General features: G+C 38.3%; 2 protein-coding genes across 4 annotated transcripts; one reads left to right on the top strand and one right to left on the bottom strand.

Moving 5' to 3' along the window:
- The first annotated feature begins 21011 nt into the window (after nt 1–21011).
- UXS1 (UDP-glucuronate decarboxylase 1) lies at nt 21012–81444 on the top strand. 3 transcript variants are annotated; one of them, XM_039327716.1, is made up of 15 exons: nt 21012–21308; nt 55350–55377; nt 58713–58761; nt 60618–60661; nt 63803–63863; nt 67689–67869; nt 69883–69987; nt 70591–70650; nt 72389–72510; nt 74562–74681; nt 75955–75998; nt 78282–78342; nt 79135–79192; nt 80132–80235; nt 80668–81444. In XM_039327716.1, exons 1-15 carry the CDS (start codon nt 21209–21211, stop codon nt 80797–80799), a joined length of 1269 nt encoding a protein of 422 aa, XP_039183650.1. In that variant the 5' UTR covers nt 21012–21208; the 3' UTR covers nt 80800–81444. The 3 variants fall into 3 exon arrangements, with proteins under 3 accessions (XP_039183650.1, XP_039183649.1, XP_039183651.1); XM_039327715.1 differs by having other exon boundaries at nt 21014–21308; nt 58710–58761; XM_039327717.1 differs by lacking the exon at nt 21012–21308 and adding an exon at nt 21361–21444 and having other exon boundaries at nt 58710–58761.
- Nucleotides 81445–83262: 1818 nt separating this feature from the next.
- ECRG4 (ECRG4 augurin precursor) lies at nt 83263–94399 on the bottom strand. Its single transcript, XM_039327744.1, has 4 exons — nt 93984–94399; nt 92231–92278; nt 89458–89615; nt 83263–85069 (listed from the first exon to the last, which is right to left on the bottom strand). Exons 1-4 carry the CDS (start codon nt 94072–94074, stop codon nt 84905–84907), a joined length of 462 nt encoding a protein of 153 aa, XP_039183678.1. The 5' UTR covers nt 94075–94399; the 3' UTR covers nt 83263–84904.
- Nucleotides 94400–105228: the final 10829 nt, after the last annotated feature.

Below are 105228 nucleotides of genomic sequence, written 5' to 3'. Positions count from 1 at the left end.
GCCTGACAATAACATAACAGTAATTCAGAAGTGGAATAAATTACCTGGTAAGTACTTCACATGATAGTTCAAGCACTATGTGTGCAATTTGCACTTCTGTGAGAGCACATAATGGAGCTTACCTAAATGGACTTTTTTCTCTTAAAAAAAAGTAGCATATGCATATTATTGGAGGCATACATACTAAAAATGTGAACAGGGACAGTAGGTGACAATATGCCTTTCAGGACATGGTGTAAATTTTTAATATGGAGGGGCATACTTGATTCAAAACAATATGCGTAACACATTATATGGCTCACAAGCAGGAACTGAGGTTTCTAGTTTTCAAAAAGCTTCTACTTAACATAACAAGAAAATTGAATTTATTTTAAAAATACATAAATAAAACTACCGTATTTTCTGGCATATAAGACGACCCCGACTTCGGAGACGATTTGCATGGTTTAGAAAGTCGTCTTATACGCCGGAAAATACGGTATATATGAGACTAGTCTGGCTTATAAGGATTTTGGTTTAAGAAACATCTTATGTACTCTTGCATTTGGAATCTGTAAACTATGTTTTAATCTTGCATTACTTGGTATGAATCAAAATCAACATTTGATTGTATATCCTAATTAGTAAACTAAGATTACATCAAAGTTCTGGACACAGCTATGATGAAAAAGAAGAAACCATAGGTACAGCTATGACTATATCTGGATAATCTATGTTGCTCAATGTCTGGAGATCACAAAGAAAATCTACATTTACTATTTATGTACTTCATTTAGTATCTGCAACATGACCACTGGTATTATAAAGACTGCACTACAGTATTATCAAAAGCAATCAGCAATCTTTTGGGAATAATCCCTTTCATCCAAATTCCTGTAGTTCAGTAGAAGGGCTTACAACCCCTCCCAAGTCAAAAGCTGCCCAGAGACTTTGGATACAAAATGGTGGCAAATACATTTTATAAGTAAATAAAAGCCTTGCTCATGCTTTTGACATTGCATATCAGCACTTTCATAAACCATATGCTTGACCATTTGCCAGGGATCTACATTTGGTGGGTCCCAGGCAGTGGCCTTCTCTGCTATGGCACCCGCCTTATGGAATATTCTCTCCCTGGACACTAAGTTAGCTATATCACTTCTGATGTTCTGAAAGTCAAGACCTGATTATGCCATCAAGCCTGGTAATGTGCCATGGAACTGGAGAGTTGTTTAGAAGGCTCCACTATTGAGATAGAAGTACTCACACATTCTCTGCTTGGGTTTTTCATATATTTTTAATTTTAATTATATCCATTTCTAACACTGATTTTTTTTCTCCTTTTAAATATATGTTTTTATATACAGTATGTGTTGATTCTTTAGTGACAGTGTATATTGCCCAGAGTCACTTCTTTTGAGATGTGATATAAATGTGATCAATCAATCATATTCTGGGATTCTACATGCTGGTCTTCAGTTTCAGAATTGTCCAGCAGAAAGCTGATGGAGAAATTCTGATAGTTGAAGTCAACAAAATGGCTAAGGTGGAAAAACACTGATTTCATGAATGAAGGCAAATATATGTGTCCCAGGATAATGTTGCAGGATCCAGTCTGGGTCGGTCACTGGGACCAGAGGTTTAGTGTTCCAAGCTTTCAGACTTGTGCTGGAGCCCATCCTCAGGGAAATTCTCTCTCTCCAGAATGTTGTGGCTCCAGCATTAATCCGAAAGCTTGGAAGAATAAACCTCTGGTCCCGGTGATCGACTCAAACTGGATCCTGAAACACTTATCTAGTTGATCTACTATTAGCCCAACTCAAAGGGAACTTTACATTTTTAAACACCAGGCGGCAGTGTGGGATCTGTCATCAAGTTTTCCTTCCCATTTAGAAAGGTGTTTTTGGAAAGGTGAGTACCATTAATTTATTAGTAAAATATTGCCTTTTAGAAATATTCGCAGATTCTAATAGTGGATTCGGATTCAATTATTTTTGGAAATATTTCAGTGTTGCACATTACATTATGTTATAGGAAATTAAATCTATTTCATGTTTATCTAAGTGAAATATGATCAGGGAAGATAAGCCTGGAATGTGAGACAACTTCATTATTATGTTATCTAAACACTTAAAGCAGGGGGGTCCCTAATCCCCTGGGCGGTGGCCCACTACCAGCACTGGCCTATTCAGAACTGGGCTTTCTGAATGGCTGGCCAGAGCACATATCCACAACTCAACTTGCACTGGCCGGCAGGCACTTGCACACATGGGGTGGAATTCTACATTTTGAACTGGTCCCATTTTGAAAATTAACAATTTTGGGTCCTCAGGAAGAAAATTGCTGATGCCAGCAGTAGGTACATGTGGAAGGGAAGTGGAAACAGTTTCAGCCCAAACACAAAAACAGATAATGGGATGAGATTCAGGTTTAAAATTTACATTTAGAAGTGGTCTTGGATTCCCTAATGCTGGACAACAAAAAGAAATAAAGCATGGATATATATTACTGCATTAGCACTATGCCATGTTGAAAAGAAAAGAAAAGAAGTACAATTATCTGGATAATTACATTGTTTGTTTGTTTGAAAGGCCTTTTTCATGGCCCATTGTCACAACAAAATTTTTAAAAATCCACTAACTTAGGTATTCTCAAGTAAGCATATATTGACAACCACTTGCTGCAAATAAGATTCAGTTAGTCTTCCAATATTGTTCAGTTCTTTTCATCTCTTCAAACAGTATCCTAAACTTCCCACAAAGCTTCTTTCTCCATAGTGCAACTTTTCTGAATGTTGACAACTTTAAGATATGTGGACTTTAACTCCCAGAATTATGCAAGTTGGCTACACATCTTAAAATTGCCAAGGTTGAGAAACACTGCTACAGGGATGATTGCATTCATAGGTTAGTTTCTCTTCTTCCTCAAGTCAGTGGATCTTGTCAGAATAAGAGGATTCTTGATTGATCACTCTGCCTGTTGTTTTCTTCAACAGATGCTCTGGCAAACAGTGCCAAATTCATGAAAGAATGAATTGATATACAGTATTTACCGTAAATGCCGGCGTATAAGACGACTTCCGCGAGCGCTGAAATCGGCGCCAAAGACGGGGGTCGTCTTATACACCGAGTCGTCTTATACGGCGGCATATACGGTAGAGTTTTTTAAGAGCAATACTTGGACCATATCATTTCCATGTTGTACACTTTCTGTTTTGGAGTGTCTTGTGGAAAACCACAGTTATAGGGCTTGAATAAAAGGGTGCCTTTATGAACTCATCTATAGAAACCTCCTCATTGTCATTTTGGTCAGGGGCTTTTAGAGCTGAAATTAGGAAACTCCCTCTTAAACTGCTTTAAGGAGACTCTGATCAGTTATTCTTCTCTGATTTTGGGTGGTGGACTATTGCTATTCTTAAATTGTTTTGAGTTGCTTATTTTATTTGGATTTTCAAGGCTGGATTAGGATATATTTCATAGCAACGTTTTAGCTTGCAAGTTCTCTCTCTCTCTCTCTCTCTCTCTCTCTCTCTCTCTATCTCTCTCTCTCTCTCTCTCTCTCTCTCTCTCTCTCTCTCTCTCTCTCTCGTACTGTATATCATTGTGAAAGATTGTGATAGGGCCTGGATAGCTCCCAAAGCTCTTGTTTACTGTATGTAGTCATCTAAAGTGCAACCATTCACTTCCTGATGGAAAGTTCAAACACCATAGGATAAGGTTAGGTAATGTCTGATTATTTCCAAAAAGGATTATATACAGTACTGCCTCCTGGTGATCAACGTAGCTAAAAATACCACATAGGATACACCCTGCATACATGGGGGTACTTAGTTAAACATCTGTATATATCTTCTGTGATAGTTTAGGGGAAGGTGGACTGCATATACCATTCTAACAGATTTTAGTAAATGGATGGCAGGTCATCTAAAAAGAGCATTTGGATGTAAAAGCAATGTAGAAATACTTACATAAGCAAATATGAACATAAGCTATTTCTTTTTATTTATTAATGAAATAATAGGTATTTGGTTAGGTAGGCTAAAACAAGAATTCACTTCCTCCTTTTCTAGTGACTTTTCTAGTCTGTCCCTTTAATTGAAGTGTCTGGAATGTTCTTTACTTGAAGTTGAAATTTCAAGTGCATTAAACAGATGGTATCTCTTCAGGGACAAACTAATGTTTACAGACATGTAACAAATTTCCTTAGGTGTGGTAAATACTGAGAACATATTGAAAACAGAGATGCACTGACAAATATTTTGGAGGACATTCAAAATACATATTATAATATGTTCACAGGCTCAAAAATCTTTATTGAAATTCTAAGGGCATTAGATTTTATTTTCCTCCAGCTTTTTTGAGGAAATGTGATCCACTACTCAGCACAACTCCGCAATTCTTTTTTCTTTGCTCAGGGAGATGAATAATCAAATAAAATAGCATATTGCAGCTTACAAAATACAAGCTGCAATAAGCTATTTTATTTATTTTTTTTATTGAAAATTTTTAAAAGTTTTTACAAAAAACAAAAAAGACAACAACAAAAAAAACAAAACAACCCTCACCCAACCCCTCCCAAACCACCCCTCCATCCCCCCCCTGAGCTTCCCAGAGCTGAATATAGGCTTAATTAAAATTTTAAAAATCCTAAAAAAAAGTTAAACAACTTATAAAATAATTAACAATAAGATACATATAACAAAAAAAAAACATAAGCATTAAAAAGAGTGTTTAAAAAAAAGAAAAAAGAAAGAAGAAAAGAGATAAAAAAAAGAAAAAAGAGAAAAAGTACAATCTATAAAATATCAAAGTTTATATACAAGCTATAAAAAGGCTAAATGGTATTTTTTTATATCCAATTTGTACTGTGTGAAATTTATCCATTTTTCCCATACGGCAAAAAATTTCTCTTGCGATTGCTCCTTTAAGAAAGCCGAAATCTTTGCCATTTCCGCCAGATAGGAAACTTTAAAAAGCCACTCTTGCAAAGTAGGCAAAGATTCCTTCTTCCAATATTGCCCTACTAACAGCCTTGCGGCTGTAATCAAATTCAACATCAATACAACCTCCTTAGCATCACAATCAGTAACAATACCTAACAAAAACAATTGTGGAGTAAATTTTACCCTCTTTCTAAAAATTCTTTGGATATTCCACCATATCTTAATCCAAAAAGCTTTTATATTTTTACACGACCACCAAATATGATAATAAGTGGCGTCCAGGCAACCACATCTCCAACATTTAGGCTGTAAGTCAGGATACATATGAGACATTTTTTGTGGATCAAGGTGCCATCTATAAAACATTTTATAAAAATTCTCCCTTAAGTTCTGGGCTTGTGTAAATTTGACATTCCTCACCCAGATAGTTTCCCAGGTATCCAGTAGAACTGGTTCACCAAAATTTTGTGCCCATTTAATCATACAGTCTTTGATTAGTTCTGATTCTGAATCCAGTTCCACTAGAATCCCATAAATTCTCTTAATGTGAGTTTGTCTTTGATCCTTTACTTGTTTAAAAAGATTTTCATCTTCTCTAAGCAAGCCCATATTACGATCCATCTTCCATCTATCCACTATTTGTCTATATTGAAACCATGAATAGGTAATATTTTCATGTAGTAAATCTTCCAAAGATTTTAACTGCCAATTTTGGCCATCCCATCTAAGTAGTTGTGTATAAGAAACCCTATCCATTTTAACTCCTCTCCTTATCCCCTCTATCGCATGCCAAGGAATAGCCCATAATGGTATTTTAAAATCACTTTTATAATATTTCCTCCAAACCCGAAGTAGAGAAATCCTTATAATATGAGATTTAAAAACCCAATCCACTTTTTTATTAAAAATTAAATAGGCATGCCATCCAAAAAGTAAATCCCAACCCTCCAGATGGAGTATTTCTACATTTGTTAAATTTACCCAATCACTAATTAATGTTAAAACCACAGCATCATAATATAATTTCAAATTCGGTACCTTGAGTCCACCTCTCTCACGGAAATCTTGTATAATTTTAAGCTTTACCCTTGGTTTTTTCCCTGCCCAAATAAATTTATTAATACCTTTCTGCCATTCATTTAAATTAACCTCATTCTTTAAAATAGGTAACATTTGAAACAGAAAGAGAAATTTTGGTAAGACATTCATTTTAATCACTGCAATTCTTCCCATAAGAGATAACTGTAACTTCTCCCAATTCTTCAAGTCTTTCTGTACCCTGACCCACAGCCTTTCATAATTATTCTTATACAATTTTACATTAGAAACAGATAAATTAACCCCCAAATATTTTATCTTATCAACAACTTCAAAATCAGTCAAATTAACCAAAATCTGCTTATCCCGATTAGTCATGTTTTTAGATAATATTTTAGTCTTATTATAATTAATTTTAAAACCCGAAACCCGTCCATATTGGTAAATCAGTTGTAGTAACTTTACTACAGAATAGGTAGGTTGAGACAAAGTAACCACCAAGTCATCTGCAAAAGCTCTTAACTTATATTCTTTTTTGTTAACTTCTATTCCTTTTATTTCCTGCGACTCTCAAATTTTAATCAACAAAATTTCCAATGTTAAAACAAACAGTAACGGTGACAATGGACATCCCTGTCTTGTACCTTTTTCTATTGTAAAAACCTCTGACAAACCCCCATTAACAATAAGTTGTGCTGTTTGTTTTTGATATATAGCACCAAAAGCTTGTAATATTTTTTCTCCAAAATTCATCTCCTCAACTACTCTTAACATAAACTGCCAATTCAATTGATCAAAAGCTTTTTCAGCATCTAAAAATATCAGCCCTGCAGAGATTTGGTTATTCTTATCTAAATATTCTAATAAATGAATAATTTGTCTAGCATTATTTTTCATATACCTACCAGTTATAAAACCCGATTGATCCTTATGTATAAGCTGATGCATAACCCTCATAAGCCTATTAGCTAAAATTTTTGCAAAGATCTTATAATCTACATTTAAGAGAGATATAGGCCTATAATTCTTTGGTAAAGTAAGATCTTGATCCTCTTTTGGAATCAAGGATATAAAAACACTGCGCCATGACGGAGGAATCTCTGAGCCCTGTAATATATTATTAAAAAGCTCACATAAAGGCTGAATCATCTCTTCTACTAAAGTTTTATAATAAATGGATGTCAAACCATCCGTACCCGGCGCTTTACCTAATTTAATTGCTTAATAACTGTCACAATTTCCTCATTGGTAATTAAACCATTAATTTCTTGTTTCTGATCTTCTGTTAGTTTAGGAAAATTAGCCTCACTTAGATAATTATTTATATCTAAAATTTGTACATTGGTACTCTTATATAATTTTTGATAATAATCTAAAAAGATTTCTTAATCAACTCCTTCTGATAAACTAATTTACCATTATAATTTATTTTATCTATAATTCTCTGTCTCTGTTTCTTTCTTAATTGATAGGCCAAACATCTCCCTGGTTTATTAGCATTACAAAATGTATTTTGTTTCATAAACAATAAGTTAGTTGCAGTTTGATCAGCCATCAACATATTAAATTGTGTTTTTAGCAACTTTATAGATTCTTTAACCTTTTCATCTGAAGGATTTAGAATCAAAGACTTTTCTTTTAATTTAATCTCATCTTCCAGTTCCTTGCGTTTCTGGATCTGCTTTTGTCTATGAACATTATTCATTTTTATCAGAATCCCATGCATGAAAGCTTTACCTGCGTCCCATACCATTGATATTGATGTTCCCTTATGCATGTTTAAAGCAAAATAATCCTTTAAGCACTCCTTTAATTTTTGAACATTCCTTTCTTGTCTAAATAAGTTCTCATTTACCCTCCAGGATCTCCTCTCCTCTTTTTCATCAGCCATTTCCATCCAAACTGGACTATGATCCGTCAATGACCTAGGAAAGATTTTTACATTCTTTACCCTATTATATAAGTCAGTTGTAATCAAGAAAAAGTCAATTCTTGAAAAAGATTGATGTCTATCTGAGAAAAAGGTAAAGTCTCTCTCCTCTTGATTACGTTCACGCCAATAATCCCTCAGCTCCCAGTCCTCTTTCAGATCAAAAAAGGCTTTAGGTAATTTAGCCTGTTTAAAAAAGGTAGAAGAACCTTTGTGTATCTAAGACACCATTCCAATCTCTCATTAATATCACAGATCTATAGTCCAGCGAAGTTATTTTCTGATGTAACAATCTATAAAATTGTTCCTGTAATAAGCTATTTTATTTGATCGTTCATTTCCCTGAGCAAAGAACAACGAATTGTGGAGTTACGCTGAGTAGTGGATCACATATTTTGCAAACTAGACTGGGCAAAAGATGGAATAAAAATCAATGGCTCTTATTTAAGTCACTTAAGATTTGTAGATGATATTGTTCTCTTCTCACAAGACCCAAAAGAGCTACAAATACTACTACTAGTACTACTACTACTACTAATAATAATAATAATAATAATAATAATAATAATAATACAGACAGATCGCCATTTGGAACACAATACACTGGATATCACAGTTGTAGAGAACCAAAGTGTTCAGCTGATTGATATCTCTGTACCAGGAGATGCCAGAGTCGAAGAAAAAGAACTGGGAAAAATTACAAAATATCGTGACCTGGCCATTGAAACTGTGCAACTATGGATGAAACGTGTAAGAGTGGTACCCATTGTCATGGGGGCACTGGGAACTATGTCCAAAAACTTTGCAAAATACATCAAGAAACTTCAGCTTCCTGCAATAACTCCAGCAATGTTACAAAAAACTGAGCTACTCGGAACATCTTATATTTTAAGGAGATACCTGGTTGACACCTAGGATGCTGGTAGCAACCCGTGTCAACCATCAGCGCCAGCCAATTTGAATGTTAAGTTGACTGAGGTTCATGTTTAATGAATAAAAGATAATGATAATGGTGATAATGATGATGATGATGATGATAGTGATAGTGATAATGATGTTGGAAGGGACCTTGGAGGTCATCTAGTCCAACCCCTTACACAGACAGGAATCCCTATACCATTTCAGACAAATGGCTGTCCGGTCTCTTCTTAAAAACTTCCAATGCTGGAACATTCACAACTTCTGGAGGCAGGTTTTTCCACTGGTTAATTGTTCTAACTGTCAGGAAGTTTCTCCTAGGTTACTTCTCTTCTTGATTAGTTTCCATCCATTGTTTCTTGTCCTGCCTTCAGGCGCCTTGGAAAATAGCTTGACTCCCTCTTCTTTGTGGCAGCCCCTGAGATATTGTATCACTGCTATCATGTCCCCCCTCGTCCTTCTCTTCGTCAAACTAGACATTCCCAACTAGACATACAAGAGCTGCACAAAGCAAGAGAATCATTTGGCTTAAAAATAAAAAAGAGCCAGATTATGTTTAATAAATTCATCAAAGAAAGAAAAAAATTATATCTGGAGAAGAACTAGATGTAGTAGACCACTACCTATACCTGGGCCAATGGATCTCAATGGTAGGTGATACAATAAAGGAAATTGAATGGCATGTTAAATGTGATTGGCAGGCATTCGACGAGCTAAGCATAATTTTCAAGAATAACCTCCCCCAATGCCTAAAGACAAAAGGTTTTGATCTGGGGTGCTACCTGCTCTAACATATGCCAGTGAAATATGGACACTAGCCTCACAATTGATACAAAATCTATGAGTGGCACAAAGAGCCCTGGAAAGATACATGCTCGGCATTACAAGACAAGATAGAAAGACCTGCACATGGATTAGAGAACAAACGAAAGTATACGATACCATCAAGAGAGTAAGAGAATTGAAATGGAAATGGGCCAGTCACACAGCAAGAACTGATGGCAGTTGGTCTCAAGTGGTGGAAATTCTGCCTGCCTTCCAGCTCCATAACTGTTCCTGTTGAGATTAGGTTTCAGTGGTACCATAACAGCATTTCACCTAATTAACTGAGTGGTGTCAGGGTGCCTTTGCAGTTTTTTTTAGAAATAGCATTGCTGAATCAGGGCAAAGCCAATATGAGTCCCACATCTTGTAACTTACAATAGTCAACCAGATCCTTTTGAAAGGTTTACAAGCAGGATATTGAAATCTATCTCTATTCCACCATGGTTGCCTTTTAAGTGGTATTTGGAGAAAACTTGAGTTTTTCTTCTTTTCCATATCCAGAGTTGGGGAGTTCTGTACTGTGCTAGCAAAGGCTCACAGCAAACAAATCAGGTGCAGCAGGTGCCTGACTCCTCAGAGAAAAGAATTTGCAGTACATAAGTATTATTAAAGGTACCAAGCAAATTGACACATAAGCATTAGCTTATCAAAGGGATGGCTACCCTGTAAACTATCTCTTCATGTTATTATAACAATGTGACTCTTCTTGTTCTATAAACATGGGGAAGCATAATGAATTTCTTATCTTTATCCTTGTGTAAATCAACAAAACGAAGATATCAAAGTCTCCTTTAGATACAGGATGGATATTACATAGTAAAGAACATGGATCTTGTCAATGTCATGAAGATGTGCTACTTGTAGTTTGACCTTGCTTACTTTTAGAGGCAAGAAGAATGCTGCATTACAAAACAAACAGTTTTATACACTGTTACCAACTACCACAGCTGTTCTAGATTGCTTACAAAGTTCACAGATACCTTCTAACACTATTTCAGGAGTCGCGCTCCCCAAACCTTTAAGATCAATAATCTTTGTTGTACATGCCTTCCATGAACTTATACAACCTCTTTTAAAACCATCTAATTTAAAAAGTGCAGACTTCCAGAGAAGAAATTGTGAACTTTTAGCAGAGCCTATGACCCCAACAGAATGAAAAGGCAATGAGTAGACCAGCCTTTGTAATTTCTCTCCAGAGAAGGAGAGGACTTCAGATCATCCACAAGTGCTGGAGACAGTTGCTCCTTAAGGTGCCACTTAATCGAGTAATTCAAGTCACAGAAGACACATCAGCAGTGCCCAGTAGACTAAAGTTCTGGGAGATGAAGGAATAGCCATCTTGTTCAAACAATGGTTGGCTTCTTCAAAAGGGCACTGGATTCCCATACTTTCTTTTCCAATCACTTTTGGAAATTGCTTCTTAACTGCTTTTCAGTTATTAGGAAGCTTTGGATTGAGAAATCTGAAAACACCAAGTGAGTTTCCTTCAACCCTTGGTGAAAAAGTTTTAAGTACAATTTTAAACATTTTTAATCAATAGCAAAGGCATGATTAGAACATTGATTCTGAAAAGTTACAAGTAGAGAAAGGAGCTAGATGGATTGGAAGTTTTTGGAATTAATTATAAAAATCCTTCCTGTGGGAAAATACTTTTGTTTTGAATTCTTTTTTAAAGGAAACATGATCAGATGGTGTGCATTTGAGTATCTGGAGAACTGCTCTGATAAATGTAGATTATACCCTTTCCAGAAACTAAGGGGCGAACTAGAGTCCCATAAAAGAACTGGGCTAGCAGCTTAGCCTGTAAAAGTCTTTATATCTTTCTTTTTCTTAAAAGCCACTACTTATTTATATTGTCTTTAAGGGTGAGAAGATGTTCAAGGATCATTGTGTTATTGTCCCCTCCCTATCTCAGATTTATAAAGGTGATAGGCTGTGGTAAGGGCTTTCTTAGCCTCAACACCCTTATCAAACCATGGCTTTAATGAAATTAGGTGCCACTTAATCGAGTAATTCAAGTCACAAACCAACAAAAGTTGTCGTTTTGGCACTAAAGTTTTGTATATGACCAAAGGATCTTATGTGAGGTTGGATGACATGAGAGCCAATCAATACTTTTATAGATTGTCCTCTGCCAATGCCCTCTTCACCTTTTGGCTAATCATTATTACAAGGAAGTTAAACCTATTTGTCATTTTGATATTTTATTTTTGTAGAGATGCAAAAAGGAGATGCAAGCTAAATTAAATTCCTGATTTGGTGGGTAGTAGTAGAATTTATTACACAGTGTATAATAATCAGGGCCCAAGCATTAACCCTCCCCCCATATTACTACAGCATTTGAGTAATCCAATGGAAGGTTGCCTAAGTACTGTTGTAGCTCAGTCCATTCAACACAGATTTCAGCTTTTCTTTGTAATGAATGGATTAATAATTAATAATTAACAATAACCTAGTACCCAAACTAAGTACTAAGACCCGTTTCTTTAAAGAAGGGATGGATGTAAGTGCTACTCTCCAAGACGTAGAGAGGAGGATGCCCAAACCATCTAATAGCCATTCTGGCCCTCTGTCTGAAATTGCTTCCATTTTATATGAGTGATTCTCATTAAACAGGAGATTTATTTATTTATTTATTTATTTATTTATTTTATGAGACTTATATACCGCTTTAAGTGCAAGCACTCGCTAAGCAGTGTACACCAGTAAGCAATGTATATATATATATATTTACATTGCCCCCAACAATCTGGGTCCTCATTTTACCTACCCCGGAAGGATGGAAGGCTGAGTCAACCTTGAGCCGGTGAGATTTGAACCGCTGACCTGCTGAACACAGTCAGCTAAAGTGGTCTGCAGTACTGCACTCTAACTGCTGCGCCACCTCGGCTCATTAGTTGTCCATGCTTCTTGCACAAGAATTATATCCTTGCCACACAGAGGACCAAAAGAATTGAAGCCTCTATTACGGTACCAACCAGCAAGTTTCTATGTTAGTATTTTTAAAGTATTTACCTTCTACTGGTCTACATGCTGTCATGCCTTCTGCACTATGAATCCTGACATATCAATGCCCACTTTATGGTCTTGCTGAGTCCCATCAATAAGCATAGCTTCTGAAGAGTCAGAATTCTGAAGATTAGAATTATCAGGAGGCTGTTCATGAACCTGAACAACTGTAAAAAATCATTTTGATTTTGAGGATTTTGGTCATTTCAGAGGATTGTTGGATCATAGATTAGAAACAGAGACGTCCTTCATATCAACTTCTGTGTTGGAGTTTTGTGAATCTGAATTGTTCAAGGCAGCTGTGACAGTGCAGACAGTACTCCTCCTCAGCAGCATAATCACATTATTTCCCAAGATGAAAATTTATTATCCTAAGTAGTTAATAGTGCTAAATTTATTAGCGGCTTGGTTATTTTATAGGTTGTCATTAAATATTTTCTCAGATCATGCAGCCTTTTAATGAAGTCAGTCTGGTGTACATCTGACAAGGTACTAAAAGAGTTAATCAAACTTTCTTCTAGTGGTTCATTACACAGCTGTGTTGCTGTGAGTTGGACAAGTTGTTTATTTAGATCTTTCCCTTGCAGAAGCTCCATTGATAAGATGTCATTGAAATTGTCTGAGTCGAGAATTTTACTTTTGTTTGATAAAGTGCCAACACCCTCATGACTGCACTGAGTTAAAAGTGAAATGAATTGCTCAGAATGGAAAACACGAGTTTGGAAATTTGGAAAAGTCCTCAAAAAAGGATTTGTTTTAAAGAGTATGTTACAGCCTGCTCAAATGCCAACAGGACTCATTTAACTGTTCTTACTCTCCCCCCCCCCCATCTGCCTCTGTTTCTCCGTTGTTTAGAATTTGCAGAGTTATTTTACTAGTTTGTAAAAAACATTTGCTTCTTTTCTTTCCTTCATTTCATCTTAGAAGCTTGAATTCAGAGATAAGGTCTTCCTTTGCAGGGCACAGTTTAGACACAAACCATTTGCTTTAGCAGGGTGAGTGATTTTATTTGATTGTCTTTCAATAAATTTTCCAAAGGATTCTTACAGAGTATCTACTTTATTTTTAACTGCAGTCAGCAAGTCAAAGTTTGAAAGAACAGTCTGTGCTGTCAATAGACGCTGTCTAGTTACAAAATGTAGTGCATTTTGTTTTTTCAGGGATTTAAAATTAGAGCCCTCATCTCTCTCCTGTATGAGCTGTTTGGTGGCTGAGCAAACAATAGCCTCTGGAGAGGGAGCTATCAGAGAGGAGAAAAGCTCTAAAAGTTGTTGGATCTCAATATTAGCCTATAGATCCTTCTCTAAGGGGTCATATCTATCCCACAGATGAAGTGAGTGGCATTATTTACTGGGGAAGATTGCTTGCCTCTGATAAATCTGTCAATTTTCTGTTGTTTCAGAGGCTTAAATAAGGCTTGTGTTGCAGAAGGTACCCACTGTCAATTCTTCCTTTCCCCCAAGACTATAGTACAAATGTGCTTTCTGTAAAAAAAAAAGGCTGATCCAATAATAGTAATAATATTTTTTTTAAAGTAACATTATAAAAATGATTGGTAAGTCAGCTAATCTAAAAATAAGCAATGAATTAAAGCTTTTAGGAGAAGCTCATTATAAGGATTGTAGCCAGGTTGCCATGTTAGGGTTCCTCTCCACCAATTCCCTATCATAATAAATTGTTCCCAAAGATTTTATTTAGAAGTAAAATTTTGGGTAAGTTTTATTTACCAAAATGTTTGTGTAAATTACTAGTATCTGGTACAAAAATGCCCCAAATCACTCATAGCAATAGCACTTAGACTTATATACTGCTTCACAGTGCTTTAGGGCCATCTCTAAGTGTTTTACAGAATCAGTATATTGCCCAAAACAATCTGGGTGCTCATTTTACCAACCTCAGAAAGATGGAAGGCTGAGTCAACCCTGAGCCAGTCAGAATCAAACTCCTGGAGTGAGCAGTGAGTTAGCTTGCAATACTGCATTCTAACCACTGTGCCATCAAGGTTCTGTCCTCATACTCATTTAAAGCATAGATTTCAATGAATCTGAATCTTAACCCCAAATGCAATGTTGGGATCAAACCCAGTCTTATTTTTGTTTTGCTTCCAAAAGAGGCACCAGGTCTTATTTTTGTGGGGTGTCTTTTCCGCTCAGCTTGCTATGGAAGCACCAACAGCCCTGAAAAAGCAGCTTCATTCTGCAGCTGAGAACTGAGCTCCGGCCTGCATTTCACAGTCAGAGGCCTTTCCTTCTGCATAAACAGTGGCACCAGTATAATAGGTGCAATGTGCCATGTGGCCTTCTGCCATGAGTGGCGGCAGCGGCACAATTGGCATAACAAGCCACACAGCCTTGTGCTGCAAGCAGTGGCAGCAGCACGATGCATCATGTGACACGTAGCCGCAAGTGATGCAGAAGAACTCAGGCAGCAGTGCAACAGATGTCAGGACGTGGAAGGCCTGGCTGCGGCGGTCCTAAGGTAAGACATCCCCCCAAAATAAGACTTCTTTTGGAGGCAAAAAAATATATAAGACTGGGTCTTATTTTCAGGTAAACATGATATATGTCTTCCTCTCTAAACTCTTGTTTAATTTCATGAAGGAAAAATGAGATGAGAATAATGCTTTTGAAACAAGCCAGGGTCCCTCTTCAACATGCTTGATGTTGCCAAGCTATCTAGTCTAATCTAATGAGTTGTATTGACAGCACAAAAGTATATTGATTGGATAGCTGTTTGACTGTATAGAAACCTTACTGCTTTCTGCATGAACAACTTGGGTATCTATCGCTAGCCCCTTCTCTCTTGACCGGGCAAAGAGCAGAGTCATGACTTGACCACTGTAGTCTATCAGTTTGTTCTGTGCCACTTGCCCCACTGACATAGGTTTGCTATGTCCACGTTACCAAGCCTTTAAACAGATGGCAACACTCCTTCACTCATAAAAGACATAACTACTTTCTGAACCAAGCCACACATGCCCTTACCAGCTGTGCCAATCAGGAGGAGTTATGTTAATTTTGACTATTGATTTTTATTTTTAAAACTATGATTCTGGTATGGGATATAAATCTCAACAGAACTGTTTCTTTCATTCTGGAGAATAACAGTCCATTTTGTTTAATGGACCTGAATAAGAAAACTGAAATATCAAGGAGATGTAAAATGGGTTTGCTCTTCTGGTCTGGTTAGATGAATTTTAACCAAATCCAAAGTTTGTGAATTTATATTAAAAAGTTGACATACATTAGGCTTCCACCCTGTTGGCCTTTACAGAGGCATTAAAAACTTTGTTCTCCTCCCTCCCCACCACCAGTATTGGGGCCAGGATGATTGGATTTACTACCTAAAGAGTAGTAGGGTATATTTTGGTTTCCAATTGCCTGTTAACTATAGTTCTTGTGATTTAAATGATACAGTATTTGTATTTTGTTTTTTACTAATGTAATGATAGCCAGCATTATTTTTGGTATAAGCAATCATACCAATCTCTTAGATATCTTAGAGCCAGATATTATTAAAGATTTCCAATTGTTTCAATTATATGTTAATAAGATCTTTAAAACAGTGTGTTTCATCTGTTTCTTCTTTACTCTATAATACTTGCCAGGGATTTTATTTCTGATACTAATTTTAGATTAAATACAGCACCATTAAAAAGAAAAAAAGAACTTTTGCTAACAATAAATAAAGGACACAATGACGTATCCAGTCCCTTGTAGGTCCTGTAGGTCCACTAAAGAAAGAAGATGGCAAGGAAGTAACAAGCAAAAGGGAAAAAGCAGAGCCGCTTAACTCATTCTTTACATCAGTATTCACACAAAAAGAAAATATAGCACAATATACCAAAAAAACTACTGCGAAAGACAAACTAGAAACAAAAATTAAAATAAGCAAGAAAATGGTAAGAGAACACCTATGCGACCTTGACAAATATAAATCACCAGATCCCAACAGATTACATCTCAGAGTTCTGAAGGACCTGGCAGATGTTATCTCAGAACTATTGCACCATATCTTTCAAAAATCCTGGAGCACCAGGGTAGTACCTGAGGATTGGAAAAGGGCTGATGCCGTTCCCATCTTCAAGAAAGGGGAAAAAAACAGCCCCAGGAAACTACAGACCAATTAGTCTAACATCAATACCTGGGAAGATCCTGGAAAAGATAATCACAAAACAGATCTGCGAAGAAGTAGAAGCAAACAAAGTTACTGGTAGCCAGCACGGGTTTGTTAAAACAGATCATGCCAAACCAATCTTATTTCATTCTTTGATAAAGTGATCAAATCAGTAGACTAGCGAAATGCTGTGGACATAGTATACTTAGATTTCAGTAAGGCATTCAATAAAGTAGACCACAATCTACTGCTTGGTAAGATAGAAAAAGGTGGAATAGACAACATCACCACCAGATGGATTTGTAGCTGGCTGACAAACAGTACTCAACAAGTAGTCTTCAATAGTACTATATCCACATGGAGAGAAGCAAGCAGTGGGATACCACAAGGCTCCATCTTAGGCCCAGTACTCTTAAATATATTCATTAATGACTTAGATGAGGGAATAGAAGGGGAACTCATCAAATTTGCAGATAATACTAAACAGGCCGGAATAGCCAACACCCCAGAAGACAAGCTCGGGATTCAAAAAGATCTTGACAAACTTGAACAATGGGCCCTATCCAACAAAATGAGTTTTAATGTGGAGAAAAGCAAAGTTTTACATTTAGGCAGAAAAAAATCAAAGATATAAGTATAGATTAGATGAGAGCTGGCTCAAAAACAGTAACTGTGAGAGGGACCTTGGAGTCCTAGTGGATGATCACTTTACTATGAGTCAGCAGTGTGCAGCAATAGCAAAAAAAGCTAATACAATCCTGGGTTGTATAAACAGAGGCATAGAATCAAGATCACGTGAAATATTAGTATCGCTTTATAAAACCCTAGTGAGACCACACCTGGAATACTGCAACCGATTTTGGTCACCATACTACAAAAAAGATGTTGAGACCTTCAGAGAAGAACAGCTAATATGATCAAGGCCTGAAGACTAAAACATATGAAGAATGGCTGCAGGACTTGGGTTTAGCTAGTCCAGGGGTAGGCAACCCAAAACACTCAAAGAGCCACGTGGACCCGTTTCCCACCGAAAACAAAACACTGGGAGCTGCAAAACCCTTTTAATATCTAAAATGAAGATAACACTGCATATATCCTTTTTTACCATTATATAGATATAGATATCATAAAGGTAAAAAAGGGTATATGCAGTGTTATCTTCATTTTAGATGTCAAAAGGGTCTCTCTCTCTCTCTCTCTCTCTCTCTCTCTCTCTCCTTCCCTCCCTCCCTCCCTCTCTCCCACTCCCTTTCTTTCTGCCCTTGGTCTGCCAGTCCTCTTCCCCCACTTTCTCTCTCTCTCTCTCTCTTTCCTCTTTCTTTCTCTCTCTCTCTCTCTCTTTCCTCTCCCTCTCTCTTTCTTTCTTTCTCTTTCTCCCTCTCTCTCTTTTTCTCCCTCCCCCCCTCTCTCTCTCTTTCTCTCCCTCTCTCCAATCTTCTGCTCACCTGCCAAGCTGGCTTCAAGCTGTTCTCCAACAAGCTCAGGGGTAGGCAACCTCGGCTCTTTTGTGACTCATGGACTTCAACTCCCAGAATTCCTCAGCCAGCATAGCTGGGCTAGCTAGCTCTCTCCTGCCCTTCCTGCTTGCTTCAGAGACGCAGCCAAGGTAGGAGCCCCACCCAGTAAGCTTTTCAGCTCATCGGAGAACACCATGAGTCCACTTTCTTTTTTACAAACACACACAGAGAGAGAGAGAGAGAGAGAGAGAGAGAGGGAGGGAGGGAGAAGGGAAGCGCAAGTGCCTCTCTGTGTCTCTGTCTCTCTCTCTGCAAATTGCAGAGGAGGCTGGGAGCTGCAGGGGAAGGCTCAAAGAGCCACATGCAGCTCTGGAGCCGCAGGTTGCTGACCTGTGGGCTAATCTAACGAAAAGAAGAAATAGGGGTGACATGATAGCAGTATTCCAGTATCTGAGGGGCTGCCACAAAGAAGAGGGATTCAAATTATTTTCCAAAACACCAGAGGGCTGGACAAGAAACAATGGTTGGAAACTGATCAAAGAGAGAAGCAAACTGGAATTAAGGAGAAACTTCCTAACAGTGAGGCTAATTAACCAGTGGAACAGTTTGCCTTCAGAAATCGTGGGCGCTCCATCACTGGAGTTTTTAAGAAAACACTGGGCAGTCACTTGTCTGAGATGGTATAGATTCTCCTGTTTGGGCAGGGGGCTGGACTAGAAGATCTCCAAAATCCCATTCTATTCTATTCTATTCTAGTCTAGTCTAGTTTAGTCTAGTCATTGTTAGATAAAGTATTCCTACGCCAATGTTTCACATTCTCCAAAATTTCATGAACGTAAAAACTAGATAGCTTAATAATGAGAAGAATGGTTATGTAGAATAAGTTCTCTGTTGTTTTTGGTTAAGGTGAAGTTGTCAAAAAGAATATATAAGGTTAAACAAAACAGTATAAGCAAACAAATCAAAGTTTCCTGATTATTTTTACTTATTTATTTGTATTTATTTGCATCCCACCATTATTATTTTTACAAATAACTCAAGGCAGTAAATGTATCCAACACAACTTCCTCCTGATGAGCTTCCTAGCATTAGTGATTAAAAGGCAATGAATGGGGAAAAGGCTGTAATTAGCAGGTGTCTCTGCTTCCTGAATGGGAAAGTACAAATGCATGTGATAATAATTTTATTTATCAATTTATATGCTAATTAAATCATAAACAGACTCTCACTAGGTTATAATATAAAACAACATAATAAAAATTTAAAATATAGAAACTAAGAATAATTCCATGTGTTAGTAATAGTTCAACATCGTTTTAAGATCCTTAACTATAACATTTTTTATCATCCATGTTTTCTTACAAATTCAATGTATGGAAATGGATTTATTTATTTTCTTTAGCCACCTTTCTCAATCAATGACACCGACTGTTTAAATATTAAATTAAAACAATAAAACATTTAAATAAAAACAATAAAAACATCCAAAATAAATATACATATCAGGCAAGATGCTTGGCCAGTTATTCAAATAATAAATTGTATTTCTTTTTGTTCTCTTTCTTTTTTATGTCACTTTAGGCATCTGACTCCAAGTGACATAAAGCAAAACAAACAATACACATAGTACAATTCAATAATTCAAAAGATATCAACATTGTCAAATTCATCAAAGAACAGTCATAACAACAGTCAAGATAAAGCCAACAAAATTATAATATTGGCATAAAAACTGTGACATTTTACATACACCAAAGCAGTTGGATTATGAATAAAATCATGAAGATCACTGAAGATTCTTGCCTTTGTATCCTGGGGCATAGGGAATCATCAGACTGAAAGTATTTTCAGTGTAGCCCATAATTTTCAGTGCAAACTGCCTCTTGAAAAGTTGTTCTGGGGAAAATGCCCCATACAAATCACTATGCTCCTTGAAGACTGTAGTCACAGATAGTTTTGATAGCAGTTTTAAATCAATGCCATGAAATATTCATGAAGATCTGTGCTATACATGTTCTTTGAGTGTCAACTCTGAGTTAATCTGCTCAATTATCTATTGGTCTGTTTTCTTGGCTATCCATGGTATTGTATTCTCAGAAATCTTCTCCAACACCAAAGTTCAAATATGTCACACATATACAACACATATACATGTGTGTCTTGTGTGTGGGAGAGAGAGAGAGGTGGGGGGGGGGGGATAGCTCCTAACAACTGCTTGCACAAATCCCAGGAATTTTTGGGTAAGATTTCTGAGGTTGTTTGTCACTACCTCCTTCCTAGGGCTGAGAAGAAGTGACTGGCCCAAAGTAACCCAATTGGCTTTGTACCTAAAGTAGGAATAGTTTCTAACTTGGTGCCAAATTTGGTGCCACAACACCAACTTGGCTCTCACGTAACCAAACAAATGTGCGCTTATACATGTACATATACATATACTTGGTGCTTTGAGAATGTCAAAAACTGTACAGCCTTAGCTCTAATGATTTAATCAATGGGAAGAAAATGTGTGCTCTGACAGTTGTTTCTGCTCCATTCTAAGTAAAATCTGAAGAAAGAAAGCGGGCACTGGATTCTTCACACACTGACATCAACAATCGCGAGGCGCCTGAAACGTTTCTGCGATGGGGGGAGGTGGCGGGGTGAAATCTTTTGCGCAAGCGCAGTAGGAAAAGTGACTTCATATTCCGCCACCTCAACATCGGGTTCTTTCCTTCCGCTGCCCGGGTCCCGTTGCTTTGCCGAAGCAGGGGCTGAAGCGAAGGGAGGGCGGGGAGAAAAGTAGAGGACCCATATGCGCATGCGTGGTGTCGCTGCCAGGAACTGGACTGGCTACTGTTCCTGCTGCCGCTGGTGGCGCGGCGGGCTGAGGAGTCTGCGGCGGGCAAGGTGGCGGTGGCAGCGGCGGCAGCGGCTCAGGGATCCCGAGGGTGAAGCTGATGCCTTGCGGTGCTGAGCGCTGCTGCTCGTGGCTGAGTCTTCCCCACCTGGCTGGGGATGCTGAGTAAAGGGTCGCTGCAGCGTGTGCTGTCTGCCATCAATAGGAGACGGAGGATGAAGCTGTTGATGGGGCTCGCTCTGGTCGCCTATGTCGTCTGTAAGTGGAGCAGCGGGAGAGGGGCACTTCATTCATCCGGCTCCCTCGGGCAGGCCGGGAAATTGGCACGCTTTTTCTGCCCCCGGGAAGGCAGTGCGGGCTGCTTTCCTTTACCCAGCCGAAGGCAGCATCGAAGGTATTGCATGCAGCGCGGGCAAAGCACAACAACACAAGGGAGACGCTGGGAGACGTGCTGTAACAATTCCGGGGTTGTCATAGGTTTGGGGGGTCACTTGAGATTGCCAAGGTCCTACCTTGGGGGAGGGTCTTATTTTTGCAGGGGAAAGGATCCTGGAGTTCTCTCTTCATCATGGGTTCTGCTCCAGGTGCTTCCTTTGAAACTTTACAGAAGTCCAAAAACAAAATTTTCTTTCACCAACTGTCACTGGTTTAGGCCCTGATTATACAGCTGACCGCAAGCATCTCTTTGCTTTGAAATGTGTTATGATTGTGATTTTGAATATATTTTCTCTAATTTAGATAAATATTGGTGACAGTTAAGGAACTAACTTTTTCACATCCTCAGCTGATAAAAAAGGAGCACGCTGGTCTTGGAAGATACAACATAGCAAATATAAATGGGAATCCTGTTTGCTGACTTTAGTTCCTCTTGATGTTTTGGACTCCAATTCCAACTGGAGATTACAAAGCTTTTAATCCAAGATATCTAGAGAGGATATCAAGGGTTAATTAACAGGCTATGATATCTGACTTGCTGGCCACCAGTAGAGTAGTTGAGTAAAGCTCTGGAGCTCTTAGTAGCTGTCCAGGGTTTCAAGGTAACATCCTCAAGATTTGAATGATGCATCCAAAGCACCCGTGCCAGTGACAGAAACGTTTTGGGCTTGGCCTTTCAGAAATTTGGAACATGCCTAACTTGACTTTGCTGGCATGTTTGCTCCATCCCCAAACCAAAGAGAAACAATTCTCCCCTGCATCCAGGCCATCCTAAACAGGGGGACATAGGAGCACTCAATGGCAGCACTGCCTCAACTTCAGCCCTAGTGCCTCTACTGCCATCAAAAAGGCCACCTTGCAGCACCACATGCTAGTATCTTTTGGGCGATGTTCTCTTTCTTTGGACAGGCCCCTGTGGCCCACCTGAAGCTGCTACAGGTTGCACAAGGCCTTCGTTCTTGACTTGGTTTTGGGAAATACTTTTCCACAGTCTCTGAAGCTGCCCCAAGCCACATGAGAGCAAGACCCATTCTCACATGATTTTCAGACACTCCAGATGCCATGCAAGAGCATAGGTCTCTTGTGTGACTTCTGGAGGATCTATAGGCTACCTGAGAGCACACCCATTCTCACACAGTCTCTGCAACCTCTGAAAATCACATGGAAGTAGATTATGCTTTTAAGAATAGTTGTCAGGTGTTGATGAATGCTGGTGTGACACCCAAAACATCATGATGTGTCACCTTTAACATGGGTGTTGTAGGTTCACTGTCACTGTGCTATGCCCATGTGCATTCCAGAGATGCAATGTCAGAGCATGCAAACTGTAGCCATGTTATACTTGCATTGTGACTTTTCACACAAACATGAGAGAACTTGCAGTGTCATATTAAGAGAGATGTTTCATCATTTTGAAGATGCCACGAGTTGCTGCAAACACCCATAGCTCTACATTGTATTATCACCTAAATCACAACTTACTCAAGTCTATACCAATCTTCAGCCTGGTCCTGTCTAGATATTTTTGGAATTAAATACTTATAATTCCTGTGTTGTGTCTTATGAAAGGAATACATATGTATTCTTATCTCATATTTACAAAGACAAGTTTCTGAGATGTAATAAGTATCCTAAGGAAGTGCAACAGCTGATGGAAGGCCAGCATTTCATCCTGAATTGCCAAGAACATCTTACTTGGGTTGGGAAGTATTGGGTCATTACAATACTTAACTGCCTGGTTGAGGGTTGTACTTTTTTCTAAACCTTTGTTTACAGTCTGAAAATTTAAGATCAGATTGGATAATTTCAGTTGAATCAACATGACAAATATTTGAATGTTATTATAATGTGCTACTTGATAGAAAACAAAATTGATAGACTTGTTTGTATGCAGGACATTTGTTTTATATGAGATGTATCAGTGGAACATTCTGTATTATCAGAAAGAAGCTTAGAATAGCCTTTCCTATCTGATATTCTCCATTTATGTAGTTGCTACAAGACTTACTGGTTCTGCTGACCAAGAATTATAATCTAGTTTGGAGAGTTTCAGTTAAAGAAAGTTGGCTTTAAAGAAAACTTTTTGCTTTTTTGTGATTTTATTATGTGCTATCTCTGGTAGTCAGGCTTAAGGTATTGGTGTCCAACCTATTTTATTTATTATTGTACCATTATGCACTGTTGATCACGTGCTTTTGATATAAGCTGTTTTTTTTCCATTCAATTGTGTCCAATTCTCAGAGGCCACCTGGACAGCTTTCTGCAGTTTTTTTGGCAAAGTTTTTTGGAATTGGTTTGCCATTGCTTCCTTCCCAGGGCTGAGAGAAGATAACTGGCCCAAAGTCACAGCTGCCTTTGTGCCTATGGGCCTAAAATTCTCAGTTTCCTAGTTTCTAGTCTAATGCTTTAATCACTACAAACTGGCTATGTATAACAGACAATGAATTCTGCTTTCCATTGATTTTAGAAATTTTGTAACAATGGATAAGGCATTTAGTATGTACAGTACCTATGATGGTTCAGTTTTGCAAGTTTGAGGAAACTAGTGACATTTGCTAAATATTTGTGTTGCCTTTTGTAGAATATTAAGGTCTCCATTAGCCATGTATTTGTGATGCAAGTAGATCTCTCCCAAATTATCCACATAGGTAGTTCGTCTTTGAACATATTATTGCAGAGTTGTCAAAAAGTGTGACATAATCTCCAGAGGTTTTCAAACAACTTGGAGAAGGGACTTTTTTTTTAAATCCTTTAGACATACCAATTGTACTGTTTAATATTATTTAAGCTTGCAGTTTGTTTGCCACTTGCCTCCTTTTTGTATAAAACTAACTGTATTTATTTATTTATTAGATTTTTTTTTATTCTGCTCTTATAATTTTATAAGTAATTCAAGGTGGCAGACATACCTAATACTTTTTCCTCCTCCAATTTACCACAACAACAACCCGGTGAGATGAGCTGACAGAGAGGGACTGGCCCAAGATCACCCAGCTGGCTTTCAGGCCAATCTCTTGGTTTCTAAACTAGCATCTTAACCACTACACTTTAGCAATATTTTTAAACAAAAATTATATGAATTTTAAAGCCATACATGTCTTAAAAATGTTGAATTTTCTGCATAAAATTGCAGTAAATTAACTTTTTGGTAGTTTATTTTGATTACAAAACCGTCATAGTTCATGTGCTAGAGTTTATAATATAATTGAAATGGACATCATTTCTCTACTAAATGGCACCAATAGTTGGGTTTAGCGTCTCTCAAGAGTCTACCATCTCTACCTATCTGGTGTGTACAGGATATCTATAATCTTTGGACTATCTGTGGAAGTGTACGTGTTAGTAAAGTTCACTATTTTTTACTTCTGTTATATAATTGGAAGTTATGCCATTATTCTATTTGATATATAAATAAAATGTAATTATTTTAAGTAGGTGGCATTCTGAAAGCCAATGAAAGCATTAGTTTTATTCAGAGGAGGCAAAGTGCAAATTTATTTATCAATTTATGAAGCTACAGATGAGAATATTTATTTTCAGAATGCTGTATGAAAGTTTCAAAATGGGCATTGTGCTTCTGTCTTTCACCGTTAATTGTTACTGGCGCTATATATATATATACCATAAATGCCGACGTATAAGGCGACTTCCGCGAGCGCTGAAATCGGCGCCAAAGACGGGGGTCGTCTTATACGCCGAGTCGTCTTATACGCCGGAAATACTGGTAGTTTCCGGCGTATAAGACGACGTTCTAGGAATGTGGCCCGGCTATAAAGACGGGGGTCGTCTTATACGCCGGGTCGCCTTGTACGCCGGCATTTACGGTATATATATATATATATATATATGTAGGTCTTTGGTTGTTCAGGTTTTCTCCCACGTAAAATTGGAAGTGTCTTGGCGACGTTTCGACGAAGTCCCATTCGTCATCTTCAGGCTGGTGCTTTCAGCTTTGAGCAGCAATGTGTGGTCTTAGCTGTTTATTCCTTTTAACTGCCAATGGGGGTATGAACTGATTGGGTGGGAGCTTGGCTGTGTTCTGATTGGGTGGAGGTGTGTTCTGAATGGTTAGGGGCTTGGCTGTGCTCTGATTGGCTGGGGGAGTGTTCTGTTTGGTTGTGCTCAGGTTAGTCTGAGTTGCAGAGGGGTTTAAGATTTTGGGCTGCCTTGCTATTTTCTGGCTTCGCGTTCGTGGTCGTGCCTCCTCTTCATGGAGGGTGTCAGTTTGCTTCATGTATGGATTGGAGGGGTTTAAAGTGGCTAATGATGCAGCTGTGGTCTGGCTTCTGGTTTGTGGTCGTGCCTCGTCATCGGTGTGGCTTTGGGTTTGTTTTTTGCGTGGATGTGTGGTGGTGACATCCTGTGTGGTTTTTGTGAGTGTGGGTCTGGTATCATTTTTTGTGTTAGGGAGTCGTTTGTCAATAAGGGCGGGTTTCCAAATGGCTGGTAGGCGGGAGGTATCATCTCGCTTGTTCATGCTGTGTGGGCGTTTTTCTATCTCGATGGCTTCTCTGATTATTCTGTTATTAAAATGTTCACTTTTGGCAATGGTTCTGGTATTTTTAAAGTCAATTTCATGTCCTGTAGCTTTAAGGTGTTGGACCAGGGAAGATGTTGGTTCCTCTTTTTTGATTGAGTTCTTATGTTCTTCAATGCGTGCACTTATTCTTCTGTTGGTTTGTCTGGTATTTTTAAAGTCAATTTCATGTCCTGTGGCTTTAAGGTGTTGGACCAGACAACAGACCAACATCTTCCCTGGTCCAACACCTTAAAGCCACAGGACATGAAATTGACTTTAAAAATACCAGAACCATTGCCAAAAGTGAACATTTTAATAACAGAATAATCAGAGAAGCCATCGAGATAGAAAAACGCCCACACAGCATGAACAAGCGAGATGATACCTCCCGCCTACCAGCCATTTGGAAACCCGCCCTTATTTTTTTTTTTATCTTGAAAATTTTTATTTTTTTAAAAACATACAATCATTTATAAAAATACAATAAAATTTTAAAATAGAGAACCCCCCCCCTTACCCTCCCTCCCACCCCCACCCCCCCTCCCTTCACTTCCCAGAGCAGAATACAGGGTTAAGAAAAAAAAAGAAAAAGAAAATTATAATAATTAAAAAAAAGAAAAAAAAAGAGAAAGAAAAAAAAATATCATAATTAACCTTTAACTCCATAACTTATAAAACAATTCTCTATAATATTTGATATTCATTCATAAAATAAATAAAACTTTTTAATTCCATATTTTTTCTGAATATAATCTATCCACCTTCCCCATACAGTAATATATCTTTCTTGTGTATGATCCTTTAAATAAGCAGAAATTTTTGCCATTTCTGCAAAACTAGATACTTTAAATATCCATTCTTCTAAAGTAGGCAAAGAATCTTTCTTCCAATATAGACCTACTAGTAACCTTGCTGCAGTTAATAAATTCAACATCAAAGTAGTTTCTTTTTCATTTAAGTCAACAAAAATACCAAGTAAAAATAGTTGAGGAGTAAACTTTATCTTCTTTCTAAAAATCTTTTGAATGTTCCACCAAATCATAATCCAAAAAGCCTTTACTTTTTTACAATTCCACCAAATATGAAAGTATGTCGCATCATTATTGCCACATCTCCAACATTTGGGCTGTATGTTGGAATACATACAAGATAATTTTTTAGGATCTAAATGCCATCTATAAAACATTTTATAAAAATTTTCTCTCAAATTTTGAGCTTGTGTAAATTTAACATTTCTTATCCAAATTATCTCCCATAAATACAATGAGATCGGCTCCTGTATATTCTGAGCCCATTTAATCATACAATCTTTAACCAATTCTGTTTCCGAATCTAACTCTAATAAAACATTATATATTCTTTTTATATGAGCCGGACCTTGGTTTTTAATCTGAATAACCAATTGTCTATCTTCTAGTGTTATTCCCTCTTTCTTGTCTACAGTCCATCTATCCATTATTTGTAAATATTGAAACCATGACTGTAGAATATTTTGCTGCCTTAATACATCTAGGGATTTCAAATGCCAATTCGAACCAGAACAAATTAAAAATTCTTTGTATGAAATTTTATCAAAATTTGTCCCCTTAGAGGTTCCCTCAATTGCATGTCTGGGAATCCCCCAGATAGGTATTTTATAATTTAATCTATAATAATACTTCTTCCAAACACGAAGTAAGGCATTCCTCAAAATATGTGATTTAAAAGTCCGATCAACTTTCTTATTAAAAATTAAATATGCATGCCAACCATATATTAAATCCCAACCTTCCAAAAAAAGAATATCCATATTTGTTAAATTAAGCCAATCACTTAACCAAGTTAGGGCGGCTGCATCATAATATAATTTCAAATTGGGTGCCTTAAGTCCCCCTCTTTCTCGAGCATCCTGTAATATCTTAAATTTAACCCTTGGTTTCTTCCCGGCCCATATAAAATTATTGATACCCTTTTGCCATTCCTCCAAATTTGCCTCTTTTTTAAGAATAGGTATCATCTGAAACAAAAAAAGAAACTTTGGTAGAACATTCATTTTTACAGCTGAAATTCTCCCCAACAATGACAATTGCAATTTTTTCCAATCTATTAAATCCTTTTGGACTTTTGCCCATAGTGGTTCATAATTGTTCTTGTACAATTTTCCATTTGAAGCAGTTAGATATACTCCCAAGTATTTAACCTTTTTTACCATCTGAAAACCTGTGGCTTTAATCAAACTTTCCCTTTCTTTAACTGACATATTCTTAGATAATATCTTAGTCTTATAATTATTAACTTTAAAACCAGAAACATTCCCATACTGTGTTATAAGTTCTAATAAACCATCAATCGCCTGATTCGGCTGTTCCAAAATTAAAACCAAATCATCTGCAAATGCCCGCAATTTATACTCATTCTTCCTTATCTTTACACCCTTAACTAACTTCGATTCCCGAATCTGAATCAATAAAATTTCCAATGTTAAAACAAATAACAATGGGGATAATGGACATCCTTGTCTTGTCCCTTTTTGAATATTGAAATTCTCAGTCAATCCCCCATTTACAACAATTTGTGCAGATTGCTGCTGATATATAGCTTTAAGTGCATGTAAAAAATTATCCCCAAAATTCATTTTCTCTACCAAAGAAAATAAAAATTGCCAGTCCAATTGATCAAAAGCTTTTTCAGCGTCCAAAAAGATAAAAGCCACAGGAATCTGATTATTCTTATCCAAGTACTCAATTAAGTTAATAATTTGTCTAACATTATGTTTCATATATCTCCCTGTTATAAATCCTGCTTGATCACTATGAATCAAGTCTTTCATAACCTGCATTAATCTATTTGCCAAAATTTTTGTAAAGATCTTATAATCAACATTCAATAATGAAATTGGCCTATAATTCTTAGGCTCTGTAAGATCCTGATCTTCCTTCGGAATCAGTGATATAAAAGCTCTTTTCCAAGAAGGAGGAACTTGCATACCCAACAAAATACTATTAAAGAGTTCCTTTAGTGGCTCTATCATTTCTTCAGATAAAATCTTATAATACCTAGAAGTCAGTCCATCTGTTCCAGGAGACTTTCCAACCTTTAACTGCTTAATAGCTAAACCAATTTCCTCCACAGTAATTAAACTATTCATCCCATTTTGTTGTTCCTCTGAAAGTCTAGGAAAATGTACTGATTGTAAATATTTATCTATATCCAAACCCCTTATATTATCACTTGAATATAATTTTGTGTAAAAGTCCAAAAAGCTTTTTTTAATCAAATCTTGCTGAAAAACCTCAGTACCTTTATATTTTACTTTCTCTATAATTCTAGCTTTCTGTTTCTTTCGTAACTGATAAGCCAACCACCTCCCAGGCTTATTCGCATTGCAAAAAGTATTATGTCTCATATACGACAGATTGGTAGCCACCTGATCTGCCATCAACATGTTAAATTGTTCCTTAAGCATCTTTATAGATACCTTTAAATTATTATCAGTAGGGTTAAGAACCAACTCTTGTTCTTTTGATTTGATCTCTTCTTCTATTTCTCTACGTCTTTGTGACCCTTTTTCCCTAAAAACTTTATTCAATTGAATCAAAATTCCCCTCATATATGCTTTACTAGCGTCCCACACCATAGACATCGATGTTCCCTTATTCATATTTATAGTAAAAAAGTCCTTTAAATGTTCTTTACACTTTTGTACGAACTCCTCCCGATTAAATAAGTTCTCATTCAATCTCCAGGATCTTCTATTCCCGTCTTCCGAATATAACTCCATCCACACCGGACTATGATCTGACAATGTTCTAGGAAAAATTTTCACCTTCCTCACTCTAGGGAGGAAGTCACTAGTAATCAAAAAAAAATCAATCCTTGAAAATGACTGGTGTCTATCAGAATAAAAGGTAAAGTCTCTATCACTTGTATTCCTTTCTCGCCAAATATCAATAAGCTCCAATTCTTCCTTCAAATCAAAGAAAGTCATAGGTAATTTAGTTTGAATAAAAGTTTTAGAGGAACTTCTTTTGTCTATAGTTGGGTCTAAAACCCCATTCCAGTCACCCATCAAAATTACCGATTTATAATCCAACTGAGATATCTTGCCATGCAGCAACTTATAAAATTGTTTCTGTTGTTGATTGGGAGCATATAGTCCCACAATAAGAACCTTTCGGCCTTGTAATAATAATTCCACAAAAAGATATCTTCCTTCAGAATCAGCCTCAATTAGTTTAGCTGAAAAAGTTTTCTTCACATAAATTACCACTCCCCCTTTTTTCCCAGGGGCTGGAGCAGTAAAATATGTGCCCAGACGGGAATTCATCAAAAATTTAGAATCCTTTAAAGTTATATGAGTCTCCTGCAAACATATCAAATCATTATTATGTTGTTTCAAATAATGAAAAATCTTTCTTCGTTTCTGGGGCACGTTTAAGCCATTAACATTCCAGGTCAGGAACCTGACCATCCCCACCGGCCTGGAGCCTCTGGAGCATGGCCTGCAGATCTGCTGTCGAAGATCTTTTTGGTCTTGCCCCTCCCACAGGCTCTGTAACAACCAAACTTTCACCACTCTTCTGCAACTGCTCTTTTTCTTTACGTTTATGGGCAGCTCGTGTCATCCTTTGCTCTTTTATGTCAGAATTCGGTGCAGCTTGTTCCATAACCATCATTGATGAGGCTCCTGCCATAAGAGACTCTTCCGTCATCCTTATTTGTGGAGGTGGTGACAATCTTGCTTTTAAGGTAGACTGATAAAAATCTCTTGCTTTGGAAACAGTAGTTAATCTGTGACGTATCCCTTCATAATTTACTATTATTCCTCTTGGAATCTCCCATCTGAACTGAATTTGACGATGTTTCAACTCATCAGACAAGAAAGTAAAATCTTTTCTGGCTCTTAAAATTTTTGGAGGTATCTCTTTTAAAATTATCACGTCTTGATCAGCAATTTGAAACTTTTGTTTGTAAAAAGCCTGTATAATTTCATTACGGATAGATCTTCTAGAAAAATAAATAACCACATCTCTTGGTAGATTTCTCTGTCTAGCAACCCGTGAATTAACTCTAAAAATTTTTTCTATCTCATTCTCAATTATTTCAGGCCGCCAACCAATATTAGGAGCAATATCTTTCACAATAAGCATCTTTAAGTCTTCCTGAGGGTTCTCCCTCAGGCCTCTGATACGCAATGCGTGTTCCATCTCCCTATATTGTGAAATGATTTGTTCATCCTGTGTAATTTCTATCTTGTTCTCTACCTCCTGCATTCTAAATTCCATCCTTGATGCATTTTCAGTAATCTTTTCCATCTGGTCATCAATCCTTTCTATGTGCAGGGCTAGGCCCTGAAAGGCCAGAAGGATATGGTCTCTTACTTGTTTATTCTTTTTCTCCAATAATTCTTCTGTATTAGCCCTCTCTGCAATTATAAGATCTTTTACCTCCTCCTTAATATCCAAGGCATGCTGTTTTAAAGCATCTTGTAAATCATTAAGAGAAATTGCAGGAGGAGGAGGAGAAGGTGGAGGTGATTTTGGTTTCTGAGATGCAGGCTGAGGCATTGGAGAAGAAATAGGAACCTTAGGGGCGGGAGGCAGACGTTTTGAAGCCATTTTCTTAAGTTCCAAGAAGAAAGATTCTTATTGAAAAAAAAAAGGGGGGGCACAGTTCTTTTAAGTGTTCTTAAAAAAAAGAGAAAAAAAAATAGAGAAAAAAAGAGGAAAGAATAAAAGCCAAATTCTTACTTCTGTATTTAAAGAGTTAATCTGTATCCAGGTTTTACTCTGTAATGCAAATCAGGCAAGAAAGACGATCGCCATTTTAGTTTTCACTTTCCCTTTCTTCTAAAGGGAAAGTGAACAAAAGAAAAGGAAGAGGAAACTTGCTGAAGTTAAAGGCACCATCAAACTTAAGCACAGTCTCTCCTGGTCTGCTCCGTCTGCTTTCAAATACTCACAAGCAGCTGGAAAAAAAAGCAGATGTGGAAGCGGCAACTTGCTTCATCCCAAAAACTTCGGAATGAAGTCTCCCTGGAACGCGGAGTTGCTCAGGCTCCGAGGGAGCTCTACCCTCCGATCCCAAAAATAACAGGAATCCAGGGGAGCTCTTACCTCTACCTGAGAGCTCTCCTCCTCCCTTTTTCCCAGGGAGGAGATTCAAGCCGCGGGACAGCTGATTGTCAAAGTCCCGTGGCTTTTACACGCACCAGGAACGGGCGGCTTTGTAAAACGCCGCCATTCGTCATCCGCTGGAACCACCGGAACGGAAACCCGCCCTTATTGACAAACGACTCCCTAACACAAAAAAGATGTTGGTTCCTCTTTTTTGATTGAGTTCTTATGTTCTTCAATGCGTGCACTTATTCTTCTGTTGGTTTGTCTGGTATTTTTAAAGTCAATTTCATGTCCTGTGGCTTTAAGGTGTTGGACCAGACAACAGACCAACATCTTCCCTGGTCCAACACCTTAAAGCCACAGGACATGAAATTGACTTTAAAAATACCAGAACCATTGCCAAAAGTGAACATTTTAATAACAGAATAATCAGAGAAGCCATCGAGATAGAAAAACGCCCACACAGCATGAACAAGCGAGATGATACCTCCCGCCTACCAGCCATTTGGAAACCCGCCCTTATTGACAAACGACTCCCTAACACAAAAAATGATACCAGACCCACACTCACAAAAACCACACAGGATGTCACCACCACACATCCACGCAAAAACAAACCCAAAGCCACACCGATGACGAGGCACGACCACAAACCAGAAGCCAGACCACAGCTGCATCATTAGCCACTTTAAACCCCTCCAATCCATACATGAAGCAAACTGACACCCTCCATGAAGAGGAGACACGACCACGAACGCGAAGCCAGAAAATAGCAAGGCAGCCCAAAATCTTAAACCCCTCTGCAACTCAGACTAACCTGAGCACAACCAAACAGAACACTCCCCCAGCCAATCAGAGCACAGCCAAGCCCCTAACCATTCAGAACACACCTCCACCCAATCAGAACACAGCCAAGCTCCCACCCAATCAGTTCATACCCCACTGGCAGTTAAAAGGAATAAACAGCTAAGACCACACATTGCTGCTCAAAGCACGAAGCTGAAAGCACCAGCCTGAAGATGACGAATGGGACTTCGTCGAAACGTCGCCAAGACACTTCCAATTTTACGTGGGAGAAAACCCGAACAACCAAAGACCTACATACAAATACCCGCTGCTAGGACTGTAGTCTTTGAATTTTTTCCTCTGTTTTTATTGAAGTGAGGCATCTTAGAAATTGATCAGATGAAAAAGAAAATAGAAGCCTGTTACAATACCATGCTTAATAAAGAATTTGCAGAAAAAAATTGAGTTTGCTTGATAATTCATAATAATTCTTCACTTCTCTTGAACATAATAGCTTGACTGTTGATAAAGAAAAATCAGAATTGTGGATCAACTCTAAGTCAAAATGTTCTGAGCTTTAAACAACTTTTTGAGTAATTCATGCCCCAAACAAAGCCCACTTTTGTGACTTTTGCTTGGATAGTAAAAGAAAATGTTGTTGTTTCAAGTGGAATTGTTTCAAGCATTCCATGTTGCTTTAGAAATATTTGCACTATAATGTTATTTTTTGATTTTTAATTCCTGGCCTAACACAGTAGAATCAATCATTCCCCTGTTGCATTGGCTTAGGCCATGTGGAGAGGACCTCAAGGTGATTTTTGCAGTGGCATTTTAAGGGAGGGGTATGTGGCACGGTGAAAATGCTATTCTCAGTTTGACTATTTCTTTTACCCCCCATTGATTCAGAGGTGTGTGTGTGTGTGTATGTGTGTGAATATAAACATTAAAAAGTCCTATAGAAAAAATGTGTACAGATGGAAAGCAGGTAGAATGGGAAGGGGAACTCATCAAATTTGCAGACAACACAAAGCTGGGGGGAATAGCCAACAGTTTAAAAGATAGATTCAAGATCCAGAAGGATTTTGACAGTTTTAAACAATGGACCCTGTGCAACAAAATGCAGTTTAGTAGTGAGAAAAGTAAGGTTTTACACAGGCAAGAAAACCCAAATGCATAGGTATAGAATAAATGGTACCTGGCTCAAAAGCAGTAACAGTGAGAGAAATCCAGGCATCCTAATGGACAATCACTTAAATATGAACCAGCAGTGTGCTGCAGCTGCCAAAAAAGCCAATGCAGTCCTAGGCTGCATTAACATAAGGATAGTATCAATCAATCAATCAATCAGAATAGAGCTAGAAGGGAAGGTATCAAGGTCATGTAAAGTGTTAGTACCGCTTTATACTGCTTTGGTAAGACAATATTTGGAATAAAGAAAAGATGTTGAGATGCTAGAAAGGATACAGAGAAGAGCATCAATGATGATTAGAGGGCTGCAGGCTAAAATATATGATGAATGGTTGCAGGAACTGGGTATATCCAGGATAATTAGAGGTCTCATGATAACAATCTTCCAATAATGGGTGGGGCTGTCATAGAGAAGAGGGGCTCAACATATTCTCCAAAGCACCTGAGGGCAGGACAAGAAGTAATGGATGGAAGTTTATCAAGAAGAGATCCAACTTAGAATTAAGGAGAAATTTCCCAACAGTGAGAACAATTAACCAGAGTTATGGATGCGTCATCACTGGAAATTTTTAAGACGAGATTGGACAGCCATTTGTTCTAAATAATATAGCCAAGATCCCTTTCAACTCTGGTATTCTGTATTCAGAAGTACAATATTGGTTTGAATGATCTGCATATACTCTGGTTCTATTGTTGTTGCAATATAGTTCAGTGTCTTTAAATTTTCTCTAAGTCTTCATCCTGAATGCACTCTGAAAGCATTACAATCATCAGGACAAAAAACATTGTGCTCTGTGCATACACATGCACGACTATCTTAACAAACCAGCAAGGTAGTATTTCCCCGAAAAGTTTGTTATGCTGATGGATTTGGTGGTTTGTTGCTTGGATAATGGAATTGTGCTCAAGGGGATTTGAAAAAACAAAAGGATTAACTGGCTTCCTGGGCATTTTGATATTCATTGTTGCACTGAATTTTGTCCTTTTGTTTGTGGAGACTACAGAATGCAATTGAAAATACAAAAAGTTTCTGCTAGTTGGCCTGCAAAGTTTGAGGTGTGTGCACACTCTTCACATTCCTGTGTGCTGCAAAAGAATGTTTTCACTTGTTGATTTGACTTGTGTGCTGTCATGTATCATTCCACTAGCATTTCAGGTATAAGACAAATGTTTTGTTGAACAAGGTTGAACAATGCATGACTTATGATTTCTGTGTGCTATTGAGGATGTAAATATAACTTGTATTTAGGATGTGCAAGGCAAGGAGAGATTTTTAGTTTTCCACAATAAAGCTTCTATCCTGGGCATTGGTTCATCTTTCATTTTCTTCTTCACTAATGTTCTTGATCTGTTAGATCTAAGCTATATTCTATTCTACTCTGCCCTGCCCTACCCAGCCAATGCCAGACTGACAAGAAAGAGAAAGTTGGGAGCTGGGGGAGGGAAGTATGAAGATAAACCTGCAAGTATTGGGGTAGACAGAGGCAATCCATGTTCCTGATTGTTTGCAAGGTTAGGTTTTGGCATGCAAGAGGTTTACTTTTAAAACATTATGTAAACAAACCATATTTGAGAACTGAGTGGAATCCATTTTGTGCCAGGATGTCTTCCTGTCCTGGAGGAGGTAATTGATTTGAAATGGGTATGTGACAGATTAAGATCTCTATGTCCTTTATAAAGCAAATGCAAAGAGCTACCTAGCAATTTCTCTTTTTATGTTTCTTTCTTTAGTTTTCCTCAGGCAAGGAAAGATAGATTTTTTTTTAAAGAAATGAATGTAAGAAAGGCAGAATAGGAGGTCAGTGAAGCCATAATGGGATTATTTCTTTATTTTGTTTCCTCTGCCAATCCTTCTGCAAACTGGCTTGCTGGTAGCACTCAGCATGAACTTCTATCATCTCTGTTTCTATTCCAGGGATGAAGAATTATAAAGCAAAAGCCTTTTTCTGTGTTCCCATTGTTTTCTACCACTGAAATGCTTCAAACACTTTGTTTTATTTCGTGAAACATAAAATGCTTAAACAACTTTGAGATGTTACCCTGAAATGCAGACATTTCAAAATGGTTTTTACAGAATATTCTGCATGAGATACTTTGTTTTGACCCCAATACAAAATATATTTTGCGTTTCATGAACATCTTATCACTAAGATATAGCTGTGGAATAATTAAAAAATACAGTTCCTGCCAAATGTAATTTGTCTGAGATTTCATATTCTAGGCATTGTACTGTATCAAGAAGGTGAATAGAATGCCAGTTTGGTCTAGTCCAGTGGTTAAGGCATCAGGTTAGAAACCAGGAGCATGAAAGCCACCTGTCACTTTGAGCCAGTCATTCTTTCTCAGCTTCGCACAACAGGCTCAGGCAACAGGCCAATCCATCATTTCCTGTTGCAAACTAATGGAAAAATACTTGGTTGATCTGTTAAAAAGTGGACCTGCACTTGCAGGAAAATGCTAGGAAGAAAAAAAAACTCAAGGGTGAATCCTAAGATTCTGAGCACAGTATATAGTATTTGTCATCTCTCCATTATGTTTTTCATAGGGGGAATCATAAGTGCTGAAAAATACATCCATGAATATGTGCATCTTTTTATGACTATTAAGTGTTACTATATTAAGGTTGTGTTGCTATTGACTAAAACTGAAAATTATTCTGCAGTAAATATAACCGGATTTTATTTCTTCTTGTAAGTTTAAAGAATGGTTATCCCTATTCTCCAGCATGATGACTGAAGAATCCACCAATGGGTTATTTCAGTCCTCCTGCCCAATCAGACCAAGTTGTCAAGTTGTCACGCCTCCTCATTATCTGGAACTTCCCAGTTTTCATCTTGGTCTTTGCCCATGACGACGTGATCTCTTGACTCTCTGTAGTTTGGAGCAGGTCAGACTAGATTTTATTGTCCATTGGTGGATTCTTTTCTTTCCTTTTACTTTGGGAGAAAGATTTAGTGGAGATCATTTCTTTATAAAAATCTCTGAATTCCTTTCCTTTCCCTTTAAGGATAGAGCACTCCTCTCCAGGACTGAGGTGGTGGTGGTTTTCTTTTCCCTTCCCTGAGTTCAACCTTCTGAACTCTCTAAACCTTTGGATACAGACGGGGGGGGGGTGTTTTCCCTTCGTTACTGAGTGGGGGGAGGATCGAATATTCACTCCCCTAGCAAACGCATGCATTTTCTATCTGGTGGCCGCCATTTTGAAGCCTTGTGGCTTCTTCTCTGACCGGGCTCAGTCAGGGATTTCCGTAGCAGCCGCCATTTTGAATAATTAGCTTAGCTTTACCGAAGTGTTTTTCGGCCGAAATACAGCTGTCGTGTCGTTCGGAGCAAGCGCCAAGGGGATTTTGATTATTTTTTTGGCTTGTTTTTCCTTCTGGCTGAGACCGCAGAGGAAGAAGCCTCGCTTCAGCGGAGCTCCGTTTCGCGCCTAACAGTTGTTAGGCGCAATTTCCAAAACCTCTCTAATTGCTTCAGGGGAGCTTGGAAGCTTGTTTTCCCTACATTTTGAGAATATTTTGTTGATATTAGGAGTTCAAATTCTCTTCATTCTCCTCATCTACCCCCTCCCCCCCTTCCTGGCTCAGGGAACTCTAGGCATCCGCCATTTTAGGGCCATTTCCATAGGAAAACGCCCATTCGCACAATGACCAGACGCCATTTTGTGAGGTTCAACACCTAGCTCAGTTAATTGTTTTTGTTCCACATAATTTTACTGATCTAATTACATAGATTTGCATTGTTCTTGCATCATTTGCACTAATTTTGTGTTTGAGATTAAGTGTTTCAGATTTCAACATTCTTATTGAGGGAATTCATTATCAACCAGAGTGTGGAATCAGCAGAAGCTACATTCCTTCAGGCCCTGCTCGCCATATTGCCTATATCTGCCCCTATGCATCTAGTGGTTGCTTCAAGGCCCTGACCATCGCCACTATTGTGGGACACGTGTGATTCTGTCACCAACTTGATCCAGGTCCATTGCTGGGTGACAAGCGCTACTGTGCCAAGCGTGAACTCAGGTTAGCCAGTGGGCCAACTCATGCTAATCCACGTGAAGTCAGTCCCTCTTCAAGGGGGTTCCTGACGTCCCTTGCAGAACGAGTCAGTCCCAGAGTTACCTCTGGGTTGCATCTTGACTGATATGGCAGAAACCACTGAGCCACAACACTTGGACACTGACAACAACCCCGTCCAAGCGGAGCTGGCACCCGAGGCACCTGGAGGTAAGGCCAAAGCCAAATTGAGGTAAGGCAGGAAGGCTGGCAAGGCAAGCGATAAGCAGGCCAAACGTACACACAGAGCCCTGGAGAAGCAATTCTTCCGGGCCCAATGTTTGTCTGCTGAAATAGGTCATAACACTGACATACTCCACACCACCTGACATGGGAGCGCCTTGCCCATCCACATCAGGAGCTTGGTCACCTGAGAACATGTATCAGCAGGTCTCGACTCAGACCTTTGGTCAGGAAGGTCCACCTCTGTTGGGGGAGGACCTTGAAGTGCCCAGCCCATCAACTGCACATTCTGCTGCCATCGCACCAGCTGCTGTGGGGTTACGGCTTCCGCTAGAGCAGCCCCTCTCTGACCAGCTCCAAGGATGGATATCGCAGGCTGTATGCCAAGCCATGGCGTCTGCGGGGCGACAGCAGGCTTCTCCAATTCCGGGGTCTTCTTCTTCAGCGCCCACCACCTCCAGACGACCTACACTAGGTCAGTCAGGTATGGTCTCCCCATCTCATTCCCCTGAATCCGACTCTTCAAACACTTCGGATTATGAGGGAGGTAAGGATGGTTGTTCGGACTGTGAGGAACCTACCCATGAATCTCAACCCATGGCGGAGCTCTTCAATGCTTCGCTGTTTCCTTCTTTACTGTGTAGAGCCTGTAATATGGGCAAACTTTCCTCCACTCCGGTCCCAACCCCTCAGCCTTCCTCGGATCAAGAAGCTAACACCAATCCCCTGTTTGCCATGCCAATTGACGAACACCTACAAATTCCCTGTCCCCTATTATTCCTCAAAAATATTCAGGGACAGTGGGAATCACCGGCCGCTCAACCATCTCAGGGAACGGCAGAGCACAAAATAGTGGACATGGCTAAGAATTTGGCAGATATATTGGAGGTTCCAAAAGTAGATGAGTCATTAGCTCCACTTTTTTCATCCGCCAGTCTCCCGGCAGATGTCTCGGACGCCCTTAAGGTGGAAGATAAAAAATCTGAGATGGCCTTACGCAAGGTCCACTTGGCATCTGCATGGGCGACTAAGGCGGCCACGGCCACTTCTTTCTTTGCCAGGATTTCAATTGCCTGGCTTCATCAGTTGCAGGACAGGGTTCTGCTAGAAGAGGTCAGAATCCATCAGGATTTAACTAAGTTAATAGCTACATCTGAGTATATGGCGGATGTCTCCCTTTATTCGGCTAAACACTCAGCCTGAGCAATGGCTTCCAGCATAGTCGCTAGGAGGCTCCTGTGGCTTAAAAACTGGAGGGCTGAGAGCAAACATAAGTGGCGGGCGGCCGCTGCCCCCTTCAAAGGTGGCAGATTATTTGGGGAAGCCCTAACGCCATACCTCATAGAAAATAAGCAAAAGCTAAAGGTTATTGCTCACTTGGCAAGGAGATCTAACAGACGCTTCGTCTCTTACAGCCGCCGGCAGTCCTTTTGGACTGGGACCGCGACAGAGTCTGAACAACCATACCGACCCCCAGACCCTAAGATTGAGCACTCCTTTGACAGGACGAACTATAGGGATAGAACCCGGTACCAACCCCAAAACAAGCAGTCCTTTCATGGCAGAGGGAGTCGCCCCTTTCGTCGCTCCAAGTGACTCAGACGGGATTCCCCCCATTGGCGGCAGACTCACTCCTTTTATCCGCCAATGGGAAAACATGACCACAGACTCCTGGGTTCTGCGCATCATAAGAGAGGGCCTATCTCTGGAGTTCAAATCCAGACCAGTAGATCATTTCATGACTTGTCCAGCCATGAGAAACCCTGTAAAAAGGGGGCTCATGGAGGACGCCATCCAACACTTACTCACAATCAAGGCTATAGAGGAGGTTCCTCTGACTCAGGCGGGACGGGTATTACTCCATTCTATTTGTGGTCCCGAAATCTTCAGGGGGATGGAGGGCAATCCTCAATCTCAAGGGCCTGAACCTTCACCTGAAATACCGGAGGTTCAAAATGCAGACATTGCACTCCATCTTATCCAGCGTAAGGCAGGGGGACCTATTGACTTCAGAAGATCTAAAGGAGACTTACCTACACATCCCCATCCTTCCGGACCATCGCAGGTATCTACGATTCTGCTATCTCAACCGCTACTTTCAATACAGGGCTCTTCCATTCGGTCTGTCCTCAGCACCCAGAGTCTTTACCAAGATCCTGGCAGTGTTGGCAGCTCATTTAAGGTTAGTCCCTGTTCGGGTCCAGTGCTATCTGGATGACATCCTGATCCAGTCTCTGTCAGTTTCAACCGCTCAATCAAATTTGGCCCTCACTATAAGAACCATACAGAATCACGGGTTCCTGATAAATTTCAAAAAGAGCCAAATGTCACCTTCTACCCACCTGTTACACCTGGGAGTGGTGATAGACACAGAAGCTTGCCACGTGTACCTATCAGAGGAGCGGCTCAGGAGCATTAGAGACCTGGCACTCAGAGTATGCAGAAACAGGACTGTCTCATTGGCCACTCTTTCTCAACTCCTGGGGAAGTTAATATCTTGTATAGCCATAGTGCCGTGGGCCCGATTGCATGCATGGGATCTTCAGTGGTTCCTGCTCCCATATCAGAGACAGCACATCAGTACGTCCAACCAATTGGTGCGAGTTCCTCATCAGGTACGGCACTCTCTCAGCTGGTGGACGTCATCAGCCATTCACAGGGGGCCTCTATGTAAAGAGCCCAATCGGATCAAGGTGACCACAGACGCGAGTCTCTTCGGTTGGGGGGCACATCTCCAATCCCAGATGGCTCAGGGTCAGTGGTCACAGTCAGATCTCAAGCACAGGATAAATTGGTTGGAGCTCAGGGCAATCCACCTAGCCCTCAAACACTTCCACTCAGCAGTCAGGGGGCAACATGTGCTGGTCCTGACAGGCAACGTGGCTGCAAAAGCTCATGTAAATCGACAAGGAGGCACTTGCTCCAAGTCCTTCATGACAGAGGCTCGAGCCTTGAGCTCTTGAGCAGAGAAGCATCTGCTCTCTATCAGGGCCGAGCACATCTCGGGAGAGGCAAATCGGCAGGCAGTCTTCCTCATCAGGTCAATAGTGGACCATTCAGAGTGGATGTTACATCCAGATGTTTTTGAGGAAATCTCAGACAGGTATGGTCGTCCAATAGTGGACGTGTTTGTCTCGCCGATGAACAACCAGCTGCCAAGGTTCTTTTCTCGGTTTCCCTCCCAGGGAGCAGAAGGGGTGGATGCCCTGCGCAGCTGGTGGCCGCGAGACCTGTTGTACGCCTTTCCCCCATTGCCTCTACTTCCAGCAGTTATCAGGAAGATCCTGGAGGAACAGGCAGAAGTGATCCTTTTTAGCTCCTCACTGGCCCAGGAGACCATGGTTCGCAGATCTGGTGAGTCTCTCATTCTCAGCCCCTTGGAGGATTCCAGACGACCAGGTACGTCTGACACGGGGATCGTCTGCATCCAGACCCCAATGGCTTCAATTGACCGCCTGGCACTTGAACGCCGCACCCTGACCAGGGGTTCGTATTCGGCGGAGGTGATAGATATGATCCAGGCGGCTAAGAGACCAGCGACTAACCGGATTTACGACCATACGTGGAAGAACTTCTGTTGCTGGTGGGACAAGAATCACGTGAGTTTGTCACAGGTAACAATTCCTGGAGTACTAGAATATTTGATGGAAGGCATCAGAAAGGGGTTGGTGCTCAACACTATCCGCAGACAGTGGCTTTTTCCTCAGTGCTCTCGTGGGACTCCTCTGAGTCCTTATCTAGGCACCCGACTGTATGGTCATTTCTCAAGGGAGTTACTAACAGTAGGCCTCCCGTGGTTCATAGATATCCTTTGTGGAATTTACCTCGGGTTCTCCAGGCACAAACTTTGCCTCCCTTTGAACCACTCAAATCATGTCCATTGCGACACTTGTCACTCAAAGTCTCATTCCTTGTTGCAATTACCTCGGCTAGAAGCATTTCGGAATTGGCAGCCCTGTCAGTCAGGAAAGACCTGTGCATGTTTCATGAAGACAGGGTGGTTCTCCGGTTAGACCCTTCCTTTATTCCAAAAATAAATATAGTTTTCCATAGAGCACAAGAAGTCATTCTTCCTGATTTCTGCCCTCATGCGTCACATGACTTGGAACGGCAATGACACACCCTTGATGTAAGGAGAGCCTTGCGTCGCTATATCAAGCGCATGGCGCCTTTCCGTAAATCTGAGGCCCTGTTCGTGTCTTTCCAGCCTTCTTCAATGGGGCAAAAGGTGTCAGCTTCCACCATAGGCAGGTGGATCAGGGCCTGCATCGCAAGCGCCTATCTTTCTCTTGCTTTGCCTGTTCCTTCTCGTGTAACGGCCCACTCCACACACAGTGCTGCCACCACTGTGGCGTGGGTGACCCAAGCGTCCATTGAGGACATTTGCAGGGCGGCGACATGGTCTTCGCCGTCTCCTTTCATTAGGCATTACCATTTAGACAAATTTGCATCGGCCGAGGCCGCTTTTGGTAGGCGTATTTTACAACAAGTAGTCACACCATCTGGGGATCCGGCCCCAACTGTCTTCCACCCTTAGGGACTCTGGAAGCTTTGGTACGTCCCATTGGTGGATTCTTCAGTCATCATGCTGGAGAAGGAGCGTTGGCTTACCTGAATGCCTGTTCTCAGCATGATGATGAAGAATCCACGCCCTCCCTTTTAGGAATCAGTCAGGGCCGGGTTGGGTTCTTGTTATGTAGGTTTTTTTACTAATACCTGCTTGAGAGTCATCACGTCGTACAGTTGTCATTGGCTCCGCTGTCAATGAAAACTGAGAAGTCCCAGATAATGAGGAGGCGTGACAACTTGACAACTTGGTCTGATTGGGCAGGAGGACTGAAATAACCCATTGGTGGATTCTTCATCATCATGCTGAGAACAGGCGTCCAGGTAACCCAACGCTCCTTCTATCTTGGTGTTCTTAAAAATGTCAGACACTTGGTCAAGAAAAGACAGTGTTGAATCCTTATGTTTATTGGAGCTCAGCAGAGTAGTAAGTTTCTTGGGAATGTTGGATCTCAGTACTTCACAAAATAAATGTAGATGTGTTCCTTCCACCACCATTTCAGAACCCAATATAAGATCAGCCTTGTTGTTGTTGACTGCTAGTTACAAGGTGTTCATGTGTGAGAGAGTGATATTGCGATTGCTGTCTGTGCTTGGGAAAAGAAGCTGCAGCCAGGCAGAAATACTTCCCAGCCCCATTTCTCCCATGCCTTCATACACTCACAAGGATCCAAGAAAGTGTTGCAGCTGCCTGTTATAATTGAGACACACCCTGATGTTTTCAAAGACTTGCCGATCTCACCCCACTTAGCCCCTTAGTTTACAAAAACAGATGCTAAGATAGAGTAGGTAGGGGTGTAGGAGGAAAGGAGACTACAAATAACATTTTGTACAGAGTAGAGACAGGAAAGCAAAGGCGACATTTGGAGATTGGCAACTATTTCAAGTAGGCAAGTCCATTTCCAGGGCCACAAACTATGGTGAGCTTCATATTCCAGTGGGAGTCCTGGCTGGAGCTTTGCCAGGAGCTTGGTAGCAACCAGAAAGGGAGCAGCTGCACTGAAACAGCTCCACAACCCCAATTAGTGCAAGAACCTTTGGAACAAGGCTATAGAATGTAGGACTGAGGATTAAAGACATAGTTATCTGCAACATCACCTTGCAAAACCTACTAGGGTGGAGTTCACCCAAAACAATTGCTTATTGCTGAGGAAGTTGTGTGCTGCAATAAAGCATTTCCTACACTATGGTGTGTCCCGTCTTTTGAAAGAAAAGAGCCTTCACAGTATGTGCCACTTTCCTTCTGCACCATACTAATTCTTGACCAGTCAAAAACCATATAATTTATATATGTATCACCACAAGTCATCACCTGTGGATCCCCAATTTAAATGTAAACTGCATTCATTTGACTGAAGAGGCTGTAACACAGGGGTCTTCAAACTTGGCCCTTTTATGACTTCTGGACTTCAACTCCCAGAATTCCTCAGCCAGGCATGAATTCTGGGAGTTGAAGTTCACAAGTCATAAAAGGGCCAAGTTTGAAGACCCCTGCTGTAACAGTTGCCTGTTGCTAATGAGTATAGGGAAAACGAATGCCCTGTTGATCCATGTAAGTAGCATCACTGAAGGAACCAAAGATTAGAGCAAAGACATAGAAAGCTAAACTTCTGTTCAGTATATAGACAGGCTGATGTGTAGAAGCTGAATGCATAGTTACTTCCCTTCTCCAGTTATGACAGAACAGTATAGATCAGTTGTATATGTCCTTAAAGTTCTCTCTCTTCCTCTGGATAAGGTTACTTGGGTCCTTAGATCAGGGCTTTTCAACCAGTGGTACATTGGCACCTGGCAGGTGGTACGCAACCATCTTAGAAAAATGGTAGCGGGGGAGGGGAATGAGCTGAACCAGTGGCAGCACCACACAAGCCTGAGCGAGAGATGGCTGGAGCTGCAGGGCTGTCAAGGCTCAGTGGAAGTGCCAGGATCAGTGCTTCGGGGCTGTCAGAGCTCAGCGGAAGTGCCAGGATCAGCGCCAGGCTCCAGCTAGAGCTTGGTGCTGATCTTGGTACTTCTGTTGAGCCCTGAAGAAGCACCAATCAGCTGAAAGCAGCACTGATCCTGGTACTTCTGCTGAGCCCAGAAGAAGCGCCAATCAGCTGGAATGTTGCAGCATCTCCAGGCTCTTGTGATTTACATTCAGATGCTTGGCAACTGATTCATATTTATGATGGTCACAGTGTCCCAGGTTCATGTGAAGTGACCTGCTGCAATCACCCAGCAGACACGGGGAATAAAAACCAAACATCCCCCACCCCACCCCCTGCTGCCAACCCTCAACAGAAATGCTCACAACAGTGAAAACCTCGGATAGGAGGAAGAGCGCCGCCGGGTGGGGAGGCAGCTATCTTGCTCGGCTGTGGCTTGGGGGGCACTTTTTTCAGTGCCATTGTAACTTCCAACAGTCACTAAGTGAACTCTTGTAAGTCAAGGACTACCTGTACTTTATCACTTTTTTCCCTTTTTTGGGGGGGGTCATCAAGTTTTTGACACCTAGCCAGGCGACGGGTGGTACTCGGATGTTGCCATATCCTAAAAGTGGTACAATGGATGAAAAGGTTGAAAAGCCCTGCCTTAGATTATCTTCCCATCCCATCATATTGTATGGGATTTTCTGTTTTTTATTGTTGTGTTTCTGCAGAATTTTGAATCATTGGTCAGCTTACTAAGATAACATTCTCAAACTTTTTTTTAGATTGTTTTTAAAATATGACCTCCTTTTGGAAAATTATTCTTCTAGCAAATACTGATTTCTGTATAAGGGTAATAACTTTTGAGAACTTAAGAATATTGATTTTGCTTCCACCAGATGGATGTGATTACAATGCCTGCTATTGCTTTTTTATAAAATGTTTTAAGTGTTTCATAGTTTCGATGTTGATTTCCATGAAGTTGCTATTAGTAAAAAAGTCTCTTGCTGTTTCATGTTTTGAATAAAATAACACCACAATCTCAGCATAATATGTAGAGTACCGGTACCTTAAATGTAGTTTTTAATAAGCAAGTATGTTAGAGCTGAATAAACCACATTTCATTTTAAATATTGTATATATTTTAAAAACTGCTAGGAGAAAATCATTCCAGCAGTGGTACCAGTATATGGCTTTTAATGACAAACAATAAGGAAAATTGGAGCTTAAGTCCTTGTTGGGCTAGATGTGTGTTAGTGAGAAAAGTCAGTCTTGATCATGAAATTCATGTAGCTTTTTAAAATGAAATGCTGTAGCTTTTTAAAGAATTTACATGCTTCTTAAAGTGAGCTAGGATGTTTATGCTGTTATCCTATTGTAAATTACCCAGAACTACTTTGGATATTGAGATGGCATGTAAATTTGATAAATAAAAAAATGTGCCTGACAGTATTGAATTATTGGAAATGAAAACAGGACATGGAGATCATCTTGTTCAGTCCTCTGCAGAAATCAGTTCTTAGCAATCATCTTAGATTTTCTGCATGAATACCTGCCCTTAATCTGGTCTTTTAGGACTGACTTCCAATGATGCACTGATCATGACTGCAACTGAATCTATCCACCTTGCTGCTAGTCATCCTCTTCTGTTTCTTTTCATCTTTCCTAGCATTATTAATTTCTCCAGAGAACTAGGTTTCTGTGCAGGGTGTCCAAAGTAAGAAAATTTGAGTCTGGTAATTTTTATCTCAAATGAGAATTCTGGGTTGATTTGTTCAAGAATCTTTTTGTTTGTTTGTTTGTTTGTTTGTTTGTGTTTGGATATCTGTGGTGTGCTTAGGAGTCTTCTTCAGCACCAAACTGTTGAAACTGATTCTAACCTACTCCTTCAAAGCCCATATTTCACTTCCATAGTGTCTCACAGGAAAAACCATTACTTTGTTTATTTCTTTAGAAAAGTTATATTTGTCTAGAGGAGTCACTGATATCACAATAGTTGGCAAAAGTTTTTGTTAAAGTTTCGTGTTATTTTGTTATATAATTCTGAAGTCTGAGCATATTCTTTCCATAAAGAAAGAAGCACTGCTGAGGAGAAAGGACTATTTCTGTCCATAGTTGGAAACCTGACTTGTAATTGTTGTAGTTATTTCCATCAGCAATGGAAATTAATTAATTTACCCTTTTTAATCCGGGTGAAAATGAACTGGTCTTCAAGTTGTGTAAGCATCAGTTCGATGTAAAGCTAAGGGGAAAAAAGCATGAAAGTCATTTTTGTTAAAAGCCTATTTAAAAAGTATTTTTAGATTTTTTTTTCTGCCTTCTAAAATCTGGGTACCCTTAAGACAGTTTTGAGTTCCAGAACTTATAGCAAGCATTTTCAAAAGGGCAAGGAATCCTGGTGGCTGTAGTTGAATGTATCTAAAGATCACTGAGTAAGAAAGGATGGCTGGAAAAATTCTGATGAGAATAACCAATGCCTAACTCTTTCAAATTGAGCATAACCCTCGGGATTAAACAAGTGAACGAGGAACAGTTCTGATTCAACTTCCCAAACATTTGGTTCTGATTTGTGTGGACTATACTATCACATGGTTAGTTTGACTCCATTTCTGAATTGATGTACAACTGAAATCCTTCCAGAGAATTAAGGGAAAACCTAGTGACATCATTAACGTATAATTAAATATGTCCATCTCTTGATGCCAGTATCTGAGATGGTTTTAGTGGTATGCCTGCCTGTTTACTTTATCCATGAAACTTAATGCAGCTTCCTAAAAATTAAGTCTTCTTCAAGATCATCTAAAGATTTTTTTTAATTACTTTTATGGCACCCCTCCACAAAATTGACCTTGGCTTTCGTAGAACTTGTACTGTTTTTGATCTGGCCTATCCTAAGGTTAGGTGCACTGTGTTTTCCACCATCAGGTAGATAGTAAGATATCAGATTAATTTTGATACAGTAAGCGGACTAAGAACAATTGCCTTATTGTCCACTGTAGTTAATGATAAAATGTAGCTAATGAGCTTATAAGTAGACTTCTAGATAGCCTGTTAAAAGTGAGTGGGTGGTTTTGAAGTATTTTGGCTGTAATAATAAAATTGCCTTTTGTTTATGGAACCTTGAAGGATTTGTACTAAATATCAGCTTGATCAAAGTAACATTACCACTGCATTTTTTTAAACCTTGTACCCATGTATTCTATTAAACAATGCATAAACTTTTTGCCAAAACAGATAGGCTGGGAGCAGAACAAATTTGTTTAAACTAGAACACTCTATTTTAAACACTATATGCAACATTCTCTCCAGATCCCATTAAATCAATTAACATATTTTGGATATTTTTATACCTTGTCTGTTACTTCTTATGATACATTCTCTGCTTATTGACATTCTTTTCTTCCCAAACAAGTAAATGACAACATAACTTGGTTTAAAAAAAATTGTGTGAGTTTAATCAGCTATTCTTAATCTTTGTATTTTTTTTAAACTTTCATATACAGCTTCTTACCTTAGTAAAATCATTCTCTATTCGTGTGCATCTAAGAGATGCTTACATGAACGGGTCAAAGATTAACAAATTGATTTCTTGAATTATGCTGGGAAATTGTTTTCATTATCAGAAGCATAGAATCACGAAAATGACAGACCAAAGCAGGAATCCATTATTTCAGATTTAGCCCATCACTGTAACTTGCAGTCCTCTGGACTGAATTTTTTTTTAAAAAATGATCTTCTATGTTTACTTAAATAGGAGTAGAAATATGCACTATAGATTCTGATTTATCTAGGTCTTGATCAGAGTTCTGAAATTTGGAAGGAAAAAAAAAAACAGGACAATATTTTATTCTCAATCCTTTTATCTTTCTTTTTTCTTCCCCCCCCCCAACTTGAAAATAAAAAGAATTAGAAAATGTTCCCTATTGTTTATTTTTAAAATTATACATAAATTGATAAGATGTAAAAGAAATTGAGTTTAGAAATGGTCATACCAAATCAAGAAATGAACAAACATGTAAAAGCTATTATCAATGCAGGCAAAGTTTTTCAGGAATTTGTATAAAAGAAGAATGAGCATTAAAAGGAATTGCTGAATGTGAAAATTTAGATCCAGAAACTGAGATCAACATCACATTAGGCAAAATGCATATTCTGAAAAATCATTGCCCTATCTCTTTTTATCATATTTGTTAGGAAATTAAGATTTTCTGTTTGTTAGATACAGGGAAAAACAAATGTTAATACTTTTTGTTTTATTCTTGAGTTAGTAGGTTATTCGATTTTCAGGTTTAACTTTTTAACCAAGAAAAAAAATGAAGAAATATTGCATTCCTTAGAATCCAGCCACTTATTGCTCCTTTTGAAGCGAGAATAAAAAATAAATTCAGTATATTCTATATATCTCCATTCCTCCTCCCTTCTTTTATTCCATTAGTTCACGTTTTCTGGATTATTTTATTTCTTTCCTGGATCATGTAAAGAATTCTATATATTCAAGAGAATAGCTGGAAAACCTTGACTTCCGGTTTGCCACCATGGTGCCTGTGGAGCTCCATCTTCCACGCCTGAATTCAACCCGCTGGGGGACCCTGGAAAGGGTCAAAAGTCCCCTGTAGGGGCGACAAGCAAGAAGGGGACCTCCGCTTGATCATGGGAGGGTGGCAGCTCTTCCGCTTGATCCAGGGCAGCTCTCCAAACCAGCAGGGGAAAGACCGGCCATAGCAATATGGCTCGTCACTAAGCTGCTGACAGCTGAAGTCAAAATTGCTATTAAGCATCTTTAAAGCAATGCAGATGAAACTGGTTGAGATCTGATCTTCTTTTTAAGACTTTAAATATCTTTTCCTGTAAAAGCTGCCCAAAGTACTTTTCCCCCTGTGAGGAGAGAGGGAAGGGAATTTCTAGCCCATCCTCTAAGAATAGTGATGACTAATTTCCCAGGGGAAACAGAGCAACTATAAGAACAATTCCAACCTAATTGGATGCATATGCTTTTGAAACTTGGGGGCTAAAAGTTTTCCTATTCTTACTGGAGACATTTGTGTTTATCTAAAAAAAAAAAGAAATAAATCTTGAAAAACTATCATTAAAACTTTGGATTTAAAAAGCTTTAAATGGCAATCAGTGATATCTTGTGGCGAAGTATGGTATTACAACTTGTTATTGCCTAAAAGAGACTTGGCTTGAAGCCCAGACTCTAGAAAAAATTCTCTTGACCTTGACAGATACCACCTGTGAAAAACTTTTGGGTGGCATATCTGGCCTCTTTGAACTATGAATGTAAACCTTTGCTGATTTTCAGAGTTACATGTGGGGAATTGGTTTCCTATTTCTTTACATGAGAAGCATCTGTTACTACATGAGATGATGGAATACTTTGGACTATAAATGCTTACTTGGTAAACAATCTCCACTATAAAGACTACCTATAACACATGAAATAGATGTCCCATACCCAGTTATAAAAAATGAGAAAATATTTTTAACGTTCGATTTTAAAGTCTTTAACTTAACACATTATCAAGAGAATATGGATGAAGATCAGGAAAAAAATCCTTTCTATGTTGAAATCAATACACGAAACCATTCTTTCAGCTTGTGGCAAGATAAGATCCAACATAAAGGAACAAGATGCCAGCTTAGATATACAAACCCAGACCTTGACTGCAACCAAAGAACTAACAGTGCAGAAAATAACAGGAGAAGTGGAACAACCAAACACAAAGACAGAGGACCCAACTGACCAACAGATCCAGTCAATGGAAAAAACAGAAAAGGGAGTGACAACATTGAAAATGGAAAAGACTTTTTATATAAATCAGAAGAAATTTGAGGAAAAGGAAGAAGAACAGATTGAATGGAACATAAACTGATCAGGACAGTTGTGGGAAATTGGAGTAATAGGGAGGCAATCTAATGAATACAAATGAGCTAGTTCTTCCCAAAAAAACTGCAACCAACTGGTCTTTCTTATTCCAAATAATACATATAATAATAGAGGGAGAACTGTTTTATGATTCAAAAGTACTAACATAGAAGGTCAGTTGGCAAAGGAAGAAAGACAGAGTAAGGCTAAAGGAAACTAGGGTTTTGATTTATTAGAGGGGATTTCATATTACTGATTAGAGGGTTGAATATGGTAGGAAATAGATAATTTTTAGAAAATAAAGTAACATTATAATTGAATAGATAAGATGTGTAATAAGACTAATAGACCTTTGGTTTAATATGGTGGAAAATAGATAACTTTTAGAAAACAGAACAAGATTATATGCAAATAGATAAGATGTGTATTTAGAATATTAGATTTTGTTATGAAAATGGAAAAAGGAAGAAGTTGAGATAAGGGAAACTTTGGTTACCTGAAGTAAAAATTATAAATACCAAATGTTAATTTGAATATTGATGGGAAATTAAAGCTTGGGAAAAAAGTAATAATAGGACATTGATTGTATGTAAGGATTGAATGTAAACACAATTAAGATATGTATAAGCTAAAAATTATTGATAAATGTAATAAAGATGGTTTTATTTAGTTGATAATAATAATAACTATACTAGCCTAATATGAGATAGTAGATATTAAGGGAAAAAGAGAGGAAATATCTGATGTTATAACTTGAGATTTGTACTAAAGATTTATGTATGTTATTGAATTACTGATTAACCCAGTCACTATGATGCTTTTTAAATGTTTAATTGTAAAATTAGAAAACTAATAAAATATTGTTTTAAAAAAGAGAATAGCTGGAAAACCTTGATAGTTTGACTAGGTTTGGGTGAGGATCTGAAAGTATAGATGGAGATACAATGATATTGGCATTACAGTTCCGTCAGGAGTCAGCTTCTTGTTCCAGTTGAACACCTGGACAAAGCTTATTTCCAAACAAGATCAAAAATTATTTAAAAGAATCAAGCTGTAATTACTAATAAATCAAAAGACTTTGTGATTCTCTATTCTCTATCAATATTATTGTTAAATTTGAGGATGATACAACAATGGTTGGGCTTACTATATCTCCAAGGGGGATGAGTCTGCCTACCAGGATGTGACAATAATTTGTTTCTCAACACAATTAAGATCAAGGAGTTTATAGTAGATTACAGGAGGAATAGATCAGACATTCAGCTCCTGATCATCAAAGGAGACTGTATGGAGTGGGTGGTCAGCTTTAGTTTTCTGGGTGTTATAGCATTGGTTAAGAAAGCCCAGCAGAGATTATGTTTCTTGAGACTTCTCAGGAAACAACAACTGAATGAAAAACTGCTGGTGACCTTCTACCGCTGCTCCATAGAGAACATTCTAATCTATTGCATTTGTGTGTGGTTTGCTTGCTGCACAGTAGCAGATAGGAAAGCACTCCAGAGGATCATTACCATCGCCCAGAGGATTATTGGCTGCCCTCTCCCCCTCCCCCGATGAACTGTACAGTTCCCGTTGTCTTAGGAAACCTCAAAATATTCTTAAAGTCTCATCTCATCCCGGACATTCCTTTTTTGAACTATTACCTTCTGGATAATAAAAAGAAAGACAAATAGGCTGAAAAATGGTTTTTATCCCAGAGCTGTAACCATATTAAATACCATAGTATAGTGCCACATTGAAGTACAATATTAGGGGCAGCGCAATGGTGAATAGAATGTGAAGGATGTGTGTATATAATGTATGTTCTTATTTGTGGTTTTTGCGCGTGTAGTGTGCACTGTGGACAGCACTGAATTTCATTGTGAGTTACACAATGACAATAAAGATATTCTATTCTAGTCTAGTCTAGTTTATTCTATTCTATAGATGGCAACAGCCTCTAGTGCAAAAATTCATATGCATATACAGTATTCCTTATACCATGCTATAAGTATGACAAGTAAATTAGCATGCTATACATTTTGAATAAAACCTTATACCATTTTTGCCAATTGAAATGTTTTTTTTTTCAGGTTGAAAAAGAAATGTATAATGTGTTTCCCCTGCCTCCTCCTCTCCTCTCCTCTCCTCTCCTCCCCTCCGCTCCCCTCCCCTAAGAATGGATAATTTCTTCCCTTAAATCTGCTAGAAATAGCTGATGGATCTCCAAGAAGCTTTGGGATAAAGGGATGCAGGGTTCTGTTTCAAAAGCATACTGAATGCTTTTGAATTTGTTTTCTCAGTGGCATTAAAAATCTATGTGGCAGGAACTTCTTGAGCTGTCAGAAATTCTAAATAGAGAATACTATCAACAATGTACCTGTTTCCGAAGATATGCTTGGTCCTGGGGGATCTTTATTCATTTGGTTGCATTGTTCTGAATAGTAAGTAATCTATTTAAACTGGGTCTTATGTATATGGTAAACAGTTCAAAGCAGTGAATTTGCGTTATATTTATAGAATTGTCTTTGCATAAACATTTATGTGAGGAAAAGTGAGAGGGAGATGTTTAATGTATTAAAGGCACACTTCATAGTATTGTGGATTGTAGATGTGATACATTTCAACATCAGTCAGGAAATTACAGAAGTTGAAGTCTGTTATATCTGCAGGCCATTGAATTGGAGAAGGCTGCTTTAAACTGTTTATAGCTTTCCAAGTAATTTAGGATACTTTTAATATTTAAAAAAAAACCTGTAATCTTCTGAAAGCTGCTTTTGGCTCTTTTCTACTTTTTTAAACTAAAGCAGTAATGCTTTTAAATTGTAGCCCTCATCATTTCCAGAATCATATTCATAATTTCTTTAAGTTGTAGGGGACCTCACCTTGAAATAATGGCTATTTTATTATTTACTAGATACTGAAGGGCCACTAATTGTCATGCACATCTATTGTCTAAAGCCGTGGTGATGAACCTATGGCACGTGTGCCACAGGCGGCATGCAGAGCCATCCCTATGGGCACACGTGCCATTGCCATGGAGGGACAGACTCCTCCCCTCCCCCTCTCCACGCCTGTGGAGTCTGCGAGAATTGGGCGGGGTGAGGGAACCTATAAAAAGAGCAGTTTTGGCGAGAGAGTGAGTGAGCGGCCTTTGGAAGGGTGGGCTTCAAATCATTTAACAAACGGTTCTCTGCTTCGCCTTCCCTCCGTCTTGGTCGGGCTTGGCTGCTCGGAGGGTCGGTTGGGGTGGGGGCAGGAGGGTGGAGATCATCAGGTCCCAGCTGGGGGAAGGCGAGGGGGTCTCGCTAGGGGGGGTGGGAGGGCCGGGACGTCTCCACAGAGGAAAGCCACCCCCCCCCCGCCGGCCAAGCCTCTCATCTACACTGCGGTCACATAGGATTGCATAGAAGGGCACTGGGCAGGAGGCTGGGGGGAGGCCAGCAGGGGGGAATCAGAGCCGCTATTTCCCTTCTGCAGTGCAGCCCCATTGGCATGGGCCAGTGAGCTCATGGGGGCCGACAGTGTCCGTCAGCAGCCACAGCATGCTGGCTGTCCTGCCTCACCTTGCCTTGCCTCGTGGCAATTGGAACACCCTCCCTGCCTCGCCTCACCTCATCCCGCAGGATGAGCCTACGGCCCACTGGCCCACCCGCCAGAGACCTAGATCTCCCCCAACCCTGCCCGGCCCCCACAGGCATCCCTCTCCACGAGCATCATCGAGATGGCCACACCCACCCAGTCGGCCATGACCATCGTAGCCATGCTCACCCAGTCAGCCATGCCCACACGGCACACGGCAATAAATAAATGGGGTTTGGGTTGCAGTTTGGGCATTCCATCTCTAAAAGGTTCGCCATCAGTGGTCTAAAGCTACTTAATTTGCCATTATATTGAGGCTTGATGAAAGCAGCCATATGTATTTATCTGGAGATAAATCAGTGGAGCTTAACTTGTCAATAAACATATATGTTGGGATGAAACATTAGCTAGAAAGTTCTAGATCAAAGCTTTCCTCCTTTGCCATGAGATGTGATGAAACTTAGTCTGGATTCACAATGTGGAGTGCATTCCAGCAAAATAAAGAGGCTACTCCATTCAGATAGTTTGTATGAGAGAAAGAGGATGAAGACAGTCCCTTTCCAGTAATTCTCAGAGTATATGCTTGATGTAGATAGTAAAATGTTTCAGTTTGGCAAGGTTCTATCTGTAAGAACAATAAGGAAATCTGCTTGGAAGAATCACTACATGTCTTTCTTGATTTGGGGGCCTGAAGTAAGCTATAGCATCCAGTACACATTCAGAGCAAATATTACATTTGGAAAACCAGCACAATGACTGGCAAGAGTGACACATGCAGTCAAAATTAAGGGCTACTTGTTATAATATTTTGCTATATACTGTAAGTACTTCTGTGTTGAAAACAGCATGCTAACCTATCAATACATAATTCTGCCTTTGATTCTCAAGTAAATATCCGTAGTTGAGAGACATATGCCCTTATCCATCTGTTCTCCCCTTCCAGGGCCAAAATGAATTAAAATATACATAGTAAATCGCTTTTCAGAAAACCATTCCATCCCTGAAATAATAAATTGCATTACAAACACATGTTACAAAGACAAAATTATTAGCATCTTAAAACAAATATATTACAAAATGATGCCAATTATTGTTAAGCAATATTAATGTTACTGTTTTCTTTTTTTTACAGCTGTATGGGGAAATGTGCTCAACATGAGGTAATATTATATGCTTCTCTTGTACATATGTATAGTTATAATATTTTTTTCTTTCAAACTAAAAGGAAATATCTCTTTGTTGCTTATTGCTAGAAAAGAAGGTGGGGAAATGGTAGCTAGTGTGATTCATTTCTATGATGGGAGAGGTCACCTTTGATCACACATTTGTGGATGAATTGAATACATGCATCATTTTACCCCTTTAAAGGGGCTGAACATTTCCATCAAGCACAGGATGTGGTGTTTCGCATTTAAAGCAGGGAAAACGTTCCATCTAGAATTCCACATTTGAAGCAGGAAAAATATTCCATCCATAATGATTCTGCTGGTCACACACCACATTTGCTTAATCTGAGAGAAGTTGTTCTTTCAGAAAAAAGAACAGTGAAGAATAAAAATGGAACAAGGAAACTTACATTAAGTTTGTTCCAACAAAATTAATATTCCTGCTTTTTCATTCCTCATTCTTTTCCAATTTTCCAGATATTAATTCCTTATATTTTTACAAACCTTCTTATCTCTTACATTGCCCAAAACCATTATTGTATTCTCCCTTCTGCTGAAGAGGTGGCTAGGAAGAAAATAGAAATGGTATACTATAATACACATTCCTTTTCCATAATAGTAAAGTTGTAACATTTCAGGAAATTTTGATTCTATAGTTAATGTTGGGAATTTGCTGTTTGCTGTTATGAGACTAAAATATTTTAAGCATCTTTTGTAAATGATAATATGTTAAAGCAGTAAACATATATATTGTATGAATTACCCTTACTGTCCACTTATTTATTTTTGTTCTTAAAAAACATGTAGCACTTCTGATTGTAAGATAGAAACAAACTATTGTATATATGAGCACATTCGTTAAGCAGCTCTGCAAATCTTTAAAACAGCTGATCTTTTTCAGGGTTTTATAGCTGGTCCTACAATGCATTCTGAGGGAGGGAAAAAAGCATTTGCTTTGGAATTTAAAGCATGGCACAACCCTGTGGGAGATAATATAACTCTACCATTAAGCATGGGATGGAAATTTATTTTAGGGAACAGCTCCTAGTTTGTGGATTTCTATAGCTTCTTGGACATCTAGAGCAACACAGTCCCCTTCCATATCCTTTCCATATAGCTTGTACAGTATTCTAGCACTATCCTACTGGTTAGCTCCATTCCAAAATATTTCTTTAGTACTTGTTGTATCTATCTTCTTGTACCCTGTTGATAGGATTTTGCCTACAAATCTTCAAATTACGCCATTTAACTGACTCAACGCTCACTGTGAGATACATTTCAGAGAAAATATGTTGTAAGAAAATCTTTTAAACATTCCACACAAACCTATAAGAAAAGACCATTAAAGGGAAAGAATAAATCAATTCATCTTGTTTTCTTCCAGACCATAATGTTTTTCAGTGTAGATATTCTGGAATTCTCCCTAAGTACATTGGAAAAAGTAGGTTCAGATGAAAAGTAGTGACAAACCAAAAGCACTTAGTGAACGTGTGACATTGTGTACTATATATCTGAAGTCTACTTCAAACTCTGGAATTAGACTTTTTATGTGGCAGGGTCCATCTCATGAGCTATGTCTCAATTACCCGCAAATGTGGGGACTTGGGGGGGGGGTAAATAAAAATTTAAATAAAATTAAATTAAAAATAAATAAAAATGACTCATGTGAACAAGATTAATCATATTTTTATTTCTATACTTTCCATTTTTAAACCGTATAGCTATTTCATAGACAGTCTTCTACACCAATGTATACCTCTGACTTTTTTGCCTGCAGACAAAATGTGTAACTGACTCTTAATAAATTAATAAATACCACTCACACTATCGCTCCTTAATTAAACTTTGTTCTTTCTCTAGTTCAGCGGTTCTCAACCTATGAGTTGCGACCCCATTTGGGGTCGAACGACCATTTTACGGGGTCGCCAAACAATGCGACCTGCCATTTTTCCCCCTCAGGGGGCGCCGCCACGCATGCGCGCCGTGCATGGGGGCGCTGCCGCACATGCGCACCCCGCCGCGCATACGGGGTGTATCCGTGTGACCGGGGGGCGCCATATAAAAAGGTTGAGAACCACTGCTCTAGTTATTTCAAGGAATGATAAATATCCTTAATTTATCCTCACAACTGTCCTATGAAAATGTCTAGGTTATGAGAGAACCTTTCTCTCTTCCCTCACTTGAGGTTCATGCTGCCTGAACCATGGTCTCCCCTCTTGGCGAAATGATTTATCTGCTAATCCCATTAGCTCTCAGACTGAGCTAATGACTGAAAATGTGAAGAAAGAAGTATTATCCTACTGCTGAAACTGTCAATGTCTCTGAATCTTCCACGCTCTTTTAACATCACAGTATTTAAGTAGACTATGTTTTATTCTTTCTGCTTTCTGTAAATTACCTTGAGCACCTATTCATACAGACCAGTGATGGGATTCAGCCAGTTTGCACCACTTCAGCAGAACCGGTAGCTAATTTTTTGTTGCCCAGGCCCAGAATGGACTTCCGGAAGCAGCATCCACACAGAGAACCAGTTGTTCACATATTTGAATCCCACCACTGATACAGACTCTATTCTCATTAAAGCATAGTTGACTTTGTTATATTCACAGGATCTTACTTACAACCTGGCTATATAAAACAAACAAAAATAGATACTCCTAACATTCCTAGGTGATGCCTGTTGTCCCTTCATATTTAAATAAATAAAATTGCAAAGCTTCAAACATTAACATGTTCCCTAGTTTTTGATTTACCTGACATTTCAAGCTTTTTAAACTTTTTATACTCAACACATTATTTAAAATTGAGCTGAGAATCCAGTAAGTGACTAAGGTTTGAGTCTTTGATTCAAAATCACATCCCTGTACCTCTCATTTATTTTTGTGGGGCAGATTAGGTATTGAGTCAGTGTTGACTAGTCCCTGCAGCGTTTTTGGCAACATTTTGGAACTGCCATGGAAATAGCCTTGAGTTCTCGAAGGAAAGGCACCAAAAAAAATAAATAATATTTGCTGACCTCTGAACTTTATCAGCATTCATGTATAATGTTAAAATCTTACTTTAGCACTTCTGATTCATCTATTTATTCTCTTCCCACCCATCCACGTGGAAGGAGAAAATTAGAAATTATGGTGGCATTATTTATGTCTGAACACAGACAAACTGTGGTCATTGTTAATAGTTGGTGTGGTGACAAGTGGCTTCTTTTCCAAAGAACATTAGAACAAAAAACATTAACATAAATTCATGAATTTGTAATGTTTTACAGCATGATTGTGGCTTGGCATGTTTAAAATGTTGCTTTCTTTCTTTGGTCTCCTATCCAGCAGGTTTATCCAGGATAATGGAGATCAAAAAGTAGAAAATAAAATTGAAGAGGTTAGTAGACTATGTTCTCTCTTTTTTTCTTCCCCTGCTCCCTTTTAATATTTTGCTTTGCATTAATAAATCAATTTTCCACTTTATTCTCTTAATACTTCCTCTTGAATTGAAGAAATTTCTTTTCATTTTGCTTGCAAAAGAAAAAAAAGTTCAAGATGACTACAATGGTTCAAAGTGACACACATAAAAACTAGGTGGTTCAAATACAGATAAAAAACAGGTATTTGAAGCTATCTTGATTTTTTTAAAAACTGCATCCTTCCACTTGAAAACTTACAGAAATTCCCAGCTCCACCCCTGTAGCCTGCTTTGTCAAGCTTCTCATGTTGATTGGGGTTGAAGGAGAATAGTTGTGTGTTTCTTCTAATAATAATGTCCTCATATGATACTAACATGTACATCAATTCTTAAAAATGTAATGCATACTTATATGCCACATAAATAATCATATCCTGATCTTCAGACAAATTTTCTGGGTGCAATCTGCATCAGAATAGGTTGTTTTGATTTTATATTAATAGTTTATCCTGGTATTTTTAATTTTAAAGAGTCTTTGCTGTTGCTAAAATGCAAGTGGATTAGATCAGGAGTGTTAAACTGCCGGCCCACGGGCCGTATGCATCATAGCAAAACCACGCCCACCCCATTGCCACAATGGCAAAAAAGTCACAATACATCATGACACGTCACATGACCTTGCAAGTTTGACTCCCCTGGATTAGATCATGACTGTGAATAACTGATGAAATCAGTGAGGTTTATCTTCATCATCAATAACTTAAGTCTCAATTATTTCATTTGACCTGTTCATAATATAGCTACAGTAAGTTCAAAGCCATCCCAATATTTTCAAAGGTTTGTTTGTGTGTGTGTAAAACATAATAAAAACACCACATGGATGTGAACTATGGAACATATTTGAATATTACAAGTAGGTAATTACTGTTTATAATATAAAATATCATTAGTACAACTGGCAAAACCTATTCTGAATGTGTGATTGAAACATAAATGAATGAATTCTAGCCATTTTCTCCAGAATTATATTGATGATCACTGAATATAATTCAGAATATACATAGTATAATAATTAAAATGGGCTCCTTGGACACTCCCAGTGAATTCCAGGGTTGTCTTAACATGGTTGAAGGGCTCTTTGGAGGACATTTGGGCTATAAAAGGGGGGGAACCACCAAGGGGGAGTCCACTTAAGATAATGTTGACTATATCTAGAATGTATTGAGGGATTTGGGTTTTTTAAAACAAGGTTTGTTAGAACTTAACATTCCAACTAGGAAGGTAGCAAAAAAATGTGGCAGAAGGGAGTGTCAAAGAAGAAGGTGTCCACAGTGACCATGAAGGACAGGAATGAAGGCAGGTGCCATAAGGGTTGCAGTTTGCCATGATGACTCGGAGAGTATTTAAGGAAAGCAGGCAGGCTAACCAATTGTCAGTTTATTTTTGTTTACTTATTTATTAACTTTATATGCCATCAAGCTCTTTAATCAAAGCAACTCTGGGACACTATTAATCACTTGTATCTTTGTGCAATAATTTGATTAGTTCCAGATGAAGCTCAGGAAAGTAGCAATTGGATGTTTTCTATGCTGATCTATGACCATTATAAAGATTTGATTTGATGCTTTTGGGGTTTGGACTCTGTCCTTTATTGCCACTACCACTTCTGCCCTTTACAATTTGAGAGATTATTATTAAGAGATTGGCAACACTCTGTCCATGATATCCCTGAAATATTTAAAATGGCTTATAATGCCTCTATTCTCTACAACTTGTCATTTTAAATGGAAAATATATTTATATAAAATTAAAAATAACTTTTAATTTTCTTTTAGGTTATTGCACCTCTAAGGGAAAAGATCCGAGAATTAGAGAAAAGGTATGCCAATTTGTGCTTTCAGTAGATCATCTTTTGTTTTATTTTAAGTTAAAACAAGGAGCATATGTCAGAATATTTGATCAGAGTGCCATCTTGCTGTACTGAAAGAAAGTCTGTTTGCAATAAATGCTACTGTCTCTAATGGTAGTATTAAGTATAGATAGTCCTCAGTTAACGGCTGCCTCATTCAGCAACCATTCTAACTTAGTGCTGAAAAAGTAGATAAATAACCAATATTGTGCAGCATCACAATTCAGGTGCTTGGCAAACAGCATGCATTTACAGCCATCATAGTGCCCCATGGTCCTGTGATTGCAATTTTTGTACTTCGCAGTTGGCTTGCAATAAACAAAGTCAATGGGAAAGGAAGTTGCAAGTCACAATCACATGACCTCACACAACAATGATGGTGATTCACTTAACCACAGCAAAACTGATATAAGTAGGGCACAGTTATGTGACTTTGTGTGGTGTTCTAGATAGGAATATATCTTAGCAACAAAAAGTAGTAGCAACTTATCATTGGTGGCTTATCAAACCAATCACATAATCCTGTAGAACTGTATTCTGAAGTTCTGCTGTGTTCAGTGAGATTTACTCCTCAGATAAGTGTAAATAGATTTGCAGCCTAAAATACACAATTTTCTTCTGAAGGACAAGAATTTAAAGTTAAATATGACAGCATAACAATGCTAAAAGGAGGAAAGTAGAACTAAATTGATTCTTCCTTTAATTCTCTTCTGCAAATGTCAGCACATCATGTTTTATAAATATATTAATATTTGGAGTTCATTTTGAAAGTAAATGCAAGAATTTTGCATGCAGTAAATTTCAGCAATAAACATTGATTTACCATATCTGGCAACTTGCCTCAAATCTCTGTAAAATTTTGACAGTCTGTAATAGCAAGCAGTATATTTTATTCTAAATTCCACTAATAAAGTATTTTCTTCTAAGGTATCTATTCCAAATTGAATGCTGAATTATAAATGGAGGCTTCGATATTAGATTCTAAATGTTTTTAAAAATCTTGTTTTCTTTAGACATATTTTGGCTACATGACAAATTGAAAACAAATCATTGCAGTTATTTTAATTCTGAACTTAAATTAATGTGGAAATCAGAATTTAAGTATTACTGTAAATTAAATACTAAAAACTATCAGCATTTTTTGGTCACTGCATGTTTGTATTTATGATAACATGTAAAAACATGTGTTATTGTAAACTGCTGGCACATTTTTACATCAAACCAGCATTTCTTTCTTTTCATCAAGCTGCAAATGAAAAATGCATTGTAAACAAATATCATCACCAATTCAAGTAATGATTATCAAGTGTATTATATAAGATAGATGTTCCAGAATTTTAAAAATTGTCTCCTATTTTGAAAAACCAAATTGGTATCTCAGTAAGTATTTAGTAGGCAGAGTTGCAGAGGGATATTTCAGATCTGAAAATGAAGTACGATCTTTTGCTATCAGTTCTCTCCCTCCATTTCAAAGTTAATGCATGAGATTGTGCTGGTAATTTTTACCCATGCTGGAATCAATAATATCTATTAGTGTAAATGGATAGAAAATCTCCGTGCTCTAGTCTTAGAATCATCCAGACATAATATTCTCTACACCTTCTTGGAGAGATGCCTTCCAAATGGTACCTAATTTATATTACCTGAATTGCTTCTTTTTAAAACTGTGATTTCTAAATAGTCCCTAATGATGTTTTGGTCTGTCAGAATATTTATTCAGAACATCACGTCTGTTTTCTTTCCAAATATAACTCTTGAGCTGCAGAGCTAATAAGATTTAAATATTTTCCCCAGTATATTGATAAATGACTTTCCATATGTGCTGTAAATGCATTATCTTATTATTTTATTCTCTAAAACAAAGCAAGGATATATTAAATTATTTTTGGTGTCTCTTGTTAGTGTCCCTGTGTTGTTTGCGCATAAGACAAGTGTACTAGTTTTAATACACTTGAGTCTCTTGAGGTAGGCTGTGGATGGTGGAAGTACGTGTAACCCTATTAATACATTTTAGAGCACAGTCTGATTTGGATTTGGATCAATTCATACATCACCAGAGACCTCTGGGGCTTCTTCCCATGCTATTTCAATGTTTAGATGGCAGAAGTACAAGAAGTCTTCAACTTACAACAGTTCATTCAGTGACCATTTGAAGTTACAACTGCACTGAAAAAAGTGACTTATGACAATTTTTCACACTTACGGCTATTGCAGCTTCCCCAGGGTCACATTATCAAAATTTGGATGCTTGGCAGCTGGTTCATATTTATAATGATTGCAGCGCTCGGGGTCACATGATCCCATTTTGTGATCTTCTGACAAGCAAAGTCAATGGGGAAGTCAGATTCACTTAACAACTGCAGTGATTCATTTAATAGTTGTGGCAAGAAAGGTTGCAAAATGAGGCAAAATTCACTTAACAAATTGCTTAGCCACAGAAATGTTAGGCTCAATTGTGGTCGTAAGTCAAGGACTACCTGTATGAGTGGAAGGCTAGAACCAGGTTTCTTTTCCATGTCCACAGTGGAACAAGTCAAAGAATTAATGTTAATGAACAGTTCATACCTTTCTCTAGTAAGAACGTTCAAACAGAGGGATCCATCACAAAGAAATCCTATTTAATTGTAAGAAACTGTTGAATTAAAATAGATCTTTGGATATAGAAGAATATTAGATTGGAGTGGCCTAGAAATCTCTTAAACAAAATAAGCATACACTAGCAGGGTGTGGGAAGAGAACCACTGACTCTGTCAAACAATGAAGGAAGTATTAACTTTTTCTCTGTCTCTTGTGAAATTTCACAATTATTTAGAGGCAGATTTCTTTTGTTGTGGCGAGTATATGTAACAGTCTTCCTGTACATATTTTCACTGATATTTTGAACCATTAAACATCAGAAACAATTTTGGGGACGATTAACTATAATTCCTTCTATTAAATACTTCATTAACAATTCTGAAATAAAAGATTTCATAATCCAGATTTAAAAAAAAAAACCATGAAGGGCGGGAATCAAGGAGTTGTGAAAAACTAATATTTAATGAACCTAACAATGCTTACAACCTTTACTGATGTGTTATTTCAATGTTTCTATTTTGAAATGCTTCATAGTTTTACTCAAAAGTACCCACCAGTGAAGTTCTTATCTGAAAAGGACCGTAAAAGAATTTTGGTAAGTTCAACATTTGTTTGAGGCTAATCAGTTATTCTCAGTTTTTGCATAAAATTAATGAAAACAAAGCTGGAAGGGGGTCCGAACCGAAAAGGAAATATCTTACGTTGTGAAAAATTGTACAGGGATCCAAGTCAATCTTTTGTTGGGACTATTCAGGCTTGCATATCTAAGGCAGTTTGGTGGTGGAATCAGCAACTGTTTATTTCTATTTGGTTTCTTGGTTGAGCATCCCACAAGCTGCCCCACTGAGCCCCAGCGCTGTTTCCAATCAAATGCAAGTTAACTAACTGCTTCCACGATTTCTAGGGTCCAGAGAAGAAAAAATGTATGGAGATTAAGCTCTGATTAATATTGTCAAAAACGGGAATTGATTGAGCAATGCTTCGGTTCATATTCCAGTCAGTTAAGAACCCCCTTAGAAGCTACTCTTTGTAATCTTAAAAGAGAAAGTGGTCATAAATAAAAATCTCATAAAGGATTAATCATAAGACATGTGCATTTCTGTATTAAAATGCAAAAACAAAGGTAACAGGTTTGAACTTGGTATTTGGAGAAGTGATACTTTTAATTTCATTTGAGTCTCTCAATGACTAATGCAGTATGATTATATCCATTGGATCAATGTCTCGTGTGATGAATCTAATGAGATCCTTCTATATTCTGGAACAGTAGCTTTTCAAATTACTGGTGAACCATATAAGTGAGCAACTTCATATGCATTCCAGCATATTTTTAATGAGGCCACTAGCACAATTGTTTAAAAAAACAGACAATAGTATTTATGTTCGCTAAAAAGTAAACTATACAGAAGTAAAAGGTGATTACCATCAATGATGCAAGATTAAAGCCTTTCTGGAAACATTTCTAGTATTTTCTTTTTCAATGGAAAATATTAACCTCATATGTATGACTATGCCAGTTGCTTTAGATCAGTGGTTTGCAACCTTTTTAATGCCGTGACCCCCAACCGGTCATAAGTCGAGGACTACTCGACCGGTCGTAAGTCTAGGACTACTCAACTGGTGCAGCACCATTTGCAGAATGGGACTTTTGGCGGGCTCAGCAGGGCAGAGACAGCCTGGACAATTCCTAATTCTATTGGCTTTTGAAAGCCAATAGAATTAGGCTCTATTCAAGAGAGTCTATTCTATTGGCTTTCAAAAGCCAATAGAATAAAAGGGAGTAGCACAGCTAAGGAAAGGGGGAACAAATGGTGGACTGCGTTGTTTGGCGACCCCCGTGAAATGGTCATTCGACCCCAAATGGGGTCCCGACCCACAGGTTGAGAACCACTGCTTTAGATCATTCATGGTAATTTGCATAAATAATTTCCATCCAAAATTTGACAAAGACCCTAGCTAAGCACTCTTTAAACCTATGTCACAATGGAATGTGGCCCCTAATCAAGAGAACCTTTACTTTGTTTCATCCCTTGCTGCTTAGAAACCCTGCTCAGCCTCTTTCCACAGTGCTGGCTGAAATGCTTTCAGGCCTTCAGGATACCCTGTGGGCAGTCCTCAGCATGTTCCAAAACTTCCAGATTGACCACTTCAGTGCCAACTGAATTAGTGACCTGTTCGGGAAGCCTTCATCTTGTTAGTGGAGAGAAGGGCTGGCCCAAAGCAGTTCCAGTTGATGGGAACAGCTTTGTTGTGGTGAATCAAATTGCATCTCCAGTATAACACAAATCTTTTTAATGTTTCATACACACCTAATATCAGTTTTCAAAGTTCAGTGAAATAATAATGCAGAAATAAAAGTGCAGAGTTTCCTATTGTTTTCTATTTTCAGGCTCTACTCGCAAAAAATAATTACTTTCGTAATTTAAATCCTAAAGGAAGTTGTGTAAATGCTTTCCTTCATTGATCGTATTGTGTTAATGCAGACATTTGTGGTGGTGTTCAAATACATGCTTAGATATAAGATATATATCAAATGACAAACACATGTATGATTCTCATACTATCTGATACAAAGGAAGTAGCAGGTAAAATGGAACAGGTTTCAACTGTGCAAGTCAATGCTTCTATATTTATACAGAATCTCCTAAAGAATATTTCCTAATCCCATTTTTGTATATGCTTACAAAGTACTGTATTTAAAAAGAACAGGAGAGTGCTAAAATAGTTCATTTTGTAGACCAAAGAATATGTTAAATGAGGAAATTTTGCTTAGTCAAGAGACCCAAACTCTTGTTCAATTTTAAAAATGAGCAATAGGATTGTTCTAGAAACTCTAAAAAGAAATATCAGTTCTAAATAATACATGAAAGCTGTAGAAAGAAGATGGAATTTCCATCCTAAGTCATTGTGGCTGTTAAGCAGGTCAACACATGTGAACAACATGTTCATTTCCCCAAATGAGTGATTTTTGGCAAAAAAATCACTGGGAACCAGCAAAAAATGTCACAAGTTGCGGTTATGTGACCGTAGGACCACAGTCCTAAATGTGAGCCGGTTGCCAAATGCATTCTCATTGTACTTGATGGGCACCAGGTTGGAGATATTTGTTGCAGTAAGTAATTGTTGCACTGCACCAGGAGCATGTATTTAGTTGTAAACATTGCTATTGATTGCTTGTGTTGTATGGACACACGAAACTTTAAACATAATCTAAAATAATAAAACAGATTTTTATAATCCTTAATAGATCATTATGGGTTTTTTTCATTTGTTCAGTTTGAAGGAGAATATTTATAATATTTGTATTTCTTTTGTTCACTTTGCCAGTTATTTTAGCTAAATAATATTAAATAATGGAGAATTATAATTTTTAAATGGGCTGACTTATCAAATTCAAGTAGAAAAATATTCTTTTTTTATTCCACATGTAATTTTCTATCCTCTTTCAATGCATTTTATAATTGTAAAAAGAGTAATTAATGAATGAATAGCCAAGTTAGTATATGTTCAAGATTTTTTACTCTTCCCATTATGAGAAGTCATCCACTATTAGTTATTTGGAATATCTGCAATCACTTTAGTTTCACAGTTGCTCTGTAGCTTATCTTGGTTGAATACCAAAAATTGGCTCTTATACAGTTGACCCTTAGGAAATTGTCATATTAAACTGAAGCCCATTTGTTTTCTTCATAGTTCCCCAGTGCACAGTTATTTTCTATGGTCTTTGGAATGTTTTGGGTAATTAGGACTTCTACATGGTATCAACTAAAGATCTTTGTGTTTCTGTGACAAACTAGATGAGCTATAGTTTTTTTCTATTATCTGTGCAAAATTGATGAAAAGGCTTAAGGAAAACCATGAGAAAATGGGCCTTTGCTCAAAATGTAGTTCTGCTTAATTCCTTTATTTAATAGTGAAATAATAACTATGGGAAGAGGCCTCTTAATGAAGACAGTAATGCAACAGCATTGGACCTCCTGCCTGTATTATAACTCTACTCTGAACGATCCATGTCTGCCTCCTCTTCTGTCAGCCTCCACATCCTCATGAAAAGTTTGCATGTTAAGATGGCAAAATCCTCTGTTGGATTAAAAAGAATGTTCTCAACATGTACGAAATATATCCTATACAGTGTGCGAATATACTAAATTGGGCCCTAAAGTCCTACTTCTTTCCCTATAACTTACTTCACTTCTTTGCTAAACTAAAGGGAAATTTCTTTGGTGAGATAAGATTGTAAACATTAATACCTTCAGTTTGTTTGATTGATCTGAATGAAAATCTTGTATGTGTCTTCTCAGCCAAGATGCTAAAAGAATTCTGAGTGCTGTTGTTCTTTTATGTAATGTTTGTGGATTTTTTGTCTGGTATTTTCATTTAAAATAGAAGAAAAATTTATATGCAAACTGTCCTAATGCAGATAACTGGAGGAGCAGGGTTTGTGGGTTCTCATCTTACTGACAAACTAATGATGGATGGCCATGAAGTTACAGTTGTGGACAACTTCTTTACGGGCAGGAAAAGAAATGTGGAACACTGGATTGGCCATGAGAACTTCGAACTGATTAATCATGATGTCGTAGAGCCCCTGTACATTGAAGGTGAGTATTCTGAGACATACGTGCTGGTTACGGCACTAAAGAACCATTCTTGTCTTTGCGTGAAGTGCTTTCTCTGTGTGGTTGGAATGTCTCTGCAATAGCTTCTTCTACCTGGTATTCTCAAGGTCTGTTAAATTTCATTTTCCATAATTCTTACACAGTATGTTGTAAACTGAGTGATTATTGTGGTATTTGACTTAAAATTAGAGGCTTGATACTCTTCTTTCGAAACTGAAACAGGTTGTGTTGATCTTATCAGAGGTGTATGATGCTGTTCTGAACATTACATAACTTTTCAGAGCTTGAAATTTTAAATCTGATATGTTCTGCATACTGTTGAGTTCACCCATACATGGAGAGCTATGTATACTGGCTTGAACAGGCAATTGTAATTGAATGAAATTCCGAAAGAACTGACATGGTGGATTGTATTTTCTACTAATTATACCAGCATATGTTTAATATAACCAGAGATCTTGCCAAATTAGGATGCCTTGGTTTTAAATTGCACAGATTTCCAAGTTTTCCAAATTTTATCCAATTGGAGTCAATTTGATATTGATCATAGCAAGCAGGGAATTTGCCCTACACTATGGATGCATCTGAAGAATAAGGGGATACAGTGTTGCCTTTTTTCAGTGTGATTTCAAATGGAGATGCTATCCTGGAATGCCTGGTTCTGATTTTTAGCATAGAGGAAAGATTTAAGTATCCTAAAAAAGGGAAGAAAGAGCATCATTACACTTTTAATGATGGAGAATGGGAACAAGGCTTTTCAGTGAGAATGTTACTCCTCAGCTTAATATATTTTCCATCTGATTCGATCCCTTTTACCTGAGATCATTTGCAGGTTTGTTCTATAATATTTTGCTTATAGAATCAGCTACTTCATAGTGCAAAGTGCAATATCTTCATAGTACCAAGTATCTTCTCTATTGATCTATAACAAAATGAAAATACAGGTGTAGAAGTCACCACTGATGGTAAAAGATTAATTCTTGAATGGCATACCAAAATGTAGGCAAAAATATATTCATTCAAGTGACTTTTGGAAAGAAATTCATAAGGAACCTGTTAGCATAGTGAATGTTTTATAAAAATTTTGAATCATTCATTGGGAAATAATGATACAGGATTTGAAGAATTACTTTGCTTTTTTTTTTAGCTGGATAGTGTGCAGAGGGCATTTTCCTAGCTTTAATCACCAGCTATTAAATTTACTATATTCATAGTTTGCATTTCATAATTATTATCTTCTTTTTTCTATTTCTGGTTCTTATCTCTAGCATATATAATTGCTTTCTAAAGCTCCTGGTTCTTCTTCTGATTGGTGGAGGCCTTTTCTTCCTTTGGTTTGCTAAAGTGCATACTTCAGCTATGCATGCTTATTTTCTGATTTTTGAGGAAGGTCCCCAGTTCCAAGCAGTCCGTGACTGTGCATGAGGACTTAAAAGAACTGACTACCTGGCACAGATGGTTGTCTTATTATAGCTGCTGTGGAAATGGCCGCTTCATGTTCTCAAGTGCTTTTTCTGGCTACCTATTTCAATCTGCTTTCTCAAGATGTATCTTGCTTACATGTTCATGTAACCTAGTACAGAAGATCTTGCAGTTGAAAAATAGCTCTCACCTGTGCAAATTAATCATCTGATAATAAACTTGATGGGGGCTTGAATTTTCCATAGTATCTTTGATGTTCTGCTCTTCAGCAAAATATGTTCCCTTGTTTCAGATTTGGTTACCCAATACTACCGTATAGAGCAGAGGCTGTGAATTAACCCAGAATTCTGAGATGTGTAGCTTACACTCTAATTCTTATTCTTTTAGGATATTGATTACAAGAGCATCTTTTAATGGGGTTTGACATGCATCTATCTAACACAAGCTAAAAAGTAATATTATTTTATTGAACCTCAGAATTTTTTTAATCATTTAATGTAAAATAAATATTCTCTCTCTCCCTCCCTCTCCCTCTCCCTCTCTCCCTCTCTCTCTCTCTCCTTTTTTGTATAGTGGACCAGATTTATCACTTAGCCTCTCCAGCTTCTCCTCCAAATTATATGTATAATCCCATAAAGACATTAAAGACAAACACAATTGGAACATTAAATATGTTAGGTGAGTATAAAATTTAAGTGCAACATTATTTTCACGTTTACTTAGGAAGGATAAAACCCAGCATTCTCATTCCATTTTTCCATTGGCATGTCTCTCTGTAGTTGGTGTATTGTTGCAGATTGTCAGCCTTGATGTTTTTGATTTTTTTAATGGCAGGATAAGAATAAACTTTTCATCTTCACCCCAGATCATTCATTCACTCACTCACTCACTCATTTTATTATATTTTGATTTGTAGTCCTTTCCCAGGCTACAAAGAAGAGGCTACACAGAACCAAAGGGGTAGAAGGATATGTGGCACCTGCCACAAATACAATAAATTCCAGATTATAAATCATTTTAACCCCCTGTGCTAATAATATAATGAACCTTCACAGCAAAGAAGTAATATACAATATTACCTGGCTACATGCTGTTGTACTCTTAAAACTGGTACAGATTTTCTTGGCATACTTAAATGCTTCTTGAATCACAAGTCTGCATTTGTTCTGGAGCTCTGTCCTGAAAGAAGTGCTGATGTGTAGTATTTTACTTCAGGATTGGTTGGAGTGAAATAAAGACATGTCTCTTTCTTTTAACAAAATATGTCCTCTTTTTGTTAAGGTTTAGCAAAACGTGTTGGAGCCCGTCTTCTCCTTGCATCCACTTCTGAAGTGTATGGAGGTAAGAAGTGACTGATCTGGGAAGTCCCACTTCATAAAGGCTTTATTGAGTACATTGTTTTCCCCCACCTCACTTGTCTTCTATTTAAAATATTAACAGTTTGTTTGTTTGTACCCTGCCAGCAAACATATCCAAAACCCCTTCTTCCTTCTATTTTCCCCACAACAACAATCCTATGCGGTGGGTTGGCTTGAGGGGATGTGACTGGGCCAAGGTTACCCAGTCAGCTTTCATGACTAAGGTGGTGATTTCAAGCCTGGTGCCTTAACCTCTAGATCAAACTAGCTTTCCATAGATTATTGATTGTATGGTTATGAAGATCCATAGATAATTGGCTATATGGTGATAATCGCTGACAAATCATCCATATTTTCTATTACATTACTTTACTCTTTAATTATTTGTTACTGTAATTCGATTACATTCAACTTGGCTTATTGTTTTTTTCTGAATTTGGCATCCTAGTGCCATCAAGATGTTCAGATTACAGTTCCCATATTCCTTGACCAATGGCCATCTCAATGGAGGCCTATAAGAATTGTAATCCAATTATATCTGAAAAACTTCATTTGCTAAGCCATGGTGTAGATATGTACTACAGTCAAATCTTCATTCTTACTAACTGAGGTTGATTTCTTTTAATGGAAACTGAAGTTATTTCAGATATTCAGCAATTTAAAATGTACAGTTTAAGCTATATCTGTGATGTGACTATTAAACAATTTGTGAATAGAATATGTGGGCCATAGCTCTCATCTCAAATATATAATGGTGTGCTCAGAAACCATTAAAACCAATATAGAAACAGCAGTAAAATAAAAAAACTGCAATATAAGAAAAATAAAAATATAAAAAACATACATTATCACTATGATATGTATGAACAATTTGTTCTTGTAACATGAGGATAATTAAAGGACCTTTTGTATTGATAGGTGTTTGTTTATCCTTTCTCAATTGAATAACTGCAATAAAGCATTTTAGCAGAACTCTAATTATCAAATCATTTTTTAAAAAAACTAGTTGCAAATAAATTAATTTCTTATCAAATGATGGTATGGCTCAGAAGAAAGAATTCTACTTGGTTTTAGTAGTTCCCAGCAAAAGTAAATCAAAGGAGAAATAGAAAGAAATATTGACTATTTAGGCATAAAGTAGCTCTTTTTCCATTTTATATAAATTAAGGCAATTCTTTCTCCTTTTTTAAAATCAAGGTCTCAATGCTGTGAACTGCTTTGTAGAAAATTCTGGTGCTCAATAGCAATTTTTATGTTTGAGCTATATGATCAGCATATTGACCTTTTTCTAAATGGGTTTTATTTGTTCTTGATTAAACTTTTTAATGGTCCATATACTGTGTGTGTGTGGAGCACAAACACACACACACCTCAGTTGACTGGGATCATTTACAAACAGGTTAAGTCTCCAGAATTGCACTAAAACAACAGGTATCCCAAAGAAATTGAACAGATGGTTCTAGAAAGATAAGTAAAAGAATTTTTCAAGACAGGAAACACATTCACAAAATATTTTGCTGAGCTCTGCTGTCCATAGAATAGCTTTCTTTCTTCTCTGGCTATGTAGCAGGTAGTCAATTCCTACATAGAATGGCTAAAACCTGTGCTGAATAGTAAGCCTGAGACACTAAACATTTCCTAAATATGTTCTATCAAAAGTAATTAATATTAATACTGTTAGTTGTTATTGGATATTGAAAGCTCTTTTTTTTTCTTTCAAGATCCTGAAGTTCACCCACAAAATGAAGATTACTGGGGTCATGTGAATCCTATAGGACCTAGAGCATGTTATGATGAAGGAAAAAGAGTTGCTGAAACCATGTGCTATGCCTATATGAAGCAGGTATTGAGGGCAAGATTTGCACAGTACTAACAGTTGTGTGTGAGAGAGTGTGCCTTCAAGTCAGTGATGTTTCCTGGTGGCAGACAGGATTAGCACTGCAGTTTGCTTGGCAATGTTTTTGTCTGAAATGGTTGCCATTGCCTTCTTCCTTGGACTGAAGGAGAGGGACTGTCACAAGGTCACCCAATTGACTTTGTATCCTTGTAGGACTAAAATTCACGGTCTCCCAGCTTCTAGCCTGCTGCCCTAATCACTATACAAACTGGCTCTTAGTCATAACATTATACAGGTAGTCCTCAACTTATGACCACAGTTGAACCCAAAATTTATGTTGCTAAGTGAAAAATTTGTTGGGTGAGTTTTGCTCCATTTTACAACTTTTCTTGCCACATTTGTTAAGTGAACCACTGCAGTTGTTAAGTTAGTAACACTAACTTAAATGTTGTTAAGTGAATCTTGCTTCTCCATTGACTTTACTTGTCAGAAGGTTGCAAAAAGGATCACATGATCCTACAACACTGTAACCGTCATTAATATGAACCGGTTGTCAAGCATCTGAATGTAAATCACGTGACCATGGGGATGCTGCAAGGGTCATTAGTGTGAAAAATGGTCATAAGTCACTTTTTTCAGTGCCATTGTAACTTTGAAAGGTCACCAAATGAACAGTTTTAAGTCAAGGAATACCTGTAGTCCAGAATTTGGGAAATGAGTGTAATACTAAGGCAATTGCAGAGAAATGCAAAATCTCTCAGGTGTGAGATAAGTAATTATCTGAAGGCAGATTTTGGTCTTTCCTTTTTATCCCATCTTTTATATATATTAATATAAAAATCTTGTTTTTCATCACTGGTTTTCTGGGGTTTTTTTGTTTGTTTCTTGTTTGTTTATTCAGTCACTTTGTGGACTGATGCACGCTATTCTCTCAATAATTGCTTCTTGAGTTCTTGTAAATCTGTGTTTGTTATTTTTTCTTTTGTTTTTATCCCTCCTTTATTATTTTTGTAAATAATTTAAGGCGGTGAAAGTACCTAATACTTCTTCCTCCTATTTGCCCCATGTGAGGTGGATTGTACTGAAAGCACGTGACTGGCCCAACTCACCAAGATGGTTTTCATACATAAGGTGGGACTAAAACTCACTGTCTCCTGGTTTCTAGGCTGGTACCTTAACCACTAGACCAAACTGGCCAGCATCTACATTTTGTCTCCTCTGGGCTTCTTTTTTAGATTGCCTTTGATTTTCCTATACATCCAGGGCCTTCTCCAGCAACATAAGCTTTAGCTTTATCGTTAGCTTTATTAACGTTTTCAGAGAATACTTAATTTTACTTCATCTAGTAGAGTTTTTCTTTGGATAGGAACAAGATTGTTTTGAAAGTAATTGTTTATGTTTCATCCTATATGGTGAAATTCATTTTCTAATCTACAATTGCTAAGCTACTAAAAAGGCAGACTGACTATACAAACATTGTAAGAGGCAGTGTAAACTCTAATACTTTCTGGCATTTCTTCTAGAAATATTATAAAAAGAACAAATAATTGAGATATGTTTGGCAACATTTCCTGCTGTTGTCAAGATCTGTAAACATTCATAGCATCCTCAAGAGTATCTGTTTTGTTTACTAGTTTGAAGTGCTTCATGTCCCCAAAAGCCTAACAAAAATTGATTTAGTTTAATCAGAAATACTCTTGACAGATCATTATATCATCCCTCCAAAGAGGAATCTCTGCTAAAGAGCTCTTTCAACAACGCTACAAACCAGTCTTCCCCAGTTTGTACGCTCCCATTATGCTGGACTCCAACTCTCATAATTGCTAAGCCATTTTAGAGGCTGGCTGGGATGATGGAGCAGTTGTAGCAGATATTTGAAGGATACTGTGTTGATGGACAATAAATAGATCTATAGCTCTATAGCTGAACTGCACCATATGAGATCATTACAATTGTATGTATATCTTATTCTGGAATAATACAAAAAAAAAAATAGAACCCAGCATGAACATTTTCAATAGAATTTTTACAAGATACTATTTTTCTTCTCCCTTTAGGAAGGTGTTGAAGTAAGAGTTGCCCGAATCTTCAATACATTTGGACCCCGAATGCATATGAACGATGGCAGAGTTGTTAGTAACTTTATCTTGCAAGCTCTTCAAGGAGAACCTTTAACTGTATGTATTCATCTTCTTGTCCGTTCAGTTTAATGATTGTGTGGCAAAGACACATCAAAGTCTGCCCTTTTGTGAAATCTCACAGGATCAATATTTTAGTAAAGAATCTTAAACTAGAAATTGAAACATTCTAATGCATCATCTAGTATTTAATCACATAAGCACATTGTGTTGTACTCAGAAATGCTATTTAATATTAAGATTCCTAAGGTTATAGAAATTGTTTCTAATTTGTGGAAGATTCATTGGTAAGAAATCAAGGGAAGTCTTCAACCAAATATGTGAACTGTTTCTATTGAAAACGGTTCCTGAATTGATATGTGCTAACAGCACTTGTATCTCTTGTGGTTTACTTATAGCAGATATTCATGCATCTGTTTATCATCTAGTGCTAGAGTTCGGAAATGACAAATATATACTTGTAAACTGCTTCTTAATTCCATTTGGTGTGATTCAAGCAATACATCGAAATGGCTCCTTTTAAAATAACATTGAAAGCTACTGCTGAGTTTTAACAATTTAAATATTTACAATAAAGTAATGCTTTTATCTTAGAATAGCAAAGCAGTTTTGCAATATAAAAGTAAACCTGAGAAAGATTTTCAGGCAAGTATGTATTGAAATCCTTTTGAAGAACAATGGAATCTCATAAGATTTAGCCATTTCAAAATTGAAATATTTTGTTTTATGGCAAACAACCATATACTAGCAGAATGCTTGTAATCTGCGTACTGACAAGATTGTTGCTAAGACACTTAGTAGGCAGTGTCTCAACTTGCACTAAAAAAAGATTTATATTCTTTATAAATTGTTAGAAAAGGCAGCATGGGTGATTTAGTTTTATTTTTTGCCAACTTAGCAACATTTTTCTTTGTCATTTGTAAAGCAAATTGATAATTATTTGGGGCATGATCTAGTATGGAATCTTTTTTTAAAAAAAACCAAAAGTAATATTGAAAATAATGGATTTTTTTAATTGATAAGAATTGCTAGACCTAAACAAATGATAGACATGAAAATGAGCAAGTAGATCAATATGAAATAGTCCTGTTGGATTATAACTTGGACAGGAAGCCTGTTGGTGGCACTTCATGAACCTGGTGAAAAATTAATGTGTACTTAAGAGATATATAATAAGATTATGCTCCATCTAACTTCAGATAATCATTTGGTAAATCAGGACAAACAAATAAGGATACATGAATGGTACTTGTACATCACTGCAAAGTGGTATCTTTGCTATGCATTTTTATGTTAATTTTAATTCTTCCAGGTATATGGGCCTGGCACTCAAACCAGAGCATTCCAGTATGTCAGGTATACCTTTTTATGTGATGAGTTATAAATGTTGAATCTACTTGTTGAGAATGAAGGGGGAAGTTTCTTCTGCTTGTGTTTTCTTTTTTTTAAAAAAAAAAAACATTTACACTTTTTAAATACTTTTTGTTTCTTTCCCTTTTTGATGTATTTATGTACCAGATTTTTGTATTTGTTATATTTATTTAATATAATCTTTAATAATGTTAAAAAAGGACACCATTGAAAATAACTTTGTCATACTGTACATCCTGGCCTTATTCTTTCACTGCAACCCTACTGAGGTGCTGCCTTTAAGTGGAAGCTGATTATAATTGTTGCAAACAAATAACAATCACTTTAGATTAAAAAATTAGACAGGAATAAATGATCTGTCCAAGGTGTGTATAAGTCTGCATCAGTTCCAATTATGTATATTTGCTGGTCGAACCTTGGCCCAAGCAGAGGCTTTGGTGGTGGGCCAGCCATTCAAATATCTATTTGGAGCAGAGTGTGGGAAATTTATCCCAACCAGGATAGAGTGGAATGTTTTTCTAGCAGCACCTACATTTAATTCAGCCCAGCCCAGCTGGGATACAATGTCTATTTATATCCACACCCTCTATTTGTCTTAATTTTTACAGAATGGGAAATAGTCAATATAAATTGCTTAGTAATAATCATAAATACACACACACACACACAATGAATCTAAGTAGCAAAGGGTTAGAAGCCTCTGGGTTTCCCATTTTTTTTCCTTAAACCATTTCTGCCCTCTTCTGCTGAATATCTGATATGCAGTTTTCTTTGTAAAGAGAGTGTTTTTTTTTTCAGTTTTAGCCAGTATAATGGTGGCTTAGCACTAACCTAGAATAAGCACAATATTTGTGCTAATTTTAAAAATACTGCGACTACTTCTGCTGTTCCAAATTCACTTATGCCTATGGTCTACATTTATTGAATTTTGTTGGGAAAAAAAATCACATAGCTTAATTATAAAAAGAGGAATTACCCTCCCCCATTTCTTAAAGGGCCTAAAGAATCTAAACCATTTTCCTATCCCATAGCTATACTGGGTGAATTTGCCTACTAATGTTCATTATGCTCTTAATGACAAAGTTAAGTAGGACAAGCAGAGAAGGAGGAGGTCAAAATCAAGAAGATGACAAAAATCATGCAGTCAGTGCCCTTACCCCTGCTTGCATGCATCATGGCAGAACAAGCCTTGATTGCATAGTTGTGGCTGCCATCTTGAATTCTTGATGCCCATGAACTCCTGTGACGACTACACTGAAAGATTCCAACTACATTTTGTTTGGAAATTTTCTACTCAGGCAGTGAATAGCAGACTTACAACGAGAGATAACTGAATATGCATGTTTGTCCATAAGCTAACCATTTACTTGAGTTACCCTTCCACTCTCTTTAAAGCATGGTTACACATGCTGAACCTTGCCAAAAGTTGTTGGTAAATGTCATTGTTTAATTTACATTATTAAAGCCAAAAGAAACAATTCAATTAACTACTTTTAATTGAGGTGGCACAGCAGTTAGAGTGCAGTACTGCAGGCCACTTTAGCTGACTGTGTTCAGCAGGTCAGCGGTTCAAATCTCACCGGCTCAAGGTTGACTCAGCCTTCCATCCTTCCGGGGTAGGTAAAATGAGGACCCAGATTGTTGGGGGCAATGTAAATATATATATATACATTGCTTACTGGTGTACACCGCTTAGAGAGTGCTTGCACTTAAAGCGGTATATAAGTCTCATAAATAAATAAATAATTCATCTGCCTCTTGAATTGGTCATATTGGTGATTAAAACGTGGAACATGATGTACCACTCAAAACCAACTCTAGTTTTTGGTCTAATAAAGGTTTCCTGATTTTAAATTTTTATTATGTTTTGCACCTAAATCTGACATCCTTTTAATTCATCCATCCCATTGTCTCAATGGGTACATTGTGTCTTTTGTGAAAATTGTTTAGGCAGAAATGTTTTGTCCATCCCTTCATGTATATTCAGTGTAAGTTCTTGTAGTTCACTTGCTTTGGCTTCTGTTCATGGGTATCTACAGAAGCTTCCTGTTTCATCCCAATGGTGAAGGTAATATGGCACTGCATATATAAAAAGGATGGAACTTTGTCAGCCTGGTCACCTTGACTGCTGCCCCCCCCCCCCCCCGCCACTGCTTACAGTAAAATTTCCCCCAAGAAATTATTTTTCCTCAGCATCAGCACTTAGCAAGGCCAAACCATAAATAAATCCAGGAAATAACTCTCCTCTTGTCGTCTTTTTTTTTTCAGTGACCTTGTGAATGGGCTTGTGGCCTTAATGAATAGCAACGTTAGCAGTCCTGTTAACTTGGTAAACAAAACACTCTTGTTGTTATGGGAAATTGAGTAAAGTAGTATGGAAACAAAATAGCACCCCCAGATTCAGAGTGCATAGAATCAGTCAGTGTTTGGTACTGTTCTGATCTGAAAATTGCAGTAGGCCCACCACCATCACCACTAACTTCTCCTGTTTCTCATTGTTATTAAAAACATGAGCAAAATATGAGGACAAACTAGTTTTCTACCTTAAATACAGTGAGTTCTGTATTGTATCTGCAAATAAAGTCTTTGCAGACCCCATTTTATAAATCCAATTTTTTATACTGTAAATTTCTGCATGCATTGTGCTGCTTTTGTAATTATATTCTTGTCTCATACTATTTCATCTCTTTGAGATGTGTTGCTAAATCAAAAAGTAATTTAAACCCTTAAGCTCCCTGATAGTAAACATTTCTACTGAATGTAGTATGATCTGAGATGTGCAATTCATTTCCTTAGGTTTGCCCTCAAGAGTAGTGTGAAAACAATAGGAATTTCTGTAGAACGAGGACAGGTTTCCAGTCTTTGGATCATTCTTTTCGTTTAGGAATTCCTGTGGTCAATTCCATTCGGGAACGGAGAATTCTGCAATTGGGAACATATGGTAGAGAGAATGAGCATTCAGGAAATAACTCTTTATGGAAGATCAAAGGCTAAATTTTCCTCCTACTTATTGTACTTAAATAATGGATTTGTACTATTGTACTATACAATACTATTATACTATAACTATTATACAATTGTACCATAAACATTATTTTAATAATATTTGTTGTATCTCTAGGGGAATCCAGAGGAACATTCTATTCTAGAATTTGCCCAATTAATTAAAAAGCTTGTGGGTAAGTAGAACATTTAAATTACTTTGTAAATAAAATATAGAGCTTGGTGATATGTGTCTCCTATTGATTGCTACATGGAAGGTAATCAATTTAATAAATAAGTAAATTCAAATGATTTAATTTGGAACTGCTACTAGAAAACCCAGTGAAAATGTAATAATAATTAACCAAAAAAAGAAAAGAAAAATTATAAGCCTATAGATGCTAAAACTTCTGTGGGCCATGTGTACCCTGAATGTGTATAATGCATTGTACAGCGAGCCCCCAAAAGGTATTTACAACCCAATTTCAAAGTTTTCATGTCAGCCTCCTGTAGGAGATGACCAGGCTGAGCCTGAGGGAACAGTCAAATGAGTCCCTACATGCCCACAAGAGATCTAAGTCCAGCCTACCTTGAATGCCTTTCTTATCTCCTCATTTTCCTTGACCATTATTAGTAGGTCAGATTCTTGTAGAGCTCTTAAGGTTGTAATAAATCTTCTCATTTGAACTGCCTGAATTTCCTGATTTCTCCGGCGCTTGACATCTCCACAGTTACCACATTTTGGGTGCTTGGCAACTGGACAGCATTTACAGCTATTTGCTGCACCCTGCACCATGATTTATGCTAGTTTTGGTGGAACTGGTGTTTACTTCTGGTTTTTGGCAAAACCGGCCCACAGCGAACAATGGGTTCACTTAACAACTGTGGTGCTTGTTTTACTACTGCCACAAAAAAGTTAGCAAAATTGGATCAGTCACATGATGAGCCACGTTATGACCATCATGATTTAGAACTATAATTGCCAGTCTGGCTTACAGATGCAAGTTGAGGAGTATCTGTCTTATTATGGAACTTTTGGTGTGGAATGCCTCCAGAAGGAAATTATCTCTTTTCAGAAACTGAAATTGTAACAGCTGTCACTCATCACTATGCCTAACTATAAAATGTGTTCACAGGCAGTGGAAGTGAAATCCAGTTTCTGTCAGAAGCTCAAGATGATCCTCAAAAAAGGAAGCCAGATATCAAGAAAGCCAAACTATTGCTTGGTTGGGAACCTGTGGTACGTATTGTTCATCAATGGTATTGTAGTTTCAAAATGTAATGTTTATTTCATACCATTTAAGGCAAATTGTTGAAATGTATTCTGTTCTGTGCTTCCTTTGGCGAATAGGAGAAAGAAGCATTTTAAAAAATTGTCTCTTGATCCTTATATAAAATAAGTTAATTAAACTCAGGCAAAACTCCAAAAACCAGTCATTTTAACAAAAATACTGAAATAAAATATGTAAATCTCTATTTCTCCCTTGTAAATGTCTATTTTTTTTGCTACCTGCAATTTCATTAAATTGGAAAACAAGCAAACTTCCATGAATGTTTCCATGAATTGAGGAGCATAGTTTTAAGAAGCAGGGTTTTAGTACTACATATAAGTACCACATATTCTGTAAGTATGGATAATCTTTCTTAATCTTTCTCTTGCTCTCCGGAACAGGTTCCATTGGAAGAAGGTTTAAATAAAGCAATTCATTATTTTCGGAAAGAACTGGAATATCAAGCAAATAACCAATATATTCCTAAACCAAAACCTGCTAGGATAAAAAAAGGAAGAAGCAGACATAACTAAAAATTCAGTTAGAATGACATTTTTACCTTGAATTTGAGAAGATGTCATATGTTTTTTGGAAAAGACTTCAGAACAGGTATCATGAAGAGAAAAAAAACTGGAATTTCACTCTGAAGCTTGCTTTAAAGAAGTGGATGTGCCTCAACAAGAAAACTGCAGTTCTTGCCTTGCACTTTTTAAATCTGTCTTTTTATGTCAAATAGATGCATCTTTTTTTAGTATCTTCAGGTTTTATATCTTGCTGTGAGATCATTTGTTATAACTGTCCTTGACAGTTTTATTTACTGGTTTCTTTGTGAAGCTGCGTATAAGATAAGAAGGGCAGAATTGCCAATTTATTTATAAAATGGGTACTTTAAATGAGAGATACTATGCATAAAGGAAAAAAGGTAGCAGTATTGTCAGATGACAAACACTGGCATTTAGAAAATATCCGTACAAGAGTTTTATGTATTCTTTAAATCCACCCAACATTTAGTTCTAGTTGCACAATTGAATCTGAACAATTTCCACTGATAAATGCTATTTTAAATCACTACTGTATGGTGCATATTCTGGGCGAAAGTTCATGTATTATTGGCTACCAATGGTTGAATATGCTATTTTAATAAAACACTGAATCTTACAGATTTAAGTAAAAGAAAAGTCTATGGTTGTGGACATATTATTTATACAGGTATAGCAGCCTGATGTTATATCTGCCTCTGTGTAACTGATTCTTTTAAACAATATTATGTGAGTTTTTAGATAGTGTACCTTTTGATGAATACAATTCAATTACAAATAACTCTGTGAAATTAAATTAAAAATCAAGTAGGAACATGCAGGTAGTCCTCAACCTGTGATCCCAGTTGGGATCAGAATTTCCATTGCCTAGCAAGATAGTTGTTAAGTGAGCAATGCCCAATTTTATGACCTTTTCTGCCACAGTTGTTAAGCAAATTACTGCAGTCGTTAATCACACCATTGATCAGTGAACCCAGCTTCTCCCTTTGACTTTGCTTGTCAGAAGTCGGCTGGGTAGGTCACACATGATGATCCTATGTGCCCAGGACGCTGCAGTTATTGTACATACATGCCAGGGGCCAAGTGCCCAGATTTTAATCATGTGGCTATGGGGATGCTGTGACTGTTATTAGTGTGGGGACTGGTTGTAAATCACTGTTTTTGAGTGTGTTGTAATTTCAAAGGGTTGCTAAAGGAGTGGTTGTAAGTTGAGATCTACCTGTATGGATAAAATTCAGTGGACGATTTCTGCTCCCGTCTGTGGAATGCAGAATCTTCTGTCTGCTCTCAAAGCCTGGCTTGGGTTGTGGGGCTCTTAAACAGCACAAATCACACCGGGAAGGAGAAAGATGAGAAAATATGGGTAACCTCTCTTTTCTACAACAATAATAATAATGATAATAATATTGGAAGAGACCTTGGAGCTCTTCTAGTCCAACTCCCTGCACAGACAGGAAACCCTATACCAGTAATGACAAACCTTTTAGAGACAGAGTGCCCAAACTGCAACCCAAAACCCACTTATGCATCGTCGGGTGCCGGGTGGGTGTGGCCCAGTGGGTGGGTGTGGCCTAGTGGGTGGGCATAGCTGTGGTGGTAACAGCAGACTGGGTGGGACTAAAAAGTTCAATCAATTCCAACTTTGCAAGATCTTTTTTTTTCCCGCGAGAAGTTGAAATTGACTGATTGAACCTTTTTTGTGTGTATATGGCAGCGGAGGCCTAAAGCGAAAAGGTTTTATAAAACCCAGCTGAAGGCCTAGGACTGGGGTGACAGCGCACTTGCCCACAGAGAGGGCTCTGAGTGCCACCTCTGGCACCCTTGCCATAGGTTTGCCACCATTGCCCTATACCATTTCAGACAAATGACTGTCCAATCTCTTCTTTAAAACTTCCAGTGTTGGAGTATTCACAGCTTCTGGAGGCAAGTTGTTCCACTGGTTAATTGTTCTGTCAGGAAATTTCTCCTTCTCTCCTTCATTAGTTTCCATCCGTTGCTTCTTGTCTTGCCTTCAGGTGCTTTGGAGAATAGCTTGACTCCTCTTCTTTGTGGCAGCTCCTGAGATATTGGAACAGTGCTATCATGTCACCCCTAATCCTTCTCTTCATTAAACTAGACATACCCAATTCCAGCGACCGTTCCTTATATGTTGTAGCCTCCAGTTCCCTGATCATCTTTGTTGTTCTTCTCTTTCTAGAGTCTCAACATCTTTTTTACATCGTGATGACCAAAACTGAATGTAGTACATTATTCCAAGCGTGGCCTTATCAAGGCATTATAAAGTGGTATTAACACTTCACGTGATCTTGATTCTACCCCTCTTTTTAATGCAGCCTAGCACAGTGTTGGCTTTTTTGGCAACTACAGCATACTGCTGACTCATATTTAAGTGATTGTCCACTAGGACTCTGAGATCCCTCTCACAGTTACTACTACTGAGCAAGGTACCACCTACCTATACTGTACTTGTGCATTTGGTTTTTCTTGTCTAAATGTAGAACCTTACTTTTTTCACCACTGAATTTCATTTTGTTAGATAGCGCCCAATGTTTATTGCTATTTCCAGTATTAGCCCACTTATGACAAATAATGCAGAATCAGGGTCACTTCCACAAGAGTTTTAACTATTGTTAATGTTGGATATTGGAACACTGCTATCATGTCACCTCTAATCCTTCTCTTCATTAAACTAGACATACCCAACAGGTACAGGAAGGAGTCTTTATTAGGACATACTTTATTAGGACAAAATAAGCTCACTTCTTCGCTCTTACTGTATCTGCATACAAACAACCAGCAGCTTTATTCTACGCCACCAGACCTCTTCTAAGAAAGGAATGGTCAGGAGAACCCCTTTAGAGCCTGTCAAAAGGTACTTGGCTTTGCTGAAGTAGACTTGACTGGGTAGGTCCTACGGAAATGACTAGTTATGTTAATTGGGAAGAGTTTGAGCCAGTTGATGCTGAGGAAGTAGCTAGGTCCTTGTCATGTATCTTAACCTCCAAAATTGGTTAAAGCTTCTCAGGAGGTGGCAGCGTTTAGGGGAAGATTGTTGAGAAAGTGTGGGTGTTTAACATTGGAGAGCCCTGGATGAAGTGTATTATCTAGGACCTTTTCAGTCAGTTTTATAATACTGACATGGCATCGACCACATTTGTTGATCTCTGAAAAGCTTGAGATGGGGGGGGGAGTTGATCCATCCTGGTTCACTCGGCAACAAGGGTATCCTTCTGGATTGGATTTGGACATTGGAAATGGGAGTTGCTGTTTTGCAGTGTATCTCCTTCCTGTCCCTATAAAAAGGTTGGGGAAGAGAAGTCTATTATCTATGCCTATCTTACGTAGGTGCCTCAAGGCTTGTTTTCTCATCACTCTTATTTAACATCTAATAAAGCCTGTGAGTGAAGTCAGTTGGCAGTACAGTTTCATCAATATGCAAATGATAATTATATGCCTCCACCCACGACTGGACAGGTAATGATGTTTAGGTGCTGACCCAATGCATGGAGGTTCTGGATGGGGAAGAACTGACTGCAACTCAACCCTAGCAAGACGGAATGGCTTTCCATTTTTGACCTTCTGGGATCTGGAGGGCAATTATTCTTTTAGCCTTGAACCTTCAGGCCACAAACCCTGACTCTTCCCCCAGGATTGGGCTAGGATGGGAATGGGACCAGAAAAATGCAGAGTTGATATGGTGTTATCATGGCCCTGTGGTGGGTAATAAGGTGTAATTGTATGACACTGTTGTTCATTTTTATGTTTTTATTTATTGTAAGCTGTACATTATATATAAAATAGATGGCCATATTTGTCTCAGTAAGGAAAGTTAGTCTTCATAATGTAAGTATTTTACAAGAATACATAATTAAAATTTGGTATAAAAAAGCTTTCATTTTACTGCAGATATGTTAAGAAATATATACAAGACCAAATTTTTTGTTTTTTTCCCCTCAACCCCATTAGCTAAAAATTAAGAATCAGATTAAAACCAATAGAAAAAAACTTTCTAGTGTCCTTACACAGAGGAGAAAGAGTTAATATATAGTCAATATAGAGAGGAAAGGATTAATATTAATAGTCAAGACAGAGAAGAATCTTAATAATAATCATCATAATTGACATTTGCTCCATGTCTGAAGGTGTCTGGATTTCGTGGGCCAATAGGAGCATCTTCATCATAATGGTGATGATAATAGCCACCATCGTATTCATGGCCACCATGGCCTATGTTTGACCAGTAGGAGACATAATCTTCAAATTTCTGCAGAAAAGGGGAAAAAGTGATCAATTTCTGAAGCCATATGTTCATAAAAATGCTATGCTTTACTAGAAGCTTGAAGTATATATATTTTTCAATACTGATCAGATATTTTCATCCAAAATGGTATATGTATTGTATATCATGTTCTATAATACACTGTGGAACATAATCTTCTAATTTAAAAAGCTGATTGATGATTTTGAATTGATGAATTCTGGAAATTGAAGTCATAAAGGGTCAATAGTTCCCCACCTCTGCTATAAAATAAAAGGAACAGAGTCAGTGGGACCCACTAATATAACATCTACTCTTCTATGAAGAATATAATACAGTTTATTTCATGTCAAGAATAGACAGAAATTTCCAATAAGGTTGCAAAATTCTGCTTAATATTTAACACAAATTGCTTAAAAATTGAACACAAATTGCTTTAAAAATATTAGTAATCCATTTCTTTGTGTGTGCTTTTGTCATTCATTTCAGGTGGAGAATACAATAGTCCTTGAGTCATGACCATAATAGAGCCTGCCCATCACTGTCATAACCTAAAATGTAGTCATGTGACTGGGGGGGAATAACCATTGAAACTTTGAATCTGGGTTGTAAGTACCCCTCCAGACAGGTTGATTGGAACATCAAACAGTCACTAAGTGCTGGCCATAAATCGAGGACTACCCATAAAGAGTTGTTGAAAGTGTGAATCAAATTTCACCTTGAACTCTGAAACTTGGTACCATTCTATTTAATGAAGTAGCAATAGAATAGGACTTAGATTTATATACAGTTTACAGAGTCAGTATATTGTCCCCCAACAATCTGGGTCCTCATTTTACCAACCTCAGAAGGATGGAAGCCTGAGTCAACCGTGAGCCGGTCAGAATCAAACTCCTGGCGTGAGCAATGAGTTAGCTTATAGTACTGCATTCTAACCAGTGTGCCACCACTACTGCTTCAAATTTTAAGCTATGCTATCAGTGTTTAGCTATATTTTCTGCATACATGACTGCTTATTATGCACATTTTAAAATAAATTATGTTTTCCTTTCTTGAAGATGGTGTGTAAATTATTATGGTAATAATCATTTGGATTTTAAAAAGTGGTTATTTTTTACTCTGCTATTCTTGAGTAGATTTATGTATTACCTGCCCAATTTTGTGAATATTTTTGATGCAAGCTTAAAATACAACAGCATCCTGGCTTGATTAGTTGTTCACCAACATTTATCACATGAATCTATAATTAACTAGTTTGTTTTTCTGCTGTATGACAAAAGTAATAAAGTGATCTGTGATCATGGTTTATTTTATATATTGTTTATAAATTGCTGCTGGAAATTTGACATGTATGAAGGCCTCATCTCATTTTATAATCACAGCAGCAAATTTGGCTAGTAGAAATAGCAATGACGTGAAAATGAGCCAAAAATGTATACAGGTAGTCCTCAACCATTTATTTAATTACTATTCAAAGTTACAACGGCACTCAAAAAAATGACTTATGACCATTGTAGCATCCATATGTTCATGTGATCATAATTCAGATGTTAGCTCCTGGCACGCAATTATGATGGTTGCAGTGTCCCATGGTCATGTGATCACCTTTTGCGACCTTCTGACAAGCAAAATTAATGGGGAAGCCAGATTCACTTAACAACCGTGTTACTAACTTAACAATTGAAGTGATTCATTTAATAGCTAGGGCAGGGGTAGGCAACCTTGGCTCTTTTATGACTCCTGGACTTAAGGAAATCTGGGAGTTGAAGTCCACAAGTTATAAAAGAGCCAAGGTTGCCTACCCCTGAGCTAGGACAATAGAGATCATAAAATGGGACAAGAATCACTTAACTCTCTTCCTTAGCCACAGAAATTTTGGGCCCAACTGTGGTCATAAATTGAGGACTACCTGTATTTGAATCCCAGTGTAAGTGTAATCCCAGTGCAAGGCATTAAGGATGTTTTTAGTGTTTTCCCCTCTTTCCCATGTCAGTCTTTAAGGACCTACAGTGAGTAGGTTGGGGGCGAAGACAACTAATGATCTCTGGGGCCAATGGACATTTAAACCTGTCTTTCCTCTATTAAAACGCAGCACTTTAATTACTATGACAAGCATCTATCTGGGTAATACATGACTTCATTTTAATAAGTACCAGCAATTCTAGGTCAAAACCCTATCAAATGATATTGCTTTCTATAGAAATATTTAGAACAAAAAAAGGCTTTGCTTCCCAAACATTCCTGCAATGGGGAAAATGTCATAAAGAGTGAGTCAAGGAAAAAAAGGCCTTGAATAATTGAAAGATTATATTAATTCATTTCTTTTACATTAAGTACTTATTGTATTGTTTTAAAAAACATGCTGGAAAGTGGATTTATATCTAGGATACAGCTTCTATCACTTTTCCAGTGTTCTTTATAAGTAACTTTTACTGTATTTATCTTCAAAATTTAACAAAATATATTAGTGTACCCTAATATAGAAAAACAAAAATTTAAGAACTCGAATATGTTTTTTCAAATTCTGAAGTACAGAAACAGCCTAATGCACATTCAAGTAAACATTTTTGCAGTGTCTTCAGTAATAAAAGATCCATCCAATTTATAAGATTTCACTGGATCTTTCCTTATTACTTTCTATTCTCACAGTTTAGCATTTGACTTCCTAACATATTGCCACCAAAGCCATATTCTTTTTCAGTATTTTTTAAATAGCTTCTCTGCCTTTTCCTTCCAAAAACAACTAAAACTTAGATTCAAATAACACGTGCACACAAACTACAGGTAATCCCCAAGTTATGAGTGTTCCCTTAGCGTTCAAAGATACGAGATAAGCGCCCCCTAGTGTTTACGAAAAACTCCTGAAATTATGAATGTTGTACCACAGCAGTCACTCATTCACTCTTACGAACGACCACAGTAGCACTGCAACATTAACACTGACTATTCCCTCCCTTACCCTTCGGGTCTCCCTAGGCACTAGGCCTGTGAATACTCACCTTGCGAAGATTGAGAGATTCTTCGCTTTCTTGGCTGCTCCAGGCCTTTGGTGCATTCAGAGAATGGAGACCTAAAGTAATGCAAGATCATGCGAGATCAGTGGTGTGAGATCTCACACCACTGATCTCGCATGATCTCACGATAGTTTAGGCCTCTGTTCTATGCAACAGAGAATGGAATAGAAGCCGGGGGAGGCTTTCGCAGGCTTCCAGAGGTATGATCCAGGCATTAAAGGCTTTTCTGGGCCACTGCTGCCCGGAAAGGAGGCCGAGGGATACTTCAGTGGGGCTCTAAAGGCCCAATCTGGGCATCAGAGACCTTTTCCAAGCTGCCGCCGTCCCGAAAGGAGAATGGGGATGGCTTCCAGGGGATCTGGAGGCATGGTCCAGGCATTGGAGGCCTTTTCCGGGTAGCTGCCACCCGAAAAGGAGGCTGGGAGACTCTTCTGTGGACCTCTGGAGGCCCATTCTGGGCCTCAGAGACCTCTCCAGACCTTCGAGGCCCAGAACTGAGGCTGTGGGCAGTGGCTGCATGCTTCCAGAGGTCCATTGTGGGCCTCGGAAGCCTCCCTCTGCTCTTGCCAGGAGCAGAGAAAGAAACAGAGACTGGAGATCTTCACAAATTAAGTGACCTGGCGTGGCAGGATTGGTCAGGGGAGCAATTGTGGAGACCCCAGGGGAGAGAGCATGAGGTATCTCAGTGGGGGAGGGGGTGATCATGTGTTTCATCACTAGGCCCCCATGGCCTTCCCCACCGAGCTGCGCATTTGCCCATTTATTAAATTAGCAAATGCGTGGGCAAAAGCTGAGAATGAATCACGTTCAAAGTACAAGATTCATTCTTATGAATCCTCGAGTTACGAATAGAATGGGCAGGCTCCATTACATTTGTAATTCGAGGATTACCTGTATATCCTGAAATTAAAGTGGTTTAATTTGAAATGCCTACATGAAAAATTGATTCATTGTTTAGATGTCCCATTTATTCTTCAGTAAGACCATAAGGTAGGAATGTTCTCAGTACATTCATGTCATTAAATAACTGCTTTTTTCCAGAAAAACTTTGCCAGAATTAAATTCAATTGGTTTGAACAGATTCCTGAAACAGTTATCAAGCTTGACCTGCTGTGACCATTATTCACTTATAATAAGTGGAATGATTTTGCTGATAAAGAAGGCAGGTTTCCCATACCTATTATAATGAATATAATTATAAGATTCAAACTAAATTGAATTCCTGTCTATACCTGTAACTACATAAAACAAAAATATGAAGCTTATTTCAAAGAAAATAAAATATCAAGCAGTTATCTTGAATCTAACAAGATTTCCACAGTGCTAATTCAGATCACTGAATTACATTTTTGGAAGTTACAGTACAACTATGCCACTTACAGCTTCATCAAAACCCAAATAGAGGAAGTGCTGGTACCACTGCTGTACGTCAGGCTGACTTCTGTCCCAAAGCTGGCGCTTCTGACGCTTCAGATTGTTTAAGAATTCCTTGGCCTTATCTTCTTTTACAGACATCTCTTCCTTGATCAGAACAGGGGCTGAAGCAAAAATCAAAAACACCGACTCTATTAACGGCAACAGCCCTGTAGCTATTTCTAGCAGGTTCATCAGTCATATGTTGTCTACATCGAATACTCAGTGCATGAGGTGAAGAAAACGCCACTGTTAAAAAGTAGTATTTATTTATTTATTTATTTTATGAGACTTATATACCGCTTTAAGTGCAAGCATTCTCTAAGCGTTGTACACCAGTAAGCAATGTATATATATATTTACATTGCCCCCAACAATCTGGGTCCTCATTTTACCTACCCCAGAAGGATGGGAGGCTGAGTCAACCTTGAGCCGGTGAGATTTGAACCGCTGACCTGCTGAACACAGTCAGCTAAAGTGGCCTGCAGTACTGCACTCTAACTGCTGCGCCACCTTGGCTCTTAGTACCCTATGTTATCAGCACAACACAGTCCCTGAATAAAAAATAAATTCTTAATGTACTCTTTTTTTCTCACCCGAGGTCTATGATGATGATCTAGAATCATAGAGCTGGAAGGGACCTTAGAGATCTTGTAGTCCAAACCCTTGCCCAAGCCTGGAATCCTTATACAATCCCAGACAAATGTTTGTCCAATCTTTTTTGAAAATCTCCAGTGATGCATTTGGGAGACAAGCTGTTGTATTAACAAACTATTCTCACTGTCAGGAAATTTCTCCTTAGTTCCAGGTTGAATCTCTCTTTGATGAGCTTCCACCCATTGCTTTTCATCTTTCCCTTAGATGCTATGGAAAATAATTTGACTCCTCTCTTCCCTGTGACAGCCTTTCAAATATTGGAAGACAGCTATCATGTCTCCTCTAAGCCTTCTCTTTGTTAGGCTACATGTACCTAGTTCCCTCAATTGTTTATCGTACATTTAGACTCCAGACTCCTTATCATCTATGTTACTCTTCCCTGAACTCTTTTTAGGGCATCAGCAATTGGGTTTTTTGTTTGTTTCTTTGTTTGTTTGTTTGTTTCTTTGTTTGTTTGTTTGTATCTTGGTGATCAGAACTGGCTGCAGTTTTCCAAGTGTGGCCTCAACCATGCAGTATAGAGCGGTACTATCTCTTCTTGTGATTTTAATGCTATCCCTCTGTTGATGCAGCCTAGAACTGTGTTGTCTTTTTTGACAATTGTAGGACACTTCTTACTCATACATAAGTGGTGATCCACTAGGACACCTAGATCCTCCTCATAGACACTACTTACAACCTGGTTCCAAAGTTTCAACAGCTGCCCATCCCCATACATTTACAGCATCCCATAATTATGTGACTGCATTTTATGACTTTTTGCTAAAAACCAGCATTTTCTGCCCATAGTGAAAATTTTGCTTTATAATTGCAAAGTTCATTTTACAACCACAACAAAAAAGGTCATAAAATCAGATCAGTCACATGGGTGAACCACTTTAAGACCATCACAACTTATAATAAGTAAATTCCATTATTATCATAAATCAACAATTACCTATAAACCAAAAAAATCAAGGTGAGTTATTATGTTTCTTTCTGCACTTTCCATCTGGGCAGGACTGAATTGCTGTTTCTCCCAGTTTGAAGTTCACTGCTCTTTTTAGACCTTGGTATTCATGAAGCTTGGGTTTCTTTTTGCAAATGTTTTATTATCAAACTAGGTAACATTGCCAGGGTTTAATGCAAGGAAGTAATATTTGTTGGCTTTTTATGCATGGCAGATTGTCTATATGTCTTCCACAGGGTTGTTATAGTTTGCGAGCTTGTTTCTGACTGACCTACTGTGCTGGATTATTTCATCTTAGATTGTTTCTGACTATTGTCTTGGCTCTTTCTTATCTATATCTTGATTTGCTAGTTGCAGCATTGATGATGTTACCTTGTTTGGCCATGAAACATTTGCAAGAAAAAAAAACCAAGCACAGTGAACACCAACGTTCTAAATCCCAGCCTGGAGTCACAAATATTTTTCATAATTGTTCATTATTCTCTTCTCAAGAACAGAATTACAGCTTGTATGAAAACAAACTGTTGAAAGTGTTCTAAATCCACACTCCCCACTCTGCAAAGTTTAGTCTGTTATAGTCTTTTGTTAGCTCAGTCATTGATGGGTAGCTTTGCATTTATCCTGAAAAGCTTGAAAAAAGTATATGTCTCATCTCTCTCTGGTGACTTGAAATGACCACCTCTTTTTTTTTTTTTACAGAAAGCAGATTTAGGTGTAGAATTTAGAGGATGGGAATTACTGATTTCCCAAGTCTCTCTCTCTCTCTCTCTCTCTCTCTCTCTCTCTCTCTCTCTCTCTCTCTCTCTCTCTCTCTCCCTCTCCCTCTCCCTCTCCCTCTCTCCCTCTCTCTTTCTCTCTCTCTCTCTCCCTCTCTCTCTCTCTCTCTCTCCCTCTCCCTCTCTCCCTCTCTCTTTCTCTCTCTCTCTCTCTCTCCCTCCCTCCCTCCCCCTTGAGTCAACTAAAATAATGGGAAGAGTTGTACAGGAAACATATGCCAGGGATTTTTTTTTACTTAAGTCACTTTCTCTTAAATTACAGGGAAGAAATTGGACAGGCTGAATATGTAGTTATCTATTTTGAATTATTTTTACAACTAACATGTAAGAGAAGTTGCATCATTTTAAACAGACTTACCTTCTCTTCTCTGAAGAATCAACCTAAGTTTATTTCCCTTTGAAACACCTGAATTAAGAAAAAGCAAAATTAAGTAAAATGTATAAATAATGCACAATTTTCCTATACAATATTACTTTTTAGACACATGCAATTTTGTGACTGATGAACACAAATAATTTTCCTTCTCTGTGCTTCAGTACTTAAAAGAAACTATGGCATAGTATGTGCATTTACAACAAACATGAATGAATAAAATTACAAAATTAATATTTAAAGAAGCTTATCTATTCCAGGAATAGATATATTTGAGAATACCAAGTTTATATTCATGCCCTATGCTTTATTATTAAGGAATCAGTTTCTAGATCTATACATGCACAAAAATGTTGGCATTAACTTGATAAATTAGTAAACAGCAGCACTTTTTTAAGAAAGGAAAAAGAACCATCCACCAATCTTGCCAGAAGCCATCTTTAGAAACAAGCAATTCTCCCTGGATCATTGGGGTAGAGCATGGTGGGTCACAATGGCAACTTTACGACCTATGGACTTCGACTCCCAAGTCATAAAGTTGTCATTGTTGGCCCAGTCCTGGGCTCAGAGTAAAAAGAAGTATTTAAAAAGGCAAAAGCAAGTGGTGATGGATCCAGGCAAAATATTTTTTACTACTCAATACCAATATTCATAAATCTCAGGCCTTCAAGAGGTGTTGAATCATAATTCCCTTATGCATGTTCCCCCCATCCATCCAGCAGGACAGAGCTGAGAGCATCCAGAACAGTGTTTTCAAAACTTGGCCAATTTAAGATGTATAGAGCAGCTCCCAAAATTCTCCAGCCAGCATGGGGAATTCTGGGAGTTGAAGTCTACATATCTTAAAATGACCAAGTTTGAGAAACACTGATCAGTAGGGAAGACAAGCATTATTCTCTTTCACTTATCTCTACTCTATCAAAGGTGATGGTCCAAATGTACCCTTGATATGCAACACTGCCAGCAAAGGTACACAACACCATTTCTTTTTTCTGTTCCAACTGGCCAAAACCCAATACCATAGTGCCCATTGCAGTATTTTTCTTTTTGCCCCCACTGCTGCCAATCATCCTCCTTGAAGCACCCTGAAGGCCAGGCCTTTCTCAGTACCATTAGATCTTCAAGAGCTGAGGAGAAGCAGCACATAACAGCTGGAGCAAAAGGAATTTTGTCTGTCTCCCAGCAGTTACAAATGTGCTGCGGGAGGATGCTCCAGCAGGTGGGGCATTTCTAGAATCTGGAATTACCTCCAAATTATTCCCTTTATTAGCATGAGAGCAAGTCAGGTACGTTCCTCCTCCCTTCCTGTCATTAAGAGAACAATCCCTATTCAATAACGGGGGTGAGTCTCCTGCCTAGTCCCAAAGATGCTTTTTCATGAGGTAACTGGACTTTCTTGGTTTTTTTTTTTTTTTTGTAGTATGCGTGTGTGTTTGTGTGTGTTTTAAGACGTTTCGCTTCTCATCCAAGAAGTTTCTTTAGTTGTGAGCTGAAAAAGCTTCTTGGATGAGAAGCGAAACGTCTTCAAAGAAAATCAAGAAAGCCCAGTCGTCTCGTGAAAAAGCATCTTTGGGACAACCATGACCAGGATGACTGAGAACCTCCATAGACGCCTCCCTCCTAGGTTAAGCGCCCCCTGACGGCCACATGCCACGGCCCCTTTTTCGCCAGTCGCTCGCCGCGCCTCCCAGAGCACGGCGCAGCCTGCCCCGCCACGCCCCTTGCTCGGCTGACTCACCCGGGCTCAGGCAGAGGAGGAGGAAGAGCCCCACCAACGCAGCCAAAGGCGGAGCTGCCCGTTCGGGCCACGAGCGGCGCGGCAGCGGCATCCCGGCGAGTCCTCGGAGGAGCTTGTCCCACGCTGCGCGATCCTTCGGCCACCTGCGGGGAAAAGAACGCGCGCGAGGCGGCTAGTGAGTGGGAAGGAAGCGACGGGAGAGTCCGGCAGGCGATTTCCTTTCACAGTCGACCCAGCGGAGCCTCTCGTTGGCCGCTGCTCCCTCGCAGGCTGGCGGGACGGAAAGCGATTATGGAGCGGAGTGGAAATCGCCTTGGAACGGGAGTAACGTGGCTTGCCAGGTTTCCAAACGTATTCGGCGCCGGAAAAGCCTCCTGACTACAGTTCTAACTATTCCGCCAGCATATCCGAGATGGCGGTTCCAGCCTCAGTTACTGTACACATGGATAAAACGTCCGCAGGGTGGGGACTGTAGAGCTACACAGCAGTTGCCAAATGTACAAAGCAGTGAAAACTGGTCCCCTTTTGGGGGTTTCTCTCTTCATCTTTCCGGCTCATCTCTATTGCTGCCAAACTGCATTCACAAAATGCATGGGGGCACATCAGTGGTGGGATTCATCCAGTTCGCACCACTTTGGTAGAACTGGTAGCTAATTTTTTGTTGCCCAGGTCCAGAATGGACTTCTGAAAGTGGCACCCACACACAGAACCAGTTGTTCACATATCTGAATCCCACCACTGGTGCACATACATACACCATTCAATGTCAATAGAATGTATTAACATCCCCTAACCCAGATCTCTCATCCTGAATCCCCATCGTCCCCTGCCCGCATGCCATGGGTATCCAGGGGGCAATTAAAAGTTATCAAAACAGCAGGCAGGCCAGATATTGAAGCTCCATCCCTTTTTACATGTGTGGGAGGAATGTGAAATAGAAAAAAGTCAGAGGAGCTGATGGTTCTTCAGCCATGGACAATACTTCATTTCTAGGCCATTCAGTTTCTAGGCCATTCAATGCCCCAAGTACAAAATGAATTTATTAATATCTAAGCTGGGCACTCCACCCTACGAAATAGTTGTGCTGTTGGTACTCTTTGAACTTGGTTGCTTCCTTGTAGGTGTTTTATTATCTAGCTAGATAAAGGAAAAGGTGGTTGTAGATGATGACCAACCCAAGAACTCAACCGTTCAACTCAGACATACATATATTTCCTCCTATTGAAAGAAGAAATAGTTCTGCCATTAAATAGTAGTAGGGTTATCAAGAATCTCTTTCAGCAGTGAATTCACTAATACTAGAAAAGTTATATTCTAATTATTTTATAGTGTACCTCCCCCAAAAAATCTAACAGCTAACACTAGAATATTAAAACCATATTAGTAGATACTTGATCCATACAATAGAAAAAAAAAATCTCCTTAGGAAATTGGATAGTTTAGATCTGAAGCAAGTAGAGTTTTTAGGGTTTTTAGAGTTTTCTGACCCAAATATGTCAGAAACAAATGAGTCCTTGAACACCAAAACAAACACATTTAATCCATTTTCTAACTGCAAAAGATTGTGGCAGCCTTTTTGGGTAATTTCATCAGACAAATGTTATTGAGGAGCCCAGTTTCTGGATCTGAAGCCCCATGCTCCTTTTTGATGGGTGTGTATATACAAATCTTTTGGTTTAATTCTTTCTGTGCCCTCATTGGGGAGAAAGGAACTCATATATGGCACCATGTAATTAACCCTGCTTTAATATTCTTTCGTTCTGCAAGGGGCAGTAAATGCCTCATATTCCCCTTAGGATGCATTGTCTCCTTCTAAAATGGAAGTTTTACTTAATAAAGCATTTGTGAAGCTGCATTAAGCTTTAAGCCTAATGCACAAAGTAAGAGAAGCCTGAGCTAGGTAATTGTCTGGAAAATGATAGCTTTCTACGAAACAGCACTTCCAATCTCAGTGCTCTCTTGACTAGGTCCTAATGCAGATGCAGAAATGTATGCCAGGCGAAAAACCAGCTTATAACTAGGGATTTTATTTCAATAGTTAAAGAATCGGCATCAAGAATGGTACCACAGTGATATGAATAGAAGCACCAAAGAAAGATTAATTCTGTGATTGAATTGGGCCAGATTCTTTTCCTAAGCCATAAATATTTCTGTAGAAGACGTTTCTGCTGCTGATTAGCACATATGTTCATGTCAAGGGTGTGATAATGTGCAATTATATTTGGTGTGAATAATTGCTGTAAATTAGAAGCACTAGAATGGAAGGCTCAAGAGCCTTTTTTTCTTTTTGAAGTAAAGAAAGAAGTCATAGTGTTCATCTTCTTGTGAGCATCCCTTTAATAAGGTTACAGTCTGAACTGAATTTATACAGACAGAGTTTAGGATAGGCAGAGATCAGAGTTCAAAATAAACTCTTTAAAAAATAAGAATAAAAACACAATGCAGTATAAGAATATTCCAGTTGGTGACGAATTCATCTGTGGGCAGCATGTGATTAACTTTACCAGCAGTACAAGAGAATTTGATTACAAGCAAGGAAAATAAATCATTACTGAAAATAATAAAAAAGGAAAACCTTTAAAATATTCCCATTAACTTTGACTCAAGAAATTGATGGGAGAATTTCTAAAATATTTTTTTATGATAGCTACCATATTTTGTCCAGTTTTAATTAACTATATAGTGCAGGGCTTTTCAACCTTTTCACCCATTGTACCACTTTTAGGATAAGGCAATATCCGAGTACCACCAGTCGCCCAGCGAGGTGTAAAAAGTTGACCCCCCCCCAAAAAAGGAAAAAATGATAAAGTACAGGTAGTCCTCAACTTACAACAATTTGCATAGTGACTGTTCGAAGTTACAACGGCACTGAAAAAAGTGATTTATGACCATTTTTTACACTTATGACTGTTGCAGCATCCCCAGGGTCATGTGATCATCTTTTTCAACTTTTTGACAAGCAAAGTCAATGGCCGGGAGGGTGTGGCCAGCTGATCACTCAGGTTGCGGGGTGCCTGTGGGGGGGAATCCGTGGGTCTCTGGTGGAGGGGGGTGGGACTGGGGTGGGTGCCTTCCCTCCCTCTCATTGTCTTTTCCTTCTTTCCTCCCTTTCTTCCCTCCCTCTTTGTCCCTTCCTCCTTCCCTCCCTCCCTTCCATTGTCCCTCCTTCCCTCATATCTGTGTGTGTGTGTGTGTGTGTACATATCAGTGTGTCTTGACTAGGGTTCAGTTAGCCTAGGAAGGAAGGAAGGTTGTTTGTGTGCCATGTGTGATATTTATTCCTTTGGCCTGAGGTGAAACTGTCTGAATCCATATAAAGTGTACAGTGCATTGCACTGTGCTTCATATTCCAATGATATGGTATGTATACATGTTGTCAAAAATGTTATTGTCTTTAGAGAATGGGAAGAAGTAGATGAAAATTACAAAAGCTACAGTAGTGTCTGATGAATGCAAAAGCACACATAAACATGCAGGCATTTTCTTTTGTTGTTATTATTGACAATATGTTGAAAAAATATGTGCAGTAAGGGCAGTTACCCACCAATCCTTGTAAATGGTACTATGTGTCTTCCTGAATCTCCCATGGAACAACAAATGTTCCCGTGCAAGATAAAAAATAAAGCATATGTGTGCTTGCTCATGCATGCACACACTTTGTGACAATAAGGTCTGAGCCTGCATAAATGGTTAATGGCCTGTTGCTATTTGTGTACAAATACAGGTATGAAAAGGGCACTGGTAAGGAATGAAACAGGATGAAAAGAACAAAGGTGCAGAAAGGAAATTTGGTGACAGATGAAAAGAAGGGAGGGAGGAGAGTTGAGGAAAGGGGTACGTTTAAGATAATGTGGCATTCACAAAAGAGGGAACGTTATGGCAATAATTTTGTGAATGCTATGGAGATACAGCATGTTACAAGAATGGAAGAAGGCTATGTTGGGATAGAAAGTTAAAAAAAAGGATACCAGTACTTTTTTTATGTAAGAAAAAAGGAGCCCGAACTCAGTCAGCCCCCTCCCCCCCCCAGCCAGGCCATTCCTTTTTTTTTTTAAACAAAATTTTATTAAATTTATATAGGTAAGGAAAAATAGGAAGAATACAGGTATGGTAAAGAGAAGGGTAAAAGGATAGGGGGAGGGGTAGGAAATAACGAATTAGGGTAAAATAAGGATAGGTACAATCACATATTTCAACAAACAAGCAACCGTCCAGTTCATAATAATGAGTAAGTATCATATTCAACCATTTTTAACAAAGCTTAAACTATAACATATTAAAAATAATTAGTAAACAAATACATTGATCTATTAAGTAAACTAATAAAATCACAAAAAAATAAATCCTAACAATCAAAAATAACAAATGAAAATGAGTAAATCAGGAAAAGTAATTGTATCATCAAAATGTTAGTTAGAACTCGATTAAAAATCAGTCATCTATTCTAAAATATTAAATCCTTCAAGTTCTAATGTGTCTCTAACCATTGATAAAAAATTTTCCCAAGTTCTAAAATAAATTGAATCATCTTTTTCTTTCATTTCTAATGTTAGTCTATCCATTTCTGCACACTCTAGAATTTTGGTAATAATAATCTGGTCAGATGGTAGATTCTCATTTTTCCAAAATTGGGCAAATGCTATCCTTGCAGCAGTTAAAACATGCAATATCAAGTAGTCATTCTCTTTACCATAATTAGGTCTTAATATTCCTAACAAAAACAATTCTGGTTTAAATTCTATTTGTAGTTTCATCATCTTTTCCATCTATGAATCTTAGACCAATATTTCTTAGCGATAGGGCATGTCCACCAGGCATGGTAATAAGTGCCTGGCTGTTCTTTACATTTCCAGCAAATATCCGAAACATTTTTAAACATTTTCGCTAAGCGAACTGGTGTCATATGCCATCTATAGAACATCTTACATAAGTTTTCTTTATATGCTACCGCTTTTGTAAGCTTAATGTTTTTATCCCAAAGTTTTTGCCTGTCTTCCAAATCTATAGAATATCCGAAGTTCTTTGCCCATACTATCATTGTTTCTTTCACTTGTTCTTCCATCTTCCAGTTTAGAAGAAATTTATAGAGTTTTCTAATCAAATTTTCATCTGTTTTTAACAAAATTTTATCCAATGGGTTCTGTTCTTTGTAAAAAACCTATTGATTTTATATCTTTTTCGTATCTTGTTATAATTTGCAAGTAGGACCACCATGTCAAATCAATACCTTGTAGTTGTAAAGTTTGCCTGTCCTTAAGTTTTCCCTCTTTATCTAAAATGTCTTTATAACTAACCAGTTTGTCATAATCAGATTTGGATAAGCAAATGCTTCCATTGTTGAAAGCCACTCAGGTATTTTCATGTATATTTTATGTTTAATTTTCTCCCATTCTGAAAGTAGTACATTTCTTATCGCATGATTCTGAAAGTACTTATGTGCTTTAGATTTCTCATACCATATAAAAGCATGCCAACCTAGCTGTAGGTCATGTCCCTCTAAATAAAGCAATCTTTTATTTCTCAATACAATCCATTCATTAAGCCAAAGCAAAATAGCCACTTGATAGTAAAGTCTCCAATCTGAAAGTCCAAAGCCCTCTCTATCCTTAGATTCTTGTAACAATTTACATTTGATTCTCGCCTTCTTTTTTTGCCATATAAATCTTAAAATCATTGCATTTAAATCATCAAAAAAATTCTTAGTAAGTTTAACAGGCACTGTTTGAAATAAGAAAATTAGCTTTGGTAAAATGTTCATCTTAACCGTCGCTATTCTTCCTAAAAGTGATAATTGAAAATTTTCCCATCTTTCCAAGTCCATTTTTATTTGTTTCATTAATCTCTCATAATTATCTTCTTTTAGTGTAGTATATTTCGCCGTTAAATAAATACCCAAATATTTAACTTTTTTAACTATTTGAAGATTTGTCATTTTAGTAAGTTGAGTTTTCTGTTTTTCTGTTAGATTTTTTGTTATTACTTTAGTTTTTTCCCTGTTTATTTTCAGACCAGCCACTGTTCCAAATTTCTCAATTTTCTGCAAGAGTTTATTAGCTGTTTGCAATGGCTCCTCTAGAATGAAGACCAAGTCATCCGCAAAGGCCTGTAGTTTATATTTCTGATCTTTAATCTCCAGGCCTTTAATTTCTGTGTCTTGTCTGATATTTCTTGCCAAAACCTCTAATGTAAGAATAAACAACAGAAGAGACATCCCTGTCTAGTGCCTTTTTTAATCTCAAATCTATCTGTGTAATCTCCATTTAAAAGTATTCATGCTGTTCATTTCTTATAGATTGCTTGAATTGCTTTATTAAAATTTTCACCAAAGTCCATTTCTTGAAGTTGTTGAAACATAAATTGCCAATTTAAGTTATCAAAGGCTTTTTGTGCATCAAGAAATATAAGTGCCATCTGGTTCCCTGGATGGATTTCATAGTACTCCAAAACTAAGGTGACCAACTTTTTTACAATGAAAAGGAGGACACAAATAAATTGAAGAAAAAAATATCGTAAAAGCTGGCCCGGCCCATGGAAGGTCAACCACCTGCCACTCCCCCACCCATAGCCGCCCCGCCAGCACCGCTGCCCCGCCGTGTAGAGCGGGCCCCATGGCTCCCAAAGCACCAGCTGTGCCGGCTCCGGGGGGGCAGCCTGCCGTCAACACACCCTGCCTGCAGCCGCCACGCCAGCACTACCGCCCACCCTGTGCAGCTCCGTGTAGAGAGGGCCCTGCGGCTTCCACAGCACGGGAGGCAGCCGGCTGCTGCCGCCCCTCACACCCCCGCCCGCAGCACCCCCGCCGCCCCTCCCTCTTGTGCCCGCAGCCATTATTGCCCTACCAGAGCCGAAGATCAAGAGAAACTTACCGCTCCAGTCTCCTCCAGGTATCTTCGGAACTAACTAGGGGATGGTGTAGTTGGGTAGCAGGGATTGGTGCAAAGTTCCTGCCAATTCACCTTCACTGCAGACAACTTGCATGTGCAAAGTTTGTCGGCCTGGTGTTTTGGCGCGCTCAGCAGCAATTCCTATTGGCTTTCGAAAGCCAATAGGGGGAGTAGCACAGCTCATGCAAAAGTTGGGAAAAAACCATCAAAAAAAGGTGCCGGAACGCTGTTCTGAGCATTCTATGAGGCAAAAAAAGCCCTGCAGATTAGTCTTCAAATATCAAAAAGGAGGACATGTACTGTAGGAGGACATTTTTCGAGGGAGGACAGAACTTACAAAAGGAGGACTGTCCTCCCTAAAGGAGGATGGTTGGTCATCTTATCCAAAACGTTTAAAATAATCCTCAAGTTATTCTTTATCTGTTTTTTTGGTAGGAAACCATTTTGGTCTGGGTGTATAAATTCATTCAAAAAATGTTTCATTCTTTCTGCCATTATTGCAGCAAAGATTTTGTAATCCACATTTAATAGCGATATTGGTCTGTAATTTTTAATTAGTATATGATCAGTATCTTCTTTAGGTATCAAAGTAATATTAGCTTCAGTCCATGAGTCCGGTATTTTTGTATGTGTAAAAACTTCATTACATAAGTCTTTCAGAGTTGGAGTTATAGTATCTTGTAATGCTACATAAAATTCAGCAGGAAGACCATCAGGTCCTGGTGTTTTATCTTTCTTTTGCTTTTTTATTGCCTCTGTAATCTCCATCATTGAAACATTCTTGTTTAGCCTCTGATGCATATTCTCAGGAACCTTTGGGAGATTTGCTTCTTTTAAATAAGCCTGAATTACATCTTTAGAAACCGTCTCCGCCTTATACAGTGTCTCATAATATTCCTTCGTAATTTTTTTCATTAAGTCATTATGACATTGTAGGTCACCATCCGTATCCCATAGCTTACTTATTAATCTTTTTTCTCTTTCTTTTTTTTAGTCTATATGCCAACCATCTCCCAGGTTTATTGGCATTTTCAAAAAAATTCTGTTTGGACCTTTTAATCTGTTGTGCCATTGTATTTGTCTCAAGTAAGTTTAACTTATGTTTTAATAGTTCCATTTGTATTTTCAACTTTTTCTTTTGAAAAAGTTGGTTGTAATTCAGCTTCCAACATACTAAGTTGTTCTTTCAATCTATGTTGAACAAGTTTCTTTTCCTTGTTCTTTTTAGCAAGATAAGTTATGGCCAAACCTCTAAAATAAGCTTTTGCCGTGTCCCATACAATTTGAATAGAGGTTTCTTCTTTTTTATTAACTTTAAAGAAGAATTCCATTTCTTTTATTGCAAATTGTAAAAACTCCTTTTCTTTCAATATTGATTTATTCAAGTACCATCTCCGTCTTTTCTTAAGGCATTTTCATTGAATTATGGTCTGACCAAATGTTAGATTCTATTTCAATTTCTTGTATCATGGCCTTTAAGTGCAAAGAAGTCCATATCATGTCAATTCTTGACCACGATTTATGTCTGTTAGAGTAAAAGGTGTATTGTGCTTTTTCTGGGTACATCTCTCTCCAAATGTCCTGTATACAAAGTTCATCTTTCATTCTTAGAAATGATTTAGGTAAAACATTACCGTATATGCCTTCCGGAAGCGCTAAACTCGGCGCCAAAGACGGGGGTCATCTTATACGCCGGAAATACTGATAGTTTCCGGCGTATAAGACGGCATTCTAGGAATGCGGCTTGGCGACAAAGACGGGGGTCGTCTTATACACCGGGTCGCCTAATACGCCGGCATATACGGTACTTCCTTTTTTCCCCTGTTTGTGACTTTTATAGTCCTGTACTGGATCAACAATTGTGTTAAAGTCTCCAAGAATACACAAGCTATGGTAGTTTAAGTCCACAAGTTTCTCATATAATTGCTGAAAGAATTGAGCTTGTTTCTCATTGGGAGCATATATCGCCACCATCAAAATTTGTTTTTGATTCCATGTAATCTCCACCATCAGTATTCTTCCCTTTTCATCAGCATAAATTTATTTTGGATTCATCTTTTCTTTTATATAAAATGCTACTCCTCTTTTCTTTTGTGATGCCAAGGAAAAATAAAGTTTGCCAAGTTTTAATTGTTCAAGTATTCTAGAATGTTGTAACTTAATGTGTGTCTTCTGGAGACAAATTATATCCATTTTTAATTTTTGTAGTCTATGAAATATTTTACTCCTTTTTGATGGGGAGTTAAGACCATTTATATTTATTGAAAGAATTCCAATTTCCTCCATAATTTCAATTGTATCGCGGTCTCAATTTTCTAGGAGAGCTTATCTGTCTCTGATCTTTAGGCCTCACATCTTCCTCTGGTTGAGTCTTTTTAGGTGGATCTTCCTCCGTTTGTTTTGATGTTCCTGCAGTCGTTTCCCCTGGTTTCTTAGGTTCCGCCTCACCTCTCTCCAAGAAGTCTCTATGATTATTAAAGAAATCCTCTGCTTGTTGTAGGGTGCTCAATCTGTATCTTTTTGTGTCCCAAAAAATTAATAGTCCTTCTGGGACTAGCCATCTGAAATTCACTCCTTTACTGATCAATTTCCTCTCTTCGAGCTTCTCTAATTCTTCTTGGGATCTGTTTGAGAACTACCAAATCTTTATCTTTGTATTTCAGGGGTTGGTCCCTCACTAGTCTCAGGATCTCATCCCGAAGTGCTCTTTTGCTGAATCTAATATGAACTTCCCTCGGCACTCTATTTCTTCTTGCATAATTTGAATTCACTCTACAGACTTGATCAACTTTTCTTTTAATTTGATTTAATTTAATCATTTCCATTCCGAGCAAGTCTGCCAATAACTCAGTCATCAATAATAACAGGTTCTCATCACTTTCTTCTATCATATTTTGGAATCTTAGAAAGTATGATGCACGTTCAAACTCCATCCTTGCCACACTTTCTTCCAGCTCTGCATTAGATTGCGCCAATCTCTGATTTCCATCTTGGAGAGCCTCTAATTTCTGGTCTACTACTACTGACTTGTCTTCAATATTTTGCATTTGTTGTTGAGTACCTGACATTGCCTGTTGAAAAGCTTCCATTTTTTGATCCATTTTAAGCAGATCATTTTTCAAGTCATCGAGATCCTTCTTCATTTCCATTTTAGAATCCATAATTGCCTGGAGAATGTAGGCCATTCCTTGATCAGCAACCTTTCATTCCACTCCTAAGCTGGACTGCCATGCTATGGTGGATGGAATGGGCAGGGTAGGCTCGGTCCCCCTCTGCTATTTCGGAGCCAGTGTGTGTGTGATGGTGAACAGCTCCACTGCTGTTGTGCACCTCTGGAGGGGCTTTCTTTAAGCTTTGCCTCGCAGATCACCTGCCTGGGCGAGCATCCTTGTCCTCCACCAACTCTCCCGTGGTTTGCGCCATAACCGGGCAGCACAAGCCTCCCCCACTGACAGTCCTTTGTCACCTGTGTCATGGAGAATGGAGAACAGAGCAGCCCTGAGCAGGGATGCAGAACAGAGAATAGCACTTGCTTGCTGCCTTGCATTGCCCCACGTCTCCCTTCTCCCTTCTGGAAACAGCAGCTCCATTTCCTGCCGCTTCTCCTCCCAGCGCAGATCCTACCTCTTCTTTTTTTTTTTTCGCAAGAAGTTGGAAGATCTGACTGAACTTTTTTTAGTTCCACAAACTCCATTGAAAAAAGGTGCCGGAATGCCACCCCTTTTTCAGCAAATGGTACGGCCACTGTTTGGAAGCCTAGCGCAACCAAGATGAGTGCTTTCCACGCCAATAGGCAAAAAAAAAGGTCCAACAGGCCTCTGTTGTTTTCTTGCCAAAACAAGGGCTCACAGCAGTATCCAGTGGTACCAGGTCTAGCTCAACTTTACAGATGGGGCAACCCGAAGCAATTTTGCTCTAAAATAATTGGAAGTCTGACTTGCCGGCCAGGCGGAGGTCGGGTTACAGCATCGCTTTCCGCCTTCATTCACGCACCCTCGCAGAGATCCCACGACCTTCCACCCACCCCGACTTCGGGCATGTGGGTGCAGTTGTTGCAGCCCAGCCCTTAGCATCAGCTGCCTTTGATCAGGAGGGGAAGCCACAAAGAAGCGCCCTGCCGGAAGCATTAAATCAACTCAGCGTCCGGCGGTGACAGGGCCATGCACCTCGCTGCGTCACCTCCCTTTGAATCACCCACAGAGACCCCACTTCCCCGGCTCCCCGGCTCCTCCCAGCCCCGGCGGTTCTACCTCTTCCAGTTTCACTCTCTCCGGCAACCTTGCTACTCCTCCACTACCCAGCCGATCCCAGGCTCCTGCTCAGCTCACTTGCTTGTAGAAAATAGGCTGCTTGTTAAGTGA

The sequence above is a fragment of the Crotalus tigris genome, unplaced genomic scaffold, assembly GCF_016545835.1.
Source record: "Crotalus tigris isolate CLP2741 ecotype Arizona unplaced genomic scaffold, ASM1654583v1 scf7180000024366.1712601, whole genome shotgun sequence".
In the NCBI taxonomy this organism is placed as follows: domain Eukaryota; kingdom Metazoa; phylum Chordata; class Lepidosauria; order Squamata; family Viperidae; genus Crotalus; species Crotalus tigris.
This window is presented reverse-complemented; position numbering and strand designations above follow the sequence as displayed.

Excerpts from the sequence above, each read along its gene's own strand:
- ECRG4 (XM_039327744.1), bottom strand. The coding sequence starts at position 94,074 with ATGCCGCTGCCGCGCCGCTCGTGGCCCGAACGGGCAGCTCCGCCTTTG. Across the intron at positions 89,616-92,230 it reads GATTCTTCAGAGAAGAGAAG|CCCCTGTTCTGATCAAGGAA; the intron begins GTAAGTCTGTTT and ends TTTTTGCTTCAG. Across the intron at positions 85,070-89,457 it reads ATTTGGGTTTTGATGAAGCT|AAATTTGAAGATTATGTCTC; the intron begins GTAAGTGGCATA and ends CCTTTTCTGCAG.
- UXS1 (XM_039327715.1), top strand. The coding sequence starts at position 21,209 with ATGCTGAGTAAAGGGTCGCTGCAGCGTGTGCTGTCTGCCATCAATAGG. Across the intron at positions 63,864-67,688 it reads AGGACCGTAAAAGAATTTTG|ATAACTGGAGGAGCAGGGTT; the intron begins GTAAGTTCAACA and ends GTCCTAATGCAG. Across the intron at positions 80,236-80,667 it reads TGCTTGGTTGGGAACCTGTG|GTTCCATTGGAAGAAGGTTT; the intron begins GTACGTATTGTT and ends TCTCCGGAACAG.